This window comes from Chenopodium album, chromosome 24 (assembly GCF_948465745.1).
Source record: "Chenopodium album chromosome 24, dcCheAlbu1.1, whole genome shotgun sequence".
NCBI classification, from domain to species: domain Eukaryota; kingdom Viridiplantae; phylum Streptophyta; class Magnoliopsida; order Caryophyllales; family Amaranthaceae; genus Chenopodium; species Chenopodium album.
In genome coordinates this window covers 11072455-11216633 of record NC_137857.1, presented here as the reverse complement: position 1 = coordinate 11216633, position 144179 = coordinate 11072455, and the positions used below count along the sequence as shown (strand labels likewise).

Here is a 144179-nt window from a genome sequence, read left to right as displayed (position 1 = left end):
TAGACTGCTTACCTCACATATATAAATACTTTAAATAGTGATGTGCATTGCTGTTTCACTTACGCTTTGTTTGGAAAGTAAAGAAGGAAGGAAAAGAAGGGGAGGGAAAATGGAGGAAGGGAAGGGAAAAGAAAGAAAGGGGGAGATGAGCTTCATTTTTCCTCCAAATCTCTCCAATTTTGGAGAGCTTATGCTTATTAAAGAGAGAGGGAAAATGAATACATCCCTCTTTTCCCCCCAATCTTTTACCCAAACAAGAATATTTGTCCCCCTTCATTTCTCTTTATTTCTTATCTTTCAATTTCTTTCTATCCAAACAAAGTATTAAAGATTGTGCTACTAACTGCACTTAACCTGTAATTGGTGTTGTTTTAGTCGAGCAATTTTGCCTTAAATTTAACACTTACAGTTAAAAGCTAGGTTCTTTAGGATGTTGTTTACAATATCATAAGTAGGTTTTCTAACATTATTACTCCCTCCGTTTTTAAATACTTGCTCCACCTTTTTTTTCCGGCTGTTTTTAAATATTTGCTCTATTTCCTTATTTGGAAAGCTTTTACAATATTAAATTAATTTCTCTCACCTAGTGGACCCACCATGATCATATTTTATTTTATTCCTATTCTCTATCCTCCTATTCTCCCCACTACTTTTACTGTTTTACTATTTTTTTTATTCTTCTTCCTACCCCACTAAGGCCCCGTTCTTTAGAGCTGCTCTGCTCTGCTTTGCTCTGCTCTACTCTGCTGAAATCTGCTCTGCTCTGCTTCAATCTGCTCTGCTCTGCTCTGCTCTGCCCTGCTCTGCTTAAAATTAATACTTAATATTGAATTATTATAATAATAATGTATATTTAATAATAATAATAAATATTTAATAATAATAATATATAATTAATATTTAATAATAATAATAATATATAATTAATATTTAATAATAATAATATATAATTAATATTTAATAATAATAATATATAATATTTAATAATAATAATATATAATATTTAATAATAATAATATATAATATTTAATAATAATAATATTATTAAATATTAATATTTAATAATAATAATAATTAATATTTAATAATAATAATATTAATAATAATATAATTAATATTTAATAATAATAATATTAATAATAACATAATTAATATTTGATAATAATAATATTAATAATAATATAATTAATATTTAATAATATAAATATTATTAATTATAATTAATATTTAATAATAAAATTTAATGATTATAATAGTAGTAGTAGTAGTAGTAGTAGCAGCAGCAGCAGCAGTAATAATAATAATTGTAGTAATAATAATAATAATAATAATAATAATAATAGTAATAATAATAATAATAATAGTAAAAATAATAATAATAATAATAGTAATAATAATAATAATAGTAATAATAATATTAGTAATTATAATAATATTAGTAATAATAATAATATTAATATTAATGAAATCTGCTCTGCTCTGCTCGGCTCTGCTCTGCTTTGCTTTGCTCTGCTCTGCTGAAATCTGCTCTGCTCTGCCCAGAAGCTCAAAAGAACAGGGCCTAACTCCATATTTTATTACTTTCTCCAATTTTCCCTAAAACACCGCGCATGGACAAGTATTTAAAAACGGAGGAAATAGTAGCTAATAATATTAATGAATTGGCGCGCGTGTTTATTGTTGGAAATATGTCCTTTAAACATTGTGCATAACTCTAATTAATTTCCGTAATTTGTATTTTACCTAGCGTTATATTTATACTCCACTTTGAAACAAGGAGGTAGATGTGATTTGAACACGTTAACCTTTATATTATGTTGGCTCCGATAAGGTGATAACATGATTAGGACATAGCGTCTCAAACCAAAAACTTAAAGTTGATTGTTGAAACTCATAGTTAGTTTATAATTTGTATACTCTATCATAGATGATCAGGTTTAGAAATACGATTATAAACTTTGACAAAAGACAAAAATAAACAAACATATCAAAATTTGTACGTAGTTGAAACATAAGATATAATCAAAATACGTATATATAGTTGAATAAAATTCAGAATATACGAAGTATTAATCAAGTGTATATATTTTTAATAGAAGAATATGGTATCTTGACTCTTGGATTGAACAAAGGATCATAGTCATACTTTAAATTGGAAATTATGCCAAAACTTGTAACAGGAAATTAAATAATTATTTAGACTCTTAAAAATGAGCAACTTGTACTGGGACGAACATTTCTACATAAATCCTCCACATTTTGTATACCTTCCTAAGCATAACGAAAACGGTTATATTGTAGTCTCTTTTACCCTTCATTAACTTAATGCTCATTTAATTTTGAACACTAGCTTTATTATACTCATGATCCACCTATTGATAAACTAGCTTCTGGGTTTGGTTTTGGTTTGGGTTTGGGTTGGGCAGTAGTGCCTCTTAGCCTCTGTCAATACATAAACAATTTGTACGAGTATTTGTATGAGTCTAACAGGTTCCACATGACTATTTTTTTCTTAATTATACATCATCAAAGATAGTCAAAGACCACTCAAAGTAATAACATGTATAAATAGTGCTAAAGTTATTAAGTGTCACAAGTAAAAAAAACAAAATAAATATAATTCAATCTCTGGGATTATGCAAAGCATCATTTTCAGATTTCTTAACCGCCTAAAACTCCTTTAGATAAGATAAAAATTACTTCTATAACATATTACATATGTGACTATGTGTTACTCCGTAAATGAATATACTTGTATAAACTTGTATGCATATTATATGACTAATATCTTAGAACAAACCTAAAAAATAAGGGGATTTTTTTTTTCTATACTCCAAATACACTCATCCACAAATAAGTGATAGTTTGGCCTTTTGATTACTTAAGACGCGAATTGAAAATCTCAGCCCTTTTAACCTTCAGTCCTGCTTCACCTCTCGCGTTTCAGCATATCTAACTACAAGTCTGCAACCTGAATACATAATTCTGCTACCAAAATCAGGGACGCGTCATTGGCACAACAGCCATATGTTACGACAACGTTACTTCTTCAACAGGACCACCACCTAGCTGTGACTCAACTTATTTTGAAATGACTAGACCCTTTTGAAATAAGGAACAAACAACGTTAAATGATACTAGTAGTTATATGGGAGTTGCAATGCTTGAATTCCTTAGTATGAGGCTGTATTTGGGGGTTTATGTAAATTTGTATTTGTCTATGACACTCTTTGATCATGCTTTCCGAGTATTACTTTTGATGATCCCAATTTGTAACGATGACAATAGTACAGCAGTAAGTGCGCTAATCACTATACAATTACTCGAGTTTCTTAAAACAAATACAACTCGTTTATCTTTGGATACGACTAGCAAAACAAACACTATATTGGACTATTGTAGTATAATGAATCAATCTTTGGCGTGAAATGAACCAATTTTACATCCTAAACAAGTCGACTAATAGCTCTATCTTCAAGCAATGCTTCAACAGCTCTTCTACCAGAAACCAAGGCCCCATCAAATGTAGCACTAGTTTGGTAATCCCCACACAAATACAACCCAAACCCAGGCCCAATCCTCGGACTCTTCATCAAGTCCGTGGGCGGGCTTTGATTTGGTTGGGCAAACTTGACCCGATAAGTCCTCAAATGCTTCCAACTCCCAACAACCGACTCCCCAAACCACCCCGAAAGCTCTCGTACCACCCGCCCAATCAACTCATCATCCGACACATCATCATACAATCCAATCAACGTAGCTGACACCAGCGCCTTGTTAGATGGGCCATACGATCGGGCAACATTGGTAGCGAAAAACATATTGTTCACAATCCCACGACCCGACCCATTTAGGTACAAAACCGGGTCCGAGGTCGGGATTTTATCCAGATCCGAAGTAAAATACAAACAAACCGTACTCCGACCCGGCTTTTTATTACCCGGTTTATTTACTCCCTCCAACAAATTTCCCGCTAAAATCTTTTCAACTTCTGGTTGCTCAACTGCTAAAATTACCCCCATCTCACTTCTCAAACTCTCTCCATTATCTAACCTCACATTAAGCCTTTGTTCTTCATCAATGTCAATCGATTCGACTCTCGAATTCAACCTAATGCAATCTCGAGGCAATTTTGACACCAATTGATTCGGTATTTCGCCGATTCCTTTCGCAGGAAGCGTATTATCTCCCAATGCGAGGCATCTAAAGATGAAATCGAACAACCTCGACGACGTTTCGAGGTCTCGATCGAAGAAAATCCCACCAAAAAACGGCCTAAAAAACCTATCAATAATCGAATCCGAAAAACCGGAGTTTCTCAGCAATTCCACCACAGGAACCTCATTAGCAACAACAATTTCCTCAAATGATTTAGTCAAGACCTTAATTCTAATTAAACCGATCAGCAATTTATCAAGAATTGTACCAATTGGATTACCTAGGGTTCCAACGGAGTCCCAAAAATGGCGAACAGGATCAGCGACCGTATGAAATCCGCCATTGTAGTAAACTCGAGCTCCAGAGTAGAATTTCTGGAGGTCTAAGGAAGAGTAATCGAGAAGCTTCTGTGCTTCAGGGTAAGCAGTGATGAAAATCTGGAAGCCTCGATCGAGGAGGAAGCCGTCGACGAGGTCTGTACGGACACGACCGCCGACGCCGTCGGAAGCTTCGAGAAGGAGGAAAGGGACGCCGGCGGAGTGGAGGTTAGTAGCGGCGGAGAGTCCGGCGAGGCCGCCGCCGACGATGATGGCGGATTTGGGGTTGTAGACGGTGGTTGCGGCGGCGGGTGGTGAGGTGTTGGTGTCAGCGAGGGTGGATTTAGGGAGAAGTGAGAAATTACGATAGCGATGGCGGCGAGAGTGGAGGAGGTGGGGATAGGAGATGGTGGTGGTGGTGGTGGAAAGGGAGGTAGATATGATCATTGGATATGGCTATTGGAGTTTGAGGATAAGGTATTATCTAGTCTTGTATTCTATACTTTGGATGTTTTTGGGTTTTGTGGATCATAAGTGACTAGATATGTGTGTGGTTCATCCATTGCATTACATTGGCTTTGGATTGTGATTTTGCACATGTGTGCAATATTAAGGGTATTGAGATCTTGTTAGTTTCATCCTATTTTCGATTATTTTTTAAAAATAAATTTATACAAACTATGGTTTTAGATGAGAATTACTTTAATAAGTTCTTTAAAAGGTTAATAAGGACTCTCAAATTCAGATTGCAACTATGGTACTTTATAATAAGGTTTGAGTTGATAAATGAATAGAATGTACGGTTAATAGTAAAAATGTACAACTATGATGCTTTTATAATACTCCTTCCGTTTTTAAATACTCGTACTTGCTCAAATTCTCCATGTGCGGAGTTTTAGGAGAAATTGGAGAAGGTAATAAAATATGGAGATAGTGGGGTGGGTGGAAAAATAAAAAATTGTATGAAGAAAAAATAGTGGAGAGAAATGGAGGAGAGAAAATATAAATTAATAAAATATGATTTTATATTGGGTCCACTAGGTGAGAGAAATTAATTAAATATTGTAAAAGCTGATGTATATCTAGAGGATACTTAGTAATTAGTAATTAGTAATCAGTAATCAGTAATCAGTAATCAGTAATCAGTAATCAGTAATTAATAATTAATAATTAGTAATTAATAATAATTAATTATTAATTATTACTCCCACTATTCCCGATTTTGGGTTGATTTAGCGGTATTAAGAAAATAAAAAAAGATAGTAGTAAAAGTATATTGGAAAATGAAATTTCTTGGGGCTTGCAAAAAATAAAGAGAGAAATTAATAAAAGTATATGGAAAGACAAAATTTACAAGGGAAACTATCTTTGCACAAGTATTATTACAACTTGGAGAATGTTTTAATGCAAATGGGTCGATTATTTTGAGACTAAGGTGGAGGAAGCTTTTGGATCAAGTTCATGGCATTCGGGAAGCTTAAGATGCAAAGAAGTGGAAATTCCAAGTCTTGGCTCTTCTCTTGCGCTCGCATGCGGTGCTACCATCAAAAGGGTTGTGTGCCCACCAATATTAAGCCTTAGCTACTGCCACTTCTAGTGTTCATCACCATCATAAGTCATGCACCCATCGCAAATGCTCGAAGCTTAGAAGAATCGAAGAAACCCAGTTAGGTGCGGCTGCACGCGAGGGTGGTGCGGGCGCACCTCCCCTGTTTTGCGGGTGCGTCGCCGTGGGTTCTTCTAGCTCGGTTTTTGACGTTTTTGCATGTAACGCCCCAATAATTATCTCTTTAAACCTGTGAGGACCTTGAACAATATTCAAGAGAATTACTGGCGTGCTACCGCCACGTATTCAAACGTTAAGACTTTATCTGAAAATAGCAGCGGAAAAACTATATCAGTTATAAATAAGTTTCAAAACCAACGAATGAAACCAAATTAAGTCATACAACTTGGAACCATTAAGGCCCTTATTCAAAACCCAATAAAAGTAGTAAGTGATTAAATTCAGTGTTCAAATAAATTCAAACCCAAAAGAAATAGTGTCGAATAAAATCGAATTAAAATAAATTCAAACTTGCAAAAGAAATAAAATGCAAACAACCAACTCTCTACTCAAGATCCCACAACCCTGATGAATGATGCATGTGTAAGAACCTGTGGTAATTCTGCTCCCCAATATTACAAGTGTAAAAATTGGATCGTCACAGGGTCATTGAAAGGCAAAGGCCATGACCAAAGAAAGACACACAAAGCACGCAATCAGCAAAACTGAGTACATACAAGCTGCAAAATAAATTAAGAAATCCATAACATGCTACTAATAATCAATCATCATGCATCATTAAATTATAGACTCAACACACGACTTAACTATTTATATTACTAAGACTCCATTAATTAATAATAGGTAAATCATTATTTTTATTCATTGGATTACGCAATAGACAAGGTTGTCCAACCCATGCTCCATTTGGAACATCAATAAAAGAAAAACCCCATGTCTCCTTTCGGAAACACCAATAAACATCCAACGACCACGGGCGCGACTCCGTGACCGTAGTTAGTATGAGATCTCACCTAACTCCTAGTTTTGAAAAATATTTGAAATAAGAGACTCGTAGATCAAACGGCCTCGAGAAAAGTACACGGCTAATACCCCATGTACCCCAACCCCTGATTGTCATTACTCCAGAAGTGCACCAATCCAGAGTTTTATTGCTCATCCATCTTGCACTTTATGTGATTTACAGGTTTAGACTTGGTGATGACTCATATGCATAACAATTCAATCAAGTAAAACAACTTTTCAATTTCAATTCTTGATTTATTAGTGGCAAGCAACATTTATTATTTATTCCTTTACTACCTCGGTGTATAAACACCTTGAGTGCATAAGGCACCCCAAAACCTCAACCTCGTCTTAGAAGACTTAAATTCTTCCTTTACTCATCCTGCTTGCATAATCATGAATGAGTAATAAATTAATCATTACACCAATCATATACCTTTGCCTCTAAGCGCACCTTGCATAATTAGAGCACAAATAATACTTGCGACATAAAATAGTGCACGTCATACGAAATTCACAATGTATAACCAAACAATTTAACTCAGTCATCCCAATACATGATACTAAGTTCTCGATCCGTCGTCCTTAAACATGCACCTAAAAGAAAGGTTTCGTAACTTGTACGTACCTTGAGCAAACGAATTGGTATGCCACTTTACTAACTAGAAATCACCTTCAATAAACTCCTCTCCTAAGCCAAATAATAACATCTCAATCAATACCCAATCAATCAAATTTACAGCAATACTAATTTACTTTAAAACCTTCAAAATCCAAATCAAACAACACTTTAAAACCTTCCCTTTAGTTAAAATTAAAGGCTTATATATAGTTCTTCAAATTTTTCTTCATAAAAACCTTAAAATACACTCTTATACATGAAATTTCAGCAAGTTCAAAGTCTAATAAAAATCTGAAAATTATATAAAAACCCCTAAAAATCTCCCTTTTTAATGGGTGATGAAACCCTCTTTATAAAACATCAAAAGTAGTACTTAGAAACTATTTCCAACACTTAAAACTTCAATAAAAACATATATTTATGCTTAATTAACTTTAAACATAATTAATTTTATTAATCAAATTCAAGGATAATATTTTAAGTATAAAAAAACTTCGTTAAAATCAAAAACTGCCTGAAAATCATATTTAGAGGCTGAATTTGGCCACGAGAGGGTGGTGCTCACTACCAAAGGTAATGAATCTTTCTTAAAACGTTGATTCCACATGGAAAACACTACTTTTTCATCAAAATCAGATGAGTTCAGAATCTGATCGGGATTAAAACGGGATTAATATTAACGAACGAAAATCTAAAAATTAAAACACGAATCTATGTGTTCAAAATAATCTGGAATTAAGTTAAACTAATCAGTAGTTATAATCACCAAAATTTCAAAACATCATTACTATAAAAGCCCTAAATCAATTGTTCGTAAAAACCCTAAAATCATGATTTTCAATAAATTGAAACCCTAGGTTTATAATTCATAAAATATGAAATTTATAACATAAATATAATCTGAAATTTATAATCTTTATACCATTAAAATATAATCTTTATACTAAAATCAAAGCCCCAAACAATTAAATTAACATTAAGCAAAATAATGAAACAAAGGAGGATGAAAATAAGACTAACCTTTTTGTGTGGAAATTTTTTGGAGATTCATGGGGTATTTATAGGAGAAATTATTGTAGGGTAAAAAGAAAGATTGGGTCTCATAAAAATAATGGGTCGATTAAGTAAACAAATGGGTTAGGCTTGTGTGATTGGACATAAATTGTAGAATAAATGTGCATAAAATAATTTGTTCAAATAATTTTCGACCCAGATTAATAATTTGAAACTTTTGAAATTAAATTATGAAAAATAACAAATAAATATTATAAATAAAATAAATTTTCATTCATAAAATATTTAAAAATACGGGGGATTACAATCTACCCCTCTTAAAAGAAGTTTCGCCCTCGAAACTTAACCCAAAAGCCATAAATTTTCCAAAACCGTTCAAACTTTTGTGTTTTATATTGCTGTAAATTGATTGATTCTCAACATGCACACTCAACAAACTGAACTTTATGCTTAATAGACTCGTACTTGGCCAAAGTTTATATACTTTAATTTCATGTAAATACAATAATAGTGCATATTAATAAGCAAAATAATGCAAACTCAAGCAATAAATAGCATAATTGAGGTAAAAAGCGCGAAATTACATCGCATTCTACCCCTCTTAAAGAAAAGAGTTACGCCCCCGTAACTCACCTCAATAATATCATTAGGCATTTCTTTTTCATTTCTTCTTTAGAATAAATAATAAATGTTGCTTGCCACTAATAAATCAAGAATTGAATTGAAAAGTTGTTTTACTTGATTGAATTGATATTGGATTGATTGTATTGTTATGCATATGAGTCATCACCAAGTCTAAACCTGTAAATCACGTAAAGTGTAAGATGGATGAGCAATAAAACTCTGGATTGGTGCACTTCTGGAGTAATAACAATCAGGGGTTGGGGTACATGGGGTATTAGCCGTGTACCTTTCTCGAGGCCGTCTGATCTACGAGTCTATTATTTCAAATATTTTTCAAAACTAGGAGTTAGGTGAGATCTCATACTAACTACGGTCACGGAGTCGCGCCCGTGGTCGTTGGATGTTTATTGATGTTTTCGAAAGGAGGCATGGGGTTTTTCTTTTATTGATGTTCCAAATGGAGCATGGGTTGGACAACCTTGTCTATTGCGTAATCCAATGAATAAAAATAATGATTTACCTATTATTAATTAATGGAGTCTTAGTAATATAAATAGTTGAGTCGTGTGTTGAGTCTATAATTTAATGATGCATGATGATTGATTATTAGTAGCATGTTATGGATTTCTTAATTTATTTTGCAGCTTGTATGTACTCAGCTTTGCTGATTGCGTGCTTTGTGTGTCTTTCTTTGGTCATGGCCTTTGCCTTTTAATGACCCTGTGACGATCCAATTTTTACACTTGTAATATTGGGGAGCAGAATTACCACAGGTTCTTACACATGCAGCATTCATCAGGGTTGTGGGATCTTGAGTAGAGAGTTGGTTGTTTGCATTTTATTTCTTTTGCAAGTTTGAATTTATTTTAATTCGATTTTATTCGACACTATTTCTTTTGGGTTTGAATTTATTTGAACACTGAATTTAATCACTTACTACTTTTATTGGGTTTTGAATAAGGGCCTTAATGGTTCCAAGTTGTATGACTTAATTTGGTTTCATTCGTTGGTTTTGAAACTTATTTATAACTGATTTAGTTTTTCTGCTGCTATTTTCTGATAAAGCCTTAACGTTTGAACACGTGGCGGTAGCACGCCAGTAATTCCCTTGAATATTGTTCAGGGTCCTCACAGGTTTAAAGAGAGAATTATTGGGGTGTTTCATTGCACCTCTATTTATCTCTTTGTAAACCTGATTTTTGGGGGAAGTTTTCATATTACATCTTGATCATATTCTTATCTTAGTTGAGAGCTTCTCTCTCTAGGTTTAGGGGTTAGTTTTAGGAGTAGATTTTAGAGAGAGAAAGTGAGGAATTTCAATAGTGATTGAGAGATTGAAGATTCAATGGTGACAATTGTATCGGAGATCTTCTCTATTATCAATGAGCATTTCTAAACTCTATCTCATTTATTGTTTTGTTTAGTATTCATGTTTGGATTGTTTTATTTTATTTGGAATTTGATGATTGATATTTGATTAGAGTAATTGTTCTTCTTAGATTGTTGATTGTTGATTACTTTAGTTGTTTGTTGATTTCATGATGTTGTTAGAGTAGTTGTTTGGTTAGGGATATGGTGAAATTTATATTATGTAATGGATTGATGTAGATTGGGGAAATTGATGGAGTTGATGATGTGATTAAATTGGTTAATTGATTATGTGCATGTGTGTGTTTGATTTAGGCTTGATCACCCTAGTTATTCGCACTAGATTGCATTGTAAGTTCACATTGATACGGACCATTGATTTGTGGCTTGCATTTACACGATTGAGGTGTCTTGTGATGTTTCCTAGCTAGAGTTTATCGTAGTTGACGCTAGTTAGACCTCTAGGAGAATAGCTTGATATGCTCTTTTGGTTGCATAATTGATCTTCCCTGACATTGCTTGACTCAGTCAACTTCCTATCCCAATTTTCTATGATCATTGCTATTATAAGTGAATCCTAATCCCTAGCACTTTATTTGTTTGGTTTCTTTGTCTTAGTAGTTGTTAGTGTCCTCTTTTACCCTCCATCTTCGACCTAGCTTAGGCACATAATTGGAAGCACTTAGACATTACCGTTCCTTTGGGTTCGACCCTTGACTTACCTCTATACTTGTATTTAGGTTCGTTGAGTGTTTATAAATTTTGTTTGGCTTAGGGAGGATTAGTCCAACTACCTAGTTTTCCCCTCGTCATTTATTAAAGGGAAAAAGTAAATGAAAGTCCTACAAAGTAAAAACTAGAGGAAAATGAAAGGTGCCTATGCTAGACTTATTGGGGAGAGGGAAAAAGAAATAGAAAAAGAGGTCGCAAAATCTTGTCGTTGAAGCTTGCCTTAGCTTATATTTTGTCTCATCATTACTTTTTTTCTTGTCAATTATATGACTCAAACTCAATTCAACATGCATAGATGGGAAGAGATCATGAAAGAATGAAGGGAATGATATGTGTGAAGAAAGTATGTGGAGAATGGGAATATGATGTAGATGGAGAAATATGGAGGAAATTAGAAATAAAATAAACCCCCAACTCAAATGACGAAAAAAACGACTCATGCATGAACCTAAGACATGGTCATGGTGACATATACAAAGTGTGTGCTAAGACTAATGAGTGTAGGTGACATGTTAAGACTTGTTTCATGACCATGTGGCTAGACTATGTGACTAGACTCAAGCAAAGACTAAGTTAAGACTTCACATATGAGCATTAAACTGGACAGGCTGTGGTATTTTAGTCATAACTTTTAATACTTGACTCTGATTGGGATGAAACCAACCCCAAATTAAAGATAAAACTCGGGGCTACAGATCCGTAAGTTGTACAACTCGTAACTCTTCCTAGAACTCCAGCTATGACCAAAACAAGTTGACGCATGTGTAGTATACGGGAATAAAAATCCGGGTTGACTTAATGGAACTATGACTCGACTTAAGGCATATTCATTAGTTCAAATTAATTAATTAAATAAACAAAGTCCTTTAGTCATTGGTTAGGTTATTAAGACTTATTTACAAACACAAGTCAAACCAAACGGTTAGTTTAGTCACATATAAGCTATGCACAAGTAAGAGATGCACAAGTAATCAAGTAGTCACAATATGATGTAATGAGTTTGCAACCTAACCATGGCTCTAGTTCTTTAAAGTTCAAGGATATAGGTTAGTCAAAGAGGGTCCATGGTTAAGAGTCCGGATGCATCGCAGGGAAGCCTTACCTTTGGAAGGGTTGGCGCGTATGGATGGGACCCCGCAAGTTAAAAACTTGCTTCCACGGGTTGGTGGATTTACTAACTCGATTGTGTCCGTCGTTGCCAGGAGAGTTCGATTGGGTAGATGGAGCATGAACCCCCAGAGGGTTATGGCCATATGTAGAACACATATGGGTTTTAGAAAAGTGAGAAAAACTCAATCAAGAAGTAGAATCGAGCCAACAGTACTAGAACTGGTCAAAACAAGAAGGCAGAGTTCTGGCTCGGTATTGGAAGAACTTGGCAACAGACTACAGGGACTGTCGCCCGTAAAGTACTTATGTCGCCTGGCGACAGAACTACAGGGACTGTCGCCGCAAAAGTACCCCTATCGCCAGGCGACAGAATCACTTTATGGGCGACAAGCCCTGTTTTTTAGACGCTAGTTCCTACATGCCTCAGCAGGTATCTGTGTTCTTAGAATTTTCCAGATTTCGTAGTATTATTTCGATTCTAGTTAAGAAAGATATTTCTCAAATTTCCTACGTGTAAAAATCCTATGTTTTTGACTCATTTCGGATGGTCTATCCAATGAGGACCTTTTTTATGCATATGACAATAATGTTAATCAAAATTACGCACATGGAATACTTAGAACTTTTCGAGTCTCATCCGCTCATTCTAAATTATTGCCAAAATAAATTTAAGGAATTAAAATGTAAATCCAACCTAGTGGACTCACAAAAAAACTGTAGGGAATATTTCAAGCATCATAACCCCAAGCTTGAACCCCAATGTGATTATACACTAAAGTATGGTGGCGTCCAAAGGGAAAGAAAAGAGAGTAAAAGAGTCGCCAACAAGTTTTAGAAACTTGTAAACCAATCACGAGGTGAAGGTTACACCCCTTAACGATCCAGGAGATCGTCAACTCCATAAGTTCTTGACCAAATAGGGTTCGGGGATGAGAGTACGAATCCAATCTACAAAAGAAAGGACTCGCCTTATAAACTAGGCCTCTACTTTATTCTACTCGTATTCATGTGCGCTTTTTGACTAACATGAAAACATTATATTAAACCTAACCTGTTTATCTATGTTGGTTGAATATTAATGCACAAATAAATCTATTATTGGCGATCACCTGAATTAAAATCATATTAGCCTAAATCAAATTATTAAATATCTTATCAAGCGTGATTTCAAGTACAAATTTCCTTTAAACATGCATAAAAGGCGTGATCAAGCAATAACAATAAATATAAATAATATCAAGCAACATAATAATAATATAATCATAATCATGATAAGATATAATAAAGCTTAATAATAATAGCAAGATCCTAGGCATGATGCTAACAAGATTAATAACAAATCCCAGCATGTCACTAAACCATTAAAGATTAAAGCTTTAAACCTAACATGGTACTAACATGATATCAGAAAAGAGTAAAGGAACCCTAAACATGATTCTAGAAAGCAATAATTACATCCTAACATGATACTAGGAATTAAAACAAATCTAAACATGCTTTCTACAAGAATAGAGCAATAAGATTACATACTTTGACGCCTCGTACCTCTTTCTAATAACAAAATACACGCGTTAGTAAACTTCAATGAAAATATAAAGAATTAAAGAATTAAATCAAAGAATTATTAGAGAATCAAATTAAATATAGTTTAAACTAGATTTGGGACCAAACCCTCAGAAAATTATAAACCTTGCACGTCTAGGGCGAAGACAACTTCGAACTTGGCTAGATGTTTCTAAGTCTTGCGAATGCGGTATTGTGTTTAAAAGGGGTTGGTTTAGAAAGAGAGCTTAGAAAGAAAGCTATAATGCTCAAGAGAGAAGAGAGAGAGAATTAGGTGATTGTGAATTGATTGTTGATGATTGAAAAAAGGGGAGATATGACCTCTATTTATAAGAAAACAATCCGGAAAAGCATAGAATTTGATAAGGAATAAAACTACACGATGTCTCCAACAAACCGACCTTGTCGCCATAAATTCATCTTGTCGCCAGGCGACAAGCCTTGTCGCGTGGCGACAAGCCTGTCGTTTGGCGACAAAGACAGTTTTTGCGGATTTTGTTTTTATCATATCTTTTGATCCAGAAGTACAAATAAGGCATATAATATGTCGTTGGAAAGCTCTTGAAGTCTACTTTTCAATGCAATTAAAATCAGATTAAAACTTTTTGTAGATAAAAAGATATGGCTGAAATAGTGAAAGGGTGTCAGTTTTGGATAGAGTTTCGTATTTCTTTCATATTTTTTGTTATAGCTCGGATTTAATATTATAATATATCATTGGAAAGATAATTTCAAGATCTATCCAATCATATAAAATTTGGATAAAAAATATGAGGCACGAAAATAAAATCTGACTGTCTTTTGACATGTTTAAATTCGAATAGAATTAGGACTTTAAAAAAGGAAAGTTTTATTCAAATTCTATGATCTTATCTTTTCAAAAAAGAATAATTAAGATCTTTTAGAAACTTATAGAAGATTCTAATCAATCCTAATTAGTTTAGGAATAGGATTAAACCTTTGGACCCTCCTCATGATCATTGGGTCGTAGGTAAAATCCGGTTTGGGCCCAGTTTAGTATTTTGGTCATAACTTCCTCATTATTCATCGAAATTGTGCTTATAATATATCGTTGGAAAGGTATTTTTAAGCCCCATCCAACTACACAATTATTGGACCCTTATCATGGACCAAACTAAACTGGATTGGACGTTTTTATAAAATTGAACAGGTTTTCGAAAACAGAAAGAAGGATTTTAATAAAAACTAACCGCAATACTTGACTTTTCACACTTTCACTTCATTCGATTATGATTCGACGCGAAAGGTATTCATCACTCGGTTTGGTTTTGGGGAGACACAAATGGGTGTCTACAGAAGCGCAACCGAAACTTCTACAGAATCACATCGAAATTACACCCCAAAACTGCAACAAAACCGGACTAGAAAACGTGCCCCAAAAACATCTGAAACTGCTATAATATGTCGCCAAAAGCACCTGAAAACTAAACGTTGTCGTTGCCTGAGAAACCCCTTGAACAGACTCCAAACATCGGCTTGAAAAACTGCCAGAAATAGCCTGGAAATTCTCCACTAAAACAAGAAAAGCAACCAAAATGTTTGCCTGAAACCGCTTGAAAACTGAACCACCACCGAGAGACCTTCCCTGGACCTATAAGGACGATGAAGTTGCCGCTAGAAAACGCTGGAAAACCGCTTGAAAATATACGCAGAACAAGAAACCGCCCCTAATTGCCCCTTACCTAGAGAGAATTTTAAATATCGTATTATTATTATTATTATTATATATTATTATTGTTATTATTATTATTATTATTATTACTACTATTATTATTATTATCTCTCAAAAATAGACAAAGGCATACAACCTACAAAAAGTTAGTGGGAAGCAGAGATACAATCTGGGCCCCCACTCCTCTAGCTATCGCAAATCCTATCCTAGTGAAGATATGAGTTGTAGCACGTGCCCCAATGTCCTTAGTCTTCGAGAACTTCTGGATTCGCTTCGTAATGCAATATCCTCCTTTTCTACCTCTCAAGAGAAGAGAAAGAGAAAGGAAGGAAGCCATATCCAATTGCTTGACGACTGGATTCGTACTTGACCCGCTTTCGATTGGCCGCATCTGTCACTACTCGTCCAAGAACAAAGTTAGATAGCCTAGACTGTGTCAAAGGAGAAGAACCTGTCAAGTCAACGCAGACATCGCGACCACGATCCCAGAAATAAAGTAATACATCTGCAGGTCCGAGGACCCCGTCGTTCCCTCTAGATAACCCAATGTCCACCTCCTTTCTAGCTGAATTCCCTGACCGATAGCCAACATCAACAAGGGTTTCCCGAACAACATTATGCTGATGTTTAATGCCCATAATACCAGTATAAGACACCTCCTTTATTATTATTATTATTATTATTATTATTTTTATTATTATTATTATTTTTATTATTATTATTATTATTATTATTATTATTATTATTATTATCATCATCATCATCATCATTATTAATTGTTAATTAATCAAGTCTAATTATTGATTATTAGTTACTAGTAATTGTTAAACAATGATGAATTATTATTAATTAATCAATTCCTATTAATTAGTAATCAATGAATGGTTTTTATTACTCTGTAATTATTAATTATTACGTAATAACTAATGAATATTCTCATTTGATTGTAATAGAGGGGAGGATACATTTGCTTGTAGATAAAATGACATACCAAAGGAAATGTGTTGTGATAGGGGTATCCATCATGTGTGTGACCATACCCATCAATTGTTAAAATTCTCTAAATATAAAGTAAGAGTAATAAGTGCGAGTTTGTATGTAAACCACCCTGGCCCATTAAGGATTTGGACACCCATTATCTAGTAAGTGTAATTCTATGTGGAAAGAATAATAAAGAAAGATGGGATGTACACATCAGCATATGTATTTTGGGAAATAAATTAAAAAAGCTATAAAATCAAGTGCAAAAAGGTAAGAAATCAATTTATTTTTGGCATTGATTTCTTACCTTTTTGAACTTGATTATGTACCTTAATTTGTTGATTTATTTCCTAAAATACATATGCAAAAAGGTAACAAATCAATATTTCCTCAAAAATAATAAAGGTAAGAAATCAATATTGATTTTATACTAAAGTAGGAAATAATATAATTAAGAGGTTTTATGTTAACATTTTAGGATGAATATACTAATTAATTTTATTTAACCAAAGCCAAAGTGTTTGTGTGTTTTATATTATAAATGTGAACAATCAACCTTACAGAAAATGTCTCTGGTTTTATAATAAAATCATAAGCTTTTAACTAGTGTACTGTATTGTCATGATACCCATTTTTTTTATTATTGTTGTACATTTAACAACTTTCTTTGTATGGATTGTAACATGTGCACAATAAAATTAACTACTCATTTCATGCCTTTAAATTAATTGTTTTTATAGGTAATTAGCCATGATAAAATTCATGTGTTTTATATCATACTTGAATAAGTTTATGTGAAACTTATAAAAACGACAACAACAAAAATTTTAAGTCACTACTCTATTATTAAAACAACAACTAAACAAATAAGTACAATACTTAACATATTAAAGGTAAGCAAGTATAATACAATACAAGTATTGTACAATAAATAATGACAATGCAAGTAAAGTACAATAGTTATTAATGACAATAATTGACAATAAGAGACACAAAATTTTGCGCTACTTAAAGATACCAAAGCCACATGTCATATATGGATAACTGAGGCGAGCTTAATAAGTCCAATACAAGCATAATCCTAAGGATAATCGAAAGTTTACATAAAATAAAACGACATAGATATGAAACATATAAATCAAAGACATAAAAACTATAATGCTCAGCTATCTAGCATGCAAGCTAGTATCATGAACACAAGGTCCATGACATGTATGATAATTCGGTTGCGAAAATTATCAAAGGGAGAGGTCTAATGATAAAATCTCTTCTTCATGTGATATAGTAGAAGTGCCGCCAACATTCAGCCTCAAAGTTAAATCCAAAGCACCTTTCTTCCTCTTCTTCGCCTTTGCGTTGAAACTTTCTTCAGCAAGATCATTGAATATCCAATAAACATGATCCTTTTTATTGGCTTCTTCTGGCACTTTTATTTCAATAGAAATAGTTCTTGGGCTCTCTACAATAATGGTACACTTTGTTAGAAGTGATGTTTTTTTTATAAATTCGATTTCACTTATTTAAACTTAAAATATAAAAATAAACTCGTCTCTTAATTTTATAAGAACTTGTTTTATATGTAAATTTACTTAAGCTATTAAAATTCTCGAGATAAAAAAATGTATCACTTTTGCACAAAAATAATAAAAATACATAGAATTATATTTAAAATTAAAGAAAAAGAAACATAACAAGTACCATATCGAGTTCAAGTGAGAAAATACTGAATCCGTAAGATTTTACTTGCACTAACTTTATCGTTTCTCTTAAATTAGGTTTTTAGGGGGGTGATTGAAATTTAGTGTGCGTGTTTGAAAAATTGAAGAATTTAATAATTCAACTACAATAAAGAGGATGAATTTAAATTATGCAATATGTTCATATACTCTTCTTGTATGAGCCTTATTAATTGACGAATAAAATAACATACAATTAATCATAATAAATAAAATAGATAAAGAAAACTACGAAGTAATACGTATTTAATAGCATAAATAATGCTTGATGTCGTGATGATTACCTTTATTCTTTAATGCACGTAGCTTTTTTCGGTTGTTCTGTTTGGTACATGAAAATTCAAGGAAAACAACTTGTTAATTAAGTACAAATAGAAGCTTATCAATAAAAAAATACGAAAAATGACATCAACCTTTCTTGAAAAAATATAGAGAGATAAAAAAGATGTATGATCTCAGGCTATATGAAAAAAAAAATTGACAGATTAAAAAAAAAAAAGTGTACTTGCAAATGATATCTAACTTGCTCCAGAGTAATTCCATCAGCTCGCATCTCAAGCCAAATTTGTGTAGGGATAACACCTGAAATACAACCATATCCACAATTGAATTTTTAATAATCAACACACACACACACACAAAATACACATCTCAAAATTAATAAATTAAACATATTTTTCTATATCAAATTTCATGGATGAAATTAAAATTAGCATTATAAACTTTTTATAAACATGGATAATAAAAAATATGAATCATCTAATAATAGTGTTGTAGATGGTAAAACTTACTATTTTCATCACCATATTTCATAACAGCACAGGCATACTTACGCTTGAGATCATTAGACCAAAATAACCTCATTTTATTTTCTTCAATTAACGACTGGAAATGGTTGGAGAGAATAAGGAAGAGAACATGGATAAGGGGGCTGAGAGAGGCGGGTGAGTGATAATATATAAATATAATGCAGCAAAAGGGGTATTAATAGAGAAGAATCGAAGTAAATACGCGTGTGTTATATCTTATTTCACTTTGCCTTTTACATACTACGGTAATATTTCGCACTCATAAAACTAAAACAAATGGAAAAAAGAGACACAAAAAGAAAAGAAATCTCGAAGTTTATTTTTGTAATTATGTTTACATTATTGCTATGTAAACAAATTAATATAGACAAATTAGGCTTAAATTTGTAGTCTCTTCATTTGTTTTTATCAACCCAACTTTTTTAATATTAAAATCAATTTATCAAATAAATAATTATACGACATCTATAAAAGAATACCAATTTAATAAACAGATGAAAATTTGAATTAAATAGGAAAGATTTATTTAAATAATGCAACCTAAGACCCGTTTAATCCAACCTTAGGATTATTGCAGAATAATCCAAGCTTTGGGCAGTCTTCAATTCTATTATTCTAAATTGAATTTGTAACCTTAAGAATAGATTATTTATTTAAGTATTCTTTGAAAACCTTTTATTTTATTTATTTTCAAAATTATTTTTAATTTAAAAAAATAACTTTCTCTCTCTTCCTCCCAACCACTTTCCCCCTGGCCTTTTCTCATCCACCTGGCTGCCAACCCTAACGACCATGTTCCCAACCACCCTGTTGCCCCTACCTGTTCTCCCAGCTACCCTTATCCTATTTCTGGCCAATACCTACCCACGAAATCGATCGAAATCACCACCCCTCATTCCCTCTCTTTCACTGGAAGGATTAACGGGTTACTGGTCATGAGTTACATGTCAAAAAGGAGGGGAAGAGGGCTTCCGCTTCTAGTATTAATGGAGGTCGAGGGGTTTTGGGTTTTTGGGGTTTATGGTAGCTAACATTTTTGGATTTTGGGATCGCCACTTTGGGTGGGTGCGGGGGAAAAGGGATAGGGAAGGACGGTCGGAAAGGTGAGGGGAAGGAGGAGGAGAGGGGCGGTTGGGAAAGGGGTTGTCGTCGCCGGATTTAATAGAGGTGGAGGTTAAGGTGGCTAATTTAATGAAAGGGGTAGAATGATGTAGACACCTGATTGTGTCTCCCTAAAAACCTAACCCAGTGATGAGTGCCTTTCATGTCATTGATTATCGAGAAAGGTGAAATGTGGAAGAGTCTCGTGAATTTCCCTTTTCTACAAGTGTTTTAAAAATTATACATTTTGTGTGTTTGGTCCATAATCAGGGTCCAATAATTATGTAGTTGGATGGGGCTTGAAAAGAGATTTCCAATGGTATATTATAAGCCCAATTCCGAGTTATAACAAGGTATTTATGGCCAAAATGTTAAACTAGGCCTTATTTGAGTTTTATGTACGGACCCTTTGATCATATGGAGGGTTCGTTATCTTTTAATTATATTTATAAACCATTAGAATTTATCTCAATTTTCTAGAAATATCTGGAAGGTTATTTAAATTTTAAAGACTTTAGGATTGATAGTTATCTTTTTATAAAAAGATAAGGATCAAGATGTTTATGTCGGATAAAACAAGCGTTTTCAAAAGATTTAAATCTGATTTAATAAAGATAAGTACAGACTTCGGCTAACCCAATTTAATTGGAAGTTTGATTCCGTACGAAATCTTATCGTACGGAGTATATCGGGCCGCGATAAATCCATACCGCGATGGGCATATCACAATGCGACAATGTCATCGCGTCGCGATAAACCTATTGCCCCGCGATGAAACCTGTTTTATTCCGGATTGAATTCGGATCAAATTCTGATCTTCTCAGTCGCTTTTTCCTATAAATAAGGGACGATTTCCTCCGTTTTCATGGACCACCAACAATCATCTAATTCTCTCTATAAGCTAAAAGCTTTTTATCTCTCTTTTCTAAACCTTTTCCCTAAAAACACACCATACGTCCTTTGCGAGACACTGACAAACCTAGCCAAGATCGAAGTTGCCTTAGACCTAGACGTGAAAGGTTACTAGTTCTGAGGGTTTGATCCCAAATCCATGTTTCAATTAATATTATTTTTAATTATTTGATTTAATATTTTATTGAAGTTTGCTAACGTGTGTATTATTTTGATAGAAAGAAATACGAGGCAACAAAGCGAGTAATTCAATTACAATATTTCTTTTAGAAAGCATGTTTAGATTATTATTTCAATTCCTAGTATCATGTTAGGATGCTTCTATTGCTTTCTAGTATCATGTTAATGATAAAGCTTTGATTTTTATTAATTAGTGACATGGTAGGATTTGTTATTAATCATGTTAGTATCATGCCTAGGATCTTGCTAATAATATTAGGCTTTGAGAATATTTTTATGATGATGATTGATTGTTGTGTCAATACATTTTTATGTTGCTTGATGACATATTATTGTTATTGCTTGGTTACGCCTTTTTCAGCAGGATTAAAGGGAATTTGTATTTGATATCACGCCTAATAAGATAATTAATAATTTGATTTATGCTAATATGATTTTAATTCCAATGATCGCCAATAATAGATTTATTTGTGCATTAATAATCAACCAACATAGATTAAACAGGTTTAGGGCTAATTTAATGATTGTATGTTGATTGGAAAGCACACATGAATATGAGAGGAATAAAGTACGTAGAGGCCTATTTAGGGCGGGTTTGATTTCTTTTAGATTGGATTCGTACCATCAGCCCCGAATATCCAGTCATGTATGGTTCCGGACCACTATGGAGTTAGCGATCTCTGTGATCGTGAATAGGGTGTAACCTTCACACCCGTGAACGGTTTACAAGTTCCTAAAACTTGTTGGCGACTCTTTTTCTCTAGCTTCTTTCCCTTTGAACGCCACCATGCTTATATGCAATATCACAGCGGGGCTCAAAGTTGGGGGTTTAAAATATTCCCTACAATTATTTGGCAAATTTACTAGGGAGGATTTCTATTTTAATTCCTAAAATTTATTTTTGCAATTGCTTAGAATGAGTGGATGAGACTCGAAACGATCTAAATATTTATGTGTGTAATTTTGATTAACATTGTGGCATAAGCATAAAAAGGTCCGCATTAGAAAGACCTTTCGTAATGTGTCAAAAACATAGGCTTTATATACGCATGAAAATTGGAAAATATCTTTCACATCTAGAATCGAAAAAATACTACGAAAAATCGAAAAATTCCGAGAACACAAAAAGCTGCTGAGGAGCGTAGGAACTCTCGCGAGAAAGCAGTGTACTGTCTATCGCTATGCAATGTCTTTATCAGGACGAGATGGTTTTATCGCGGTGCGATAGTCATCGCTTCGCGATGGACCCTTTTTTTCGCGTCGAGTATTTCCAACACCGAGCCAGAAATCTGCCTTCTTGTTTTGATCGATTCTAATACTGTTTGGCTTATTTTACTTCCTGATTGAGTTTTTGCTTCTTTCTGAAACCCATATGTGTTCTACATATGGCCATAACCCTCTAGGGATTCACGCTCCATCTACCCAATCGAACGCTCCGTGCAATGAAGGGTACCTCCGATTTTGTGAATTCACCAAACCATGGAAGCAAATTTAAATTTCGGGGTCCAATCCATACACGCCAACCTTTCCAAAAGGTAATTCTGTCGCGGGATGCATCCGGACTCATAATAGTAGACCCTCTTTGACTATCATAATCCTTGAACTTTAGTGAACTAGAGTCATGGTTAGGTTGCAAACTCGTTGCATCATATTGTGACTACTTGACTACTTGTGCATCTCTTGCTTGTGCATCGCTTATATATATATATATATATATATATATATATATATATATATATATATATATATATATATATATATATATATATATATATATATATATATATATATATATATATATGATTGAACTAACCGTTTCTTTTAACTTGTGTTTGTAAATAATTCTTAATAAGTCTTAAATGTTATGCCTCTAAACACTTCGGTTTCTAAGTTGTACCTATGCTTTTTCAAACGTCTAAGTTGTGCCCTCAACCTCACTAATTTTTATTAAAAATAACCTTTGACGTTAACGATAACCATTTATTATTATTATTTTATTATTTTATTTTCTTATTTTCATAATTTTTTTAAAGTATTAAATCAATTAGAACGGGACAGGTGTCAAATTAATAACGCCACGACACCATTGTTTATAAAATAACTTAACTTCCGTTAACGGATATGGCTGTCATAGGGTATTGTTGATAAACTATCGTGAGGTAGATGGCACAACTTATAACTTTGAAAAAGCATGGGCACATCTTAGAAAGTGAAGAACTTGGGGGGCATAGCTTAGAAAAACCCATTAATTAATTAATTTAATTCGATCAATAAAGTCTAATTATATTTGACTTAGCAAGACTGTAGGCTTACCTTTTTGAATAGAACACTGAAAACAAGTTAAAACCAACGTTTTGACTTGTGACGCAAAACGTCAGCTTTCATCACCATGCGATGGAAATATTGCGCAGCAATTGGGTTAACGCGACGCGACAGTTCCATCGTTCCGCGATGGTTCAATTTTTTGCTAAGGTCCTCGCGCCGAGTCTAATTCGTTAATTAATTAATACTCGAGGTCATAATTCGATTATTGTTCGAGTCTAGTCACATAGTCCCATGGTCTTTACACGAGTCTCAAGCATGTCACTTTCACTCACTAGTCAAATGCATACACTTTGTATATATGTCACCATGACCATGTCTAAGAGTCTTATGTACGCATTTCAGTCATTTTTAGGGGGGGTAAGTCGGATATTATCCTCCCAACATAAACCATGTTGCTTGAACCATAATTTGATCCCTACACTTGATTCCCAAAATATGCATCCATTATTTTTTGCTTTTTCTTAAATAAAAAAATTAAACTTGATTTGAGTCAAGTCATTATAAGAGTCAATGGTTTAATATTGCAGCACTTGGTCAAGGAGAGAAGGGCGTTTAATTGAGGACAACACCTTCGTTCAAGTACTACTTTTGGACAAACCCATTCGATGCAGAATAAAGTTCATAATATGGCCAGTCAAGAAGAAATTGATCAACTCAAACAAACTGTCAATGGACTCGCTGAAACACTTAAAGAGCTTACTACGCAAGTCAACGATCCTAGCAGGCAAGTGCGGATTGATACCATCAAGCGCATCGAAGATAGCCTTATTCAAATATCTAATGACTACATGTTCCATGGGATTAACTCTCAAGGGGTCTTAGTGGACAAGGAACTTCTTCCACAAAAGTTCAATGCCAAATGAAATCCCTAAGTTCAAGCCAACTGACAATTCTTATTTTCATTTAAGGGCTTTTGAGACAATTATGAATATTAAGGTAATTGAAAAGAGGGTCTTTCCTTTGCTTTTCCCATTGTCTGTAGAAACTATATGTCAACAATGCTTTCATTGATTGGTATAAATGTAACATTTAAGTTGAAACTGGTCATAGGGAACTTGAAATGCTAAAATAGAAAAAAAAAATGAAGGATTCACAGCTTTCTGTAACAAGTGGAAGGAAACTTCTGCTAGAATGGTTGAAGACCCTACTGAAAAGGAATCTTTGAGGATGTTCATCAAGAACCTCCAAAAAAAGTATTCAAGACACTTAAAATATCAAAATAATTTGAATACTTCAAAGTTGTTTACAACATAGGCATTGACATCGAAGATGACCTTGCAAAGCAGAAAGCTGTAAAGGTAAGAAGAACGACAATCCTTCTTCTTCCAAGACTACCCATTCCAATAACGTTGGCACCTTCAATTTGAATGAAGTCCTTGCCATGAACAATCAAGGGTAAAAAAACCATTTAGGAGAAACTTTACTCCTATTGGGATGAGCTATGGCACAACTTTTGACCGTCTTCATGCTAAAGGACTCATTACTCCTATTGGACCACTAGGAGATCCACCGGTCGAAATAAGGACAACTAGATGGAATCCCAACGCACATTGCAAGTATCACCAAGGTAGTGGCCATGCTACCGAGTTTTGTTGGAAGTTAAAAGAAGCTATTCAAGACTTGATTAATAGGAGTAACAAACTTCCATTGCCTCTTGCTAGCAAGAAACCAACTATCAATAATGCTCCACTTTTGGATTCCTAGCAATTTCTGACGAAGAGGATCACATCGATCCATCACTCTTTATCAAACCTATGGGAGAGGCTTATGCCATCGAAGAAGAGGAGGTAACCTTTTTCGATGCCATCACTAGTAGAAAATAGCAATTTGGCACCGAGTGAAGGCCACTGGTTTTTCAAAACCGTTGGAAAAAAATAAGCGGGATTTTATACTAATAGAAAAGCCACCGGTTCAAACTAAACTCGGTCTTTTTAATAAATAACCCAATAACCCAAACTCAAGCTAATTTCGGGGGTTGAAGGAACAATAACCCAAACTCAAACTAAATGGTCGTCCTCTTTCCCAGCTTCCATGGCTGACGACAAGGTACTCTCCTTTTCTCACTCTCTTACTCCTCCTTTCTCACGGTTTATCTAAATTCTCTATCTACATTGTACATCTAGGTATTCTAGCTTCAATTTCTTCCCATTTTTTGCTGCATTTTAGATTGAATTTTGTGTTTTTCTTAGGGGTTTGCTTCTGATCTATCAATGGATCTTGTTTTTAGTTTGTGTTTGTGTGTAATTTTATTGATTTTGAGTGAATTTTTGTGTTAATAATAATACTAGTAATAATAATGGGTCTTCTCCTTCTTCTGCTTCTTCTTGCTCTGTTAGGGCCTATTATTGTGTATAGTGTATAGTTATCGGGCCTATCTCATGAGCCTTAATTTATTTGCTAGGTTGTATATATACTCTACTCTACACTATAATACGGAAAATTATTTCGTGACATGGTATTGGAGCCAAAATCACTCTAATCCCTAAAATCAATTTCTACATTCTAATTCCTATAATCAATTTCTACCATCACTTTCATCAATTTTTTTAATTGGGTTCGAATTTGGGATAATCCCCAATTCAATTTCTTCTAAATTTTTCTAAGTGTTTTGCGCACTACTGTCAATTTCTTCTAATTTGGGATATTTCCCACTTCAATTATTCTAATTCATTTTCACGAAGTTCAATTCGCGGGGCCTATAGTCTATTGTTCTAAATTAATCTAAGTGGTCTTCCTCATACTCTCCTGCTACTTCATTAACAATGGCGAAAGAAACCATTGTTTCCCCTTCTACTGCAAATTTTCTATCCAAGCGACGTCAAAAGTCGGGTTTATTTTGCACTCACTGCAATCGATCGGGTCACGATTATGATGGTTGCTTCCTTGTCCACGGGCTGCCCGATTGGTGGTTGGACAAATATGGACATAAAGGCAAATCTTCTTCTTCCTCTATTGATCCCCTGATGTATGTTGCTTCTACCGCTTATTCTTCGCCTGTTGTTGCCCTCTCACATGCTCCGCGGGACAGCACTCCCAGCCACAACCAACCCGCGGAGTGGCCTGCCCAGCAGCCTGCGTCGACCCCCAAAACAGAGTACTCCGTGGCCCAGCCGCGGGAAAGCCCTTCCAGCCGCAGCCAGGCCGCGGAGTGGACTGCCCTGCAAGTTGGGAGTCTTGCTCTTCCTCCGTGTGTTCCTAAGGCTGCCCCTACTACTTTAACGATGCCTTCTACTTCCGCCACTACTCCTATTTTAGGTGGTGTGTTCGATTCTCGCACCGATTCTATTAATGATGATTATCTATCTTTGTCGTGGATTATTGACACTGGTGCATCTCATCATGTTACTGGCAATGAGACTTTTCTACTAGATGCTCACTCAATTATTTCTTGTCCTGTTGGTCTTCCCGATGGTGCTAAGGCCATGGCTACTAAGGAGAGTTGATTGATGATTCTAATTGCTTTGTCCGATTCACTAATTCTCTTTGTGCTATACAAGATCAATCCTCAGGGAGCTTACTTGGAGGCGGTGAACAGATAGATGGACTATACTATTTCCGGCGTATCCCAAAAGTATGTGCAATCACGGGTTCGAAGATATCTACATTTGAGTTGTGGCGTCGTTGTATGGGCCATCCGTCGGAGAAAATTGTCAAACTACTTCCTGCTATTGAAGGTAGTTCTGGTACTAAGGCTTATATTGTGGTAGTAACTTTTGAATTCTTTCAATGTGGGATTTCATAACCACTACACTCCCCCTTTAGTGTTTAGTGTGGGACAAGAAGAATGCTCACATGTGGGTTGTTCATGGGCTCAACACTCCCCCTCACATGTGAGCTGTCCATAGTATTTTTGGCCCAGTATACTTTAGCAAGGCCCCAATCGTGGGCCTGGCTCTGATACCATGTTAAATACGGGTTTGGGCCGCACCCGTCATGGGAGAGTGCAAGTCCACCACTTTACAAGACCAAGGAGGTTCCACCTCAAAACCATATGGCAATGAGGGGAGTAGCCCCTTAGCCTTATATTGTGGTGGTAACTCTTGAATTCTTTCAATGTCTTCTTTGGGTTTGAGACCTCCTTCTGCTGTTAAGAATTCTGCTACTGTTAACAATCACAATGCTTCTTCTGGTACTAAGCGAGCTGTCTCTCCAAATGTTGTTAGGTATCTTTCTCTATTCTATACTTTTTTCCATAAATTTATGTTTTTGGGAATTTTTTAATCTGCTGATTAATTGGTATTTTTCCCCCAATTTCTTTTGCATGATTTTGGTTTATTATTGGTGGGGTGATTGTATGTTTGGGTGTATGATTGGTTGGTTTATTATAGGTATGATATATGCGTTTGATTATTGTTGGTATTTTCATAGATTAGAGATTATGTGTTTTGGTGAATTTGGGTTTGGGTGTATAATTTGTTAGATTATTTAGGTGTATGATAATTGTGTTTGTTTATTGGTGGTTTTTTCATAGATAAAGTGTTTGGGTTGAATTTGGGTGTTTAACATGTTGGTTCTGTTTGTTTTAGCCATTTTATTATGTGGGAAGTTTTTTTGCTGATGAATTTTAATTAGGTGGAATTAGAGAAAGTAAATGGGATTGTAAAATGATTGATGAAATTGGGAATTTTGTGCCGTGTAATATGCTGAATTTTGGTGCTATATATGTGATAGTTGAGTTAAAAGTGACCTCTGTTATTTGTCGCTGCATTATGCAATTAATTAACTCATATGTGCATATATGTCATTATTGGAGTGGCATTGCATTTCCTCGCATGAGTCGCATCCATTGTAAACTTCTTGATTTTGATTTAGCTGTTGCTTTGTCTAAGATGCAAGACAGGTGTATTCAAAGGTATCCTACTCTTTATGGGAGTGATGATTGAATGCAAGCTTGCACGGCTGAACTTGGTGTTCCACTCACTAAAGAACTCAGGTTTCATCAGGTATGAACCAACTCGCTTTCTTCGTTTTTCTATAGATGGGATTAGATCATAGGTCTTGTCTAATTTAATTTTTTAACGGGATTTGATCACAGGTCGAGTAATTTGATTGTTTTAGAAGTGTTTTATATGAGTGTGATTATTTTTATTTCAATTTTGTTATTCAGTTTTTTGGTTAGTTGATTGAGAATCTAATTGGAAGCAATTACTTACCTTTATGGCAGATTAATGGGTTTAATTAGGTGAAATTAGAGATATTAAATGGGATTGTAAAATGATTGATGAAATTGGGAATTTTGTGCTTTATAATTTGCTGAATTTTGGAGCTAAATATGTAATAGTTGAGTTTAAAGTGATCTCTATTATTTGGCCTACATTGACTCCTCATCTAGGGAACTTAAATATGCTTCTTTATTTTATTATAGATGTGTTCTAAAATTGAGGTTATGAAATGGCTTCTAATTAAGTTGAGGTTTGCTTAATTTACACTATTACGGGTGTTTGTTTTGCGAATAATGCTAATTGTTTTTGATCGATATTGATAATTACGAGTATACTTAGCGTTCCTGTGAATACTCATACTTACACACTCAACTAAAGGCCTTAGAAGGGGGAAATGTGGGGTGTTAATGTGTTATGTGTACTATCAATGCTGTATGATTTAGAATTGTAAATTTTCAAAATTTTATTAAGTCCTATTGATTGTAGTGTTGTCTTGGGGTTTTATATGTGAAGTTGTGAACCTTATGTTTGGTGATTGGTGATATATTGAGTACCTTATATATTTTGCATAACTTGGAATTTTTGTGCAAGAATTCATGTTTAAAGATGTTTCTATAGTAGTAACACTTATAAATAATACGGAGTATACAAAAGGAACTAACCATTAGATGTAGGTGGCCTGGCAAGCCGAGGCTGCTGCTGCAGGTGGCCTAGCAAGGCAGCAGCTGCTGCCCTGCCATGCTATGCTGAGGCTATTGTCTAGTTGATGGCTAATATGTGTGCTAAAAATAGTGGAGCCCTTGATTTTTCTTCCTTCCCTTTAGGTAATGTTGGTGGATTCATTGTTACAATATATTGTCAATTTTTTTATAATCGTAATTACTTATTGTTAATCATTCAATACTTGCATAGAGTTTACAAGCTCGCCACAAACCTGAGAACCTAAGCTAGTGGTGTGGTGTGAGATTCAGGCTTCGGATGCTGCATTTCTGTTCTGGGTTGCTGCTTCGGAGCTGCTGCTGAATAGTAATTGTGATGCTGCTGCTCTGCTATTGTATGTAGGAAGATGTTGCTCTTGTTATAGTGAATATATCCAATGTATTTTTTTCTTTGTTCTTTACTTGTGTAAAATTAAAGGTTATCAATGAAGTTATCATTTTCAAGTATATTATGGATATATATCACAGTAAAATGTAATATTACAGCATTTTTATAATGAAAATATGTAAGTTTATGTATATGGTAGTGTTTATATAACAATTTAAGTGAAAAAAATGCAAAAAAAAAAAAAAAAAAAAAAAAAAAAAAAAAAAAAAAAAATTATTTTTTTGGCCATTAAAGGCACGGCCTGAACAGGAACCGGTGCCAGTAACTCTTTGAAAAAAACGCGGTAAGATTATTGCCACCGGTTAATTGGTGGCAAAATATATTATTTTGCCACCGGTTAACCGGTGGCAATACTTGTTTTTGCCACTGGTTTTGAACCGGTGGCTTTTTAATTGAGTATTGCCACCCCCCAAATGCCCAGCGATTCAAAACCGGTGGCATAGGGGGGTTTTGAACCGGTGGGGAATTGCTATTTTCTACTAGTGCATATAGAGATTTCCAGGAAATTAAGTCACCAACTAAAGAGGGCCCCTCTAGAGAGGAAGTATGCGTCCTCATAAACAAATTAGATGACCTAACGAAACTATTTAGAGATTACTGCAAGCAAATAGAGGAAGTCGAAAAGAAATGCATCCTTGAAAAGATAAAGAATACTTCCTCAAAGCCTTCCGAAAGGAGGCCATTCGACTCTAACGTGGTTACACCTCCAAGGAGAAGCGATAAAGTCTACTGCCAGAGTGTCAGTATCACCAATCTAGAGGGCATACAATAGAAAACAGATTCAAATTTAAGGATCTTATCTAAGGGTTCATAGACAATGGGAAACTTGTTCCAACACTACGAGAACACTCAGAAAAAGATGTTAACATCAATGGAGTTTGGGACAGTGACGACGAGGGTGTCTACCTTAAAGACATAAAAGAACCTCCACTCACTAAAATTTATCCAGTCGACGACCTTTAGGATGAGGAAGATTCTCCCATCGATGTCCTCACAAGGTTTGGAAGATTACAAACCTCCAGTCACAAACACACCTGTTCCTACCACTCAAAAAATTCCAGTACCATTCATAGAAGAAAATGATGTTGTCAAACAACTCAAGGAGACTAAAGTTGAGATAAATGTGTGGAAACTACTAGCCACATCCCATGAGCATAGGCTCGCGGTGATGGACGCTTTACCCAAAGTAGGATTAGATTCATAGACTACTTTAGAGGGATTAGCTAATTTCCTCACAAATGAAGTTATGGCCAAAATACTAAATTGGGCCTAATTTGAGTTTTATGTACGGACCCAATTTATTTAGGCTAATATGATTTTAATTCAAGTGATCGCTAATTATTAGATTTATTTGTGCATTAATAATCAACCAACATAGATTAAACAGGTTTAGGGCTAATTTAATGATTGTATGTTGATCGGGAAGCGCACATGAATATGAGAGGAATAAAGTAGAGGTCTATTTAGGGTGGGTTCAATCTCTTTTAGATTGGATTTGTACCATCATCCCCGAATATCCAGTCATGATTTCGGACCACTATGGAGTTAGCAATCATTGAGATCATATATAAATAGGGTGTAACCTTCACACCCATGAACGGTTTACAAGTTCCTAAAACTTGTTGGCGACTCTTTTGCTCTAACTTCCTTTCCTTTGGACGCGACCATGCTTAAATGCATTATCACAGTGGGGCTCAAAGTTGGGGGTTTAAAATATTCCCTACAGAAGAGGAAAAGGAAAATTGGAAAGGAAAAAAAAAAGAAAATTTTAAATAATAATTTTTTTTTTAAAAATGTAAAAATATATTTGAAGAATTAAGATGTGACATGTGGCAAGATGACCTAATATTGCAAGTTGGTGACCGGTTTTGCACAATAGAATTGAAGATCCCCAAAGCTTGGATTATTAAGTAGTAATTTGAAGGTTGGATTATTAGATTAAACGAAGTAAATGTTGGATTATTTAAATCAAATTTTCCAATCAAATAATGGTTAGCTTTATCAAAATTACGACTATAGAATGGATCTTGGAATATGAAATATCTCTTGCACATATTAGTATAGTATAAAGTCTATTTAGAAAGATGATTTAACAACTTGTAATTATAGAAATAAATTTCATCTAATTTATATGCTTGTATTCGAAAAAACAATATAATTTTGTATCACCAATCCAAGTTTACGATACTCCATCATTACTGGTACTGGTACTCATACTCGATCAACAAACCCCACCAATTAAGGGGTGTAGACACCTAAAAATGTCTCCCCAAAACCAAACCCGATGCTGACCAATCTTTCACCGCCATATTGGTTGGGTTGAGTATTTAATCTTTTGGAGTGCTTAAATCCTTATTTAATTCAATACATTTCATAAACCAACCCAATTCTTAACCCATTTTCCCAAACTATAACTTATTTCCCTCTTTTCGTGTCCACATCACAAAACCGAGCTAAAATGATTTTGTGGCCCTATAACTTTGATCCAAATATTATTTGGTTGGATAGGCCTTGAAATAATCTTTCGAACGGTATATCATAAGCCCAATTTCGATTTAAAATGAAGAAAATATGAACAAAACACTAAATTCAACCCAAAATAGTCACCCTTTCACTAAAACGGCCATATCTTAAAATTTATACATTATTTTGACCTATTTCTAATTGAGTTAAAGATAGACTTGATAAGATTTCCAACGATATATTATATGATTTTATTCCGAGTTACAGATCAAAAGTTGTCAAAGTTTTAAAAACGCGTAAAAACAAGAATTTACCGCGCCACGTTTGAAATGCCGCACTGCGGCATTTCTTGCCGTGTCACGGTAATTTACAACGTGGCGCATCATATTTTCCGTGACATGGTTTTTTTTTCTGGGCTTTTCTTCGCGGCGCCTTCACTTCTTTGGTTTCGTGCTTCACCCTATGTAGGGAATATTTCAAGCATCATAACCCCAAAGCTTGAACCCACTGTGATGATACATTTAAGTATGAAGGCGTCCAAAGGGAAAGAAAAGAGAGCAAAAGAGTCGCTAACAAGTTTTAGGAACTTGTAAACCGTTCACGAGGTGAAGAGGACACTCTCTATAAAATAGGCCTCTACTTTATTCTACTCGTATTCATGTGCGCTTTTTGACTAACATGCAAACAATAGGTTTAGCCCTAAACCTGTTCAATCTAAGTTGGTTGAATATTAATGCACAAATAAAACTATTATTGGCGATCACTTGAATTAAAATCATATTAGCCTAAACCAAATTATCAATTATCTTATTAAGCGTGATTTCAAGTACAAATTCCCTTTAAACATGCATAAAAGGCGTGATAAAGCAATAACAATAAAATAGAATCAAGTAACATAATAATAATAATAATAATAATAATAATAATAATAATAATAATAATAATAATAATAATAATAATAATAATCATAGCATAATAATCATAATCATGATAAGGCATAATAAAGCTTAATAATGATAGCAAGATCCTAGGTATGATACTAACAAGATTAATAACAAATCCTAGCATGTCACTAAGCAATAAAGATCAAAGCTTTAATCCTAACATGGTACTAACATGATATTAGAAAGAATAAAAGGCAACCCTAAACATGATTATAGAAAGCGATAATAACATCCTAACATGATACTAGGAAATAACTAAATCTAAACATGCTACATTGAACTAAATAAAGGAGTAAGCTAATTACTTACTTCGAAGCCTCGTACCTCTTTCTAATAACAAAATACACGCATTAGTAAACTTCAATGAAAATATTAAAATCAAAGAATTAAATTAAATAATTGAAAGAAAGAGCTAAAAAGTTTAGACTGGATTTGGGACCAAACCCTCAGAAAAGTATAAACCTTTCACGTCTAGGACGAAGGCAACTTCGAACTTGGCTAGGTGTTTCTAGATCTTGTGCTTAGAGATAATAGAGAGAATTAGGTGATTATGAATGAATAAAAACGGAGGTCCAAGACCCTATTTATAATAATAATAGTCCGGAAAAGTATAGAATTTGATAAGGAATAAAACTACAAGCTGTCGCCACAAAACCACTCGGTCGCTTGGCGACAGAGTCTGTCACGTGGCGACAAGGCTTGTCGCGTAGCTACAGGCATGTCGTTTGGTGACAGCCTGGTTTTCACGCGCTTTCTACGCGGAATCCAATCTTTAACCAAATTTGATCTATGGAATCCGTACAGAAGCTGAAATCGTATTTTTAATAAAATAATATTTTATTCCAAATAAAACTTATCAAAATATAATAATTAATCCTAACTTTATTAGGATTGAAAAGAACCTTCCAGAGAATTCTAGAAGACTATAATTAATCCTAGTAATTTTAGGAATAATAATTAACATTGGACCCTTCTCTAGATCATTGGGTCGCATACAAAAGACCAAACCGGGCCCAGTTTAGTATTTTGGCCATAACTTCCTCATTATTCATCTGTATTGGGCTTATAATATATCGTTGGAAAGCTCTTTGCAATCCCCATCCAATCACAATATTATTGGACCCTTATCATGGACCAAAATAAACTGGATTGGCTATTTTCATAAAATAGAGTTGTTTTCAAAAACAGAAAGAGAGAATTTAATAAAAACTAACCGCAACACTTGACTTTTCACACTTTCACTTCATTCGATTATGGTTCGACGCGAAAGGTATTCATCACTGGGTTTGGTTTTGGGGAGACACAAATGGGTGTCTACACCCTACGCATTTTCTCTAGAAATACGAGGTTGATTTCCTTAGTTTCGGGGCACCAAAAAAATCATTATCTCTCCCTCTACACCAAAAAATCATTCTCTCTTCCTCTCTTTTTCACCAAATCATTCTCTCTTCTCTTTCTCATATTCTAAGCCTTAAATCTATTATCCTAATTACACTATTCCTTCCCTAAGTACTCCAAGGAGTCCATACTTGACCCGAGATTCCTTCCTTAAACCAAGACTTGAAAGGTAGATTAACTGACGGGGCGTTTGGTAGGAGGATTGGGATTAAGTGGGATAAGAAGGTGGATTAATTGATGGGATAAGGATAAAAATAGTGTATTACATTGTTTGGTACGGGTTGAGATTAGATTGGAATAACTAATGAAAATACAAAATTACTCTTACTATCCTTCATTCTCTTTCAAAAAGGGTAGAATTGTCATTTACCCATTATTTTTAATCCTCATCCCTTGTACCAACCCGCCCCCCCCCCCCCCCCCAAAGTTATTTGTTTGGAGGGATAACTCCCTTTTTTAACCCCCCTCATAATCCCTATCACTCTAAACAAACAAAGGACATATTAAATCCCTCCTCTTTTATCCTATCCCCCTCACTTTATCCTTTTAAACAAACACCCTCCGAGAGTTTGGACCAAATCAACTCTACTTTTTATTTAATTTAATTATTTCAGTTTGATTTATATTTTTATTGAAGTTACTAATAGTTTATTCATGATGTAGCAATTCAAGCAAACGCGGAAAGTGAGTAATTAATCCCTTAATTACTCTTATTATTTATTTTTAATTGCTAGTATCATGATTAGATTTATTTGACTAACGTCATATGGTTAAATCGCTTCCAATATTGATGTTCATTCTATTATATTTATTTGATCACCATATTGCATGTTTAAAGAGAATATGTAATTGAAAATAACGCCTAATAAGATAATTTGGACAACCGGTTTAGGTTCTTTTTTAATCTTGTCGTTTGATCAAGTGATCACGATAATTAGAATCACATGTTGCATCAATATTCAATCAATTTAGCCTAATATTAGATGGAGCAAATTGAATTTTTGTTTGCATGCCTTTGAGATCGCAGGAAATACTTTTCGCTATTAGAATCGAGTAGAGGACAATACGGGCGAATGTGACTCCATGACTCACTTTATATCATCATCCCTGATCCTCCTTTCGTGGTTCCAAACCATATGGAGCTAGTAATCTCATGGATTATGAATGAGGTGTTATCTTTGTTGGAATTTGATGAGTCCGACTCATCGCGGAAGAAAACCCGAGCCAAAATCACACTCGTAATAATTAAAACCATAAAGAATAATTAACTTAATAACAAGATTAGGATAGTAACTATACCTTTGACGAGTGCTTCGCCCAACCTCAAGGGGCTCTTACATCAAAAGCAAGTCTCGAAAGTGCGACGACCTCCAACGGAAGTCTACCCACAACTCGACCACCGACAAGGGTCTAATGACTTGGAGTTAGCAAGGCCCGACCAAAAAACCCAAGTAATAAATGTGTTCAAAGGTTTTCACAATGGTGATGCCTTTTTCAACACTTACTCAAGTGCCTTTCCCAATACCCCAACTTGGGTATTTATAGGGAAAGGCATGAGTGAGAAAATCTCTCCCATCAATGTGGGACAACTTGATTTTCCCATTTTATTTTAACGCTAAAATAAAATTAATAATCAAACTACTAATAAATCAACAAGTGGCAAGCTATCATGAGGAAGTAGGTGAGGACCATTTGGAGGAGGGGGACCAAACTTGCTCCCCACTCCCTCTCCCAAAACCGACCAACACACCATACTTCCCTCATCACACCTTGTGCCACATGGAAGCCCCATTTGGGCACCAGGGCACCCATATGGCCTACCTTGCTTGCGGCTACCCACGGCCAGCAGGCCTAGCACGCGTGTGTGGGCTGCTTGCGCTCTCGGCCAACAAGCCACGCACCAAGAGTGCGGGCTGCTGCCGAGGGTTGCTGCCGGCCTAATGCGTGCACATGGCTGCGATAGCCATGCTAGCACAGGTGCGCTAGCACGCACCAGCCAGCCGCACCAGCCAGCCTAGGCTCGGCTTGGTGCGCATGTTAGCCACCATGCTATGCTATATGCCCAAAGCACTCGATTTGCTCGGGACATTCCGATGCTAGGGGTATTTTGGGAATTGTGTTGATTAATTAGTATTTTCTTGCCTCGTCTTTTATTATTTTCGACTTGACTTCCAACGCTCGGTTTCGACGCTCCAAGCTCGATTTTTTTGACGTCTTAATATTAATTACTCGGTCGACTCATTAATTACTTCCGAATTAATTCGTCGCTTCAGCTCGTTTGTTGCTTGGATGTGACCCGAAGGGTTCAGTCAAGAATTAATGGGCAAAAATCTGAGTTTTGGGCCCAAAATCGCATTTTAAACGGGATTAAAGTAATAAAACCGAGCCACTAATCTAATTAGCAACTTAAAACCAGAAAAAATAAGCCATAAATAACCTTGAAAACATGATTATAAGAATAAACGAGCGAGGCTCCGATACCGCTATTGGGGTTTGATGAGTCTGACTCATCGCGGAAGAAAACCCGAGCCAAGATCACACTCGTAATAATTGAAACCATAAAGCATAATTAACTTAATGACAAGATTAAGATAGTAATTATACCTTTGACGCGTGCTTCGCCCGACCTTAAAGGGCTCTTACTTCGAAAGCGAGTCTTGAAAGTAGGGGTGTCCATTCGATTTTCGGTTTGGATTTAGGCTAAATCCAATCCGATCCGAAATATAATTCGATTTTCAATTTTTCAATCCAATCCGATCCGAATTACTCTTCCAATCCAATCCGATCCAATCCAAATTAAATTCAGTTATTTTTGATCCGATCCAAAAATCCGAATTAAAATAAGTTGATTTAGAACGTCTAATAAACTAGTACGATAATATAAAACGGTAGTCATGATTAACATAAACTGTTTAATATCAAGTCAAATTAAATTGTTCAAAATAAGTAGTACAACTAAAAGGCAACACTAAGAGTTCATTACAGCATTTTTGTTCAAAACAAGTAGCAACAATTTCCTATTTAAGATTTCAGCAACTAATTCTAACTGAAGGCAGTAGGAGCCTAGGAGGCATCAACTTAAAACGTTAGGCATCATCAACTTATAAAGAAAGTAGGCAGCAACAACCTAAGAAGAAAGCAACAGCAACAAACAATCCAAACAACAGTCCACATTATACATGTTGATATCTAAATTTCGGTTTTCGGTTTTAATTGGATCCGATTAGGGTCAATCCGATCCGATCCGAAAATTCGAATTTTCAAATAATCTCAATCCGATCCGATTCAAAGTTTGGATCCGATCCAAATTGATAATTCGGTTTGGATTGGATTGGATTTCGATTTTTATCCGAATTATAGACACCCCTACTCGAAAGTACCACGACCTCCTACGGAAGTCCACCCACAACTCGACCACCGACAAGGGTCTAATGCCTTGGAGTTAGCAAGGCCCGACCAAAAAAACACGAGTAATAAATGTGTTCAAAGGTTTTCACAATGATGATGTCTTTTTCAATACTTACTCAAGTGCCTTTCCCAATACCCTAACTTAGGCATTTATAGGGAAAGACATGAGTGAGAAAAGCTCTCCCATCAATGTGGGACAATTTGATTTTCCCATTTCATTTAAAGCTAAAATAAAATTAATAATCAAACTACTAATAAATCAACAAGTGGCAAGATCTGATGAGGGAGTAGGTGAGGACCATTTGGAGAAGGGGGGGGGGGGGACCAAACTTGCTCCCCACTCCCTCTCCCAAAACCGACCAACACAACATACTTCCCTCCTCTCACCTTGCGCCACATGGAAGCCTCACTTGGGCACCAAGGCACCCATGTGAGCTGCCTTGCTTGCGGCTACCTACGGCCAGCAGGCCCAGCATGCGTGTGCGGGCTGCTTGCGCTCTCGGCCAACAAGCCACGCACCAAGAGTGCGGGCTGCTGCCGAGGGTTGTTGCTGGCCTCATGCGTGCACATGGCTGCGGCAGCCATGCTAGCACAGGTGCGCTAGTACGCACCAGCCAGCCTCTAGGCTCGGCTTGGTGCACATGTTAGCCACCATGTTATGCTATATGGCCCTAGTTTTTGGTTTGCTCGGGGCATTCCGATTCTAGGGGTATTTTGGGAATTATGTTGATTTATTAGTATTATCTCGTCTCGTCTTTTATTATTTTCGACTCGACTTCCGACGCTCGGTTTCGACGCTCCAAGCTCGAATTTCCGACGTCTTAATATTAATTACTCGGTCGACTCATTAATTACTTCTGAATTAATTCATCGCTTCGACTCGTTAGTTGCTTGGGTGTGACCCGAAGGGTTCAGTCAAGATTAAGCTGTAATATTAATTATACATTAATATTACTGATCGGAAGCGGCCTCCACCTAGGCATTCCGATCACTTAACATCACTGAATAATTAGCTTTCTAATAATTCCGAACCCCTTATCGGAAAAATACACTTGTTCAAAGGACACCATTCCTTTCAACCTTCACGGGTCAATCGTTGTTGCCTTTCGTTGTCCCTTAATCATGGTTGCCTTAATTTATTGATCCATGAACGGTTTACAAGTTCCTTAAAAACTTGCTGGCGGCTCCCTACTTTCCTTGTCCCTAATCGTATAATGTCAATTCTCACTTCCTATGATTGCCAAGCATATTCACAACATACTCAATGTAGGCGCGCTTCGAAAGACGCTACAAGGGGAACTCATTACATTCAAACGATATTCTTATTAAGATTAGATAGAATATAATATCATCTTTAAGGACTCTCTCGCAGCTACACTACTAGATCCCTTTAACCAAAGAACAACCATCTTCATCGTTGTTTTAGCAGAAGTGCATCATCAACCACCCCTTTCACATTTCCCACCACAAAACCCCCAAGAAGTTTCGCCAATTTCGCCATATATATAGGGTTTTTTAACTTTGTACCGCGTAATGAGTTTTACGGAGTAAATTAACTACTTATTTGTAGTTAAGTAATTTTATCTTTTGTAGATAGTTTAGAGTTTTTACATCACGTTGATGAAAATACTGCATAAAGGACAAATGTTACCAACAATTAATAATGAAAAGTGAAATTAGTCATTGAAAGAGTAGAAAGAAAATTTTAATAAACCATTTTTAAGTAAGTGTTAATTGTTGAAAGAGAAGCAAATTTGAAAAGGGTGGAGTGGGGTGGGCCGAGATTGGTTTTCCAGTAAGGGGGAAGTACGGGTGGGGTGGGATAAGTTTTTTGATAAAGGGGAAGGGCAGGGCTATAGGGGTGGGGCTGGTGGATTTTCTCAAATAAAAAAATCATTTATTTTTATTTTTGAACCAATAATCGCTTGACACGTAGCAAGTTATCTGATGTAATAGGTTGTTGATTTTTGTTGAATGATTTGATCTGTTACAAGAAAACACCCTTCCAAGTTTGGATTATTCCATAATAATCAAAATTCGAGATTTATAATGTAAATGACCCAGAGTTGGAATTAAAATTATTTTTTCCTAAAAAATAAGGGTTTAATGTCCGAAAAAACTAATTTTTTTACTCACTTGTTAAATGTCACAATTGATATCTTTTATAGAACCAATGTGTAATACTCACTCCGTATTTTTTTTTTATTGAAAGAATACTCCTTCTATGTTTTATTAAGTATTACACTTACCAAATGTGAGCATATTTTAATAAGTGTTACACTTCTATTTTTGGCAAAAAACTACATTTAAATATTATATCATTCTCCACTCATGATCCCCACCCAAACTCACTACTTGTACTACTTTTTTTTTTATATTATTATTAGTATTATTATTTCCTTCCTCATACATTCATTACTTTTCAATAAATTATTAACCCCACTATCTTTCTTTTATAATTTTTTAATACTCTAATTACCCCACTAATCTCTTATATATTTTATTTAAGTCAATTATATTGCCTAAAATTATGTGTCGGTTATAGTGTAAAACTTATAAAAATACGGACGGGCCGAGGTAGGGTTGTTCACTTTTTAACCAAATTTGAAAATTAGTTATTTGGTCTGCACTTTCTAAAAACTCGCATTTTTTTTGAGGCTGCCTGCCGCCTGCCCCTATTAATTTTTGTATGTGATAAACAAGTTTCGTTTATCACGGAGTAAACCTGCCACCTCATGAAATGGTTTAATAGCGGTTTTTAGGCAAAACCACTACCTCAAGTAGCAGTTTACCCATTTTCACCGTAAAAATTACACTTTTGTCCCCATACTAAACAAAACTTATCACGGAGATAAACTTGTATTTACTCATTGCCCCGCACTTTTATTTTTCCTCTTCTCTTGAAACTTCTCCAATCTTCTCATTTAAAAATTTAACTTTCTTAATTTAGATATAAGAGTTACTTATATCCATATATTCCTAGAAATCAACATTAATTTATCTAAAGATATATACTAAAACCGTTAATTATAAGTTGGATTATGCTTTTTTACTTTGTACAACATAGAGTACTCCGTAGAAATAGTATTTAGACAAAAATTTACTTGAGTTTGTGAGCTACTCGATCGTACTTTGTACTTTTCGTAGTACCATATAATACCTTAAACAGTATGGAGTATTTTATACCAAAACAATATGAAGCATCTTGAATTCAAATAATTTATAAAGGTAAAACTAATTGGTCTAGTGATTAGGATTGTATCTCAAAATGGGATCAAATTGTACTAGTGGTACTTTAATTGGGCAGGGATTCTTTTACCCTTCTCCCCACTACGATAGGTTCTGGCCCTCATAATTTTGAACAAATGAAGTTGTCATTCACTTTGTTTTTGCATATTGTCAAATTATATCTTATACGCGTGTATTGTGATTACAAAATTAATTTTATTTCTTTTAGTTACTCATCTATAATTCATAAAAGTTATAATTATTTAAAATATGTAACCCAAAAATATATAGTAATTTTAAAGGATTTTCTTTTAACCATAATATATTTTTACTTGAAATTTTTTTTTTTAAGACAACTGAAAATACAAATCTAACAAATACAAAAAATTAATATATACGTATAACATTTAGATTACTGCATATTATTAAATAAAAAACTTTGGTGTTCAATAATATTTGCAATGATTAAAAAATGACTTTTTTTTATAAAACCACCAACGCATTTCATTTATTTTATTAGAATTTTTTTTATACAACAATGATTAGGGGTATGGCCTAGGGAAGCACAGGATTCAAACCCAAGATGTGGAAAGCAAAATGTGTAGGAGATTATAGGTACTAAATGCGGAATTAACATGAATCATATTCATATAGCACCAAACCAAGGATCTCATGCATAACACATAAAGAAGTAAGAATTATACCTTTGAAGCGTGATTCCACGATGATCGAGCAAGAACAATGGGAGATAAAGACCTCAAACGCGATCCCTCTATTCAGTCCACGGGCACGGATTAAGGCCTCCACTAATGCTAGTTAGTCTCGAGAGAACACTTCTATCGATCTTCTACGGAGATGGAAGAACAATCAACTAGGCAAGAAAACACCGTGCGACACCACGAGGGCCACTAGGAGTGGCCGGCCGTGGGTGAGAGGTGGGGAGAGAGGTGGCGTGTAAGAGAGGTGGCGTGTAAGAGAGGGAGGAAGAGGGTCTTTTGGATGGTGGTTGCTTGTTTCACAATTCACTGTAATGTCAATTGTGTCTTATATCCAACCCTAGGCAAGGCTATTATTTATAGATCACATCTCTAAATAATAGCCCAAGTCCAAATCCAAGCCCACTTCCTATTCCTACTCAAACTATACTTAGCCCACTCATGCTTATGACTAATTGATTGCTCATGAGGCCCATAAATGGGCCTCTAACTTGCTTAACCCAATACCCTTGTGTGTGACCAACATAGGATCCATTCTAAAGGGCTTTGGGCTATTTGACTAGCCCAAAGATCATCTCTCATAGTCTAGCAACAGAGGATGACGCCCCAATAGAATGAACTTATTATCTCCATAATAGTGATCCTTGATATATCTAGTAATTGCACTTATCGAAGACACAATTCCTTCAATCTCCCACTTGTCTGAGACAAGTGCGCAATATTCAAATTCCTTAAGTCATTTTGTGTCGATTTGATAATATGATTGCATCTCATGCTAATCCATATTAATCTACAAATCGTTTCTTGAAATCTGAGTTAGAATTACAAAACAAATGGTTACTATGTAACACATTTGAGCACGGCCATGCATTTTTCTGAATTCTCCCTCTTCAAGAGGCCAAAACATGACACATTCCTAATTCAATAGGTAGACTCTATCCAATCTTGTGGCAACCAAAGCTCCCACTCAATTTCTGAAATAACCAGGAAACACCCTTTATAATCTCCAGTTACGGGTAGACGTTTGAATGTACCACAGTTATATCATCCATTGAATGAAATCAATGTTCCACTCATGTCAAAGGAATCCACTAATATATCCGGAAGTTCTATACTTGAACTTCAAAGTTTGGTCTATAGTTCGATCCTGCATCATTCATGCATATCCATGTGATTGACCGAGCCTCATCACTATGCTCCTATAGCCCATGAAACCGAGCTATCCAATCAATCTTACATGCTAGTCCATTCATTGAAATCATTTATGTCCACTTTAATGATTTCGAACTAGGAACTTAAATAATATGTGGATTTTGTTCACCTGTGGGGTTTCATACACCAAGTCTCTATCGAATAGATAACCTGATGAGCCCATCAATCCATAATTATTTTGGACATTTCATTTAATTTTGAAACCACAATTAAATAAGAAAAGAAAATAATTTCCAATTAAACATAATTCTGCAAATAAATGTATTACATATGTAATTTGTTTTCTCAAAACAAAAACAACTTCTAATTACACCATTCGCTTCAATCCAGTTGCACTAGTATGCTTCTCATGCTTATGCATTGGAAGGGGCTTAGTAAGCGGATCAGCGATGTTCTCATCCGTGTGAATTTTGCTCATCTTGACATCTCCTCTGTCAACGATCTCTCGAATGAGGTGAAACTTCCTCTCTACATGTTTGGATTTGAAGTGTGACCTAGCTTCCTTGGATTGAGCAATAGCTCCATTATTGTCACAATATATCTCGATACCCTTTTGAGAACTTGGTACAATATCCAGCTCAGTCAGGAACTTCTTTATCCAAACAGCTTCCTTAGCTGCTTCAACAGCAGCCAAATACTCTGATTCTGTTGTAGAGTCTGCGACAGTGCTTTGCTTCGAACTCTTCCAGCTCACTGCTCCTCCATTCAGACAGAAAATGTATCCAGATTGAGATCTGAAGTCATCCCTGTCTGTTTGGAAACTCGCATCCGTATAACCTTTGACAACCAACTCATCTTCGCCACCATACACTAGAAACATTCCTTTCGTCCTTCTCAAGTACTTAAGGATGTTCTTGGTAGCTGTCCAGTGTGCTTCACCTGGATTTGCCTGAAACCTGCTGCACATGCTTAGAGCATATGCAACATCCGGCCTTGTACAAATCATGGCATACATTATCGATCCTATTGCAGAAGCATAAGGAATGATAGCCATACGTCTCATCTCATCTGGCATAACCGGGCATTGAGATTTACTGAGCGTAATGCCATGGGACATGGGGAGAAAACCTCTCTTGGAGTTTGTCATCTCGAACCTGTCAAGAACCTTATCAATATAAGTCTCTTGACTTAGTCCAATCATCCTTCGAGACCTGTCTCTATGGATTTTGATTCCCAAAATGTACTCAACTTCACCTAAGTCTTTCATGGAAAAACAACTCTTCAACCATTCCTTGACTGACTCAAGCATTGGTATGTCATTTCCCATGAGAAGTATGTCATCTACATACAAGACTAAGAAAACTATGCTGCTCCCACTAAACTTCTTGTATACACAAGGTTCCTCTTCACTTTTGACAAAATCAAACCTTTTGATCGCTTCATCAAAACGAAGATTCCAACTCCTGGATGCCTGCTTCAATCCATAAATGGATTTCTCAAGCTTGCATACCTTACTAGGATTTTCTGGATCTTCAAAACCCTCAGGTTGTGTCATATACACTTCCTCCTTCAAGAACCCATTCAAGAAGGCGGTTTTGACATCCATCTGCCATATCTCGTAATCGAAGAATGCGGCAATCGCTAGAAGAATCCGAATGGACTTAAGCATTGCTACTGGGGAAAAGGTTTCATCATAGTCAATACCATGAATCTGTCTGAACCCTTTTGCAACTAGTCTTGCTTTATGGATGTAGGCATTTCCATCCTTGTCTGTTTTAATCTTGTAGACCCATTTGCAACCAATGGGTTTTACCCCATTAGGCAAGTCAACTAGGGTCCACACTTTGTTTTCAGACATTGACTCCATTTCGGATTTCATGGCCTCAAGCCATTTATCTGAGTTGGGGCTCACCAAAGCTTGCTTGTAGGTTGTGGGTTCCTCATTCTCCAATAAGAAGATTTCAGAATCCTCAGTTAACAGAACATCGACAAACTGTTTGTTTCTGATTCTGTCAGACCTACGTGGGGTAGGAGCAACAGTAGAAATTTTCTCTCCAACTCCTTGAAGATTTTCGCATGAATTAGATTCAAGTGGGGCGATAGGAGTCTCGCTGGTGGAATTAGCTTGCTCCGACGCATGATTAATCGTTTCATGCGCCCTCGCCTCTGATGTGGTGTTATCCACATCCATTTGTTGCTCGTCTCGAATTTCTTCGAGAACCACTTTACTCCCACTTGGCTTTCTAGATAGAAATTCCTTTTCTAGAAAGACACCATTGCGAGCAACAAACACTTTGTTGTCTTCGCGATTGTAGAAGTAATACCCTTGTGTTTCTTTAGGATAGCCCACAAAGAAACACTTGTCTGATTTAGGGTGTAGTTTATCGCTTTGTAAACGTTTTACATAGGCTTCACAACCCCAAATCTTGAGATAAGACAAATTTGGAACTTTTCCTTTCCATAATTCATATGGTGTCTTCTCAACTGCTTTGGATGGGCTTCTGTTTAGTACTCTGGAAGCTGCTCCTAATGCATATCCCCAAAAAGATATGGGAAGATCAGTAAAGCTCATTATGGACCTAACCATATCTAGTAGAGTCTTATTTCTCCTTTCCGACACTCCATTTAATTGAGGTGTCCCTGGAGGGGTTAATTGTGAAAGTATTCCACAATTAATCAGATGTTCATCAAATTCTTGGGTTAAGTATTCGCCACCACGATCAGATCGTAGTGCCTTAATTGTCTTCCCAAGTTGGTTTTGTACTTCATTCTGGAATTCTTTGAACTTTTCAAAGGCTTCCAACTTGTGCTTCATTAAGTAAATGTAACCATATCTACTTAAATCATCAGTAAAAGTAATGAAGTAGCTAAATCCACCCCTAGCTTTTGAACTCATTGGTCCACACACATCTGTATGTATGAGCCCCAAAAGGTCACTAGCTCTTTCACCTATACCCGTAAAGGGTGACTTAGTCATTTTCCCAAGCAAGCATGACTCACAGTTTTCAAATGATTCATAATCAAAAGAAGAAAGGAGTCCATCCTTATGTAATTTTTGGACGCGCTTTTGGTTAATATGTCCAAGCCTACAATGCCATAGGTAAGTTGGGTTTGAACCATCTGTTTTCTGCTTTTTATGATCAATGTTGTAGACATGAGTTGTATATTCTAAAACATACAAACCATTAATTAACTTAGCATTAGCATATAACATGTTTTCTTTCGAAATAAAACAACGTTTGTCTCTTATTTCAAATGAAAAACCTTCAGTATCTAAAACTGGAACTGAAATAATGTTTTTAGTAATGCTGGGAACGAAATAACGGTTATTAAGTACTAAAATTAATCCAGAAGGTAGTCTCAAATGATAACTCCCAATAGCAAGTGCAGCAACTTTTGCTCCATTTCCTACTCGAAGTGTCACTTCTCCTGGATCCAGCTTCCTACTTCCTTTCAAGCCCTTCACGTCATTGACGATATGAGCACCACAACCGGTATCGAATACCCAAGTGGAAGATGAAGTAAGATTAATTTCTACAACAAAAACATCAAGTAACACCTTACCTTCTGTTTTCACTGGTGCATAATGGGGACACCCTGGTGTATGGACTTGCCATCCACCACAATAGAAGCACTGGCAATCTCTCCTTATCAGGTACTCCTCAGCATGGTTAAGTAAAATGTTGATCAAATTTGCTGATGATCCCTCATCATTATGAGAAAGTCTCACAATGTCAAAACCAGCATGGAGCGAGAACAAGATAATGTCACGTGCATAGTCATCATCAATCGGTTTCCCGAGGACATCCATTTGGTTAATCATATCAACCAATTCATTAACATGGTTCCTCACAGACTGACCAGGCAAGAGTTTCTTTGCCATTATCTTACCATGAATCCGGTAAGTCTCATACCTTAAACTGTCAGCCCAGGAATAGTAAATCTGAGGGATCGAGTTAACGATCTCTCTTACATTTGGATCGTTGACACCTCCACTACCCAATGCCCCCATGCCACCCCTACAGATAGCACGAAGACATTGATATAAGTTGGTCACCTCATACCGTCTGAACCTATTGTACCAACAGTTTGGAATAGATTCCAGTATTAGGTTCTTGACCTTTATTGCATCCAAAACTAATTTTGCATGCATTTCAGGGTCCTGACCAGGAGCACACTTGTTCTCAACGGGTACATATAGGCGAGCATCAAGCTTGAAACTTGTGAGAACATTTCTCAATTCGCCCTCCCATTGCCTGTAGTTTCTGAGATTAAGCCTTAAATTGAGTTTCATTGGTAAATCTGTGTTGTCATATAAGTTATTCATCTACAAACAAAAATAAAACGAGGCAAAATTCAATAATTATGTTTAATAAATTTAAAGTACCATAAGTAATTTAGAATTTATTGGTAACTTTAAAGCATTTTATTCAATTTTAAATTGACCCCTATCGAATAAAATGATTCCAAGATCCTTTATTTGTGCAATAATTAACCAGAGTGAAGCTCCGCATCAACCATTACATTTTCAAGGTGAGTAAACTCTTTACTGATTACAACTCTTGTAATTCTTGGTTGAATAATTAACCATCGCATGTTTAATTATTACTCTTAGCTTCAAGGTTCTAAACGATTTAGGTAACCTTGTTGAATATAACCAATTAAAAGTGTAGTTATGCAGTTCTACCCCCACTTCCCCAAGATATATTATGATGCTCTGCTGAGTGCTGACCCACCACAAACGATCAAGGTTTTCATCGGGTTTTTAATTGGAAAAGCTGCATCAATATTTCTGGGATCTAGATTTATTATGTTGTGATTTTATAGTGAACTCTAACGCATCATCAAGCAACATAAATAAACCTAAACATGCATGATCTACTAATGCAATAAAACATGACATAGTATGGCCCCTTAATCCTAAGAAAACTAATAAAGTAAAATGCTCCCACTTGAACCTTCATGGATCTCATCCATCTTGTTCCATTGGGCCTTCACTTCATTGGTTTTGGATCAACTGCAACCTGTAATTTTTATTCTATTCTACTACTACTTAAATAAAATAAAATAAATTACAAAAATACTCAACGGTACGCAGACCGTATTTAGATTACAAAAATACTTCACGATGCGCAGATCGTATTTTAGAATCTATGGGCCATACTAGTCTATATATAGCAATAAATAATATCATATATTATAAAGTGCCATATAATAAATCACTCATCATGCTTTCCTAAACTACAACATCGAATGTCTATAATAAAGGAAACATGGCTATAAATATCTCATATTTTAATTAATTACTGTAATTAGATAATATTATATATTAATCATGACCAATTATAAAATATCATATATTTTAATTTAGGTATGAGATAGAATCAAATCTTATTTGAAATATGGAATATAAATCATATTTATTTTCCATGATTATCCTAAATAATTTAGGAATTCTATCCTAATTACTTGCCAATCACATATTTTAAATCAATTATTATCCATAAATAATTATGAGATAATCACATTATTTAATCAATTATTATCCTTATAGAATCTTTTGCTCCATAATTATCCAAACTTAACAAAAATAACAACTTTAATTTTGTTAATTATCTTTTCAAAATTTAAACTTATCTTTTAAAATTTTGAAATCTGATTTTATCTAAAATAAAATAAAAAAAATTTTTTTTTTTTTTTTGAAGAACCACGTCAGCCACCGTGGTGTGGCCAGCCGGAGCCGGCCACGGTGGCTGCTGCCCCTGCAGTAACGCAGGAACAGCAGCAGCAGCAGCACACGCAAGGCTGCGGCACTGCTGCGCTGCTCCTTGTTGCCTGACCCAGCCCCGCCCCCTCCCTCCTGGACCACCAGCAGCGGCACCACCGTGGCAGCACCACCCAGCCGCGGTGCTGCTGCTGTTTCCCCTTTTTTTTTTTTTTTTTTTTTTTATTATTTTTTTTTTTTAAAATATTTTAATTAATCAAAACAACTCTTGTAAAAATTAATTAAAACTTAATGTGGTCCATTTAATTCCAAAATTAAATCATATTCAATTTTGAAATTAGGGTTCTTGATGAAATTAATCCCCAATTTAATTTAACACTTAAATTAAATAATTTGACCATGAAAAATTCATAATTTTAACATGTAATCAAATAGATTAAATTCCTTAAACATATTACCATCGAATTAAATCAAAATTTAAACACAAATTTCACAAATTAGGGTTTAAATTTCGAAAATTTCGAAATTAGGGTTTTAGGGGTTCGAATTTCGATTTTTATTAGGGCAAATTCGGATCAAATTTATGGTTAATATGGAGCAAATTAAACACCTTTAATGATTCTATATTGTTAAATCACATTTAATATAACAATTGACTCATAATTAAATATTCTCCCTCCTAATTGAATTAAAATTGTGGATTATCAAAGAATTATTACTCAATATATGTAGATGCAAGAGGCTAACTGATACCACTGTAGGAGATTATAGGTACTAAATGCGGAATTAACATGAATCATATTCATATAGCACCAAACCAAGGATCTCATGCATAACACATAAAGAAGTAAGAATTATACCTTTGAAGCGTGATTCCACGATGATCGAGCAAGAACAATGGGAGATAAAGAACCTCAAACGCGATTCCTCTATTCAGTCCACGGGCACGGATTAAGGCCTCCACTAATGCTAGTTAGTCTCGAGAGAACACTTCTATCGATCTTCTACGGAGATGGAAGAACAATCAACTAGGCAAGAAAACACCGTGCGACACCACGAGGGCCACTAGGAGTGGCCGGCCGTGGGTGAGAGGTGGGGAGAGAGGTGGCGTGTAAGAGAGGTGGCGTGTAAGAGAGGGAGGAAGAGGGTCTTTTGGATGGTGGTTGCTTGTTTCACAATTCACTGTAATGTCAATTGTGTCTTATATCCAACCCTAGGCAAGGCTATTATTTATAGATCACATCTCTAAATAATAGCCCAAGTCCAAATCCAAGCCCACTTCCTATTCCTACTCAAACTATACTTAGCCCACTCATGCTTATGACTAATTGATTGCTCATGAGGCCCATAAATGGGCCTCTAACTTGCTTAACCCAATACCCTTGTGTGTGACCAACATAGGATCCATTCTAAAGGGCTTTGGGCTATTTGACTAGCCCAAAGATCATCTCTCATAGTCTAGCAACAGAGGATGACGCCCCAATAGAATGAACTTATTATCTCTATAATAGTGATCCTTGATATATCTAGTAATTGCACTTATCGAAGACACAATTCCTTCAAAATGAACATTGCTACCTCACTAAATCATCTCTAAAACATCTTAGTATGTGTTACTTATTGATATCTTTAATTAAAAAAAAAAACCATTTCCGCTACAAAACCCTAAACGAACTTGAGAAGCCAACCCGCCTCTTTTCTCATCTCCTCTCCACTCCTATGTTCTTCTCTCTCTCTCTCTTCTTTTCTTTTCTCTCCTCTCGTTCTCCTCTCTCTTCTCCCTCTATGTTCTTCTCTCTCTCTCTCCTTTGCTTCTCTCTCCTTTCTCTTCTCTGTCTTATCTTCTTCTCTCGATTTCCTCTCCTCCTCTCACTGTCTTTCCTCTTCTCTCTGTTCCCTCTCCTCTCGTTCTCCTGTACTTTCCCCTCTTTCGACCACCACACCACGGCATCAACAACAACACAACACCGTCATCAACAACACACCAACGACATCAACAACAATTAACCACCCATCAACAACAACAAAGGTTAACTACTTGAAAGGTTATTTTAGGCCAAATTCGGCCATGAAAAGTCTAGATCTAGACTTTTCATGGCCGAATTTGGCCTTGTTAAACCGTTTTCGTGGTGAAATTCGAAGCATATTTCAATTTAAGGTATATTTTATGTTTTAATTTTTCGATTTTTGTTTCCGATTATTATTATTATTTATTTTAAATATGGATTTCGGTGGTGGTGGTGGGTGTGGCTGATGTGTGTGCGTTTAGCATTTGCAGTGGTTTGTGGTGGCTGTGAGATCTGGGCTTAGGTGGGGTCGGATTCGGTCGGGTCTGGGTTAGGGTTTGGGTGTTTAGGTGGGTGGATCTGGGTATGGGTGAGGGTGGGGTTTTGGTTAGTGTTCGGTCAGGGTGAGGGTAAAGTGGTGGTGGTACTGTGGTTAGGTTAGGGTGGTTGTGGTGGTGGTGTTGTGGATCTGGGTATGGGTGGGGGTGGTGCTATGGATAGGTTAGGGTTAGGAAGTGGGTGTGGTTGGGGTTGACAGGGGTATTTTGGGTGGTTGGAGGTGGTGATACGCCGTGCCGGTGATGGCGCGGCGTATTTTTTTTAATTTCTTGAAATTATTTTCCGACGGATTTTGCCGGTGCCAGAAACTGTCTCACGACGAAAAATTCCGTCGGAATAGTGTTTCCGACGGAAATTTCGTTGGAAAAGGTCATTTTTCCTACGAACGCTTTTCTGACAACCATTTCCGATGGAATTCCGTCAGAAACACCTTTTCCGACGGATTTCAAGGTGTTTTCGACGGAATTTTTCCGTCAGAAATAGGCCTATTTCTAGTAGTTTTGGGTGAACCGCTTGCAAAATTGTAAATGGCAAGCGGTTTGTACCGTGAACCGCTTGCCATTTGTTAAAAAAAACCCTAAAAAATCTCATGCTTTCTTCTTCTCTCTCCTCCTCCCCTCCATTTCTCACGCTATCTTTCCTCCTCCCTTCAGTTTTCACAATCTCTCTCCTCCTCCCCTTCATTTCTCAAGCTGATCTCACTTCTCTCTCCTCTCACCCCTCCATTCACGCCCTCACTTCTCTCTCCTCTCCCCCCTTCATTCTCACGCCCTCTCTTCCAACTCCTTCTCTTTCTTCTCTCATCTTCGTTCTCCATCTCCTTCTCTTTTACTCTCATCTCTTTCTTTCCTTTCCCAGGCCTCACCACGACGATCGACGAGCGGGGACTTTAGGGTTCAGATCTTTTGGCTCGGCGAGTTTAGGGTTGAGGAGGAGTAGCAATGGCGATAGTTTGGTGGTGGTGCAAGTGGGTTTTCGAGCAAATTCGAGCCAAAACCCTCATTTTTTAGCAAAAAATTGAACAAATATTCCCATTTTATTCGACTAGCAAGTGATGGTGCGTGTGGGTTTTCAAGTTTTTTAGGTCAAATTCGACCATAAAAACTCTAGATCTAGAGTTTTCATGGTCGAATTTGACCCTTAAAACCCAAATTTCAAGCCAATTTTGAGGTTTTGGTGGAATTCATGCTATGTTCCCTTTTTTTCTATCTTTTATTTTGTTTTTTAAGTTTTTTTTAAAAAAATTTTATGGTGATGTGTGGTTGAATTGGCTTGTTTCAGGCCGATCTGGTGTTGGTGGCGGTTTTGGTGGGGGTCGTGGTGGGTGAGGTGGGTTGATTTTTGTTTTTAAAGGTGGGTTTAAGGTGGTTGGTAGTGGTGGTGATTCGGGATAGGGGTTTGGGTGCGCGTGGATGGTGATGGTGGTGGTGCGCGTGGATGGTGGTGGTGCTGGTGGTGGAACAAGAGCTGTTACTTGTATTAATTTTATTACTTGTATTAATTTTTTTATATTTTTTTGTTGATGAAAATGTAATACTTACAACAATTAATTAATAAAAATGTTTTCACGTAGGTTTTGTTTGTTTAACAATTTAAGTGAAAAAAACCAATTTTTATTTTTTATAGCTATAATGGGCAGCGGTTTGGCACCAAAACTGCTGCCCTTACACTACAAATGGCTAGCGGTTCGCTTGCCATTTAAAAGGCTAATGGCAAGCCCCCCAAGGCCATGCGGTTTAGAACCGCTTCCCATTGAGGGGTTTGAACCGCTTGCCATTGGGGGGTTTGAACCGCTTGCCATTTAGTATTTTCTACTAGTGCAACCGGGCTATCTCCAAAATCCCAAAATTCCTACCTTCTTTTGCTTTGACAGATGCACAAGCCAAATTAACCACACTAAACCAAAGCCATAATAAACCCAAGCAAGGAAAATACAATTACCACCAAACCTCAACAAAGAATCCCTTTCCACAACCACTATTACCAAACAAGCTATGGAAAGGAATTCAATTATTAGACACAAAGAAAGAAAACAAAGCATGACCACGAACAAGCTACTTACCAGAACAACAAAACTTATAAACACACTCAGAAGAAAAAGTCACTGGAAGAAGAGTACCAGAGGAAAATCTCACCCCCAGAATCGAAACTTAACACAAAGCGGTCGTCACCGGCCAATGCAAGAAATCACCTCACTTGACCCTAACTAAGGATTAAGGGAGGAAACCCTAGCCTTAACTTCACCTTTACCGCCAGGAAATCAATTAACAAAATTCCTTTCGACGGTGGCTTTAAGAATAGTCTTGACTCCTTGTTTCGTTGGACAATCGAAACCTAACAACCCTGCAACCTCACCAGAACCGATTCATATCCACAAAGATAATTGGCACTTCAAACTCCCTTAATCTTGTGAAGAAACCTAAAGCAAAGCAAAAGTTAAAGAACTAAGGAGGTTCGGGCTCGCCGGCGATGGCTGGGAGGAAAAGCCAATCGCCGGCGAGCAGATTGAGCAAGAAGGGGGGCGGTGGGAGAAGCGGTGGGTGGATAGAGATTGGGGTTTCTACTTTCTAGAGAGAGAGCACTGAAAGCAACTTAAAACCACTACTATCTATTTTTGTTTTACTTTATAAAGTTAAATTATTACGAAAATGCCACTAATGACATGAGTAGTGTGTGGATCGTCCGATTAACATGATTTAAGGGCCTAGATTAGTTCGTAGTTCTCATTATAGTTTTGGTTCTCATTATAACTTGGTTCTATATACGTACGTAGTATATAAAAATAGATATAAATTATTATATTTTTCAATCACTTATAAATTTTGTTCAACATTAACCATTCTTAATTAATTTTGATCAAACTTAATTTATGATGTATCAAGGCATCGCCTAGGCCAATAACTATGACTCTTTTTTTTTTTGTAATTAAAATTGGTATCCATATTGTCATTCACTACATATTAATATTTTGCATTAGTTTGTCAAAAAAAAAAAAATCGCAGTATAAAAATAATAAAAAGTATGACATAGCTTGTTGATAAGGCATTTAGTTATATAATTACAGGTTGCATGTTCGAATCTCATAGGTAATACTTTTTTATCATAAATTGATGACATTTGACATGCAATGGAAAACATATAGTGGAGAGGGCCACGTGGCACATATACTTTGTTTGGAACACCTAGTTTTACAATTAGATATTGCATATTCAAATCGCATGAGTATTTGGGCCCGAACGCTGCCTCGGCCCCTCGGGTCATTACATGAGGTTGGCTAATTTTATTTTTGTTAACTAATCCGTAATAAATTTGACTAATTTTTTATTTTTCCTAAATATTTATTTAAAAAAAATATTTTTTTACAATTACGTACTTTTGTTTTTTCATTAGATGCATCACTTTCGAAAAATGAAAATTTTAATTTACATGCATCACTACTTTTGCTTTTGGTTAATGAATTAGTTTTTGGCCTGGACGATACCCTAGGTCATTGCTTATATTTTATTATATTGTAGTTATTTTTGTAAAAATCCAATATTAATTGTTAGTCACTTTGATTAGACATTAAAGGGAGTAAACTAAAAAATATATGGTGGAACTATTTGATCCAACCAACGGTTACAAAATTTCAATATTGAATTGAAGTTGAAATTAGAAAAGGAATCTAGATTTGCTTATTAATTGAATAATAAATAATATTACAATAATATAGTATTGAGTAGTTAATACAAAGGTGCGAAATAAGGAGCATTACAGTCAAATTAGAAAGTTACACCGCGTAGTATGTTTAAATCATTCTAGCTATCAATTAAGAATAATTTAAAAGGCATTGATAGTTTGATGGTAAATATTGTTCTTATGTTTAGTGGTTCAAATTATATTTCAATCATAATTTTGCATTGAATTTTGATACTTAGTGAGTTAGTGTAGAAGAATAGGTCTTGACATGTCATTGCTCATGTGGCGCCAAATTTATTAAATGAAAGATGACACATGACAATACCATGTTATCCCATTGAGTTTTAATAATATTATAGATAGATTATCTCTATCTCTCTTATCACATGCTTCGTTTTTTTTTCTCTCTATCTATCTCTACTCCAAAAATTACTTATGAGTCCGCAATTACAAAAACTAGAGTGTACTCGTGCTCATGCACGTGATATATGTAGTATGTAAGTTTAACAAAAAAAAAAAGTACTTAGAAGCTGAAGTTCTAAAAAGCTTTCTTTTGTGTTAATTGTTAGAGGTGGAAGTAAGTTCTCTATTAGTTAAGAAAAAAGTGTACACATACTTGAAGAAATAAGGTTTATCTTTTTTTTTTTTTTTGAATACTTTAAAGTTAGATTTATTTATTTATTTATTTTTTTGGTAAAAAATTATGTGCAACAATAGAATTGATATAATGAGGGTGTGAGATGCGGTATTGTGTTTGATCATGAAGCTATAGATAATTAAATATGTATACAACCATTAATTGGATTTGAGACAATTTTTTAGATATAAAGTATTAAGCCATTAATATATTTACTGTTAGATAATTAATAATAGACTTACACTTAATATATATATAATAGATGAAAAGCTAAAATTTAAATACAAAAGGTCCTTATGCTGTTATAAAATTAAATTGTATTATACTGTAAAATGATAAACATTTTCCGAATAAATAAAAAGATCACACAATTAATATAAGTACGTGTTACCGAAAACTATACAGGTATAAAATCAAAAAGTTGTATATTTATCATGATATCATCATATCCTTGATTCCATGCTCTCAAAACTTAACTTAACACAAATATACTACAGACTTCATATCAAAAGTCTAACAACATAAGATAAAAACAAATTGGCAAGGGGAAATCAAAATTCCAAAAAAATGAAACGTATACAATCAAACCAAATCGAAAGTAATCCAAAGAACAGATTGAAGCATGCTGTACATTGAAAGTATTGAATCAAACACAATTTATTGAGTCAAATAAGAAATAATTCGCTAGAAGAAATTACACAGGAGAGAGAATAGTCCTTTGATTCCGATAGAAGGATGATATAGTATTAGAGTATTATGTGTAGTTAACGGTATTCAAATACATAGTAAAAAGGATACATAGGAAAATCGAAACATTACATGGTATAATGCATAAACTAGTGTGTAACCCGGGCGATATCCCGAGTTGCTAATTTGTGTACTTCTTACTTTAATTTAACAATTATGTTGGACTATTTGTGTAGTTAGTATGTGTACTGGTTCGGATATTGTCTTGAATGTCACCTTTTTTTTCATCGTATGTATTCATATTTTAATCTTGTGAAAAATAAATGAATTATATTACCTCTAGTTTACTTAATAAATGAAAGAAATATTATAATATTATGTGAAACTTGGAACATTAGTAATAGTTGGTTGAGATGGTAAAAGTATTACCTATATATATTGGAGGTTATGTGTTTGAATCTTATTGAAAACATATTTTATTTTGTTATACGTTGGATGATGATATGGCATAGTGACATAGGCACACATACTTTGAAGAGTGTCACGTGGCACCGTTCCTTTAAAAGGAACGCCTTTGAATATATAGTATAGATGCAAAATAGTTGCCACTCAAATTAGATGTTCAATGAAGCATATGCATCATCCACAAACATAAATCTTGTGAAATAAACAGCATAATATAGTTGTTGAAAACTTGAAACCCAAAAAACATTAGTAAGCAGTATTGTTAATTCAACAAAGCAAACAAAAACTATTATTATTGGCCGTTAAAGAGAAAAAAATGTGAAACTACTCGCAAAATAGAATTTCAATTTCATGAGGTCATTTTCCGACAAATACTGGATCAACACAAATACATTACAACATATATCAATAGTATATCATAAGATTAAAAAATAAAAAAAACACCATAAAATTACACAAAATTGATTTAATGTAGGAACAGAACGATCATATGTTACCTCACACCAACAGGAAACAACATCAGCCTTTAAGCAGAAACTGAAGAAATTAAAAGAAAATCCAAAAATTAAAATTATATATATATATAATAATAATAATAATACTGAATTATAATCAAAATCTATGGATTATAATAGTTTGCAGAGTGTACCGAGTATTATAGTTTGCAAAGTGAGAAGGCCTAACCTATACAAATTTCAACAATTTGACGGTTCATACTAATTCACCATATAGAAAGAGGGTTGTGATTAATGAGGGGATTGTAATTGTTGAATTCAGGGGAGGTTAGGCAAGATAAGTGGGAAGATGAAGAGTGGAGGTGTACGTGTACGTGCACGTGCACGTGCAGTTATCAAATTTGTAAAACTGGGCTTGTTTGACATCATTTTTGGTTTTAAGTTTTCTGTTTTTTTTTTAAAACTAAAAACCAAAAATTAGAAACAAGAAAAATATGTTTCAACTTTTTTGTTGTCAGTTTTCAAAATTATCATGATTGTAATAGGTTTTAATAAATTTTTATTTATTATTTGACATATATCATATACTTTTAAAAAGCAAAAAACAGAAAAGTACAGTGATACCTCATTGAAACGACTCTTAAATTATACCCCCTCTGTTTTTACATACTTGCTCCACTTTCTATTTTCGGTCGTTTTTAAATACCTACTCCATTTCCTTTTATGGAAAACTTTTATTATATTTAATTTATTTACTCCGTTTCCTTCAATTCTTCAACTACTTTTGCTTTTTATAATTTTTTATTCTCCCAACTACCTCACTACCTCCGTATTTTATTAATTTCTCCTAAAACTCCACGCATACAGAAAATGAGCAAGTATTTAAAAACGGAGGGACTATATAATACGTGATGCAATTAAAAAAAAATCGAGGAAATATTTAAAACCACACACTACCACACGTTTACACGTGATACCAGTACCTCCTTTTCCTAAATGAAGCCCTTTCCCTCAAAACAGGTTCAAAAAAAAAAAAAAACAAAATCCAAACTCTTTTCGTATTCCTGCTACTCTGCTACAACACTCAAATTACTTTCACACACAAATTTACAATCAAGCTTTTGCGCAACAACAATGGAGGAAAAAGCAGCAGTTCCAGGAGTTAAAGAGAGAGAAAAAATGGAGGAACAATGGAGATTATATGAAGCATTCAACGAACTTCATGGTTTAGCACAAGAATTCTCAACCCCATTTGAAGCTCCTGCAATTCTTGTTGTGGGTCATCAAACTGATGGAAAGAGTGCTTTGGTTGAAGCTTTAATGGGTTTTCAATTTAATCATGTTGGTGGTGGGACCAAAACTCGAAGACCCATTACTCTTCACATGAAGTATAACCCTGATTGTGAATCCCCTCTTTGTTTTCTTGTCAATGATTCTGATTCTTCTGTTGTTGATCAGAAGTCTCTTGAAGCAATTCAGGTTTATTTTGGTTATTTATTGATTTATAATGTTGTTATGTGTTGGAATTTTGAATGTAGGTGTTTTGTTGTTTATTTTTTGATGAGGGTTTGTTTGTGATTGGATTTTAGTGGTGGCGATTTGGGTTAGTGGGTAGTGATTGTGTTTGGTTTCGTGTCGATTTCGGGTTTTTGGTTAATGAAATATGTCATAATTCTGAACATGTAATTGGGTGTTTGCATTTTTCAGGAGGGTTTGTGGATGTGTTATTGGTTTTTATTGCCTTTTATAATATTTAAATGCAGTGAATTTTATGTTGCCATTTTGTAGGTAGTTATAATGTACTTACTTATACTAGTATATGTTTGAAGCACAATTTCCTGATTCTGATTTGTGATTATATGAGTTGCTAGGTTGGGGAGCATAATGAGAAGTTATTTTGAGAAGTTATTTTGCCAGAAGGCTTGTTGTGTAATGCCAAACTATTCTGATAGTAGAGTCGCTATGCTGTTGACATATGTGTGGAAGGTGTTTTCGAAAATGTATTAGTTTTTTTTGGCTTAGTTATGAACAAATGCTAGTGTTGCTTGTTGAGATTTCAATGTTAGTAAATGCAATATAGTTTCTATCTAAATTTATTTTGCTTGCTGACTGAAAGCTGCATTAACTTTTCTTCATTTGTTTTGTATTTTTTTCAAGAAACAATTTATTTTTTTCTTCCCCTTTTGAAGAATTTGTAACTGTTTACCATGTTGTTTTCATTTCATATGTAAGCTAGTTCGGAATATGTCTGGCTTTGATACATGTCAATCTTCAATTCTTCACTCATGCGAGACACACCATTACCCATTTCAATTCATACTTGAAGATAGATTTAGGGGGGGATGGTATCGTGCTAATTGAAAGTATTGATATTGTTACTATGACGGGCTTCTCTTGATTGCTGTATCATGCTTGTAGATGATTGGGTTAAATCAACAGGACCCGGTTTAAGTTGTTTGTTTTCCAAAAGAAGCTGTGGGATAGTGTGACTGTGGGAGTCACTGCAAATTTGAATTGCTGTTTTTATGATTTATTTCAGTTGTTACATACTTATATATAGCTGGGGACTGCCGACTAGAGTTGCAATTGTTGCCCTGCATCTCAGACTGTTGGATCCTGGTTTGAAATCTGACATATTGGTCATATGAGTAGCTCAATTATTTTTACTTTTGCAGGCATTCATTGAAGCGGAGAACATGAGGCTTGAGAGTGAGCCATGCCAGTTCTCATCTAAAGAAATAATCATTAAAGTAGAATATAAGTACTGTCCCAACCTCACCATTATAGATACTCCAGGTCTCATTGCTCCAGCTCCAGCTCGAAAGATCCATTCGTTGCAGGTCCATCATCTGGCCAATAAAAGTTAGATCTCTGTATTATCTTCAAATTAATTGGTGATGGTGATTGGTGATCTTTGACAGGCTCAAGCTGTAGCTGTTGAGTCACTGGTTCGGGCTAAAATGCAGCACAAGGAGTACATAATATTATGCCTTGAAGACTGTAGTGATTGGAGCATTGCGACTACGAGAAGGGTGGTAATGCAAGTATGTATTAGAGGTGTTTCTTTTTTTTTTTTTTTTGATAACTATTATTCATTTCTTAGCAAAATCTTGTTAATGGATATCATTCTACATTCGAGTCTTGAAGAATATAAGTGCACTGTTAAACTGCTTGTGCACTGATTAGGTTTTACATCATCCATGCAAAGTACTTGACCAGAATTATTGATTCTGTACTGAATACTATTCTTCGTTGATTAAATGCTTACAGGTTGATTCAGAGCTTTCAAGGACTGTAATTGTATCAACAAAGCTTGATACGAAAATACCACAATTTGCACGTGCTTCTGATGTTGAAGTTTTCCTCTCTCCACCAGCTTGTACCCTAGATGGTTTCATATTGGGTGACTCTCCATTTTTCACATCAGTACCTTCTGGGAGAGTGGGTTCTTCCCCTGATTCTGTTTACAGATCAAATGACGAGTTTAAAAAGGTTATTATTATTACTAAGTATTATCATTATTATTATTATTATTATTATTATTATATATATATATATATATATTTTTTTATAAACTTTTTCAGAATCAGTCTGCAAATGGTTTGATTTTTCTATCATTGCTTCTTGTGATATATACGACTGAAAACTTTAAAGTGATTTTTAATGATCCTGTCCTGGCACTTCTAAAGTTCTCACCTGCTAACATATAATGTTTTTTCTTCACATCAATGATCACTTCTCAAGCTGGTTCTGATTTGGAGTTTCATATTCTGTAGTGTGCTGTTTAAGAAGGTCCAAAATATTGTTTCATGTATATTAAATATTTTTGTTTATTAAATCTGTTTACATATAAATTTGGTTGTTAATAGTTGAAAATTGATTCTATACTTGTAAGGGGGCGTTTGGTTCAAACAATGGTATGGGTTTGGAATGAGGAATGAAACCTGGGTGGTATGGGGTTGGAACTTGATACTTGATTTCATGTGTTTGGTTTTTATCTAGGAATGATAGTTTTCCTTTTAATTTTAAACCTAAAGGTATAGGTATGAACCATACCCACCTCCCCCCTTGGGTTTCAAAAACCCATACCTTGGGGGTTTGAGGTATGGGTTTGAAAAATGAAATTTCAAGAAACAAACACAAGGTATGGGTTTTGGTCATTCCAAACCCATACCTTATACCTAATATGCTTGAACCAAACACCCCCTAAGTGTTTTGTATGAGCTATCCTTTATTAAGTTCCTGATTTGCCATTCATATTTTGATGGTCTATGTGCTTTGGCCATGTTCTTGAACCAGCCAGGGTGCTTAACATATTTCTTAGATTGTTCCACTGATTATGGAGTGCTGTAGTGGGGATGCATTCATTTTAATAGCTCTGTTCACCTTATTTCAATGATTTGCTCTTTAAAAAAAATTAAAAAAAAAAAAAAAAAAGAAACAATGATTTGCTTACTAAACTGCACAGGCTATTAGCTTGAGAGAGGTGGAAGATATTTCATGTTTGGAGGAGAAACTAGGAAGGACACTGTCAAAGCAAGAAAGGAGCAGAATAGGCATAAGCAGCTTGAGACTGTTTTTAGAAGAGTTGCTACAGAAGAGGTTAGTGGTTTTTTTGTTTAACTCTAATCATATTATAACTTTTAATCTTCTCATCTGGTATCTGACATTAATCTGCATACAGGTACATAAATAGTGTTCCGTTGATTATTCCACTTCTTGAGAAAGAGCATCGAAATGCAACACGACATTTGAATGAAATTGATGAAGAATTCAGGTTAGCAGTCAATACACATCTTATCATTTCTTGTGCCTTGATTAGTGATCTTAGGACATTCATTTACTGGAAATCAGGAGTTGTTGTGCTTTCTATTGGTGTTTAACCATCTTCTATTGGTATAAAACTTCTGCTATTATTAAATTTTAAATTCCATTACAGCTCCCTTAACTAGTTTGATTTTTCTGAAGTTGCAACAAATTGTGTATCTGATTGGATGGATGTTTGTTTGTTATGTAATAGTGTTTTATTGTTCCAATCTAATACATGTGCAAAGCTGTAATATTACCACACATCAAATATAGTAGATCCCCTTTGGCATAATAGCTACACCTTTCTCCTTTTCCATAAAGTGAAGGAAGGAGTGCAGTATGATGATTTCTTAAGCATGGTCCATTAGCAATTCCCTAGTGCCTCAATTTTCAAGTGAGGCTCCTGTGGAGGACAAGGTGAGAAATATGTCTAGGAAATACATCATTGCTGTGTTATTGTTATCCAACCACATTTAAACTAAGAGTTTGGATGAGACCAGTGCTGATGGAATTGTTGTCTTTTCCTCACAGGAAAGATCCACCAGAGTCTTAGATTCTCAGAGTTTCAGCTGTATGTCAAGAACCTAATACATGATACAGAGTACTGCTCTTTTGTGTTGTTTTGATGAACTACTATATGGATATAGGTGGGAAGACTGAAAAGTGGTAGGTAATTGATGGCTACATGATGCACCCTTCCTCTTATTTTTGAGCTTGGATGACTAAATAAGTCGGACAATTCTCTGCATAGGTGTAGCTAGACTTGAGCACTCCTACTAGGCCTATAAAACTTGAACTAGAATGCGAGAAAACATAGAGTTTTGAGGGTGATGCAGCCTTATTATTCTTTAGTGTTCCTCTACAAAACCCTAATCTGTTATTAATGATATCCCTTTGCTCATTCTAGGAGGCTGGGCCTTCTGTTTTACTATTCCTCTAATATGTGATTCTGTGCTATTTATATTCGTTTTATGTACTCTAGCTGATCCAACATCTCATACTGGTTAAATCCTAATTTGATTTTTTTTTATTTGTTTTTTTGGCAATTTGCTTGTATGCAGTATGTTGAATGAAGTGAATTTAAAGGAGAAAGGAAGGCACTTTCATGATCAGTTCCTTACTAAGGTTTTATGCTTGCCTTCACATAAATGTTCCCTAATTGGTTTATTATATGTATGACTACATTAACTACTCTAGTCTAGACTTCTTGATTTGCAGGAGAAATTCGTAATTATGATAATTATGTGATCAACTGTTAGGGGGCGTTTAGTATCAAATTAGTAAAGGTAACGGATTGGAAACAAATTAGGAATCAGGCCCGGTTATGACCCTGTGCAAAGAGACTAACAGCACAGGGGCTCCAAACTGAAAGGGCCCAATTTTCGGTAGCATATTACTTTGTCTGTTGCATACTATGTAGGATGTTCCTCTTGTGTCGTATACTCACTTCTTGGGTATAGTAAAATCTACTACAGTAATTATTTTATCCTATTCATACTTTCCAATTTCCATATGTTCTTTAGTAATGCCTAGGAAGTAGGAAATTCAAGAGTTTTCGGTTTTTTCTTTGTTTTCATATTTCATTTACTAACTTTCTTCTTCTTCTTTTTTGTTTTTATTTTTATTTTTTTCCCTTTTTATGGGACATTTCCTAACTCTCTATTTTCACCCAATTATAATTCTCAATTTATCTTACCAATTTACCATCCTCTTACCCCTTTTAATTTTCAGCTAACATATATTGTGACGTGTCGATAATATTCATTGTAAATAATATTTTCACAATCCTTCAATAATCTTCAATATAATAGCACTTTCAAGATTTCATACTTATCAATTACATCTCTTGATTTTCAGCTATCTTCGAATTCGCCTCTTAAATTTTTAATCAATTTAATTGTTTTTATCAACATCTAACTACTCAAAATGATTTAAAGTAAACTAGACGTTGTATAATTTTCAGTATATATTCTCATTTATTGCTGGTGAAATTTTGAATTTCAATTTAAATATATATTGTAGTAGGGGCCAAATTTATTAATTTATCTATTTCATTTTTTTTGTTGAGGGCCTGTTTTAATGATTAGAACAGGGTCCTGTAATGGAATGGGACGACCCTGGGTAATATATAGTGTTACCCTTACTAATTGTTTGGTATCTTTGAGGAAACGTAAAACGATTATAAGCAATCCGTTTCCTCTTGTTTGACATAGATAAACTTGGAAACAAACAAGAGCAACAATAAGCACCTAGTATATAAGCAACAGTTTTCTACTTACTAATCTTCTTGATCATTTTAGCCAAATATCAACTTAAAGATAGGATATAAAATTGTTTCTTCTTACTAGGTTCAGTATATTCCCTTTATCTTATGCTATCCCTTCATGAATTCGATAGTATTTGGGGTAAAAAAGATTAGCCGAATTCAATAAAGTGGATAGAATCAAGCATTTCTGATTCTGATCATATACAATAAGCAATAACATGCTACCATTTATAATTTTGTATAAATGCTAGAACAAATTTTGTATAATAACATAGACAAACTATTATGTACTTATATTTTGTATATTTGTATTTAATAAGTATTGCATGACCAAAGATGCTATCAATACAATCTTAAGAATGAAGACCAGAATGATCAACCGGAGTTGGTGAAAATGACTCTTGTTGAAATGATTTAGTTGTCACATATTGGGGCATCCCTGCTAATTTGAATTTCATCTGTAGGGTGATTATATACTCTATCTTTTGGACCTTGAGCTATAACCAAGGAAGATTTTGTTTTCCAGCTTTATCATCAAGTTTGTGCCCTTATGTTGAATTCCAGACCATCAATGACCATATCATGCTTTAAAAAGAGTGGTTTTTGTATCGACTTTGTAGAATGATGTCCAAATTGATTATGCCCAAAACATTCAAGAATGCCTTATATTTTAAGCATTGATCTTGCCATGTTTGACACCCCATTTTGTTAAGGTGTATATGACGATTCATACAAAATCTAAATGTTCTGTTTGTTCAATTGGTTTTTTGATTGTTTTAGATGTATGTTTTGCAGTTATCATTGCTATTGAAAGGATCCATTGTAGCTCCACCAGATAAGTTTGGTAAGTGATGTCAAAATATCTTTATTAAAAGGAAACTTATAAACCCAACAGCGACCTGTGCAAGGCATCATCTGAAGCTGCTGATTTTTGTCATGTTGTGCTGCTTTTAGGGGAGACACTCCAAGATGAAAGAGTGAATGGAGGTGCATTCACTGGTCCTGATGGTCTTCAATTTCCGCCAAAGTTAATACCTGTAAGTTAAAAGAACTTGGATCGTGGAATTTCGAATAGTGTCACAATTTCCGTAGGTATGGTAGTTATTTGATAGTCAGAAGGCTGGATAAAATAGAACTTAAAATTATTTCTTGCCGGATTGTTTCAGCTTCTAGCCTTCTATTTGCAGCTCAACCAGCGTACTAGGTCTGTTATTAGGTCCATTGGCAACCTTTTGCTGAGTACAAGCTTAGGATCTGTGCACTTCATTTAGCTTCTTCTATCGTGTTGATTGCCTTCATCCAGCTAGTAAATAATTGAAGGTTTATATAGAATGCAGGAATGCGTCTATATGGAGGTGCACAATATCATCGTGCTATGGCTGAATTCCGATTTGTGGTAGGAGGAACTAAATGTCCCCAAATCACACGTGAAGAAATTGTTAATGCCTGTGGGGTTGAAGATATTCATGATGGAACAAACTATTCAAGGTATTTAAATTTTTCTTAAATTGCAAAACTGTATAATTAAAATGCAATGTTAACTTTAATGTTGACTACTTAACTCTATTTTCTCAAGTTATTTTCATATTGTACCGTTGTACGATACTTTGATAGGACCTTTTGGTAGATTCCAAGCATTAACTTCATCTTTATAATATTTACTTGCACGTGTCTTGCCTTGGTTATAAAAAGCACACCCAAAATGACCTTAGGCCTTGGGCGAATCCAGGTGGCAAAAAAAAAAAAAAAAAAAAACCCTCTGAAGAGCCAAGTGAAGTGAGCTACAACATACACAAAGAGGCATGCACGTTCAGTTGCCTTCGGCATAATAGTGCATTGTAGAGTACCTTATTTTATTTTTGTAGAAATGCGAAATAAAGGAGATATGAGTTTTAAACTTAAACCAAATCAAGTTTTCATAAATTTAAAGTCAACGCTAGGAATTTGAGAAAAGGTCCTCATAACCAGTATTAATTTTTTTTTCCTCGAAAGATCCTCACAAAGGGTCCTTTTTAACAGATTTTCCATTCTTATATTAGGTGTTGTTTCTGGAAACAGAAATCCTCTAAAGAGTGTAAGGGTATATCGGGGAAACTTGTTGTCACCATCTTAACGTACTTGAAGGGTAGCCTTATCGAGATATCCAAAGGCTAAGCTTGCAAAAGAAATAGAGTAAGCTGCCCAGGGGTTATCTCGGGAACTCCACTCCAACGCTCAAATCAGAAATGTACTTTCTAGAGAAAAAGAGAAAGATTAGAAAAAGTTACCAGGATTAATTTTTGGTTTGGTATTTATAGATGTACTTAAATGTGGCAAAATGTTACTTTTTAGATGGATTAGAGGTAAATCAGTAATAGAATAATCATGGGAGGATTAAGGATAATGACTAATGAGCTAGATTATAGGAGGGCTATTTTCGTCATTAAACATGATTGGGCTTAGGACATGGGATAACCCAAACATTTAGCCCCATGTGTGATGTATGAGCAAGATTAAATGAAGTTCGGGCATCACACTTAATAAGCGTATTTGATGCCAAGAGGCCTGTGTGTGAGCAGAATTAACCTTTAGTAATACGCGAAGGCTAAAAGGATCCCCAAGCGACTTGCAAGAGTAAGCGTGGGCCCCAAGCAAGACATAAGAGATAAGTGAGCTACAAGATCTAAAGCTGCTGTAAAATGGTTTGAAAGGTAAGCTTGGAAGTGGACGACAGCTTGTCATAATGAGAGGTAAGCTTGTCATGGGGTGACAACTTGCTTTATGAGAGGAAGGCTTTTCAAAGCAAGCCATAAGCACGAGAGAGGCAAGTAAGCTTTATTAGATAAGCAATTGAGAAATTGTATGAGAGGTAAGCTTGTTGATAGCTGAGAGCATGTTAGAAACTTATGATATGTCAAAAGGTAGGCCTTAATTATCTCAGGCCTTACCATAGCCCAAAGAGGGTATGCTTTGCGTCGAGGGCTTAATGATGATGATTAATGCCCATTAACTTGTATGTGAGCATAAGTTATCATTAAGAGTACTTGGGCCCAAATGAACAATGTGCCCATTTAGTTTAGGGTTTGATGTTGAGACACCTTTCTTCCTTTTCCTTTATATGTGCCTCTCATGCTTCATTTTCCTTGTGCAAATTTTTAGAGCTTTTCAATCCATTCTTTCAATTTTCGAGAGCTTGAGAGTGTCATGTCAACTTGTTCGAAATTGTCACATCGTCGATTGCTGACGACTTAAGGAGGTTCTATGTTTGAAACATATCTCATCTTACAATGATACCTCAGGGGCAATAAGAGCCGATACTAGGAGATCTTTCTTGTAAAAATGCATGATCATAAAAGTAAAAGTTGTGTAATTAAAAGTCCGTCGGCAGGACAAGTTATTTATATTGTCTCATTGTTAATTTTGTTTACTTAGTTATTTTCCTTTGTCTACCTACATAGTGATCAATAGCTCTAAGAGCTCGAGAACTCACTCTCTCCAAAGGCACCAGGCTTCCCAGCTTACAAGATACCCTATCAACATCTACTTTGTCTCAAAACTTGTGGCAAAACCTATCCTCAATATTTGAGATAGTGTCCTAGCTAACCATCATTTTAGCATGAGGCTCCTTTAGTCCTCAACCAATCTCATCTCAATTGAGCTAACGTCTTCTTCATTTTTCATTTTAACCTGCCTTGTTTAGCCCTCAACCTTTAAGATTAAAATAGCATTATGTTTGTTCATCATTTTGACATTCGGGTTCACCCAACCCTCACTTGGGCTTTTAGCCGATGACACTTCAACTTGTGTGAGTAGTTATCATGCAAGATAAACAACATGCCAACAAGGGTAAATGCCAAAGGAAAAGCCTGAATATATTACAAGGGATAGATGAAAGTCCCACACATAAAATAGATACTACCAAGTACAAGCCAACATAATCATGTCCAAAAACATAGTAAGATAAAAGAGAAGAATCAAATGTCTAGGACTACTCTGATGGGGCATCATCCTCAACGGTCTACAGGGCCAACTGATCATCCTCATTACAAACCTCATCATATTTTGCCTTCACTGCGGACCACGAATCCTCCCAGCATTCAGTCTCGATAAGGCTACCCTTCAAGTATTTTCTACAAGTTTACCCGAAATACCCTTACACTCTTTAGAGGATTTTTGTCCAGAAACATGTGTGTTTGATTGCAAGCGACACATTGAGAATATTTGCCTAGCTTTTTGTATTACCTGTTGTTTCTTAGAGATGGAATTATTTACCTTTTTCATCTCCTTTATGATGCCTTGAAATGGGTGATAGAGATTTTTTAGTTATGTTTTTCTCTTACTTCACAACAAGTGTGTTTCTTGAAGATGGTATCTTATCTTTGAAAACTAAATCGTTTGCAAGTATATCATGTTAAGGATTACATTTATATTGAGTTTTTTCTTTCTTTCTTTCTTTCGGGAGTGAGCCACATTTAGGCCCTGCTCTCTTCACCTTATTTATGCTGAATTAAAATTATATTTATAGATTGAAATTATTGTAACTGAAATTAAATTATTTTTGCTAAACTTAAATTATGTTTATTGAACTTAAATTGTTTTCAATGATCAAAATTTCAAAACTTATCTATACTGATTCTCTAATACTATCTCCGTTTTTATTTAGTTGGCACATTTTGACTTTAGCACTATTCACACACCTCCCTTTGATCGTGTTTTGTGCTTAGTACGTAATGAGAAATATAGTCATGTGGGATCTTGTTAGATTCGTCACGTTATATACTTTCAAAATATCAACTTTTCATAATTTTTGCTTATCGATAATTAAAGATATTAATGATTGAATAAGTGCATTGACAAACGTGACTAATAAAACGTGTCAATTAAAAAGAAACGGAGAAAGTATATGTTTTTTTGAAGCTATTGATCTTTACTGATTAAAACTTATTTTTGCATAACTTAAATTATTTTATTGAACTAAATTATTTTTTATTGAATATTATTCAAATACTGAATATTATTCGAATAAGGTGAAGAGATTAGGGCCTAAAGCTTGTATTGGGTGGTCTATGTTTGCATTTGGAATCTTTACAAGTGTATGCTTTGCTTCTTTGATAATTATTACGAGTATGTAGCACATATATAGGATAACTATTAAAAGCTGCACGTGGTGTTGCATGTAACAGAATGAGGTTGTGTGTTCATCACTGTTTTGTTTGTGCTTATCCCCTTTACAGGACAGCTTGCGTGATAGCTGTTTCCAAGGCTCGTGACACTTTTGAACCTTTTCTTCATCAGGTAAATGCTAATTATATCTTAGAATGTTTCCAGTGCTGTCTCACGGTAAAAGTTCATTTTGCCTTAAGGGAGGGGGATAACTGGCAAGGCATCTGGTAGGGGCTTCTTTATATATATATAAAAAAAAAGAGGGGGGGGGGGGCGGCGGCTGCTGTGCATTTAAGATTGTCCCTTTGTCATTGAAAATCCTCTTATCTCACTAATTGGTTGCTAGCAATTTGTTAGAATTGCTAGCTAACATAAGAATATTTCTACTATTTATTCTAAAACTCTGCACATTGAGTAATGGAGCAAGTAATAAAATACGGAGGGAGTATAATACTAGTAATGGTTTTTTTCATATGTAATGGTTTATGATGCGCTTTGCATTTAAGATTGTCCCTTTGTCATTGAAAATCCTCTATCTCACTAATTGGTTGCTAGCAATTTGTTAGAATTGCTAGCTAACATAAGAATATTTCTACTATTTCTTCTAAAACTCTGCACATTGAGCAATGGAGCAAGTAATAAAATACGGAGGGAGTATAACACTAGTATTGCCAGTCTTTGCTTTTAACCAAGATTAGTGTTTCTCAAGTAAAATAAATTTTTCTTGCAGTTGGGCCAAAGGCTCTTGCACATTCTCAAGAGATTGCTTCCTATTTGTATCTACCTTTTACAGGTATTGCCTCTCTGATGTAATTATGTAATGGTTTATGATGCGCTAGCAATTTTGTCTTGATGAGTAGTGGTTTTTTTTTCATTTTTTTCATTTTTTTTTTTCATTTGTAACACCAATAGGATTAATGGAACTTCACTTTGCAGAAAGATGGTGAGTATTTAAGCCGCAACGATGTATTTCTGGGTCGTGTTGATTCAGCCTTCAACAATTTTGCAGAATCAACTGAAAGATCATGCCGAGAAAAGTAAGCATCCAGTTGTGTCTTTAAACCCTATAATACAATATTAATGGCTAATTATTTTTCTCTCATCTGAGATCTTTAAGACAATGGTCTAATATATTGTTTCAGACTTACAGACATACCTTTTGTCTTCTGCTTCTTCTTCCTACTTATGCTTATCCCCTAGTTGGTAGGGCCACACTGGTTTTTAGTTTCGTTATAGTAATAATTCGAATTATAAAGGGAATAGATTTAGTGAAGTATATCAATGCTGAGAACAGTGAATTATGCGTCAATGGATATGTTTTTCTTATGTCACCTTTAGTCCTAGGAAAGTGTTGACACTTGATTAGGAGATTGCAACTTCGTTGCTGTTTGTTCTGAGCAAAAATTAAAGAGTATCTCTGTCATTGTAGTTAGAAGAAATATAATTTCAATATGATGTCATCGTAGTTGCATGCTTATTCAACTATTAAGGAGTTATGTTTTTCTCTCTGAATCTAGCCTCTAGTTAGGACTACATAATTTTTATGTTAAAGGCTTGGAGTGGGGATCAGGAGGGAGCGTGGGAGAAAAGAATTTAGTTTGCGGATTGGTTCTTGGAATGTGGGGTCTCTTACGGGAAAATCAGCAGAATTGGTAGAAGTAATGAAAAGACGACGCGTGAACATCATGTGCCTCCAAGAGACAAGATGGACAGGAGAAGGAGCTCGAGGCTTGGTTTTGGGGTATAAGGTATGGTATGTTGGGCAAGAAACGAGCCACAGAACAAGGAATGGTGGAGCTAGGAACGGGGTTGGTGTGGTTCTCGATGAGAGGTTGGCAAAAGAGGTGATCGAGGTCTATCGGAAGAACGATAGGTTGATAAGGCTGAAGTTGCTATGTGGCAAGGAGATTGTGAATGTTATCAGTGCTTATGCTCCCCAAGTGGGTTTAGATGCAGAAGAGAAACGACAATTTTGGGAGGACCTAGACGAGGTGGTGCAGGGTGTCCACCACTCAGAGAAGTTATATATTGGAGGGGATCTAAATGGGCACGTTGGGGCGAGCCGAGATGGCTATGAGAGTGTCCATGGAGGCTTTGGGTATGGGCAGAGGGACGCCGGTGGTGAAGCTATTATGGATTTTGCCCAATCATATGATTTAATTTTGGCTAATACTTGGTTTAAGAAGAGGGATTCACACTTGATAACTTTTCGGAATGGAGCAAATGCAACTCAAATAGACTTCCTGCTCACAAGGAGCATAGATAGACAAAGTTGCATAAACTGTAAGGTTATCCCAGGGGAGAGTGTGGTCACCCAACACCGGCTATTGGTAATGACTATTCGTCTGAAAGAGAAGGCGAAGAAAAAAGTTAGACAAGAAGAACCAAGGATAAGATGGTGGACCCTAAGGGATGCAAAAGCTAAGGTTTTTACAGAAAAGGTAATTGAAGAAGCGGATTGGGATGGAGAGGTGGATCCGGACATGACTTGGTTACGAATGAAGAACTGTTTCCTAAGAGTGGCCAAAGAGGTCTTAGGGGAAGTAAGGGGAAGAACTTCGGTACAGAGAGATACTTCGTGGTGGAATGAAGAGGTGAAAGCAGTAATTAAGCAAAAAAGGGAATGCTATCAAGCCTTAGGAAAATGTAGGAGTGATGAAACCTTTGCAGCGTATAAGGAGGCTAAGAGCAAGGCAAAGGCAGCTGTTCGCCAAGCAAAAGAAAAGGCATATCAGGAGGTTTATGAAAAGCTTGATTCCAAGGAGGGAGAAAGGATCATTTATAAGATGGCAAAGAGAAGACAAGAGGCAAGGAAGGATATTGGCATGGTGAAGTGTGTCAAAGATAAGAACCAAATGGTCCTAGTGCAAGAGGAGGGCATCAAGGACAGGTGGAAGGGGTACTTCGATGAATTATTTAATGGAAGTAATGGAGTTGTGATAGGAGATACCTCTATGAGTGATGAAGAAATCAACATGGAGTATGTGCGAAGGATTAGGAGAGTAGAGGTGGAGATTGCACTGAGGAAGATGAAACCTAAGAAGGCGGTTGGCCCTGATGGGGTACCGATAGAGGTGTGGAGGTGTTTGGGTAAGATTGGTATTGATTGGTTAACAAACCTTTTCAACAAGATATGGACGGCTACAAGGATCCCACAAGATTGGAGGAAGAGCACCTTGGTCCCGGTTTATAAAAACAAAGGAGACGCTCAAGATTGTTCTAACTATCGAGGAATTAAGCTTATGAGCCATACTATGAAGTTGTGGGAAAGGGTGATTGAACAAAGGTTGAGGGCATGCACAAGCATTTCAGATAACCAATTTGGTTTTATGCCTGGGAGATCTACTATGGAGGCAATCCATTTGATAAGACAAATGATGGAGTTTTATAGGGTAAAGAAGAAAGATCTTCATATGGTCTTTATTGATTTAGAGAAGGCATATGACAAGGTGCCAAGAGAGATACTTTGGTGGGCAATGTTGAAGAAAGGTATCCCACGAAGGTATGTAGACCTAGTTAAGGATATGTATCGGGATGTGTCAACAAATGTGAGGACATGCGGAGGGTTGACAAAAGATTTCCCTATTACAATCGGATTGCATCAAGGGTCTGCATTAAGCCCTTTTCTTTTTGCAACGGTTCTAGATGAATTAACTAGACCAATTCAAGATGAGGTTCCATGGTGTATGCTGTTCGCAGATGATATCGTTTTGGTGGATGAGACTAAGGATGGGGTTAATGTCAAGTTGGAGCAATGGAGGCAAAGGTTGGAATCTAGAGGGTTTAAGCTAAGTCGGAGTAAGACTGAATATTTGGTATGTCGTTTTGGCACTCAGAGGGGGACACGCAATGAAGTGGTGAGTTTGGATGGAAAGGATTTGACCATGAGTGAATGTTTTAAGTACCTAGGGTCGATCATCCAGAAGAATGGTGACATTGATCAAGACGTGACCCACAGGATTAAGTCAGGGTGGCTTAAATGGAGAGCGGCCACGGGAGTGTTATGCGACCGCAGCATTCCCTTAAAGTTGAAGGGAAAATTCTACAGGACTGCCATACGACCAGTGTTGCTCTATGGTACAGAATGTTGGGCTTCTAAGAAAGAGCATATTAAAAAGATGGAGGTTACGGAAATGCGCATGTTAAGGTGGATGTGTGGAAACACTTTAAGAGATAGAATCAGAAATGAGGTTATTCGCAAGAAAGTAGGTGTGGCGGGCATTGTGGATAAACTAAGGGAAAATCGTCTGCGTTGGTTTGGACATGTAAGACGGAGACCCGAGGGTGCACCGGTGCGAAGAGTGGAAGAGTGGGACCATGGAGGGATTAAACGAGGAAGAGGGAGACCAAAGATGACTTGGTTGGAAGGAGTGAGGAAGGATATGAAGTGCATGGATTTACGTGAGGATGAAGTTTTGGATCGTAAGGGATGGAGGAGAAAGATTTATGTTGATGACTACACGGAATAATCAAATTTGGTTCATGTTAGCCGACCCCACTTTTGGGATTAAGGCTTTGATTGATTGATTGATTGATTGAAAGATATTGTGTGTATTGGCCTTGACTTTGCAGTACCTGCGAGGCTGCAAAATAATTGTTACTCCCTCTGTTTTTTTTAAGAGCCCCACTTCCCAAAAGTGACCATTTTTTTAAGTGCCCCATTTCCAAATTTAGATACCCTACTCACATTATATATTATTTTTCTCTCTTCCTTTTGACCCTGCTATCATTTATAATATTTCTCTCTCTCACACACACATCACCTAGTGATCCCCCATTCATATTTCTTCTCTTACTTTTCAAAATGTTTTATTCCTAAACATTTAGTATATATTACTTTACACTTATGTCTAAAACTCCGCACACACCACAAATGGACACTTAAAAAAACGGAGGGAATAATATTTATCAATGATTTAAAAGTTGGTTTTTTGGTGGGCAATTCTTGGGTTTTTAAAGATCTTATGCATAGCAATATCCTTAGCTTTAATTAGTTGAGACTTGAGAAACCACTTTTAATGTTCTTATATGTCTTTTCATTTGATTGATGACTTACTTCTTCTGTTTTTTCATACATGCATTGTTTTGATTTGTACGATAGCCAATGCGCTAATTTGACCCTTGCTAACTAAATTGAGAATCAAACAGTAACTAAATTGAAAATGTGGTCAAATTTAGTATACGAATAGTTTAAAAGTCAAAAGGATGCATGAAAGAGTAAGTATGCATTAACATTTCAAGGCAACAGACTTAGTTTCTCAATCTGCTATAGTAATTAGCATGATGAAGTTTGTGTTGCGTCAATCAAGAAATTGAATTGACACTCATGCTGAGTTTTCACCAATATACCCCCCTTTTTTGGACATCTATTCAAATCAAAATTGTTTTGAGGGTCAGTGTACTAGCATCTGTGCTTCTTAGCAGTTAAATTGATTGGAGAAATGTGAAATTTATGGTTATGTGCTGTCAAATTTGATGATGATATAACTCTCCTGAGAATAGCATGTGTGCTCATGTGCATGTTAGTTGTCTAATGCTAGTGCATAGAAAACCAATATCACCAAAGTCTTATTTTTGCTTAATTTACTGTTGTCAATAGGTGTATGGAAGATTTGGTGAGCACAACTCGCTATGTTTCTTGGTCTCTTCATAACAAGGTAATATTATCATGAACATGTATTTTTGTGTACTGCAGAAACAGACTCAAATTTTAATAGTTGAATTAAATTAATGTAAATGCTTCAGATGGAGTAGACATCTTCTCTGCTGAGAATCTGAGATAATACATTGAAAGGAACAAGTCTTGAGGTTTGTAGTGTAAATGAGGTAAAATGATAAATGAAAGTGTGCTTTATATTGACAAGCTTCTTATACCTTAATGAGTGAAGAGCTAAACACGTAGTCAAATTGTTGAAATTTTTTTGTGTCACAGAGTTGGTTGTTACAAAGAACTTTTGATAAACATGCCGTTTTAACGTGTAGTAATTGTGTGGTTATAAATTATTACTAACTTCAGATAGAAACTTTCGGACTGACTTTTGTTTTAGTGTTGAAGAAATTAATTTTTTTCTGTATAATGTGGTGTTATTATTGCTAAATTAGGATCATAGTTTCATATATATGATGCCACACTCGTAAGCATTGTCTCTTTACTTCTGACATCCCATCACTTGAGAGAACATATCCAATGTAATGAAAGGAGTAGATCAAGTTAAATACAAAATCTTCCAATGAATTTATCTACTGTACAGAGTTCTTCAAGTTACAGTGATTAGTGTTGAAGGAATTTTTTTTTTTTCTTTTTTTTTTTTTTCCACAAGCTGCTCCTAGGGTTTATTGTCAATTCATGAGATTTTTAAATTTTGGCGTAATCTGCAGAATCGGGCTGGTTTGCGTCATTTTCTGGATTCTTTTGGGGCAAGTGCGACAGATGCTTCCGTTCTTGGTGGTAATTAGTGTAATCCTGGTTTTAAGTTTCCAGGAAATCTGGCTCTCCTACTGGTGATTCATTTTAGGTTTGACTCCCTCATTAAAGAATTACTCTCTTAATTTTTCTCTAGATTCAACACCAAAAGAAAAGCCAGAGAACTCGCCCAAAATGGCAGCAAAAGCAAGTCACTTGGCCTCAGGTTTGGACTCCAATGGGTCTGCCCAGCTTACAGAAACAAGATTGGCTGACCTGCTGGATAACACCCTTTGGAATCGGAGACTTGCTCCTTCATCTGAGAGAATTGTGTATGCTCTAGTACAGCAAATATTTCACGGGATAAAAGAGTACTTTTTGGCATCTGCAGAGTTAAAGGTTTGTGTCCTTTTTCAACATTCTCAAATTGTCTTATAGCACGTTTTTAATTTTACCTCTTTTTCCAATATAAGGTGGGATATTTACACTTTCCTATCAACAGATAAGAATCTCATGACTATTATGGTTTTATTGTATTAAGCATTTTACCAATAAGGTACCCTATAATTATTGATTATATGATCTAATTTGAAACTAATGCTGATCATATAATTTTCATTGGAAACAAATTTCACATGAAAATGGTAAACTGTTGTATTTGGGCCTCTTTGCATTGGATTTTTTACTTGATGAAGTTTATTTTTACTGTTTATAGATAAAAACTGATATTTGTCATATTTCTAATGTTTTTATTAAATAACGTGACTGAAAACTAATGTTTGCTGATTAGATAACCTTTTACTAAAGACTAGTATTGCAAGACAGAAACAAAGCTTTGGCTTACAATTTTTAAATTGCCCATAACGTGTGTATTAATAAATTCTTAACTTTGGACTCAAATTTAGGTCGACAGAAATTTGATTTTTGTATTTGAGATGATAGAAAAAGAAGAAATATGATATTTGTGTTTGAAATGATTGTATAACTCTTCTAACCAGTTATACTGATAGGCGATCATGGTGCAAATTTGTGTCTTGGAATTTTCCCAAACAAACCTCACTGTAATATACTGACAAGCTGTTCTGCATTTGTAGTTCAATTGCTTTTTGTTAATGCCAATAGTAGACAAGCTACCTGAACGTTTGCGTGAAGACCTGTCTAAATTTGAAGATAATGTTGATAGCATGTTTGACGTTGCTAGTTTGAGAAGCTCTTTGGACCAGCGCAAACGAGACATGGAGATTGAACTGAAACGAGTAACACCTGAATCTTTTTTGTGATTATTCTGGTCTTGCCGTTTGGCTTTTTGGATAAGCTGATGAAGTTGTTCTGTTTTGTGATGCAGATTCAGAAGCTTAAAGACAAATTTAAACAACTTCATATGCAGCTGTACCGTGAAACATAGTCTGAGCCATAGATTTCTCTTGATGCAATCATTCTTTGGTGCTCAAATGCGGATGCACGGTCTTTAAAATTCTACTGAAATGCCATGGTAGTGACCATAGTGTTCTAATTTCTTGCTCGATTGAAAAGAGTGACTAAATGATCATTGTTGTATAAATAAATGCATACAAAATCTTCTCAACTGGAGTGATGCATCCTCTTTTTTGGTAATGAAATTTTATGTTAACGTCAAAATCCAAAGTGTAGTATAACACAACAATAAAATTAACGAAAAAGCTTAGGATGACTTGAAATAATAAAATTCTGTAACATATGGTCCTAACTTGACCTCATTTGACCCATTGGTTAGACACTATTATTTTTCAAGGCTACAAAATAATAGCAACCAAAAATAGGAGGTGATAGTGATGGTTTTTGTGGTGGTTTAAGGAGCTGATAGTGGCGGTTTTATTGATAAGAGGTGGTTTAAGGAGGTGATGGTGGTGGTTCATATCTGGTGGTTATGGCGGTTAGTCAGTTAGGATTGCTTTACACAAAAACTAACAGGTTAACGTCTAGAGAACAACTAGGGTACCACATAGTTCCTAAATGTATCTGAGGGATACCACGTTAAAAACCGAGTTTGAAGGGGTGCAACATAGAAAAAGTCAATAACCCAGGATTGAGAATGATCCTCATTATATTGAGAATCATAGTTTAAAGAGCATGAGAATCACAGTTCAAATATTGTGATATTATCTCCTTAATAAATAGGAAATTTTGACAATTACCACCTTCTATTATGTCCATTTTAGCAATTACCACCTTGTATTTTTTTTTTTGAAAATTACCACCTTCTATTTTCAAAAACATCAAAAGTTACCACCTTCTCCACCACATGACGTCATCTTGCCTACTTCCCTCCCATTTCCCCTTCCTCACTTCGATTCTCATCTCCCCTGTTTCTCTTCTCTCTCCTTCACCATTAATGGCAATCAATTCTTCCTCACCCACCTAATACTTTCTGAAAATTTACTCCCTATTGTCATATCCTCTCTCTCCCTCAAAATTCTTGGTCAAAGTAGTTGCTAAATTGCCCAAAATTTACCTTGTTCCAGGCGCAATATCATAGGAAAATTGGTTTGGAAACGTCATTGTTGAAGGGGGACCAAGCTAGGAGGCCTTTGGTTGTTGGAATTAGCAAAACGAAGTAAAAAAATCAGGTAATTTAATAATATAAAGTGTAAATGACAAACCCTAGAACTTTACAATGTAATTGGATACTAATTTGTGCAATGTGGTTTTATATATATTCATGAATTAGTTGTCAATTAGTTCACCAATTGAACACCCTCACCCCTAATATGATTCGCAAAACCCTAATTTCAACCCTAATTTGTTGATAATTTGATTCACAAAATTACAATTATAAACCCTGAAACGCATTGAAACCCCTAAATTAAGAAATTAAGATGAACAACATACCTTTCTTTGTTTCAAAAAAAAAAAAAAACATACCTTTCTTTTGGGAATCGTTGTCATGTTGCAGCAACCACCAATAATTGTTCGTCAATTTGGATTTAGAGGAGTGAATTGAAGTGTTCTATTTTTTTGGGGGAAAAAAGTGAGAGGAGAGATGAGAATCGAGGGAAATGGGAGGGAAATAAGCAAGATGACGTCATGTGGTAGAGAAGGTGGTAACTTTTGATGTTTTTGAAAATAGAAGGTGGTAATTTTCAAAAAAAAAAAAATACAAGGTGGTAATTGCTAAAATGGACATAATAGAAGGTGGTAATTGTCAAAGTTTCCTAATAAATATGACATTTATAATTAACCGATTTTTAGTGTCTACTAAAACGGATTTATATTTTTTGACCTAAGCAACTCTTCCTCAATTCCATTCCTCATGGTCAATAAGATTTTTGCGTTGTAATATTTATGATGAACATTTCCAATGTGTATAGCTAATTTTATTTTTTAAAAGTTTGTTCTAAAAATTAGCTAGTGTGGATTTATGTTTAAATTAAATAATGTTTGTGTTTGGAAATTTATTATCTAATGTATTGGTAATAGAGAAAAAGTACTAACTAATTTTTAAAAGTAATACGAAGTAGAAAATTTTCACCGAGTAATTTAAGAATTTTTCCTCTGAAAGTACACATAATAGGTATTGAAACCAAATCTCAAGACTAAAAGGTATAATCTCATTGAGCAAGTGTAGCCAGGTAAAGCGAGGCTTCTAATTGGTTTGATTGCAAATTTGACCTTCTACATACATGCATTACATCTGTTATAAGTAAAAGATTGAACATTATTAGTCATTTCTTGTTAAGATGTATAAAAAAAACCTAGAATCCAGCTTAGAAGAACTTTGATTGGAGAATTTTAGAAGTTAAAAGCCAAATGAAATAATTACAAACAAACAAACAACATGGACGCTCCTTAAGGAGTTAAGTAGTAACGGCGACATGAAAGCTTAATCGTTGTATTGCTTCATGATTTTGGCATTTTCCTTGTACGAAATTGGAAATATTCAATTAATTTAAGATAACAAGAAGATTGAGATCTAAATAAACCTAATTACGCTATATGATTCGATCTTATAAATTGTTTGTTCAATGGAAATTTATGAGAATGATTGTTAAAGAAGTGTGGTAGTCGTGATTTGATGTACTTGTTTGTATAGAGGTTTGAGAATTTTAGAATATTGTTTGAGAGACACTATCATATTGTTTGAGAATGAAGGGATTTCTCCATTGGTTAAGTAGCATTAAATAAAAAAAAAAAAATTTAGCAGAGCTGACATGAAGTTGTATCGTGTCGTGTCATGTCGTGTTTGTATTTGGTCTCGTGTACGTTTCTTGTTGCTCACAAAATTTATCAAAAAAGTGTGAAAAAATGTAGGGTAATTAAATAATTTGACCAATTTATCGAAGTGGCTCATGTTCAAATTGATTTCATATTGCATCTTATCAATTTCGTGATTTCTCTCAATAATTTCTTGTTTGTGTCATGTTGGTTTCGGACTTTCAATTGTATAGTTATGTATTGTTGGCGGCGATTCTAAAGTCTATTTTTGACACATATGACCCCTTCAATCTTCTCACATAAATTATTCTTCTAATTCAAGAATTCCTCCACTCTAGAGTGATCACTCTCAAGTCACAAGTCAATACTAGCCATAAAAAAAACCTTCATAAATTTTGTGTTTATCACCCCCTAATTTGATTTCTATCCACTTTCTATGCCCCTCATTAAAACATTCCCCTTTTTTTTTGTTTTTTTCTTCATCATACCATGACCTTAATTATAAACTATGATTGTCTAATTTGCACCTATTTCTTGTCATCACCAATAACATTATGCGAGCCATTGCGGCAATAAAAATTCGCCGCCACTCAAGATTTCCCAAGCATTAGCAAACTAGCATGTTCAATTTTCGCTTCTTCATGATTAAGCTACCACATGATTGGTTCTCAATTTATATTTAACACAATTTTAATGTGTCTTCCAACCATCGTCCTCTTGCCTTTCTTTGAACACAACATTACTTGGAATTCAAGATAAATCATGTGCAAGTGTGCATCCGGACACGTTTATGTTTTCTTGACATAATCAGTAGACATTAAAAGTGACTTATTATATTAGTACGAAGTAACTTATTACATAGTTCACAAGAATAATATAATATTCATTTTTTAACACCAAGTTAGGAGGAGTTTTTACATTGTATATAGAGAGCAGTTGCATCTGATACCAATGTTTTTGAAATCTGTCATAGCTTAACACATATAAATCACTTTCAAGACTCTAAAATGTCGTACGAGTACAACAGTATAAGCCCTATGTAACTAAATATATCTTATTTGATAATAAATTACACGCCTATCCCTGAAATTTGACTATTGTAACAATGACGAGTCAAAATATCTCAAACAAAAACACACCCTCAAACTCACGATTATTATATGAGAACTTTCCATACCTTATGACCTAAAGACCGTCAAAATTGGGGATTTGAGCATTGACAAATTGGATGAGTTTGAACTTTCATTTTCACAAAGATGGTGATATAAATTATTAACTTTGGATAAGATCAAAACGGGTTAACTTTAAACTATTGGGTAGATAGATTTGGCAAACCATCTTCTTATGTTCATGTGGCTGCTATGATGTAGGGTCAACACCAATTACATGGATTTTTTGTGGTGAAAAAATTTCATGGATGTTATCATAAGTATAAAAGCGGCGCTTCTTCTAAAAGGTTAGTTCTAAGTTTACTCAAAAACACATGCCTTGTAAAGGCGCATTTATCACAATGTTGTCGTCATTTTTAACTATTCTTTGTTAGCCGGCACTTGTTCATAATTATCTCATTGCTTAGGGAATTAATCATTAATTAGGAATTTTGGATTAACATCAACTTGTATGATGCGTATCATTAACATTTCTTGATGTTTGGCGCTATCTCATCTCAATAGTAAGGAATGTCAATTAGGTTCGATGTGACTTGTGACTATGTGGTTTATATAGATCAAGTTTTTTTATTGGAACTCTTTGGTATCATTTGAAATGGACTAGCATTACACCATTTGAAGTATCTCTAAGTCACTTGACGTTTCTAATTATGAGTGGTGCAATGGTTGAGATTATGGCACCTCGACTTCTCGTTTGTTATAAGTAGATAGTCCATGTGTGATACTCTTGTTTACAACTTTAATTAATGTACTACTTATACCAAAAACAAGGTGCATCTTTATTATGAGAAACTCATATAATAAGATATTCTACAATTAAACACATTTGACCTAAATAATCTTGAAATAGGTGTACTATGTGGCCAGTTATCAATGCGTATTTGGTACTCCGTAGCTATCTATAATGGTCATCACGGTCAAACTTCGGGCTCAATAATCAATAAACTAGTTCAATTTATACCACTAGACCTAACTAAAGATCACTTAATTGATAGACATTATATTGTAGTTAGTACTCTTTGTTTTAATTGAATCTAACCCCTCAAACACCTATCCTTTTTTCTCCTTATATGGGTTAATTGGTATTGTAAACCACGATTATTTCAAGAATATTGTACAAGCAATACATAGAATGATAGAATAGAAGAGACAAAATATACACATGACAAATAATAACAGAGATATTGTTAGGCCCTACAATTGACCTACATTTAGGTACCTTGATTGCATTATTTTCATAAATTGACAAAGATAGTTACAATTGTACACACTCAATTACTCGTGGGTTAATTAACCTCTCAATCTCTTCTAGCTAATAATTCGTAGATGTTTAAAAACTTTAAATAGCAAAAGCTCACACTATTTCTTCTCAATCTGATCGATCTCCTTTTTTGAGATTTGTGGTGCCTCAATCACACACATTATATATCGGCTTTATAGGACAAAACACTCACTCTAACTATACATCTATTCTTTCAAAAAAAAGAAGAAAAAAAAAAAAAACATATACATTCTATAAACACCTCATAGTCATCACATCAAATTTGAAACTCCTACATAATAATTTAATGATCGATATCAACATATCAGTTGCTATGAATAAAGCTTTGAACCTTCAAATAATTTGAAGTAGAAATAACTGTCATTTTTTTCTTTTTCCGTACATTTTTTAACTTTAACTATTCTTATGCAAAATAACTTTGACAAATTAGTGGAATTCATTTATTCTATAATTTAAAATTAACCATATTAACTTAACTTTTTTTTTACTCATTGCTGGACACTAGTTGATTTTATCCTTGAGTAATTATTAGAAACTGAACCATTACATCTTCAAAAACATAACCTTGGGCTCTGATACCACTCTTGAAATAATAATCTCCAATTTTAATCAAATATATAGCTCAAGTGATAGAGTGGTTTAAGTGACTAACATATCATCATTTAGATCATATTTGATTTATTTGAGTCATTTTGTTCTGCAATTTGTTGTATTTGGTCATTAGTTTGTGTAAACTTTGAGCCAAGTTAGATTTTCCTAGTTCAACAAAGAGTTAATTTCTCGAATTTAGATGTAGTTTTAATACTTACAAAATAACAATAATCAGACATTAGATATACAAATATACACTATCTGATGATAAAATACATCGTAAAGTCAAATGATCTGATATAGAAAGCAATTTCCTTAACTGGTATCATATTTCACATGTCGCCGTAACTTTAAATTACAATAAACCTATATATATTTTCATTTTTAAAGTTTCAAACATAAAAATCTAAAAAGCATGTTAATCCAGTAGAAAAATTAGTGATCTACTAATAAGTAATAACAAATGCAATTGTTTGTGTATGAAGATGTCAGGTGGGGGACAAATCAATTGAACATGAACAAAAAAATGAATACCTTTTCGTGAACTCCATAAATAAATGATCCAAACAGTGGCCATCCTTTTCACTACCATATAGTTTGTTGGGTTTATTTTTGTATTTTTGTGGTATAACATATAGTGTGACATCAAAGAAACTGCATGCTTATTACACCAAGTGGGGTGAAAAATAAAGAATTGAAGTATATAATAAGTAGCTTAATATAAACAACAATATTATGAAATTTCTTCTTGATTGCTATTCACGTACCCTATTATATTATAGCTAGGCTGCTAGGATGCTTGTATCTTATTTAAAATAGAAAATAAAGATAAAAAAAAAAAATGAAAATAGTAGTGATTACATTTGAATAATTCTTGGTGAGATCTAAAGAATAATAATCCATCCCTAAAGATTAAAGGTAGAGTAACACTGAACAAGCGAACTCTTTGGTAATAATTAGGGGAGCAATGCCCTTTTGTAGGGTAGGCATAAGCCTAACTCTTAATTTGATGATCGATTGATCTCTACTACTTACATGGACCGTGACCAAACCCATTTCCTTGTTGGCCACGTGGATGACAGCCACTTTTGATGATATAAGCATGAAGTAGGATGATGACTTCCCTTTTGTAAAATGAAATTGCATAAATAAATGTGATGCTATTAATTGATTTTTAGAGGATGTTGAAATTCATCGAGCCTATTTGTGAGTATCCCACGTTAGATAAAGAGGAGAGGTATATGCGATTTTATTAGGATTAGTTTTAGTACGTATGTAACCCTTTTTGATCTTGTTTGTGGACTTAATTCTTCTTTTTAGGTTGTGCAACTCCATTTCATTTTATCTAACTTTAACTTGGTATCTGAGCTTCACTTGTGAGTATTCCATGCAGGAGAAAAATCAGAAATTGTTTCCGCTTTTTAAGTTAAAAGAATTACATACTTCTACTATCACCAATTGATTTTAGTATGGGACTTCATTTGGTCTTGATTGTAGACCGAACTCTCTTTCTCCTTGAAAAAATAACATAATAGAGTTAGAGGAATTTGTTTAAAAGTCACATAATATACCTCACCATCTACGCCGCCATACAAGATCCTTGTCAATGATGCATGGTAGGCATGGGATTTGTAGTGTGGTAGTCGTGGTTTGGGACTAACCCTAACAAAATCACATATTTGATTTCCTGCAAAACCAAGCTAATTTGCGTCAATAGCAAAATAGCAACAATTAAGGGGGTGTTTGGTATGAAAATTTGTAGTGTAGAAAAAGTAAACAAATAAGTGTTTCCCTTTCTATTAGTTTGATATGGGGTATAAATAACAAATACCGTTTCCAAAGGGTAACAAAATCACCCTTTTGTTATCCATATCCAACTAATGGAAACAAAATGTGTTTCCCTCCTCAATCATAAACTCCTCAATTTGTTGCCATTCCATAAAGATACCAAACATATATCAAAGATAACGTGTATCATTACGACCCTTTCCTTTACTTATATAAATAATTTCCATTCCGTTTACGAAATCTATACCCAACGCCCCCTAATAGTGTATATTATGGTTAATTACCTTATATGAAAGAAAGGTCCCTCAATTTAAGAGAACTACTATACAAACTGTCATTTTTCCATTAAATTTTGTTTCTGTCGAATCTTTCAATTTTATTTTAGGAAATTTTGACTTTTACCACCTCCAAAAAGTAACTTATTGACTTTTACCACCTACACAAAAAAAAAAGTTTTATTTTACCATCAACAAAATTTCAGAAAATTGGATTTCACCACCAACTTCCGTTAGTAGGGCCCACCTTTATGGCGTTTCCTCTTCATCTCCCCTGATCTTCCATGTCAACTAGCTGGTAGCGGAATCGACTCACCTCGGTTGGTCGGAATGAATTTCGAGTGGAACTATAGACGGTGGGAATTTGGTGTTGGCTAAAAAGGGGTCGGAATTAGGCGGTGGTTAGGGTTTTAGGAGTGTGAAATTTAGTGGGCTAGGGTTTTAGGAGTTGTCAGAATTCAATAGGAAGGGGCTTAATGGGTGGTGTGTTGTGTGCGGTGCGGTGACTGTGGCTGGTGCGTTGTGGGTGCGGTGGTTGTGGCTAGTGTGTTATGGGTGCGTGAATGTGGTTGTGTGGTGACTGTGTGTGTTGTGTAGTGTGGTGCTTGGCTGCGCGGCGAGTTGGTGGTGGGAATATGTAGCCGGTCCGGCGGTGGGGCTGGTAGCCAGTTGGTGGTTGGTTTTAATTTTTTTAATTTTATTTTTTTAAATTTATCCAATAATGTGGTGATACGTGGACGTGGTAAGCCCCACTGACAATTTATGGATGGAATCCGTTAGTTGGCGGTAATTCGTGGTAAAAGCCAACTTCATTATTTTTTTATGTGGTGGTAAAATAAAACTTTTTTTTATGTAGGTGGTAAAAGCAAATAAGTTGTTTTTTAAAGGTGATAAAATTCAAAATTTCCTTAATTGTATAACAAATCTTTAACTTAACGAATTGACCTAGACCCAGCGATTTTGATCTAGCAATCCTACTAAATTTTAAGTGGATGTATTTGGTGCATGGTACAATTAAGTTAATAATCTCGCTGTTAAAAAAAATATATGTATGCTTATGCCCGTGTAGTAGTGCGTGTTCTTTATGATGAGCATTCACATAATAATAATAATAATAATAATAATAATAATAATATAAAATAAATAAATAAATAAAAACTGGTTTAATTATTTTATACTCGTAGTATGCAATCAGATTAGTTGGACGGAGAAAATTCTTAACTCTATCGTCTATTAATACTAGGTTAGTTCCCGTGCCATGCACGGTAATTTTCAGTAACCATTATTAACTTATAATTGTAATAACTTCGTATCATTCTAATTAGGTTATTTATAAACCAAAAAAATCTGAAAATATAGTTGACAAATTTTGATAAGACGAAAAAATGTATTAGATATAAAATAATGTGTTGTAAAAATATGAAATAATATATAAAGATTGAAATGTATGAGAAATAAATTTTATTGGTTGTAGGAGATTTGTGATGAATAGTGACGTGTGTAATATTTTAGTTAAGGTTTCTTTATTTTAGTATATGTACAGTGTCACATTAATATAAATTTCATCTAAAAATAGAATAATTTAAGATCTGATTAGGGTAGGATTTTGCGTCATGTCAATTTTGGACAGTCAATTGGTTGTAATTTTGTAATTTAGTTCTAACTTATAACATCAGCAAAAGCAAAGCAAAGCTGACCAATATTAATTTTTTTCTGTTACTTTATAATTGAACATGAAATCTGACGAATCCTTAATTCAGACAAGAAAAATCTGCCAAACTGATAAAACTATGTTGATTACTAGAAAATAATTACTTAACAAATACGTTAGTTACTTAGTTGTACTAATGTAAAGTACAATAAGATGTCAATCTCAGAAATTCCAAAATAAATCCCAATCTCACCTTTACAGGTAAATATAGGAAGTCTACTGTCTAATGCCTACTCTAACTCTCTAAGACTAAAAAAAGCCAATTTCTTTTGTTCTTTTTCTTTTTTTTTTTCTCAATATTTTGTGAATACCATTATTTAATACTTCCTAAATTCTTTTAATATTGTACCACTTGCTTTTTAAGGAAGTTTTACAAATATTGCACCATTTTCATTTTAGGATAAAAATTATCTCTGTTCACACTGCAAATATCCAACATACCCTTACTTTTTCACCCTTATTCTTTAGTTTATGTTTACGGAGTGATTTCCTTGAATAATGCTAAAATACAAATTAATTCCCTATATTAGTCGGTTTTAAAACTAATTCCCACAATACCGTCCACATAGGATCGGTTCCTAGGTTTGGAATTTAACAGTATAGAACCGCTAATATCAATAGAGGTTCTACAATAGAACCGCTAATACCAATAGAGGTTCTACGATAGAACCGCTAATACCATTAGAGGTTCTATGCATAGAACCTCTACTTTAGCTCACTAGCAACTCTTTATATAGAACCGCTAATGGTATTAGAGGTTTTACGTAAAGAACCGCTAATACCAATAGAGGTTCTATGCATAGAACCTCTAATACCATTAGAGGTTCTGTAATAGTTAAAACCGCCAATAATGTTAGCGGTTTTATGCTTGCAAATACCGAACCTTGAAACCGAGCCTACGTGGACGGTATTGTGGGAAATAGTTTTTAAACCAATGTATATAAGGAATTAGTTTATATTATTACATTATTTTGGGAAATCACCCATGTTTACAATACATGGACACTTTTGTATTTTTACCTTTCTCTCCCTTCCTTTTCCAACTACCAAAATTACACAAACTTTTAAATAAAACGGATGTTCAGTAAATTACTGAACAACCGTTATAAAGTGACAATAAAATACGCAAAAGTTACACTGAAACGCATAAAAGTTACCCTGATATATATTAGTTATTTATGCTTCATTAAAATTTGACAAAAGTGACACTAAATCTGACAAAAGTGTACCCGATGTACAGTAAATTACTGAAAACCGGGTGTATACAAAAGTATTCCCCCAAAATTATTGTGTCCAACTTGTATGCTGTCATAATAAAAAACGGAGGAAGTAAATATGGATTTGGTCCACAATATCGTTCACCCATTCGATAATAACTTTCATAAGTTATTCTTTAACATGCCATTAAGCAATCACGTTTGAGCTATCCTCTAATTATATGTTTAAGTAACCAATATTTTAAAGTGTAACTCAAGGTATTTAAATACCAACTTTAAAAACAACAAGGCAACTTCTTCAAAGATAAGTCCAACTTTTTGACTAGATTGATATAAAATTAAGTACTATTTACATTTCATAATCTTCAATTATATTCACTATTTAAACATTTTTCACAAACACTGCTTTAACAAACATTTATAATTGACATAAGAAAAAATATATTAAGAGTATAGTTAATCTCACACATTTTAAGATACAAACTTTCACATTAACAAACATGAAAAAGTGAAGTTTAAGAGTATTATAAGATGGAAAGTAATCAGTATACAAAGTGGTGTTAAAAACTAATCAGTATACAAAGTGGTGTTAAAAACCACTCGACCGACCTAATGTGAAACCATCTGAACAGAACTTGATTCAAATTTCGACTTGTATAGACATAATAATTTAGCTAACTCAAATGTAAAATAGACTCGCCTAAAATTGATCTCACTTAATCCGATTTAAGTATCCGAATTAACACCTCTAAGGATATAGTATAGTTTGATTTTGATTAATTAATTAGCACCCTAGCTTGGATTGGTGTGGCCTGGCCTCCAAATTTAAAAAACACGTACCGTTAATTGAAAGTATAGTCCAACGTTTAATTGGTTACCCGCCGCCTTGGCAGCACTCAAAAAATTAAAATTAAAAAAATAAAAAAAAATAAAAAAAATAAATAAATAAATAAAAAAAAAAAACCTTGCAGAAAAAGCCAAGTTATGCCTACCTCTTTTGCCTAATCTAAACATTATATTTTCATTAACATTTAACATTCATTCCTCAACCTCTCGTGATCACACCATCTTATTGCTGCTTCTGTTTCACGTCACTCTTCTCTCTTTCTCTCCCTTTAAATATCATCCACAACTACCTAGTGGACTCAAAACACCCTTCAATATAAATATATACATACCTTTATTTTCCTTACCAATTCTATCTACTATTAATCTATCGTACACTACTCATTTTATACTCTCTTCTTGTTTGTGTTTCGTCGATTTCTAGTTAGTATTGTTTTGTTGTCATGGCGGATGATAATCATGGTGATAGCTTGCCTCCGGGTTTTCGATTTTGTCCTACGGATGAGGAGCTTGTTGTTCATTTTCTTCGTCGTAGAGATGCCCTCTTACCTTACCATCCTGATGTTATTCCTGATCTTGATGTTTATCCTTACAATCCTTGGGAGTTGGAAGGTAACATATTGTTGTATGGTGAAAACATATATAATGAGTTTCATAAAAGCTAGCTTAATGTTATACAACATATATTTATTTTCATTTGTTGTTTATTTAATAGTGGACGGATTTGATATTATGGTAGTACTACAATACAAGATCTTATCCATCTATTATACGCAGTACAAGAAATGTAAATCCTTTTTTGAGAAAAATATATAAGAGTGTAGAGTGGTTAAAAAGTTAGGATTGGACTAAAAGTACACAAGTAGTCTAGGCACTTCTAAACATAATTCGTTTGTGTTCATTTCATTCCAAGCTTTTAGACACTATTAATTAGCTAGCAACAATATTTTCGTATCCATCTCAAGATAGTCCGATTTCTAACATAAATTCAACTTAACTCGTCTTTAAGAACTACTACGTATATAATAAAAGTTATGTATGTATGTCATTTGAATGATATTCATCAAAGAATAGGATAAGAAGCTCATTTATGTAATATTTTCATGTATGTAATAGCTAGTATATTTTTATTAGACATTGATCGAATACCATTGTATGTAGTACGTTACACGTCGCGGAAATAGAATAATGAGACGTACATGCTGGTTTTCTAAGACTATATAAACTAAGTAACATACGCAGCATGCAAACTGTAATACCGTACAACTTGCTTGTTTTTGTGCATTTCTTAAATTTGAAACTAAAGAGAGTAATCATAATATTCTGTACCAGATTGATCATTTTTTGCACCAACAAAAACCACCACTTTATTATTTTCATCATCAATTAGAAGCAACTTAAAAAGTTGGAAGGTCCCATTTTCCATATACAATAACAAGATGTGGGATCATATGTTTTTTCTTTCCGATTCATATATTAGCTAACGATGATGTAACTCGTCACTTTTTTTAGGTCATTACATACTCCCATGCATGCATATATCCTAATTAATTTCAAAACTCAATTCATTGAACCTATATAAACTTATTATATCCCGGGCACTTAATAGTTTCCCCTCTCCTAGCTAGGTGATCGATCATTTTAGTTGTTATAAGAAACATAGGAACTAGTCACATACATTTAAATCGATCCTAGAATCACCTGAAATCAGGTGAGAAGCTTTAACCACTTGAGCTGTCTCTCACTCCCAGTCACGTACATTGCATGTTGTGACTATATATGTTTTCGTGTTATATAATGTAATCCATGTATATTTATACACAAAGCATATCATTGTATTTACGTATAAAGTCTAGATAAATTATGCAATGATTATTTCTTAAAAACCCTAGTAAATTATGAAATTAGAATAATATATGTATGATTGGATTATTATACAGGAAAAGCATTTTCTGAAGGAAGTAAATGGTACTATTATAGTAGAAAGATGCAAAACAGGGTGACTGAAAGTGGATATTGGAAACCAATGGGAATGGATGAGCCAATAATGTCGTCAAGTAGTAGTAGAAAAATAGTTGGTATGAAGAAATATTACGTGTTCCATATTGGCGAGCCGCCTGCCGATGTTTGGACCAGTTGGATAATGCATGAGTATAGACTTCCTGACTCTGGGTCCACCAGTAAATCTGGCTCAAGAAAGAGAGGCCAACCTAAGCTAGTAAGTCGCCTTTTACTTAACACGTACGTCATACAGACTCACAATGCAGTTGACATTCAAATTTGAAATAGTACATGTGACTATCAATATATGTTGTATATGTATTAAGTTTAGAGTAACTTTCACTTGTAGTTTTTCTCAATCAATGCATAAGATGAGGTTGTACATGCATGCATTAATGTGCTAGTCGTATTTATCCTAATTTGTTAATTGAATGATTGCAGGATTATAGTAAATGTGTCATCTGTAAGGTGTATGAGCGAAGGAATGATGATGATGATGGTGATAATGATACTGAGCTTTCGTGTTTGGACGAAGTATTCTTATCTATGGACGACCTCGATGAAATTAGTTTGCCAAATTAAGTGTAATTAATTAAAACTTTGTATTGCTAGGTCACTCATCACTAGATATGATGATGAAAAATCTAAGTTTAATAGTCATAGTTGACAAAAATGTAGAAGCAAATGTGATGACAACCACCAACATATGTAGTTGTTCATCTAATGATCATATAGCATATGGGAAGTCTTCAAGAAAATCCAACATTTTCCTCTTTTGTGGAATTTGAAGTTACAATTTTAATATCCTTTTTGTAACTTCATGGATCTTCATCATTATATTTTCAAAGGTTTTTAAATTTCAACTTAGCTAAGGAAGGAAAAAATATAATTAAAAGAAGAAAGAGTGCAAATCAAGTGACATTTAACCTCTTATAAAACGACATGTGGCACATGCTTATTCTTCCAAAATCAAATTACAAACGGCTATTAGTTGTAATTCCGAAATTTTATGTGCATGTCGGACATGTTGACTCCATTTTGCACCAAAAGCGGCTTAAAAATATTCCTTATCAATGAACTATGAAACCTCATAATTATTTGTAGAATGCCTAAAGTAAAGTGTGGCTAATTATACATAAATAAGGCGTATAGTCATGCATGCAATGCTTACATGTATACAGTATATACTAATCATTCGGTATTTCTAATCCATAGCTAATTATACACCTTGTCTTGTCTTTTTTTATTTCATACTTTGTATTAGTATAGACTAGCTAGCCAATTTTGTAATAATGAAAACAAATCTATTATACATACTCACAAATGTTTCTGTATATAAAAATTAGTTTTAAATAGTAAAAATAACAAAATTTTCGATAGTAAAAGCTCAAATAAGTTTAGATCAGTGAAATTCAAACAAATTAAAATAAATTGAATAGAACAAACCCTAAAACTCGAATTTTTACATATGTTGAATCTATCTTATAGGCTTAAAGCTATGGCGATCTAATTCGATATTGATACTATAATGTTAAATAACAACTTTCTTAACCTTAAACCTAAGTATGTTTTTGTTATATTATATTTTAAAGTCTATATTATATTAGTAAAATATAAGTAGACGTGGGTTTATCAAGTTGGGTTGATGATCAAGGAGATACTCACGTGCTGGTAATGAGGGAAGGAAGGTTGGGAAAGTGTGGAGCCCAAAGAGCACTGTAGGTAAATAAAAAAACCTTGTGCATATTGGAGTTTGTCTTTCCTTCATTGTTGTGGCGCTTTTTAGCCCTTTTCTATCAACCTTTTTAATGGGAGTTTTAGTGGTTAGTTGTCTTGTACCACAATTGTTGGATATTTAATACATGCCTGCTGAGGATAGCATGAGATCATTTGTGATGCAACTATACAACCATGTTTGTCAAAAGAAATGGGATCATGAGCAATAGAGCAACGTAAACATGAACCCATAAATTACTATGTTCGTTAAGCTGTGTTCTATTCAACTTATATAAGCAAACGTTTGTTTAATTCAAAAACGTTTAGATCATGCTATATCTTGTACTTGCATATACTCGAGGGGTGGTGTAGGGTAGACAATTTCACTTCCGTCTAAAAGGAAGGATCAAGGACAATGAAATTGTAATTACTTTTAATACGAATTTGACATCTCAATTGATTACCCTAACTAACATTTTTGAAAAATTTCTAAAAATAAAAAATCTATAATAAGAGAGTTAAACTTTCAAAAACAGAGGTGGAATATATACCAGTAATACCAATTTTAATGTTTGCTTAGACTGCATTGACTAATGGGTGAAGTAATAATTTTACAGAAGTCTATTGTTGACAAACTTTTTATTTGACTTTGATAGTATTAATTACATAACGATCAAAGTTTCACTCGTGTAGTAATGTTCTCAAGTTTATTTTTAATTCTATACGGCTAAATGAGTCAAACTTCCTTTTAATCTTTTTTCCTATACATTTTACTCATGCATCCCACTAATTTTAAAAGGTGAAATGTATTACATCGAATTACAACAATTAAAGAAGACCATAATTAAATGCTAATTCCTTTCGGTTCACGCTTCTTCCCTCCTTTTCCCTTCTCATCTAATCATCATAAAACACAATCAAAATTATTATGGGGACTTCAAAAAAATTCAAAATCCAACTTTGCATATTAAATTACCAAATAAAATTACATTAGAATTTGCTAAACTTCATGTCTTCTGTTAAATACGAGTCTGGGCCGTACCCGTCACGGGAGAGTGTAAGTCCACCACTTTACAAGACCAAGGAGGTTCCACCTCCAAACCATATGGCCATGAGGGTAATAGCCCCTTAGCCTTATATTGTGGTGGTATCTCTTGAATTCTTTCAATGTGGGATTTCATTACCACTACACTCCCCCTTTAGTGTTTAGTGTGGGACAAGAAAAATGCTCACATGTGGGTTGTTCATGGGCTCAACATCTTCAGCCACTAAACAAAACGGAAAGATTTTACTTTTTAGCCTCAACTAAAATGGGTCTTAAATACACTAACAAATTTTGTTTTTGTACTAAACTTTTATTAGTTGATATCTATATAGGATAGCCACTATTGCAATAGCGTGTTCTGTGTGCGGCTGGCCACATGATATGTCCACTTTAAAAAAAACGGAGTAACTCCTGTAACATTGTAAAAAGTTACCCCTTATTATAATTATTGATTAACCTCTAAATAACAAAGTAACCCCTATAACATTGACAGGGTAACCCCTACAACATTGACAGGGTAATTACTATATTATTAACTACTCCGTACTAACCACTATAACTCTAACAAAGTAACCCCTATAACACTAACTGTATGGTCAGCCATGACATATAAAAGTTAGTGATCAAAGTAAGCTATCACCTTATTCAAAGAATGTTTAATAAAAATAGTTTAAGTTTAGTAACAGTAATTTAAGTTCAACAAACATAAGTTCAGTTTGTTTCTTGTAAAAATAAATTTTAATCAATAAAAAATAATAACATTAAAGAACAAATATAAAAGCGAATTACTAAAAATAAGGGTTATTAAAAAAAAAAGTAAGTTTGGTAGAATTAAATTAAGTTCAAACTTCCATTCAAAAAAAAAAAAAAAAAATAAATAAAATAATAATAATAATAATAATAATAAATTAAGTTCAAACTTGAAATTTAGTTAAATCAAAAATATTTTCTATTAAGCAAAAATAGTTTGATTTCAACAAAAAAAAAATTTCAATTAAACAATAACATGAAAAAAAGAGGCATAGCAGCAGAAGACTATATCCATTTATCCCTACCTTATAAAAAGTAGAAAATAACTCTTAGGAATAGTGTGGTACCAACTATACCCTCAAACTATATGTACCTAGAGACTGTCGATTTTTACTCCTTCGTGGTTACTCTTCTTGTTTACAATCTTGTCGTCCTTTAATTGCAATTATTGTTAAGGTTTATTAGTTTTGAAATGTACATTGTTTGATGATACATAAACAACATTATGGAATTTGAATGGCATTCATATTAAAAAGTGATATGTGAGCAGATCTTATTAAGACGTATAAAGAACTTAAGAATCCTAAAATTAAGGAAAATCGATGATAGGAAAAATTTTTGGTATTAATAAATTATGGAGAGAATTTAAGAGGAAAAGTATAGCTAAGTGAAGAACTTATATTATTAAGTTTTTAGCTACAACGAACATTTCACATTTTAAAACTCCGAATGACCAAAGCTTACAAAAAATTCATTTGAAAAAATTTTAAGAGCTAGCCCTTTGCGCGCATCGCGCGTGTAGGCCACCCTAGGGTATTCTATTCACCTAATTTTCACTAATATGAACTTAACTAAATTTATCTACTTTTATTAAAAGTTAATTTAGTTGTAATTTACACTTGGGTAACCCTTATCAACATTTATTTTTCCTAAACTTAACTTATATGAACTTAACTAAACTTATCTAAACGAATTAGACATGAAATAAGTGAAAATAAGGTGAATAAAACAAGCTCTAGCTAATGTAAAGTTTGATCCCACAAATTGACATTAATAACAAAAGACTTGTCCACTAATTTAAGTTGAATGACGTAACTTCAAAATATTGTGAATTGAAAATGAAGTGTATTTGTGTATGTAATACTTCAGGGCGTTGCTCTATGTAATACTTCAGGGCGTTGCTCAATCAGATAACATGCCAAAATAAGGGGGGAAAAACCTACTAATTTGCGTTTTTGGGTGGTATTTTTTAATTTCATAAAAAAACAGATGGTAAATTCAAGTAGTGTATTTGGGGTGATTATTTACAAAATTTCCTAAACTTCACTACAAAGAAATTCATAATCAAAGATAAAAATGTATCAAAGTTGTACATTAGTGATCATGAAAATACAACTACTACACTTATCCTATACGAGAAAGAAAATAATAGACTTGGTCTACCATTGTTTCAAACAAAACTCGGTTTTTGCATCAGTACACGTCCAACAGATTCAAGCCCCCTTTCTACTTTTTAGTTCCATTTTCCACTATGATTACAAGTATATAAAAAGATCTGTGAGAAAGATGATTACATAATTTCTCCAAGTCTCACAGAAAGATATTGATATCCATGACATGAGACTAAACAATTTACAAAGCACAACATTGACAGCCTAGGACTCTATGATGATAACTTGAAATCAGAGTCGCAGCATGGCCGACAAGCCGGGATATTACAACGAAGCATCACTCTCCTGGACGAGGTTCCATTTTCTGAACAGGTGGAGCGGTAATTACAGGTCGTTTAGGGTCACTGTAATTGGGATCACCAGATCTTTCACAGATCTCCCTGTATTCTTGACACAAGGCACATTGATGACAGAAAAAATGAGTTGCAAAATCTCCACAGGGTGCCTCCTGCGTCACAAAAATACCAAAGATTAAAACAATGAAGCTAAAGGTTTAAGGAAAAACTAAAACCATCCTATAGATCAAAAAGAAATTATAACAGCAGAATTCTATGGGAAATCTGCAATGAAAGAAATCTAAGCAAAGAAACGTAGAAAATACAAATACTAAAATAGAATATAACTGGAACAAGATGAACGTAATCACAGTTTATATAATGTGAGCTTTATGACCTTCAGATTGAGTACATTTTCGCAGGTCTAGGTTGAACTGACAATTGGCATAGTTTTCATAATCCTATCATAAAGAGTACATTTGTAGAGAACACTGATGGAATATAATCATGTAATCTTCATTGTTGAGCACAATGTCACTAATAGACAAAATAAAGTCCATTATTCCTCCTCTGCAAGTGCAAATTGCCTTAATCATAGCAGTAAATTCAATAAATTATTCTAATCCATATTCGAATGTAAGTCAACATCATGAGAAGATGAAGAGCAAAACATTGGCACTGGTGGACTAGAGGTGGATGGCACCCCATCCATGCCTTTTGACTTGGGGTGGAGGAGAGGAAGTAGTGGATGGAAAGAAGAGATGCTTCCTTTAAACCTTTTAAAATTTGTTGCTGCGATATGTCCCCATAACGCTCACTTCCCTCTTTTACAGCAAAAAGAAACCGTCACTCATCCTAATTTCAAACCTCACTTTGGCAACACCTACTTCATTTTTTTCTTAAAAAGCTTCATTTTTTGTAAAACATAGTTACATGACAACATTCCCCCACTTTCCTTTTTTGTTGTTTTCAGGTCATTTCAGTTATTTTTTTTACCCCTTAATGAATCATATACATGTAGAATTTAGAGGCATGTTTATGCTGCTTCTTTAGTTATTTTTAGGTCTTTTAGACGTTTTTTGGGTCATATTTGCACAAGTTTTTCATTTTGTGCTCTATTACGCTTCTTTTGTGTTTTCTAAATGTTTTAAGTGATTTTCACATCATTTGGATGCTTTAGGAGTGGTTAAAGTTGATTCGATTGATATTTAAACAGAAAGTTGATTGATCAAGTTTGTTGATTGAAGAGTTTATATTCGTGGATGTTTACTTGAGGAAATTATGAAAGATAAATGAAAATAGCATCCACAATGGTCGCTATGCACCTTTCAAGAATGAATTTGAGTTAATAACGAAGTTAAACGATTGATGACTACACAAAATAATCACTTTTGGTTCATATAGCCAACCCCATTTATGGGATTAAGGCTTTGATTCATTGATTGAACGAAGTTAAACGATGGTTACAAAGTGGCAAAACTAACCTTTGTCTGATCATAACTAGAGTTCTACAGCATCAGAAGTAATTCAAGTTGCATTGGAAACTATACTTGGAGAGTTTTTTAATGATAGGTCACCCCCATATACGCTTCTTATAAAAAGAGATATAGACAGCAAAATTTCCCTATGTCCGCTGGACAAGCTGTGGTCTCAACGTCCAAGCTTCGAATCTACCCTCGTAGCATGTCAGATGTGTGTTTGCTTATTATCATTGCATCATCATCATCACCATTAACCAATCGTTATGCTTATGTACTTTATTTTCTTATTTCTTTTGTTTAATTATTTTTAGATTAGAATTTAGGAAGCTTATAATAGTTATAAGTACTATTTTCCCTCATGCCTTTTATTATTTTACGTTCGTTGAAGTTTTTCTTTTATCCCTAGTTTCTTATGGCATCTCTATGGATTCTTCCTAGATGATTCTTAAGTTTATTATTTCAAATCATTGAAGTTTTTTTTTTTTTTTTTTTCTCTTAATTTTATTGGAAAAATTGACCAGAATAATCCCAACATTGCTACATTCACCCAAAATAATCCCAACTTTCAATTATTTTTTAATAATCCAAACTTTAATATGAATTTGCTTCTAATGGTCCCAACCGGTTATTTAACTTGTTATAACAAGTTAAATGACACGTGTCATAACGTAATTGGTCAATTAAATAAATAAAAATTTATTTTTAAAAAAAAAAAAGAAAAAAGATTTAAAAATTAAGGGGGCGTTTGGTTCACAAAGTGGTATGGGGTTGGAATCAGGAATGGGGTTAAGGTGGTATCGGGTTGGAACTTGATACTTAATACCATGTATTTGGTTTAATTCTGGAATGGAATATCTCACTATTCTCTCCTTTTATTTGATACCTAAGGGAATGGAATGAGCCAAACCCACCTCCCCCCCAAGGTTTCTAAACCCCATACCTCATGGGTTTGAGGTATGGGTTTGAAATTCATATTTTTGTCAACCAAACATATGGTATGGGTTTTAGTCATTCTAAACCCATACCTCATACCTATATTTCGTGAACCAAACGCCCCCTAATTAAATTAATTAACTAAGAACCCACCACCCCCTCCCCGGCAGCTCTAGCCACCCTCTCCGGCACCACACTCCCGCGCAGCCCAGGGTCCCCTGCCCCTAGAACCGGACCTTTTAGCAACAACTCTACCACCACCACCAGCCCAGTAGCCGATCAACATCTCTACCACCACGTCCACCAGCAGCAACAATGGCTGACCTTCTAGCAGAATTAGCAGCAGCAATGTCAGCCAAAAACGCCACAATCCTAAACTCAGAAGAATTGGACCAAACCTCGTAATTGGCAGACGAAAGAATCGACTGAAGAGACTGCCTTAGCACGGCAGCAGCTCCGGTGAGTAGACTCGTTTGATCGGTGGACTGCTACCTTGACCGAAACCCTTAAAAACCAACGGCCAACCATCGAATCAGCCGTCGTTGTTCTTTTCCACTCCTGCGTGCCGCCCAGAGTCGGCTTGTTCTCTTCCTAGGCTCATCCAACCGGTCCGTTGAGTCTCCTTTAACCGCAGATCTTGTACGTGGAGGTGGTGGGTCGGTTGGTCTTGGTGGTTGGCGTGATTTGCAGCATTAATTTGCTTTTTTAGTTTAATATTTAACCAGTTAATTAAGTGTTAACTAGTAACAAATAATCATGTTTTAAAAAATAAAATAAAAATAAAAATATATTTTTGACCAATCACATGGTGACACGTGTAAATTAAACATTTTATAAAAAAAATTACCTACTCAATAGGTCACCGGTCACTTGGGACCATTTAAAGCAAATTCATATCAAAGTTCGGATTATTAAAAAATAATCCAAAATTGGGATTATTTTGGGCGAATGAGGTAAAGTTGGGATTATTCTTGTCAATTATTCCTATTTTATTTATTTATTTATTGCTTTCAATTATGGGTTCTTTCTTATCTTTAGTTTTAATTATTTATTTCATGCTTGAGTAGTTTTATTTTAGGGTTTAAGAATCCATGTTTATATAAGGCAAATTTGGCCGCAACAGCATGAACTTTTAACAAGTTGCACTCGACAGCATGAACTTTGACTAGTATCTCAAATAGCACGACCTATAACATAAAGTGCACGAAACATCATAAATGAGTGTTGCCACCTGAGATTTTACCGAAAACAACCCATATGTAATATTTTATTATTTTCTTTTTTTTACTAGTTTTAAATGCAATTATATTAGGCTTTTTTGTTAAACAAATAAAATTACAATGTAATTAATAGAGGCTAGGAGGTCACGTGCTTCTTTCTTTCTTAATTACTTCACTTTCCTTCCACATTCAATCAAACTGACATTCATGCCAATTTTTTAAAAATTTAAAAAAAATAATAATAATAAAAAAAAAAAAAAAAAAAAAAAAAAAAAAACAAACAAACAAACAAAAGAAAAGAAAAGAAAACCTCACATGGATGAAGAACACCATTGATAGGCGAAGAAGAAGATCCAATCAAAGTGAAATCACGCGAGCGTGATCCTTGTGTTTGTAAGTTTACAAACCCAGAAAGCTCGAGCTCAACCTAGTGTTCATCGTTTAGGAAGAAGGCAAACAAAAACAATAATGAAAATTTGGAAGCACTTGTAAAAATTGTTTGCCTTTTTTTAAAAATTGGGATGAATGTCAGTATGATTGAATGTAGGAAGGAAAGTGAAGTAATTGAGAAAGAAAGAAGCACGTGACCTCCTAGCCTCTACTAATTACATTGTAATTTAATTTTTTAACCAAAAAACCTAACATAATTGCATTTAAAAACTAATAAAATAATAAAATATTACATATGGGTTGTTTCCAGTAGAATCTCAGGTGGCAACACTTTTTTATGATGTTTTGTGCGCCTTATATTATAGGTCGTGTTGTTTGAGCTACTAGTCAATGTTCGTGCTGCAGAGTGCAACTTGTTAAAAATTCATGTTGTTGTAGCCAATTTTACCTTTACATAATGAATATTGATTGATATTTTGATTATTGATATCACAAATTGATAGTGTTTTATGATTTGATAAATCTTACAACCTGATTAATTGTTTGATTAATTCATGTTAATAAGAGGTTGAATCGAAAGATCTTACTTTCGATTACAATTAGCAATTCTGATGTGTTAGCGACCATACTACATTTGTTGAATTGAGAGCGTTAGACCCCACCATAGGCTTAGCAACTGATAATTCGAGGTCAAGATCATGTAGCAATGTATAAAAAAAGCACAAGGTGCGCTGAGGCGATAAGGGATATGCAGTGCCTTGGTCGCGCCTCATTGAAGTGAGGCGCACTACATAGAAAATTGAAAAATATTGGCAGAATTTTGCTTCATGTGCGCCTGGGTGCACCTAATCAAAATCGCCTACCCCAGGCCAAAAAAAAGTGCTTACCCCCAATCGCTTTGCACCTCAGCGCCTAGGCGCGCTTTTTCAAACACTGTCATGTAGTCTCTGATCTTGGAGTGGTTAAAGAAATTTTACTCTTTACATATTTGGGTACTCCTTTATCAAGTTACACGCTCTCTATAAAAGCGCAAACCCACGGCTGATAAATATATTAGTAGGTTGAAATCGGGTAGTTAAGAAGCTTTCTAATGTTGCAAGACTCCAATCACATCAGTCTGCACCTTATTGAAGCCAGACTTTCTTACTCCCTAAGAAAGTCATTAGAGCTATTGAACTTATCTGTAGAACTTTTATTTGGAACGGTGATATTTCTAGCTCTGAAAAAACTCCTATTGCTTGGGACTTGATTTGTATCCTAAACTTTACAAGCATTTAAGAGGCGAACTTGAAACAATTGGATTGGAGAAGAGTAATTCATTGCAATAAAGCGAGTCCGAGAAGTTTGTTCTAGGTTAGTTATTCAAATTAGGCCAAATAAAAATGACAGGTTTCTCTCTTGGGTGATTCACGTTAATCAGGAGTGTGTTTTATGTCGAAAGCAAGGAGAAACAGTTCAACACTTGTTTTTTACTTGCAGCTACTCTTTTCTTTTTGGGATAAAGTTCTACGCATGCTACATTGTAACAGAAATGCTGGATATAATGGCAAAGAAGCAATCTATGAGGCAAAGGAATGGCAGATGTTTTGGCAAGAATAGGAAGTCTGCTGATCAGGTTTTTAAGGAGATAACTTTTAATGTTGCTTGTAGGCTTAATGAAGACTGATAGAGAATGATGTTGGCTTATTGTGTAGGCTTTTAATGATGCTCTGCTTCCACCCTTCATAGAAGGTGGAAGTTAAGTGCTGGTTTGTGTTTTGGTGGTTGTAGGCTTTTGATTTCTTTGTCACTTTCCCTTTTGACAAAAGATCTTTACTTGTCAATAAAAAGTCAACCACAACCACCAAGAAAGAGAAAAGGTAAATAAGAGAAAGAGAGAGATTTAAAAAGACTGACCACGATATAAGAATAATATAAATAAATAAATAAAAATTAAAAATAAAATTGATGGTCGAATTTGAGCATTATTTGACCATAAATGCTCAAATTTTGGAATTTTAAGGTCAGATTTGGACCTAAAACTCTCAATTGTGCAATGCAGTAATGGAGATGGCATAGTACAAAAATACAGCTGTATTATTTATGTTAGGCCATATTGTAAAGGATTTTTCATGTTGAATAAGGGGCATTTCAAAAACCAGTGATCTCATATCCTCATCTGAATAACTTGTTCCATCCCTGAATTGAACATTACATCCTGTGTTTCACTCACAAGTTAGTTGCTATTCAAAGACAGCGTGAAAAATCTCTCATGTCTCCCATATATTGGCTCTTAGCCTCAAATAATCTACTCTAACTAATCTAATCGCATACAATTTATTATGGTCATAAAAGACTTTAGAATCATATTTGTATCACGTGACAACCACAAAACAGTCTGAGATCAACGCATCAACTCTGTTCACATAACACTGTGAACATTAGTACAATTGCGACCAAAACCGTATTTCCGTACCATATATGGTGGGGTATGGTTTTGGTGAAGATCTAGAAGATTGTAGAAAAATTAAGAAGATAGAGTGAGGAAAGAGAGTGGGTCGGTGGTGGAAGACGATCTAGTGAAGATTGAGAGTAGGCTTGGTGGTGGAAGAAAATATAACGAAACGGAGAGAGGGTGGTTGCCGTAGGCTTTGATTCCCTTTTACTTGTCAACCCAAACACACAAGGAAATTTGGAGTTTTAATGCCTTTTCCTTATCTCTCCCTTTCCTCAGAATCTCATATCTTTTCCTAAATCCTCTCTAACCAAACGATCCCTGAAGTTATGTCTTCTATAAAAGGAACTAATCGTAAAAAGAATAATTTAGTGACAGTCTAAAAAGCAGACAGCAAAAAACAGCAATTCATACACCTCCAATAATCATACACTACACAACTACAAGAAGCAAGGATGAAATTTAGAAGCATTCTCCAGGTTTATGGAATTACATCTCCTATGTATGGGAAATATAAAGCCAAGAAAGCAAATATAACGAGATGACTTACCGGCAGATTATACTTGGTTCGAAGTATCTTTCGATAGTTGTATGCATAGGACGAAAGAAGGCATCCAGGCAACCCCAAAAGTATACAATACATGAAACAACCACTGCTGGCTAGGGTCCAAAGCATACAATGAACCACACAAGGTCCTGCCAGAGTTCCAGAACCCAGAAACTCAGCATTCTTAGCAAAGAGATAGCAGGGGCAAAAGGTACCTATACAACCTGCATTGAGTAAATAGGACAAAGTAAGGTATCCAGATACAATGTATTAAATAAACATACAAGTAAAATAACACTAAGGGTAATATTAATGAAAATTTTCTGTTCTGGGTATCCAAAATATGAAAAACCCACTCAGTTATCTCTGATTTGCAGTATTCCCAATTCAATGACCCAACCTAAGTAGCTTGTACAACTCTCAAATAAAATACTGACATTATTTAGAGTTTTTGTTAAAAAAGAAAAGGAAAATGGAGTAAAACAATTGTGTACACTGGGACTGGGCACCAAAATGAAAACTTATTGATGGGAATATTACTCCAAGATAGGCAAGAGCAAGACACATTAGAAGAGACTCGATGACATAATGCATTTCTTAGAACATCAAATATAGTCGAAGAGCATGTGGTAGGACCAATTAATTTGATGGAAAACTCAAAAACTAATCTGGTGGTAATTGTATATTGCAAAGTGTAAACCTACATGCATAAAACCATTAGCTGAGCTTAAATCGAATCAGAGGCAGTATCAAATATGAAGTTAGAGTTTTGTGAAGGAATATCAAATATGACAATCTAAGTAAGTCATTAATTCTCTATAATGCAAAAAGATAAATATCACCTACAACTACATATTTCAGTTTTTTTTTTTTTTAAATATGCTCAAATTGCACCTTTGACAAACTCATCCTTGTGTTTTAATCAAGTGTCACAAGTCAGATAGTAGCATACAGCTCGGTGTATCGTCGCAACAAGCACATATTCCAGAGGACCATTGCACAGTGCCATCACTAATCAAAGTCGAAGCTTGAACATCACTGTTCCCTGCAGCTAAAGCTTCATAATCTTCCTCAGACTGCCCCAGAGGTATATAAGGAGGTGGCACATAGCTCCTATTTCCTTTCATATTTGTTCTTCAGAATTGAAAGTAAATAAAACACTGCTCAAATCCTCTCTTCAATCAGCTGCAAACTTTAAAGATTTCCAAGAAATAAATCAATTGCAAAATCCCAGGAATTATTCAAAAAGAAAAATTCAAAATTCAATTAATCCAAGAAAATTAAAACAACAGTAAAGTTAAATAATATGAATGTATAAAATAAAAACCCAGAATTTTGCCATGAATTACAAAAATAGAAAGACAGCAAAAACCAAGAATTTGATTGAAACAGCACCCAGAAATTATTCAAAAAGGAAAATATCAAATTCAAGAAATCCAAGAATAATCAACAAAACAACAGAATAACAACCCAGATTTTCCTGTTAAATACAAAAATGAAAAAACAGCAATACCCAAGAATTGGTTTGAAGGGTTTTATGAACAATTGAACCTTCAAACCTGTTTTTCTTTTTTTTTTTTTAGGTTATAAATTACTTAAGTAATAATTGAAAAAAAAAACATTTTTTACCTACGAGAGTTTGCGAAACTTCTCCAATTCGAATTCAGAAAAATGACGAGATTCCAATCTGGTCGAAAAAGTTTTGTATTTCCTGTTGATCTTATATGTTCCTCAAATCTGGGGAATTTTTTAAACAAAAATTAATCTTTGGGTTAGAGGGAAATTGTATGTTGGGGAGTACCGACTGGCGACTACCGAGTTCATTTTAGCCTTATAGGAAGTACTGCCTCCTTTGCAACGATTTGACATAAAATGAGAGGAAAAGAAAATGTCTAATCGTTGCAAAAAATATGTAACGGAAGCATTATACTTTCTCCGTTCTATTAATATTGCAACAAGGAAGAAATTACACATCCCAATGCACATTTTATATGCTAAATATCTATAATTGTGTAAGAGTAAAAATTATAAAAACTTGATATTGTGAAAGTATTTTATGAGACGAATCCAACAAAATCCCACATGACTATATTTTGTTTAACGTATAAATCATAATTATATGGTCAAACAAGAGTGATGAATAGTGCAAAAAGTCCATTGTTGCAATATTGACAGAACGGAGGAAGTATACAATTTTTTTTTTAATTTATATTTGACAAGGAAGTATATACAAAAAGTCCGGTTTACAGTAAATTATTGAATGGCCAAAGAAACTTACTACTTTTACTTCTTTTTCCTTCCTCTTTCAAGATCCATCTTCCTCTTCAAGTATATAGCAGCCAACAGAAAAACTGATATTTGACGACATAGACAGACCATCTTCCTCTACTAAAAAAAATCACTCCTTTGCACTATTCTGAAATCTTCTCTTTCTCAAATTTTAATGAAAATTTCATAATTCTTTCCACTTTCTCTCTCATCCCAATTGATTCCCAATATACATCAATATATATAACTCAAAATCAATTCAATTGTTTTCCCCTTTAATTCTATATCAATTGTGAGATATGATAAATACTACAATAACTAGGTTTTGTTTCTTCACTACTTTTCTGGGTTGATTTGGGGTTACGACCTACGAGATGAATTGATAAAGTTCACTATATCAATGACAATGTCAGAACTCTTGATTAACTTTTTTTATTATTTTATTTTTTTGTTGTTATATGATGTGGATCTTTATTAGTTTGATTTGTTTGAGTGATTGTACTTTTTTTCATAACTATTGTTAATTTTGTGTTTATTTTTGTTGATTTTATACTCTGTTTTGCATATGTAGCTTAATTACTTTTGTGAAAAAAAAGGGGCATTTTTGTGAAGAAAAAGGGTCACTCTTGTGAAAATAAATGATCTCTTTTGTGAAAAAAGGGTCATTTTGTGAAAAAAGGGTAATTTTGTGAAGGAAAAAAAAAAGTCATTTTTGTAAAAATATGAGTCACTTTTGTACATAAAAAGGGTCACTTTTGTAAGAAAAAAGGGTCACTTTTCGTAAAAATGTTCGATGCACAATAAAATTATTGTAAACTAGGGGCATGCAAAAGTTTTTGTAATTTATTTATTGTGAAACACTAATATTAGAAATAATATGGTTTTTTTTTTGTAATAAAATAAGGTCTCTATTTCATAATAAAGGTTAATCATTGTGTTATTTGTTATTATAAAGGTCTTTTTTTTTATTGAAAGTTTTTATATACTAGTCAATATGAATTATACTAGTCAATATGAATAATACAGTAAAGGTTTATATGTTAAAATTGGGGTCACTATGTTCAACATAACGTCGGCTGACACCTTCATGTTTACAATAATAGTAAAGGTCACACAAGTTTTAATAAAGGTCACTATGTTTAAATTAGGGTCAATATATTTAATATAATATCAGTTGTGCGTGTATGAACCTCGAGTCCACAATAACATTATTGTAAACCAGTTTCATACTAGCTTTTCTCGGAGTATAAGACAGCTTAAAATTAATCTAATACTCCGTATAAAGTTACTCAATTCTCGTTAAATACTACTCCGTATTTGGTTTGGGATGTTGGACAATTATTAATCTCATAAATTATTATTTTAATAAAATAAATTTTTCGACCTTTAATTGATAACCAATCAAAATTTCAAAATTTGATTTAAATTTCAAAATTTGGAAACCTTACTATTAAAATACAATTAGTAAATAACATTAATTTGTAGTTTTCAATAACATAATTAGATAAAGTATTACTAACTTTGAATCCGCCGACATAAATTAAACAAGGACAACGACATATTCGAAATGACCCTTGAAGAAGAGGCAGTGACAATACAGTCGAAGAAGAGGCGATGCCGATGTAAAATCATAACCTAGTTTGGCATTGATACTATTCTCCAATTCGTTGTCCATATGTAATGTTGTATGATTTTGAAGAAGCACCGAAAAAGAAGCTGAGTTTGGTTGACTGATATTGAAGGAGAATAATGGGTTTGATCTTACTAGGAGAAAATTTGGTCTTTAGGATGACGATGTAGTCAAAGAAGATGATTGTAGACACTTAAAAATATTTCCCCAATCGAAATTTGATGATGAGTAAAATCTTTCATCACCATCTGATTCGAGTAGAATAATGGAATAAAGGAGCACTTGATTTTACTTTATAAATCAAGTTCATTCCATTAATCTAGCCCATATTAAGCCCAAACTTTTTATTTAATCCTTTCCTTATATTCCTAAGCCCAATCCCAAAAATAATCAATCCACAACCCAATCCAAGCTTTATAGGGAGTTCTAGAACTTCTAATATGCATGAAGCTGATAAGCAGATTAAAATTATTAAAAAATTCGTGAAGCATAAAAGCACATATTTCCTGAAAATCGCGGGCCTGGCACGCCATGCAAGCACCTAACGCGACATACCATCACCTGTACACAAGTAGCTTCGATCACAACGTCCCAAAATGGTCATGCTCACAAGTAGCTCCAGCCAAACCCATCTTGTTGTCCTAAAAAAAGTAGAGAAAATAGGTGATCATTGTGCGAGTCGGGCCTAGCCGAGGCAAAAAAATCAGTTTATTTCTAGGGCCAGGCCAAGCTTCGAGCCAAAAATTACGTGCCCAAACCCACCCAAAATTGTCAAGTCATGCGGGCTTTACTGGCCATATTGGACCGGGCAAAAAAAACCCAATTAAAATTGCATAATAATGCATTCCCAAGCCCGCCCCAAAATTTTAACAGCTGGGCCGGACCCGACCTAATTTCGGGCCGGAAAAACCTACCCAAATTCGGGTCGAGCTGACTTTGATCAGCTTTAAAAAAAGCTACATCTAAAGTTCACCTTATAACAACCTTCAAGAGGTGGATTCTAGCTCGAAGGTAATGCTTTCTACTCACTTTCGCTTTTGCATACTCCCTAGCTAGACCCACAACCTTGCTGATTAACTCCTCGTTCCCTTTTTTTTTACCCACAAATTTCGACGCAGTCACACTCTCCATTACAAGCTTCAAACCAGATCCCACCAAGGCAAATCTGTTACTTCCTCTGTATTTTTTAAGTGTTACAGTTTAACCAAACACGCATGTTGAGATACAACTTTGACCATTTTAATAAAATAATAAAAAATTTGATATTATGAAAGTATGAATTATGACGAATCCAACAATATATTATACAATAACATTTATTTTATTTAAATTAGTAAAATAATTAAGTCAAAACCATTATGTGAATAGTAAAAAAAATCAAACTGTAACACTTATTAATACACGGAGGGAGTACTTTTTTTTTTTTTTTTTTTTTTTGGAAACTCCTCACACCATTGAGCAAAAGAAACCTCATTACAATTAATATCTTTAATTAAAAAAAAAAGTTACCTTTTCCTCCGTTTTCCTTAGATTTACTTCCTTTTTGTTTTCATACGTTTTCAAAGTTCTACTCACTTTTTTTTCCCTTCAAAAAAAAGTTCTACTCACCTTTTTTTTTTTAGGAACCTACTCGCTTTTACTTTATTTCTTTTACTAGTATAGATCCCGTGCATGCACGGGTAATACAAGTTTTTTTTTACTTAATTCAATGACTATTATGATTAAACGAACTTTAATGAATTTAATTGACACATAAGTATATCTCACATTTATTAATTACCTAACTTAGGCCCTGTGCCATGCACGGTAAGTCTAATTTATTAAATAAAAAAAATGATTATATCTAACAAATAAAATTTGATAAAATATACACATCAAATATATAGAAATTATATTGTTTCAATCAATATTAAAAGGCAAAGAAAAAATATAATATATAATCTCATGTCTTTTTAGAAAACATCAAAATATTAATCAAACAACAGACTAAATCTTTAGTAAAACTATTAATTAGCACAACACAAATGTAAATATATTAATTACAAATAATGTTTCATATTTATATCTAACAAAATCATATTGTTTCAATCCATATTAAAAGGCAAAGAAAAAGTATAATATATAATCTCATGTCTTTTTAGAAAACATCAAAATATTAATCAAACAACAGACTAAATCTTTAGTAAAACTATTAATTAGCACAACACAAATGTAAATATATTAATTACAAATAATATTTCATATTTATATCTAACAAAATCATTTATGTGGAAATAAATTGAAGTGATCGATGTTTTAAAGTAATTTATTTAATATCAATTTATATAAATCAATTTAATTATTTTTTTTTTTTTTTTTTTTTTTGCAAAATCTAATAACACACCGTATAAAATATAATTAAAAAAGAGTTGAAATAATATTTTAGTTAAATGTGTATGCATGGAAGAATAAAGAATACCAACTAAAAAGAATATAATTATTATAAAGATAATATAAAAGATTTGGAATAAAAGTATTATGTTTTCTCTCAAAAAAAAAAAAAAAGTATTATGTTTATATACAAATATTTCAAAAAAGAAAAGATTTAGTTTTAGTATTAAACAGCACCAGAATGAGACACGTGTCACTCCCGGTATCTGTTTTAGTATTAAAGTTATTGATGATAACCTTTTATTCATTTTTTATCACCTACAAGCTACATCCCTTTTTTGTGGGCCTAATATTATCTAACAAATCCCTTACTTTATATCTTTCTCTTTTTTAAAGTATAAAAGTACTCACATACAAGGTCCATTTTTTTACTTATCTTGGTATGTGTTGCTACAATAATTGAGTAGAATCATGAAAACGCAATAATTGAATATTGATAAATTATTTTAGTAAGATGATCCCATCAAGTACCCACAAGATTATATTTTTCTTAGGTATAAAACATTAACATTGGTCAAACTAGGTAAGTTAAACAATGCAAAAGATCCTAATTGAGCACTTAAATCCCTACCATATAAAAAGTGGGAGATTGTTCTTATGAATACTGCACGGACTATTGTACCTTTCAAAATGTTTTGTTACCTTCTTACTCCCAAGTGTAATTTTGTAATTTTTCTTAAGACCCGTCAATTAATTAAAAATTAAATGAAGAATGGACTAATAAAGTTTAAAATTTTCTACATTTAATTTAATGGGGATTATGATTTAATTACATGACAATATTAGTCACTAGACAGCGAAAAGTTGTTGCTTTATATGGGAGCTTTTTTTTTCTATATTTTGTGAAGGTCGAAATCAACGACTTACACATAATTGTGTTTAAAGGACATTGAAACTAATGAAATAAATCTATGATTGTGCCGAAGTAGATTTACTAGAAAAAAAGGAAACCAAATTGACTACGGTGAAAAGGGGAAGAAAGCAAGAAGAGATTCAAGGGAATTATTAAGGGAATTATGGGTTGCATAGGGTTAATTTAGTGCAAAACCAAATTGTTAGAAGCATTTTGTCCGATTTCATTTTCTGATTATCTGTTAACTTTTGAGCATTGTAAAATCATGTGTATCTGAATACTATTATGTAATAATGCCACTACTATGGTGTTGTTTGGTTGATGTGGGAATTTATTTCCCATAGAAATTTATAATTCGTGGGAATTTAATTCCTTAATAAAATTCCTAGGAATTTCTAAAGTGTGTTTGGTTGGTGCACTACAAGAAAATAACCTTTTCGTAGCGATTATTTTAACCTTTAGTATCGATTATAATTGCAACATAAAGTTCTCCCAACGAATGGTCATTCGATACAATATCCCCCGTTGCCTTAGCCTTTAGTAGTGGTTTTCAATATCGCTGGGGTTGGCCTCAATAATCGATACGAAAAACTACATCCAATCGTGGTGATTATTGTAGCGATTACAATCGCTATAAATGTTGAACTCATTTTCTTTAAAAAAAAAATAACATGCATATGATCTTTACAAGATTCGAACATGCAACCTCAAACTCTTATATTAAATGTTTCACCAATAAGGTATGACATATTTTATGTATTCATTGTCAAATAATATTTTTATATCTAGTGTAGAAAATGCTTTTCGTATCGATTTTTGGGATTTAGTGGCGATTGTAAATGATACGATTTCTCAAAATTATATAAATGTGTAAAAATAATGTGGATATGTATTATTATATTTTCCATATCGATTTTATGTGGGAAAACCATGGCGATTGTAAAATGATACGACTTCCTTAATTATTTCACAAACATACTTGCATATTGTAGCGAATGTACAATCGATACAAAATAATCGCTACGAAAAGCCATTTTTCTTGTAGTGGTGATGAGGGAAATTGAAATTCCCGTGAATTGTAGTTTACCTAGGGGGAGCTAGGTAATTTACTTCCCATGTTTTGAGGGAATGAATTTTCACTTCCCTCATTTTTACTTTTTTAGGTCAACCAAACAAGTACCCACTTTATCAATTCCCATGAATTTTCAAGGAAAAATGGAAAAGAAAAATCCAACATTTGCACTTTATCCTTACAAAAATCCAACCTTCTGATTATTCCTCAAAAATCCAACGTTTATAACTCTCCTTCCCCTAGAGGTCCATTTTACCTGTGACCTGATAAACAGGTTAAAAAAGAATTCTTTTTTTTTAATTCTCTCATTTTTCCATCTCACTCCTCTTCTTTCTCTCTCCTCTCACCTCAAACACTCAAACCACCAACCCTACCTCCGCCACCACCACTCATCACCGCCGTTTCACCTCTCCTCCCCTCCCTCACTCTCATTCTCCCTCTCTATCTCTCTCTCACCTCTTCCTCTATGGAGTCAGGGCTTGCAATTTGCGAAGGGTGGGATGGGCTGTGTTTCAGGCAGATCGGGGAGGTTTTTAGGGGCTAGGTTTCAGGTAGGGAGGGTTTCGAGGTTAAGGGAATCGAAGGTTGGTGATTTGGGTGGCTGATGTGACGGAAAAAGGGAGGTGTAGTGACAGAAAAGGGGGGTCTTTTGATTTTTTTTTTTTTTTTTTTTTTTGCGGCTGGGCGGTTAGCGGGGTTTGGGTTTGGAGGTGGTGGCTGGCCGGTGGAGTTGGTGGCTGGGCATGTGTGTAGGTGGATGGGCGGTGGAGTTGGTGGCTGTGCGGTTTTGTTGGTGGCTGGGTGTGTGTGTTGGTGGCAGGGGAAGGTGGTGGTGGTGTGTGTTGCGTTTCGGTGGGCTGTGCATTGTTTCTGGTGAGCGGTGGGCGCGCAGGGGAGGGAGGGGGAGAGGGAGTGGTGGCAGGGGAAGGTCGTGGTGGTGGAAAAGGGATTCTGATTTTTTTTTTTTTTGTTTTTTTTTTAAATTTTTTTTAATAATTAAAAAAAATGATTAACCTATAAATAGCTGACACGTGACTTATAACTTAGAAAAACCGGTCATCAACATGTAATGGACCTGTTGGGGAAGGAGGGGTATAAAGGTTGGATTTTTGAGGAATAATCAAAAGGTTGGATTTTTGTAAGGAAAATGTTCAAAGGTTGGATTTTTCTTTTCCATTTTTCCAATTTTCAATACCCCCATTTTATAATGTCAACCAAACAAGCCCTATATATGTATTGTGATGTACCATGTACTGCTATATGATGTATCTTTTTGTTTCCAATTAGGTCAATGAGCGCAAAAGATATATTAATATCATAAATTTCTTTATAAAGTGTTAGCACGTTGTGTTTTTTCACTACTTAAATAAGGGTGTAGATTGTTGTATCACATTTCCGAGAATATGCTACAACATCAAAGACAAGAGCCTTCGGCAGCGGACGATAACTCCATGTAAAGTGCAAACACAAGCCAAGAAAAATTACGGCTAAGCAATAGGGAGATATTCCTGTATCAGTCCATTAACTCCTTGTCAAGTGCAAACATAAACCAAGAAAAATTAAGCCAAAAGGGCTTGGCTGCTTTAATAAAATAATGGGCGTATATATACAAGCAAATTAATTGTTTTGAAAAAAAAAAAAAAAGATTATAAGTAGAGTTTAAGATGGAAAATGCACTCTAATAAACTCAACTTTAGTATAGGTATGTATATAATACTCCGTTGCATTTGGAACATTTCTTGAGAGGAGGGTTTACTAATGTTTTTTTGTTGTTAGATTTAAGAAAAGAATCAATCAATAACATAATATTAAAACAGATACCAGGAATGACACATGTCACTTCCTGGTGCTGTTTTTTCCTTCCAAAACCTTTTTTTTATTTATTTATTTTAAAGACAATGTCATCAACTATCTACTCTATAATACACACCAAATATTCACTAAATCTTATAATTGTAATAAATTTGATTTTCTTATTTCTATTTATGTAATAAAATAATTCCATATCTATTAATTCGTATCTTTCTATTTATGTAATAAATTAATTTCATATCTATTAATTCGTATCATTATAAGTAAATTTTTTTTTTTGAGGCAAATAAGTATAACTTCATACTCCATATCTAACGATATTTATGATCAAAATGTTACATTGGAAAACGTGCCTAGTCAAAATGAGAACTATAAAAAGCGGCAGAGGGAGTATGTATTTGTATGTCATTATTTTCATTTTAGTAGCACATTACAACCTATTTTATTCTTCAAATTATATTTTAAATTTGATAAAATTATTTTTTGTCATTAAATATGAAAATTTTGTAACAAACTTTATTCCTTGAAATTTTAAAATGTTTTTCTTATTAGGAATTTTCAATAATGTCATATTTATTGGACACAAATAGCAATATTCAATTTTTAAAAATTTTCAGTAGTTTATGTATGAAAGAGTATTACTTACTTTTTTTTTTTTTTTTTTTTTTTGTCAAAAAAAAAAATCTTACTATCACAAAGTGTATTAAATGCACAACATTTTACATTTAGGTGCAACTTTATCTTTTTAATATTTGTATTAGATTTTTTTTTATTATGAAATTGAAATTTCGCTTTAGTAATGCTTTGATTAGAAAAACATAAGAAACCGAAAGGAGTATAGCAACATAGTTTAACATTATAAACCTTTAATCTATATACCACAAACCTATTCACTTCAGCTTAATTTCAGTTCAACTCAGTTTAGTTCAACTTCAATCAGTTTAGTTCAGTTCAGTTTAACTCCAATCAGTTCAATTCAGTTCAATTCAGCTCTTAATTTCCTTCTCTTATAATATATTCATTTCAGTTTAGTTTAGTTCAGCTCCAATCAATTCAGTTCAGTTCAGTCTTGTTCAGTTCAGCTCAATTCAGTAAATGTGAACATGCCCTACGTATAGTATATGCATGTAATCATGTAAAAAGGAAGACAATTTGATTAAAATTATATTCTTTTTAAATTTTTTTTTACCTCCAATATTCTCATATTCTCATGGTTTGTGAAAGAAAAAAATTGACTAAAACATCACTAAATAGGGGTTCAATATAATTTTTGTCCATTATATATAATATATAATTTTAAAATGCATATTTCGTTAAAAAAAATGTTACTCATTTAACATTGAATTTTTTAAACACTCATATGGGCTATTGGGCTAAGATATAGTTTCATATACTAATTGGTCTAATTGACTCTGTTACTATTTTTTTTTCCATGTTTTATTTCACTATGCAAAATTAGAATAAAATATATACAAAATATGTTATAATTGTATTGTCCATGTTATTTTTATTTAAAAACAATTAATTGAATTTTATTTTTATTTAAAAAAATTAATTGAATATAGTGAAATAACCGTGCATGGCACGGGACCTAATCTAGTATATAGATAATACAGAGGTACGAAGAAAGTCTCACCCAATGTTGTCATAATTTACATGAAAGTGTGTCTTTATGTCAAGCTATAAGACATGCTTTTACTAATGACTTTTTCTACCTTATGAAGTATACATGAAGATTTGAAGAATGCAGTCCCTTAAACTCTCCTAAGGTACTGAACTCATCATCGCACACAGTTCAATTTCAATTTACTTCAGACTTGCCGAGTTGCCTGTGTGCCTTTGCCAATGCTAAAGCTTACTTAACTTGGGTTTTCCTTTAGCTATGACAGAATAAAGGCACATTTACTCATGCTTCATCGACAATCGACGTCTTATACTTCTCAAAATTGAATTAAATAGGAAAATTATGTGTCTTCTCTAGTGTACTTGGTTCATAGCAGCTGACTGTTGATAAACTAACGTTGCATAAATCAACTCGTTCCAAGCATCAGGAACACCAGGAAGACACCAGTGGCTGCAATCTTGCTTTCTAGTAGACACTTTCATCCCCTTTATTCTCATCTTGCCATAGACTGATGGGTGGCCATCTTTACGAAAATTCGTCAACCTTGTAACATTTAGTAATATCACAGGAACCTTCATGTGTTGGATAACGTCTTCGACAATTTTCATTTTTGTTGGGTAGGTATCAAGGAAAGCACCACTTAGGATGGGCTCTGTTTCACCATTACATGAGCCTCCTGAGTCCCAATCTCCTCCCCTGTTTCAGTACAATAACAATCACAAACTTAGAGGACTCAGGTCTTTGAAATTGTTCAACATGTTTCTATGACAAGCAAGACCCTCCAGCACTAGAATTAAAAAGGGAAAATCCAATCGTCAATGGCCAATAGGAAACTCTGAATATATATACGGAGGAATTTATTACAAAGGGTGATAAATACCTGAAATGCGCAGAAGAGTATGCACGATAAAAGACCATTTGCCTTTCAGGGTCCAAATTCTTATCTATCCATTCACCCCATGTCTTCAGGGCCTTCCTATAAGCCTCAACTGCATCAAATTTGGGATAGACAGTGTCACCTTCTTTATAGTAATTTTTCCTGTATCAAAAGAGTTTTACATTAGGAACGAAGGATAGGGAACAACTAAAAACATTGTTTAGCCACGGTGAATCCACTGATCCATCAATTGAAAATCAGAATTTTACAGGAGATCAACGATTAGGTGGAAGTAAGTCCCAAGTAACCAAAATCACACAAGGAAATAACCAGTTAAAGACAATGTGCAAAGTTTTCCAGAACAATACTGGTGCTTCCCAATTCCAATGAATGTCATATGTAACAAAATAGTTCCTTCTACTCCATCTCTATAACTATATAACCACATTTAACACTAAATATCTTGAAGAAAGATGGTTGCATACCTACCCTCTCGAAGTTTTCCCATGAGTCCACCAGTGGCCAGTATTGAAAACAAGAATGTCAGCCTGCTTCCACCGTTTAGCTGTCTTATCAATTTTATCGATCGATAATGTCGGATTTGAGTTTCCTTGTCCATTGATGCGGGTTCCTTCTCTAACAAGGAAATGAGACCTCACATATTCTATAGTACAATTAAAGTCCTGTATAAAGAAGTTTACATTAGAAAGCATCAGGAAGAACTAAATTTTGAAGATATGCATATGCATCACATGCAGCAATATTTTAAGATAATTATGATGCAGATAGGTTTTAGATTGAACGTAGAGTTACATCTCTCTACAGCTAGCCATTTACATCAAAATACAAACACAATCAACTTAAACCTAATGGAGAAATTCTTAAATAACCATCAAAGGGGAAGAAGAGCAATAGAGCATTGCAGGCAACAACAACATCAAATTACCCCAATGCATATGAAGATGTCTTTCTCTCTGTACCACAAGGGGAAGCGGAGTGGGAGAAAGCCTGAAAGGGATGTCAAATGTATGCAACCTAAACCCTGTGAAATACAAAAGCTATTTCCAATTGATCCTTGATCTTATATGCAACGAGCGACTGCTATTTCACAGCAAACATGAACAGCAGATAATCTAATGAGCCACTGTAATTTAGTTCTAAAAGCCAAAATCCAAGGTGTAGTAATGTCTGACTTTGTTGCCAATGGACAAGAAAAGCATTACAAGCCAAACAATCAAAATGGATAACATGCAATTCAAATCCTGAATCCTGAATATAAATAAGGAGACATCAGATATTTGCAATTACCACAAACTTGAAGATGTAAAAACCTCTTCCTTTAGTTATTTTATATCCATGGACTTCATACATTTTGCTCTTATCAGGAAGTCCCTCACGAAGAAGGCATAACATTGATTCAAACTGGTTCCGGTTCATAGAATCTCCAACAAGCAGCAATCTTTTATCCTTAATTCTGACCAAAAAGTCAGTTGCATTGAACCTACAAATTCAACCAAAGGAAATGACATAATTGGTTCGGTGTTCAGATTATGATAAAGATTTTAGCAGCATTAACACATCAGGAAAGAAGGAAAGGCCAAGCCTCTTTTGCTTCAAGAAATTTTTGGATATAGCCATTAGCATCTTCCAGAATGTTGAATGACAAACAGAAACAAAACAGGACAAAAGTAGAAAGTCCCAGACTGATTAGACAAGGACATGTGAAGATGTATATTGACCATCATCAAGACAAGAATGATTTTATTAATTGGATAATTTTCCTAGAAAATGACCCAAAACACCAAGGGATGAAATATTATCATCAATCAACTTTCGCTGTTTCTAATATTGTCTGAGGAGTAATAGAGATGATGGTCTATACCAACCAGATTTATTGAGTCGATTCAAAAAATCCAGCTTCAATCATAGTATCATAAGAATCCTCTGAGTAATTGCTGCAACCATATCACTGCCCTTGAGGCCGATTTAACAAATGTACAGTTACAACAAAGTCTAACCATATAAGCAATAAATAGCTTCATTCAGAATTTCAGCCTGCTACTTATATGCTGCTAAAAACGAGTGATTCGTTTTCAACTAACACACCATCACTTGTACGAGTATCTAGTATAGCAATGCATATGCCCTCCAATTCTCACTAATTCTCTTCCTAAGTCATAAGACAAAGCATTAAAAATTATCACTTCAACCAGAAACTGGTTAACCTGGTTTGTCCACTCCCATTCTTAAAATTTCAAAATTATTACCAACTAAAGTTACAGAAATACAGTATTTTAGGAGAAAATACAAGTTTATCAATATGATAAACAAAATTTGTTTATCAAATTGATTAAATGGGGCTTCCTCGTAGTTTAGTTCTGATTAGCATAATCATTCAAACAATTAAAAAATAAGGAAAAACTGAATCTTACTTGCAACAATATAACAACATGATTCCATTCAAGCTCTTTGCTTATGTCTTAGTTCACTTTTTCTTCTATATGTAGCATTAAATTTAAATTTAAATTTAAATTAAATTTTTTGTTTCCTTTATAGATAGCATTCTAGGCGAATTAACAATGATTCAATCTCATGTCTCGGGTATACGTACCATTCGTAAAGCTAGCTGACATACACATCATACACACAAATTATTTAATTCAAAAATAATCATCCAAGTAATCCAAATACCATCAAATTTTAACTTTAAACAAAAATAATCAACATTATTGACCATACCCAAATCAAAATCAATTCACAACCCAACAAAAAAAAAAATATTTATAATAATAAAATAATAAAAAAAAAACACACACACACACAAAATCACCTGGGAAGATCACAGCCGTCAGGTTTCCACCGCCATTTCATATAATCAAAATCCGGCCGTCCATTACTCTGACAATCATAAGCTTCATCAACAAAAGGACAAGAACCCGGTTGATAAACCGGGTACCCATCATCTTTAACCCATTTACCCATAAACAAATTACAATCTTTCCCCAAATTCTTCACCATTTCTACTTCTTCTTGACCCGACCCATTTTCAGCAACAGATCCATTAACAAAACCCATATTCTCAATTTTTTCAATCGGGTCAAAATCATTCTCAATTTTCCCAATTTCTTCATTAATGGTGTGATTGAATTCAATTGGCGTGGATTCAGGAGGTGGTGTAAGAGGCGGCAATGCGGTGGTGTTAATGGCGGTGAAGGTGAGATCTGGGGTAATGGAGAGAGAAGAGAAGAGATTGAGGGGGTTTTGGGTGGTGAGAAGTTGGAGGAGTACGAAGAAGAATGAGATTAGGAGAAGAATGGAGATGAATGTGAAAAGATTCAAGTGTTTTTTGTGGAGTTGTTGTAATGTATCTCTATCTCCCATTTTGGGAGTTTGGAGATGGTGACTAGTGATTACACTTTGTTAATGTTTAATAGATTAACCATCTTTTGTTACCAAACTGGTTTCTCTATGCTTCTGTTAGAGGATACAGGATAGTAGAGCCGCAGAGGTGTTAAAACCACACCCGGCTCGACTTGATCCGTATCGGACTCATATTTTATTTAGATCCTGCTAACAAGCGTCCAAGGGCGTTAGTTAAGGAATAATTTTATTGTTGAAAGAGTATTAAGTTAGGAATGCATGACAAAATCACACGTCGTTCGGTGTAATTAATGTTTGTTTTACTATAATATTTTCACTTTTAATTCTCTTATCTAACGTCTCGGGGCGCTCATTAGCTTTTGCCTTCATACTTAGATTAGGTCCCGTGCAAGCACGGTAATTTCATTGTAATTAAACTCCCCTCTGTCCCTAAATTAATGGCTTATTTATTATGTGAGTAATAAATATTAAAAATAGACCACTAATTTAGGGACGGTCGGACGGAGGGAATAAAAGAAAAAAAATAACACTTTATATAAAACAAAATAGATAAAATACAATTATAACATATTTATTAATAGAAACCCAGCAAAATTATTTATAAACTATATATTACATGTATTTATTAAAACCCACTAAGACCATTCTCAAAGTAGATTAGGTCGACGTAAAACCCACTAAGACCCACTAAGACAATTCTTCTCCTATATAAACTCATACATTGCTTATTTTGATAATTTGCTGAGAATATAATATATAATGCATAAATAGCTGAAAATTAATAAATAAAATTATATTATTTTTGTCTAAAAAAACTTCATATGCAATAAGCAGGATTATAGGTAGATTCTGTATAATAGAAATATTTTGAAATTTCTTAATAAAAGTACTAAAAGAACAAAATAAGCATATAAAATAATACAAATAATAATAATAAAATTAAAGATACTTATAGATTTGCAATAATATTATGACATTAATATTATCAGTGCCTTTTTTGTGCAGCAGGCCACGCCATGTGGCCTGCTGCCAAGTCAGCAAAAATAACAGATGCAGACGCGCGCATAATGGGCTTACTGGTTTTGTCGGGGTTACTTGTATTTATTTTTCAGGGGTTACTTGTATTTTTATTTTTCAGGGGTTACTTATTTTTTTTTTCTAGGAGTTACTATTTTTTTTTCAGTAGTTACTTGTATGGATTACTTATTCAGGGGTTATTTGTATTTTTTTTCATGTGTTACTTGTACTTTTCAGGGGTTACTTGTATTTTTTTCCATGTGTTACTTGTACTTTTCAGAGGTTACTTGTATTTTTTTCCATGTGTTACTTGTACTTTTCAGGGGCTACTTGTAATTTTCAGGGGTTATTTGTATTTCTTTTCAGGTATTATTTCTATTCTGGTGTTACTTGTATGAGTTATTTGTATGAATTACTTGTATTTCAGGGTTACTTGTATTCTGAGGTTACCATTATGAGTTACTTGTAGATGTTACTTGTATTCTGAGTAACCCCTATAAGAAACCCGAGACTAAAATCCCATACCAAAAAACCCATATCAAACCAGTAACACCCATACAAATAACCCATGACCAAAACCCATAACACCCTTACCTATCACAGTATCAAACCCAGTATATTTCTTCAACTCCTTCCTGTAATCTCTAATACTCGTACTTTGTATTATTGAAAACAAAAGGTTTTCATTTCCCAAAAATGACTTCAAAAGTTTCTTCATTATTGTGCGACAAATAAGACAAATACAAAGACGATGGCGAAGGTCGTCAGCGATCTGGGTTGGTTTGGCTCCCAATTTCTGCGACATAGAAGGTGAAGACGAAGACAACATCGGAGGTCAGCGAATTTAGGTTGGTTTGCCCAGCAATTTCTGCGACATCTGGGTTGATTTGGGCGGCGATTTCTGCGATAAAGAAGGTGAAGATGAAGACGACGGCGGAGGTGATGGAGGTTAGGGTTGGAAGGAGGAGAAAAAAAAAGTAAAAAAAAAATGTGGTTGGCCACACCGTGTGGCCAGCCACATACAAAAATTTGTGTAATACTATATTAAAATTCTCAAAGAAGTTTTAGCAAAAAGGAAAGAGTGGTTTGGAGGGAAAATAACAGCACCAGGAAATGACACGTGTCATTCTTGGTGTCTGTTTTAGTATTATGTTATTGATTCGACTTTTATGGACAAAATAATTTACCACGATTCAAGTTTAAAAATAAACCTGATTCGACCTCATTGAACCCAACCCGAACATCCCAATTAACACTTCTAATGGATAGTGGTATATTGGTAAACGGGTCTGTACTCTAGTGGAGTTAGAATCCCCTTGCAGAGATTCCATAGTTAAAAAAACTCAGTCAAACAAAAAAATAGATGGAATTAATTCTATCTCGATTCCAAATCAACCAAACAACCATTGGTACGAGATTATTTACAAGAGGTTAAAGTGGAATGCATTGGTACGAGATTTTATACAAGGGATGTATGAATTCTAAACCCCATACTAGAATAAAGTTGTTTGCTTTATTTTTGGAAAAATTAGAAATATCTATCCTAACTTTTATGGATTTTGTTCCAATAATCCCAACTTTGGATTATTCTAGAATAATCCAAACTTTTGGGGTTCCTCTATTTCTTCAATCCCAAACCGGTCAACAAAAGTCAATGACCTATTGTATCAAGTCACTTGACACATGTCAAGTCCTGATTGGTCAAAACTTACAAAAACTTGAAAAAAAAAACAAATACAAAAAAAAAACCCAGCAGCCTCCCTTTCCCCCAACAGCCATATGCCACCTTCGCCGCCCTTCCCCTACCAGCCGTACGCCATCGTGTCTCCCCCTCTCACACAGAACTGTCGTTTCTCCCCCTGTCACATAGGACCGCTGGATCGACGTGTTCCCCCTCCTCGAAACCCCTTCCCATTCCCCCGCATAACCACCAATGAAATCCTTCCCCACTGCCAAAAATCACAAATTGCTCCTCCCACCACACAGAAACCCTAGCGGCTAGAGTTTTCGATGGTGGGGGATGGGTTTTTGGTGATTTTCGAGAGTAGGGGGGGTGGTTTTAAGGGGTTTTCGAGTGGAGGAAGAGATTTCAAGGGAAGGAGTGGTTGCCGGAAAACGGGAAAAGGAGATAAGGAGGGAGGTTGGGGGATCGCAACACCGGCGCATAGGGAAGGGAAACCGATGGAAAGGAGGGGAATTAGCGGCGTAGGGGGATGGGGAATAGCAGGAGCCGGTGGTTATTGGGGTTTGGCTGGTTGCTGAAATTGGAAGGGGTTTAATTGGTGGTCGAGGTTGGGATTTCAGGGAAGGGGGATGGTGGTTTAGAGGGTAGTGGACAGAGCGGCGACTCTAGTGGTGGCGGAGGGTCGGAGGTCCAACGAGGGAGGTGGCTGGCTAGGCGGGTTGCCGGATTGGCTGGGTGGTTTTTATTTTATTTTGGGTTTTTTTTAATAATATATTTTTAACCAACTAATTGCAACACGTGTCACTTTAACCAAAAATAAAATAATAGTACCCATTCAACTGGTAACCTGTATATAGGATTGAAGAAAAAGAAGAGCCCCCAATGTTTGGATTATTAAATAATAATCCAAAGTTGGGATTATTCTAGCAAGATTGATGAAAAGTTGGGATTATTATTTCTAATTTTTCCTTTATTTTTTAGAATTATTTTTTAAATTTCATTAAAGAAATGAATTGTGAATGTTTGGGATGAGGTGGGTATGAGATTAATTATAGGGGGATGAGATGAAGTTAGAACCCTATTGGTATAAGATTCTATGCCTAGCTAAAATGTTTAACCAAATAATAAAATAGGTGGAATGAAATCTAACTCTATTCCAATTCATTCCAAAAGCTCCAACCAAATGACCCCTATTGTAATAAATTGATTGTTGTCAAATCGGATAACTGATTCGAAAAATTCAAATTAAGGAAAGCTTGATTAAACATCATCAAATATTCAATTTGAAATGTTCACCATTTAATATTGAATCAACTATCCTAACTTCCGGATTGGATAAACCAAAACATGGATTGAATTAATCGGATTGAACTTACTTAGTATGAGGGTAATGGGCCTAAAAAAGGGTTATTATCATGGGCATAAGTGCATAACCAAGAGAAAAACATTACCATGCACATTCCTTATACCTCTGTTTTTGGGGCGAAACTCTTGCCATTCTCCACTCTCTATTATAGGCTAGCTAGAAATCAGGGGTTTATAGAGGGGATTCTCTTGTGTGACTGTCAGAGAGTTGTTTAGGTTATAACCAAGAGAGAAAGGGTTTGGGATGTATTAACTAAAGTCTTTGATCAATGCAGGGAGCTTTTCCAACAAATAGGAAGACTATCCTTAAGGCAAGGGAAGCGACCAAGTTCATGAAGCTGATCGACATGATTGCAAGAATGGCTAGGAAGCATCTTGGAGTCTCAAGCTCATTTTATAGTATCTCTTCTAGCAAAAGTAGGGAACCACCGGTTGGTTGTCTATCTAATGTAATTTTTGGGCATAGCAACCCTAAATTTAATACAATGCCTAGTAACTGATGGTTATAAACCTATAACTGATGGTGGTGACACCACAAACTCTGTTGATGTTGGGTTTTCCATAATGATTAGCTAATCTGCAGCCTTTTAACCAAAAAAAAAAAACATCCTCTCAACTACAAAGAATCGTTAGATTGTTTCCTCACTAAGGTTGTATTTTCTAGCGATATAAACGAAAAATATTCCGCAGTGCAAGATTACTCGACGACTCTAGTTTTTATGAACAAAGTTTTTATTTGAGTCAGATCAAAAGTAAGAACCGAGTTGGGTTTAGATAATCACTCTGATAAAAATAAGGCCCAAACTTAAAAGTGTTGCACCGTCGTAATCAACTTGCATAGTCATAATCAAAAGTGACCTTTTTTTATGAAGGAAATCAAAAGTGACCTTGAGATAATGAGATTTTAAGCTTTTTAAAACTAAAAATACGTTGAATATGATGGTTCACATAGCAAAGTCATAAATTAATGTATAGCCGTTGTTCACAAGACTTTATCATAAATTAATTGTAAAATAGGTTAAAGTTATGTTAAAAGTCCTTAAAGTCCCTTTATACTGTGAAAGTTATTATTTTTCTATTAATAAATTTAATCTTACAAAAAACTTATAATGTATTAGATTAATTACATTAGTAGTTTTTATAGTATGTAATCACGAATCTGTTAGAAAGTACACGTTGAAATAAAATTTAAATTAATAAAAAATTAAGTTACCCTTAAAGTGGTTAAAATTACCATAAAATTAGTTAAAGTTATGTTCAAACTGCCCATTTTATAATAAAATTAATATACACCCGTTGTACACAAGACTTTGTCCTTAATTTATACTGTCTCCGTTTCTTTTATTTGCACCACTTGTTAATGTGGAAAGTTTTCGGAGATTGAATTTTGTATATTATAATAATGTGAGTAGATGACTAATTTATTATGGTAAAAGTAATGTGAGGACCATAAAAGTGAAAGTATGTTTATATGTGAGTGAGATTAGTGGAAATCATGAGAGACAGAAATAATAACTTAATTTGAGTGGGGTGTTAAATAAGAGAGAAATAATAAAATATAATATAAAGTTACCATATATAGCAGTGGTGCAAAATTTTAAAAAAATAACCATAATAGGAAATTGGTGTAAATAAAAAATACGGATAGAGTATATGATTAATCAAACACGTCCATCCATCCTGCCTAGCAAGTACCATGCATTTTCTTATATAATGTACGATACTCCTCACAGTGGCGGATCCACGATTTCAGATCAAGGGTATCACTGAAAAAAAAAAAAAATAGTCGGTCGAACAAACTAAGTTAGTTTTTCATATAATGCATTTTGACTTTTTTACTACTCACATGCATCACTTTGACTAATATTGGTGGTTTACATGCAAAATTAAACATATAAATATGGATATTTATCTTGTATAATTGTCTCAACGTATACTTTGATTTTCATCTATCAACGTTAATAACATTATTGACATTATTAGCTTAGTCAAAATTATATGTTGGCATATGTGTCAATCGTACCGAGTAGGAGTAATTATTAACCATTAAATTTTAAATAATTATTGTTATGGAATTTAATTTCTTACAAATAATTTATATTCTACATATCACTACAATCAAATTTCGTGTTGTATATAAGAAAAAAAATTATCACATAGGATTTTTTATATAGTACATTTAAATGTTGAATAAATTTTGTTTACTAATATTAAACTAAAAAATTGCCATAGTTGAGCATTAGAAAACATGTTACTTCATAATGGGATGATTTTCAATTAATATAGAAAGTATTTCAAATAATAATGTTTGTTAATAGAGGGAGTACTTCAAAATTAAAGCTAGTTAAAGTGTGTAAAATTTGTGAATGAATGAAACTGAAGAACGAAAAGCTTACAGTAGGCACTCTTTAAGTTAAAGCCCAAAAAAATAGAATAGAGAAAAAACAAAAAAATTTGTTTAGATGAGGAATTCGGACCTGACCCCTGAAATAATTTGCTACCTATTCACACATTACTAGACCCGGTTATTGGGCGGGTCGGGTCAGGGTCGGTGCGGGTCGGGTCAATGAGGGTCACATTTTATAGGGTCAATATTGGGTAGGGCCAATGCAGGTCGCGGGTCAATATCGGGTTGATAATGGGCGGGCCTACAAAATATCAATTAAAAAAAATATTGGACAAAGCCATTATTAAGTATATATGAATATAAATTAATCTTTGTAATTATTTTTACATTATCTATTTTCTTTATCAATTAAATTTAAAAAACATTTTGGCCCCATATTGACCCTGTTCAATAAGGGCCCTGTCTATTAAAGACCCTGTGCATTAAAAGCGCTTTAAGCTTAGTTTTGACCCTATTATCATTGGCCGACCCTACCCAATAACCACCTCTACACATTACAAACCAATAAGGCAACGCTGACTATAATTATCAAGGAGCCAAACAATAACTTTAATACCGTAGTTTTATGGATTTTTTTTTTAATTTTTTTTTTCTCTTTTTCTTTTTCTTCAGGGGTAGCATGTGGTACCATGCTACCCCTTGTTCCTCTGTAGATTCCGTCAGGTCCTCACTTCTTAGAACAAAATATATATAATAATAAAATTAAAGTCAAATATTACTTATTATTAGAAATATACAAGTAGTGTTAGAGACAACATTATAAAAAATATACTTATTTCATTATTTATTTACTATGGCGTACTTCGTTTTCCATTAATAACTAGTGTGTGCCCCGGACGATGTCCCGGGACCCTTATTGATAGTTTGTGTACTTTTTTTAATTTTATAATTATGTATTTATATAGTTAGTGTGTGGTTTGAGCATTGCATCAAGTGTTATCTTTTTTCCCTCATATGTATTTATATTCTATTCTTGTGAAAAATAGATGAATAATATTACCTCTAATTTACGTAATAAGTGAAAGGAATATACAATATCGTATGTGAAATTTGAAACATAAATAAAAGTTGGTTGAGACAATAAATGCATTACTATTATGTATAGGAGGTTTTGGGTTCGAGTTTAACTCAAAGCAAATTTTATATTGTTAAATGAGGTGACAAACTTATGTGGTGAATATACTTTTGGATGATGACATGGTGCTTATACTTGAAGAGTGCCACGTGGCACCGTTTCTTTAAAAGGAACGCCTTTTAATAGATAGTATAGATTTTTGGATCTAAAATGTCTTCGCATATATCTTCTCATGATTTCTTTCTATTTAAAGACGATAATAAGTTGAACGTTGCAACTAATTGTTTTTACAATACAACGTTGTCTGAGTCGTATAAACTCAAGCAACTTTCATTTCGCATTTTTTATTGGATGTCATCCTCTTGTTGATGTATGAATGTATGATACATCGCTTAAGCCACATTACTTTTGTGTTTTTTTTTTTAATAAGAAAATAATACTTTAATAATAATTCTAACTATGAACGATTCATCACTTTTAATAATCTCAAGTTTACAAAGGTTCACTTTTTAATAATATCAACTATGCTATACATTTGCCTCCAATAGTCCCAATCGGTCAACATCAAGTCAACGGTCTGTTGTAACAAGTAATCATGACACGTGTCAGCATGTAATTGGTCCAAAATAGATAAAAATAAAAACTATATATAAACATTAAAAAAAACCAATATTTCTTGCCACCTTCCTCCACCGCGAAACCCTTACCCTGTTCAATCTTGAACACCCTTGGGAGGTTGTTCAAAAGGATGCTCCCAAAAGCTCATCTTCAATTTTCTCCGTTTCGGCTACTAAACAAATTAAGGTTTTAGCTGATAGGTTTCGGAAACCTAGGTGTTTTAGCTGAGCATATCTTCAAGAGTGTAAAGGAGGAAAACAAGCAATGAAGAAAATTAAAAGAGATGTAGAATAGAGGAAAATGATAGAGTATAAAATATATATCTAAGCCGTAACAATCAGTTTAAACTCGTGATATTATATTAGTGGACCAATTCAACCAAAAGTTAAAACTTATATGGTTGAGGCTCAGGAATATATTTTATACTCTATCATCAGAAAAGCCGGGATAAAGTGGAGAAGAATGCTAGATAGAGGGAAAAGGAAGAGGACGAGTAAGAGAGAATTGGTCAAAGAGTCAATATAGTCAATTCAAAGGACGCAAGGGCATAAATGTCATTCCGACCATAGGAAATTAGGGGCATTTTGGTCGTTGACTGTTCACGTTGAAATGGTTGAACAATAGAAGAGCGTTGTTGAACTTTTAAAAGGTTAATTTACAGATTAAAGAAGAGATATGAGAGGTGCTAGCTTGGTTATTTGTGATTTTTTTAAAAGAAATGTCAATCCCTCCAAATTCTCCTTGGAGAGGTTGTGCTGCAAACTACCCACAACCTTTAGACGAATGTGAAGAGCTGGGAGTCCAATGTTTAGTAGAAACTATTTACTACTTCAACTGCCGGCTCCTAGATCCTCCTTTGGCTGACATTGTTTACCGGAACAGTACTGGGGATGAAGATATCCGCCACCATGTGTTCAGGTGGGATCGTGCCCATTATAGTGAGATGTTTCGAGATGGATTTCAGGCGAGGCGTCAACTAGACACCCCGGACAATGTGTTTCTCAATTTAGAACACTACATAAACAATGGTGGGCGTCCTCTAGGTAATTCTCCGCAACCTGTTAATTATGCCTTCGTCAGCACCACGATCAATAGCGGGTGGCACCCTCAGCTCCAGCTTCCCCGCAATCAAGATAGTATAGTTGTGGAAGCATGGCGGTATGAGATGTACGCACCTGGTGGAATTTGGATTGCTGAAACTCTTGGTGATCGTTACTCGTTTCCCTCCCAAGATGAGGTTTGTTTTGTTGCCGGTATTGCACCTCAATACATCCGATCTGCCCAACGCTTTAGGCTTTTTATTAACCGTGGCTCAAGGTTAGTATTTTAAACACTTTGTTATTACTCGTACTAACTTCTTTCATGATTAACCATGTAAATTGGATTTGAACACATACTTATTTAAAAATGACCACTAAAGTTTTAAATTTGCTGATATCATTAATAATTTAATACAATATACTATTATTGTATTTGTTAAATATGAACACACACTATATGAAATAAACACTAGATTAGTGCCCGTGCGATACACGATAGTAATAAACTTTTTTCATATAATTAATTTGTGATAATATAAATATAAGGCAACTCATGTTTTTTTTTTTTTTTTTTTTTTTTTTTTTTTTTTTTAATGCAATGCATATAAGAAAGATGAAATAATAATAAACCAAAAATTAGTCAACATACAATTGAAAATTTGAAAGAAAAAATTATGTTAATTAGTTGTGTTAAAAATATTTTGAAATAGTATACATGACATTAATGATGCATGTTATTTCCGATAAAACTATAGAATATAGAAGTGGTATGTTTTTTTTTTAAATTAATGAATTAATTTATTTTTTATACAATACACTTCCAAAAAATAAAGGAAAATTGATTCTAATAATCCCACATTTGGCCAGTTCGCTGTTAATAATCCCACCTTTAAATTATTATTTAATAATCCAACCTTTATAAATTAACCTAATGTACAAGGTACCAGTCATCATTGAAAATCGTGATGTTGTCATGTTTATTTTGTGTGTCAGTTATATCACACACAAAATAAATTAACCTAATGTACAGGTTACCGGTCATCACAATAGACTAATAAAAGAGAATGACCTATTGATGGGATTATTAAATAATTAAACGAAAGGTAGGATTATTAACGGCTAACCGGTCAAAGGTGGGATTATTAGAATCAATTTTTTCAAAAATAAACATAGTATGTGTATATATATATATATATATATATATATATATATATATATATATATATATATATATATATATATATATATATATATATATATATATATATATATATATATATATATATATATATATATATATATATATATATATATATATATATATATATATTATATTATATTAGCGGGAAATTTATTTAATGATAACTAGACATATGACTAAAATGATTGATGTAAATAAGATCTGATTTAGTTATAGTTAATAGATTTTTTGAAGGATAGAAAAAGTTATAATGCAGTTGAGAAGATTATTACCGAAAAATATTTAAACCAACTCAATTGTATTGGTTCATAAGAATTCAAATCAATACCATGAATATAAATGTATTTTTTTTTATTGAACCCTACTATTGTACAATTATATATATATATATATATATATATATATATATATATATATATATATATATATATATATATATATATATATATATATATATATATATATATTGGTAATTTAAATGTTAATATTATATTTTTGGCTTCGTTATTTTACACTATCCACCATATTTCAACCTTCTAAATTATAACTTATCCTTCGTTAATTAAAAGGTCTCAAAATCTCGTGTAACTTTTTTTAAGTAAATAGAACACGATATAAAAAGTAATACAATGATTATAAACATAATATATAAGATTAGGAATAATATATAGTTGTATTACACAGATATATAAGATTTTCGCTAAAATGAGAGTGGGGAGTTTTGGGGGGGAAAAAAATTGAACCAAGAAGTGACACGTGTCATTCCCGTTGTCTATTTTAAAATCATGTAGTGGTGATCATTGGACGAGCCAGACCAACGTAATAAACCAGGCCATTCCTCGGGCCCAACCAAGCTTCGGACCGATATATATGTGCCCTAACCCGCCCAAACTAGCTGGATCGTGCGAATTTTTTGGGCCAATTTCGGGCCGGGAAATATAAACCACTAAAAATTGCATAAAATCGATTTCTCAAGCCCGTCCAAAATATTTAAAAAATCGGGCAAGGCCGGGCTGACGAGATTTCGAGTCGAAAATTCTGCCCAAAACTCGCCGAAAATTGGGCTGAGCTCACCTTGATCAGGTCTAGTATTATATTATTGATAATATGATCATATCAATTTACATCGCTAATAAATAAAGCCGAATTTCACAATCATGCCACGAGACATCGACACTTGACATTCAAATTTCTCGCCAAGTGTCGCGCGATTGAGCCATATTCATGGCAATTATGCATAAACATGACATGTTAGATTTAAGGTAAGCAATATTAGATACATTTAAAAAAAATTAAAACATTATTTTAGGATTTTATTTTCGATAAATTTTTAATCATTCACATACACAATATTATTTATTATTTTCAATACTTAACTTATAAAATTATAATTTTTGCATTATAAAATCTGTATAAATATGTTTTAAAGCAAGATACTTTTGTAATATGTGTTAACCTATTATGGAAAATTTATAGAGAGCGAGGGATACCTTAAGTGTTAAAGTTTTCCTCTCGATTTCAGGTGATCCTAGATCAATAATTCTCATCACTTGTCCTTGTTGGTCTCTAAACACTTGGGTATGTGATGATACAAAGTTTATATCATGCCTCGTTCCAGTGTCATCTTTAAATAATACAAATTTTTGTATATGGCTGGTTACATGATGCGGCAGGCCCGGGTTACTTGTAGAGTGTTATTAATTTGGTCAGGGATTACTTGTAGGGTACTACTGGTTTGGTCAGGGGTTACTTGTAGGGTGTTACTGGTTTTAGTCAGGGGTTACTTGTTTGGTATAAGACTACTTGTAGGGGTTACTCACAATACAAATAACACCTACAAGCAACCCATACAAGTAACCTCAGAATACAAGTAACACTTATAAGTAACCCTAGATATAACAGTAACACTCTACAAGTAACCCCGGCCTGCCGCACCATGTGTCCTGCCGCACTGAAAAACCTCTGTAAATTACATATGGTGCTCACAGTCATTTGACTCATTTCATTGTAAATTATGAGGTAGATTTTATTATTGTATAATTAGAAACATTCATGATAAAATAAGTGATTAATGGTGCAACCGTTATAAGTGAATCGAGGAAGCACAATAAATTTTGTTTGAACTAAAATTCTTTGAATAAATCAAAATAAATTAAATAGAGGGAGAAGATACACATCTATATCTATACTTAGTATTTAAAAACACAAACCACAAATCTATACTAAGCCACATGTCACCATAATCAATCATATGCCACATGTCACTCTCTTAATCCTTTTTAAATTCTCATTTTAATATAAAAACAAAATATATAAATAATGTTTGAGTCTTAATCTTTAGGCATTCTAAAACTTACAAATTTAAGTAAGAACATTAAGTTTTTCATATTCAATATAGTAAATTAAAGTTAAACTAATTAGCGTTCATTACATTAACAATAAAATAGTTTTTTCATCTCCTTAACTTAAATATAACTTAAACCAATGTGTCATTTCATGCCCTACAATATCTATATGTATTTATACCTAGCTAAATTCCACAACAACACCGACACTTTTCAAGAAAAATAACCTAAGTAACAACCCGTGCATCGAACGGGTCATAAGGCTAGTTATTATTAAAACTCCAAGACAAGGAGTGTCATTTTGCCATTTGTTCTTTCTTTTTTGTTATTTCGCCACATCACTTTAAATTTTTGCCACGTCACTTTTGCTATTGTAGTTAAATATGCTTGATTTAGTTTACACCTTAGAATAATGATCAATTGAAATATTGATTTCAACTTTAAAGAAAGAGAAGATGTTACTTGCAAATCAATAGACTAGCCATTATTAGTAATTAGTTTTGTCATAATTGAATAATTAAAATGTTTTTAAATTGCTTTGACCCATTTAATTTGTAATATATGTAACTAATATGTATTCAATATATTTATCCCTATAAATTAACTATCCAAGGAAATGATACACTAAACATTCTAAACCTCTTGGAGAAACATTTTATTACTGGGTCAGTATTGTGTTAGGTGAGTATTTGTTTACTCTACCTTACATGGCATGCAATGGATATATTTTGCATACTTAACTCATATTTTTTACACATTTAATAAATCACCCTAAATTAATTATGGCCTGATGATGGTGTAATATGTAGGATTTGCTATAAGTAGCATTTTGGTTTGATGATTGTGTAATATGTAGGATTTGCTATATATTAATACGAGATTCCATTGGTTGATTTTCTTTATATATAATTCACTCAAAAGTTAGTGCGTGTAATTTTTTTTATTATTCACTATTTATGCTCAGGGGTTGAATATTGGTTTGATGATTCATTTGTGCATCCAATTTGAAAATGATATTACATCTTTTTTTTTTAAAAAAAAAACGATATAATCATATAATGCATGTAATTATTTGTCATGAAATTGAATATAAAGAAGACAAACAAGTCCGGGACATTGCCCGGGTCACTAACTAGTTAGTGTATTATACATCTCATAAACAGGTGTGAGCCAAGTTCAAAGTGTTTTGTGTGTGTGTGTGAGTGAGAGAGAGAGAGCACTCTATAGTATAGAGGGTTAAAAATATTTACGAAATTTTTATAATTCGATCCAGGTATACAAGACGAGAAAGAGTAGACAATGTACTTATTATAAACACGAATTTCAACCCACAGTCCCATCCGCAAAGGCAGATCAGCATTCAAAGGCCAATAAGTTATTATATAGATGAAAATGGCGCAAGGCGAAGTCTAAGCATTACCAGATATCATCCAAACGATGGCACCGATAACAACACTTCCCTTCAAAAGAGGGATCTAAGAACCACCTCCGTCATAGATTGGTACATAGATGGGGTGGGTAACTTGGAGAGTTATATTGATGCTGCATTCCGTTCCTCGCGGAAAAATGAAGCATACCTATTCATGAAGAATGAGTATGTGCTACTGAACTATGCACCCGGGTCAACAAATGACAGAGTAGTTAATGGACCGCTTCTTATACGCGACGGGTTCCCTTCACTAAAGGGTACCCCCTTTGCAGAGTATGGAATAGACTGTGCTTTTGGGTCTCATAATAAGAATGAATCTTTCATTTTCTCTGGAAAATTCTGTGCCCGGATAAACTTTGCTCCGGGCACTACAGAGGACTATACCATTGATGGTCCTATGATTATCACTAGGATGTTCTCCTTCTTTAAAAAGACGGTGTTTGAAAACGGAGTAGATGCTGCATTTGAGTCATCAACTAGTTATGAAGCTTATCTCTTTAAAGGTGATCAATATGCTCTTATAAACTAAAATAATGGTGGTTCTAGTTCACCACCCCGTCTTATTGCCATCCGTCCTATATCGAAGGGCTTTGGTGGTTTGAGAAACACCATCTTTGAGAGCGGATTCGATGCAGCATTTGCTTCACACTACAACCATAAAGAGGCCTACCTGTTCAAAGGAGACTCATATGCACTCATAAACTTCGCTCCTGGTTCAACAAATGACAAAATTATTGGCGGGGTCAAGAAAATCCTTCCAAACTGGCCTTCTTTACGACCTATATTGCCTCGGTACAACCGTGGTATTGACCTACCTACTTATGAACCAAGTTCTATTGCTCAGCCGAGAGGCCATCAGGAACTGTGAAAAACAGTGCAAGACATTGGTAGTTGCTATATATATATTTAGAGTTTGCCTACAAGTTTTTACTTCTCACTTTAGAAGGTTTTTCTTGTTTCAGGTTTAGTATATTTTTTAAATACGTAGTTTTATGTTTAAAGATTGGGTAAAACTAGATGAAACCCATGCGATACACGGTTTGTTTGATATTTTTTTTATATATTCATTTTTTTTATTATTATTTTTTTTGTATTTATGAGCTAAAATTTGTTATATGTTTAGATAAGATTCCTAATATTAAAAGATAATATTTAATATTTATTTAATTTAAACTTTAAAATCTCATTCGTCAATTTTGCTTACGTGGCGTTTGAATTATTTAATTATGAAAGAAATTAATAATCTCTTATTTAATTGGCTACTACTAAGATTTATAATCCTACATGGCGCGCTGAGAAAATTAGATCCTACATAGCTCTCTAAAAACTCTGGGAAAAACTCCCCTTTAACTATATATATTAGATTGGTATAAACCACCTTTTTTGCCCAACTTTTTTTTGATAAAACCACCTTCTATGTTTTTTTTTTTAACTAAACCACCTTTTAAGTACCTAAATTTTTTATTGCACCACCCTTATTTCAAATCTAACAAACTGCATCTCAATCATCCACTTCCAAATCATCAACCATAGCAAAACCTTCCCTTCCATCTCAACCTCCACTCCAATTACCTCAATTATTTAGGTTTTGAGAATAAACAAATACTACAATTTAATTTTTGTAGCAAAATTAGGTTTGGTTTTTTAGAGCTTTATTCAATTTAGTCATTCATATATATAAAGGGAAAGGTCAAATGTTTTTAGAGGTGAAAAAATACATGATTTAGGAGCGAAAGACACAAATTGTGGGCCCCTTTGACGTCTTAGTTAATTTTTTCGTCATAATTTGAAATAGGGGTGGTGCAATTAAAAGTTTAGGTACTTAAAAGGTGGTTTAGTTAAAAAAAAAAACATAAAAGGTGGTTTTTTATAAAAAAAGTTGGACATAAAAGGTAGTTTATACCAATTTTACCTTAGAATTATAAGGATATTGTTAGTTGTACACTTTATGAATAAAAACTACTACCACAATGTAGTACCACTTGCAAATACCAATGACGAGGATGAGTTAGATTTTATGAACCTCTTCAAATTGGAATGTATTTCATTGATTCATATACGTAGGGTTATAAAGATGACTCCTAAGCACGTTAGGAAGTTTCAAAAGATATTTATAGAATAATCACAAAATTATATTCTTCTATAATAAAATATCTAGAATATTTATCATATATTCTATTACACCCCGCAATCATAGCAAAAGGAGGACGAATGCTAAGACTGTACTGGATCTAAAACCCAAGAACAATTGTCGAGGTTGGCCATTAGTAAAGATGTCTACAAACTGATTTCGAGTTGGAACGTGCAGGACCCGTATTGCCCTAATGCCACCTGTTCTCGGACAAAATGACTATCCGTTTCGACGTGATTGGTGTGTTGATGATGTACATGATTATGAGATAAATAAATTGCACAAACATTATCACAATAAATAACAGTAGACTACTTTATAAGAAGATTACGAACCCAAAAAGCCTCGATAACAACATTCGTGACACCCCTGTATTCTGCCTCAGCACTTGATCTAGAAAGAGTAGCTTGGAAATAATATTGTCCCCTATAAAGCAACAATATCCTTAAGTTGAAAATGACGAGTGTCTGAACACCCGCCACAATCTACATCAGTATATATGATCAAGTTCATAAGTGATGAAGATATAAATGTAACCCGTGATTAATGGAGCCATAGATGTCACGCAGGATGCGTTTCAGTGCATCATAATTAAAGACCCTCTCTAGAATCATGCATGAATAAACAAACCTATTGAACTGCATAAGCTATATCAGGGCGAGTAAAAGTGAGGTGCATTAATGCACTTTCAAGACTACGATAAAGTGTTGGATCATGAAATTTAGGCCTTGTCTCTACACTAAGCTTGGATTGAGTATCCACAGGAGTCGCTGCACGTTTACAATTGCAAGCTCTAAAATTTCTTATGCATAATTCTGCTAAGACCAAAAACAAATATGATAGAGTACGAGTAACCAACAATGCCCAGAAAAAAAATCAGAGGACCTAACCAGTCATTGGAAATCTTGTACGTAAGTGAGAGATGATGCGCTCACGTATGTAACTAACACAATATCATCAACATATAATAGTAAATATGCCATATCATTCTCATGTCGGAAAATGAATAAAGAAGTGTCACTCTTAGCAATGACAAACCCCATCTGCAAAAGATACTTAGCAAACCACTAATACCAAACCCTTGGAGCTTGCTTTAGACCATAGAGAACCTTACGGAGCCTGTAAACATAGCTTGAGAACCACTTATCAACAAACCCGGCCGGGGGTTGATGCATATACACACACTCATTCAACTCACCAGGTAAAAAGCATTTTTAATAACAAGTTGGTGAATAGACCACTTACGAGTCATAGCCAAACTCAACACCGTGCAAATGGTAGCCGATTTAATGTTCCATCACAATCAACACCTTTAACCTGAGATTTTCCATCGCAAACAAGACGGGCTTTGTGTCATTCTAGATCACCCCCGTTGGCCAAATCGCAAACAAGACGGGCTTTGTGTCATTCTAGATAACCCCCGTTGGCCTAGGCACCAATTCCCAAGTCCCCGCTTCAATCAGAACATTCCAATTAGGCTCTAATAAAGTTTATCTGTTATTTTTAGGAAGCGGGGTACGATCCCTTTTATCGAGGGTACCTAGGGTTGGTGATTTGCATTAGGTTCAGTTGTTTCAGCCTAAGGTAGAGGTGGTGGTGGGTGTGGGTTCGGTGGTTTGTTGGTTATCGGTATTCGGTAAGGGTGGCCTCGTTGCTTGCGGTACGTACTTTGGTTTTTGTCATCGGAATTTGGTGGACGATTTAGACCAGATGGTCCTTGACCCATTATTGTGAATTTTCTGAGTGTTGTTGCAATGAAAGAGGAGAAAGATTGAATTGCATCCTGTTGGAAAAGAAAGGAATAGTGAAGCGAAAGTGGGGGTTTTCGGTTGCAACTTTGGGAATTAACGTATCATGGGAAGAGTTTATTGCTCTGGACTTTGGTTTCTTGAGGAGGGACATATCAGCCATTTATAAAAACGTATCAGCCAATAAAATGAAAATATCATCTAACAAAAGATACATATATATCAGCCAACAAAAGTATATATATATATATATATATATATATATATATATATATATATATATCAGGCAATAAAAGGTACTTAACAGCCAAGAGACAGAACATATCATCCAACAAAAGAAGCATATCAGCCAACAAAAGGATGAAATCAGCAAACAAAACCAAAATAATTAACATATAAGCTAATAAATGTCTGATATCAACCAAGAGGCGAAACATATCAGCCAACAAATGAAGCTTAATAGCCAACAGAAGGATGAAATCAGTAAATACAAGCAACATGTAAGCCAATAAAAGAAATATATCAGCCAACAAATGAAGCCTATAAGACAACAGAAGGAACATATCAGCCAACAAAAGGATGAAATCAGCAAATAAAAGCAGCGCAACAGGTAAGTCAACAAAATAAACATATCAGCCAATAATTTGATACATATAAGCAAACAATTAAAATATACATATTAGCCAACAAAATAAATATATAAGCCAACCAAAGAACCATATAAGCCAAATGATATCTGATATTAGCCGACAAAAGGAACCTATCATAAATTTTAAAAAAAATATATATATCAGCAACCAAAAAAGATATATTAGCTAACACAAAAACCATATCAGCCAACAAATGAAACATATTAGCCAACACATGAAACGACGTATCAGCTAACGAGTAAAATATATCAACCAAGCTTCCTGCACCATACAGTTCGTGCGTCCGTACGCACATAATACCTTCTCATACCTAAATCAGCTTGACCCTTAAATTGCTATAAGTCAACAACTATGATTAATCTCTTTTCTCGAATTATAATTACAAAAGATAACGAAATATTTGCATGATCAAAAGACATAATATGCATGTATTACGACTGTGATATGCAAGGAAGATAATATCAAGATACTTCCTTTATATAATCTCTAATATTTAATACTTAATTTTGCAAAATTTTGATACTCCATTAAAAAAAATTTACGGATTCTATACTTGGCGAATTCCACTATCATACAAAACTTACGTATATATATTTTATTATATACATGAATGACGGATTATTAAATTAGTAGATTATAATATACACGACGAGTGTCACCTTGTAATTAAAAAATTTCCCGCTCTTTTACACTTTTTTTTATTAAAGCAATTAGTTTACTAAATTCGTAAAGACCTTTTTCCTATAAATCATACACATAAATGTTTTACCAGCTTCCCTTGTGGACTAGTGGTAAGAGAATGAAACCTCTCAAGTCTAGGTCCAAGGATCAAGCATTGGTACCACCTCTCTAAAAAAAATACACATAAATGTTTTTTTTTTTTTTTTTTTTTTTATTCAAACCATAGTTATAGATTTATCTCAGAAGAAATTGATGACGGATTTATCTCAGCTTCCTATAACCCTGATCCAAAAGCAAGGGAATTGGAAATTAGTTGGAGTAAAATTAGTAAAGGTATTAAGGAATCTAAGAAGGGTGTAATCTCACCCGAGCTTGTTTTAGTGGATGTGCACGGTAATGAATGGAAAGTGTCTAAAGTCGAAGACATAGTTAATGACATGGCACTCCTAAAAAATTTTGGAAAAAGCCAAGTATCTGTTTTTAATAAGCTGAAGATGTTCATGAACAAGTTTTTTTATAACCAACACTGGTGACAATGAGGCTGAATTGTGAATTTCTATTTAAGTCGAGTACAAGTTATGTAATGACATGTTTAATAGAAGTTTGTTGTGCTTATTCAGTCTTGTAGGCAGCAAAATGTTGTGTTGTGTCCATAACTGCTAAGTTCATTACTCATTATATTTTTTTCCATTTTATATTTTTTTTCATTTTAAAAAAATTGCCCGAAATAATCCCACCTTTGGGGCGTTCAGCCAAAATAATTTCACCTTTGGATTATTTTTAAAGGAAAAATTGACAGAAATATTATGATTTTGTCCGGTTCGCCATAAATAAAATCACCTTTTGATAATCCCCCAATTAAAAAGAATTTGCACATCATCTTCCATAAATGGGGCCAAACCGGTTGGTAACCATGACACGTGTCACTTTGTAATTGATTAATTGTTTTTTTTTGTGTGCATTTTTAATATATAACTAGTGTGTGGCTCGGGCGATGCCCCGGGTTGCTAGTTTGTACTTGTTTAATTTACTAATCAAATTTACTAGGCAACGCGTAGCAAACGCTACTAGGTGTATGCCTAGCTAGTGCTACGGAGGGTGGTGGAGGCACATGCAACAAGCCGCAGTACTCGAGTTTCTTTGGCAATCGCTTAATTCGTAAGCCACTATAAGTGCGGTTGGCTTAATGTATGCTTATTTTGCCGTTTTATTTATTTTAATTAATTTTGTTTATTTTAATTAAAATTTTTGGGAGGCTAGGCCTCGGTTTTGAGCGGCATTGGCAAAATTTTATTTTGACAAGTTTGGGTAATGCGGAATTAAGTGGGACCTTCAATTATTAATGACGTCAATTACATAATCGGTTAAACAACTTTGACTAGTTTTAATTAGGCGAGTTAATCGGATTAACCACCTAGATTAGTTACTAGTGCGCGCGTTTGTTTAATGCAATTTTACTTGCTTGTTGTTGTAAAATGCATGGGCCATTCATAAATAGTAAATGGATGAATGGAATGTATATTCTCTCATAGGTTTTATGAAATGGCAACTAGTGGGACCAGATTAGGATAGAAAATACGGACTACGTGCCGTTATGTATTTTTGTAAATCTAAATACGGTCTACGCACCGTTGAGTATTTTTGTACCTTAATATTTAGATTAATCCTAGTCGTAGACACTAGTATTTGCATAGTTTGGTTAAGTCTTGAAGACAGAGTTTCTTGGAAGACGAAGCCTTGAATTGCAAGTGAAGACCTTTTGAAGACTTGAAGAATTCAAGGGGTCATGCTAGTTGCCAATATGCATCTATAATTTCACTTTATATTTTATGCTTATATACATGTGAATTATATATTAGATGCATGTTTAGGCTTTCTTTATGTTGTGATGATTAGTTAAGTTCACTTAAAAAAACCAACATAGAAATCCTAGGTCCCTAATAATATTGAGTCAAATTTGCCTTTCCAAAACAACACTTACTAACAAGACGAGGGTGATGGTAGGCTATGCCAAAGCGAGGTGCCATTTCTACTCCAAGGGGCATAAGGCACACCGGGTGTGCATGTTGATTTTGGTTGAACTCATCGGTATGAGTGAGGAGTCCTCACATACCGTGGCAAAAGAGATACATCGTCAAGATGAATTTTTTATGCTTGGCTTCTTGCTTGCAGGGGGCAATGGAAGTTTGTTATTATCAATCAAATCTTGAATAGCTTCCTTAAGCTTCCAACAATTTTCTGTGAGATGGCCTCTGCCTTGGTGATATTTGTAATGTCCATTGGGGTTCCAATTAGCTGTCCTTTTTTCGACAGGTGGGTCCCTAAATGGTCCAATAAGAGTTATAAGACCTTTTGCATGTAAACGGTCGAATGTGGTGTCATAACTCATACCGATAGGAGTAAAGTTCCTACTAAATGGTTTCTTTTATCCTTGATTGTTCATAGCAAGGACTTCATTCAGATTGAAGGTGCTAACATTGTTTGAATGGGTGGTTTTGGAAGAAGAAGGATTGTCGTTCTTCTTTCCTTACCAGCCATTGTTGGAATTAGTGTTAGCAGCTTTTTGCTTACCAAGGTCGTCTTCTATGTTAATACCAATATCATAAACGGCCTAAAACGTGTGCAAATTATTTTGGTATTTAAGATGCTTAGAGTATTTTTCTTGGAGGTTCTTTATGAACATACTTACAGATTCTTTTTCACTAGGCACCTCGACCATTTTTGCGGAGGTTTCCCTTCACTTATTAAAGAAAGAAGTAAAGCCTTCATTCAATTTTTGTTTAAGGATTTCAAGTTCTCTATGGTCAGTTTCAACTTGATTATTGCATTTGTATCTATCTCTGAAAGCGTTTACAATTGATTCCCAATTAGAGGTTTTCTCTTTGTCAAGAGAAAAGAACCATTGTTGACAAACGGTTTTTAAAGATAAAGAGAACAAAGAATGAAAGACTTTCTTGTCTATTCCCTTTATATTCATTATTGTCTCAAAAGCTCTTAAATGAAAATAAGGGTTGTCCGTTGCTTTGAACCTTGGGATGTCGTTGGCATTAAACTTTTGCGGAAGAAGTTCCTTGTCCACCGAGACCCCTTGCGAACTAATGCCCTGGAATATATAGTCATTGGATATCTTTCTCAAGCTTTCTTGCATGAGGTCCATTTGTTGTTTCTTCACAGGGTCATTGATTTGAAGACTTAAATTCTTCAATACCTCAGCTATGTTAGCCACTTGCCCTTTAAGTTCATTGGATTCTTCATGAGTTGCCATTATGTTATTAGCTTTCTTCAACCAATTGGCTTATCAAAAAGTAGAACTTGGATGAAAGTGTTGTCCTTTATTAGACGCCCTTCCTTTCTTGACCACGCGCTGTAACTTAAACCTTATATTCGTTTTAATGACTTGATTCTAATTGACTTTGACTTTATGGTTTTAAAAGCAAAAAAAAGAAAAAAAAACAAAAATAGGGTGCATTTTTTTGGGAATGGGTTCAAACAAGTGGTTTACTTGGAGGATTAATATCCGACTTACACCACTAAAAAAATGACGGAAACTCGCGCATACAAAACTCTCTAGACATGGTCACAGTGTGATATACATATTAAGTGTGTGCTTTATTAGTGATTGAAATTGACTCTTGTGTATGACCATGGGACTAAGTGTCTAGACTCAATTAAGGACTAGTTATGGCTAAAGCCATGAACAAAGTGATCAAACTGATTAGCAAACTGTTCAATTAGACTCGTCGTGATGACTCGAGTGAAAATCAGGACTGTCGCCGAAGCAACAGGACTGTCACCGCCATCTACTGTTTGTCGCCAGACGACAAGGCAAGCAATAGATTTTGGCGCCATAGCCCAAATCTCTGCGTCAATGTTGGAAAATTAATCTGGGATTGTTTACTCTAAAGGGACATGCCTAAAGTCGTTTTAAGTCGGTTTTGATTATTTAATTAATTATTAATTAGTCAAATTAATTAATCATTAATTAGACAAAGTCCTCTAGTCATTAATTAGTTTATTTAGACTTAAACACAAGTCAAACAAACGGTTAGCACATGTAATTTATGCACAAGCAAGGAATGCACAAGTAGTCAAATAGTCACAACATGATGCAATGAGTTTGCAACCTAACCATGGCTCTAATTCTCTAAAGTTCAAGGATATGGGTTAGTCAAAGAGGGTCCATGGTTATGACTCCAGATGCATCGCGCGGAAGCCTTACCTTTGGAAGGGTTGGCGCGTATAGTTGGGACCCCGCAAGTGAAAAACTTGTTTCCACGGTTTTATGAATTCACAAACTCGGATGTACCCGTCGTTGCCGGAAGCTTTCGATTGGGTAGATGGAGCGTGAACCCCCAGAGGGTTATGGCCATATGTAGAACACATATGGGTTTTATAAAAGTAAGAAAAACTCAATCATGAAGTAGAATCGAGCCAACAGTGCTAGAACATGTCAAAACAAGAAGGCAGATTTCTGGCTCGGTATTGGAAGAACATGGCGCCAGACCACAGGGACTGTCGCCAAAAAAATGCTTTTGTCGCCAGACGACAGAACTGTCCCCAGGCAACAGAAATATTTTACGGACGACAAGCCCTGTTTTCTAACCCTAGTTCCTACATGCCTCAGCAGCTCTCTGTGTTCTTAGAATTTTCCAATTTTCGCAGTATTATTTCGATTCTAGTTGTGAAAGATATGTCTCAAATTTCCTACGTGTAAAAATCCTATGTTTTTGACTCATTTCTGATGGTCTATCCAATGAGGAACTTTTTTATGCATATGACAATAATGTTAATCAAAATTACGCACACGAAAACTTAGAACTTTTCGAGTCTCATCCGCTCATTCTCAATCATTTCCAAAATAAATTTATGAATTAAAATAGAAATCCTCCCCAGTGGAGTCGCCAAAAAACTGTAGGGAATATTTTAAGCATTAACCCCAAGCTTGAACCCCACTGTGATCAAACTAAAATGACCGGTATCCAGATTTTGATCTGTTTCATCATTTTTAAACGGTTTTTGCTCGTTATTAGACGTAATGGCTCGCAAATTATCAAAATCTATTAAATTGCTTTGCATTTTATAGTTTGTTTTCTTCTTTGTTAGGTTTTTGCATCATCTTGCATGCACACCATGCTTTATGCCTTCCCTAAGCATACGTTTTGAGCGTTTTCCGTAAGAGTGTCTTAAGACGTTCCATAGTAGTGCTTTACGTAAGTGCTCCCATAGACAGGTTTGACATTTTACTGTACAGACGTTATAAATGTCCGGCTTTTCTTCTTTTTTCACGTCCAAAGCAAAAAGGAAGGCGTTATCATGCAGCGTAAAAATGCAAAGGCATATCGTACAGCGCAAAATTGTATGGCGTAGGTGTTGCGTAAAATTTCACTTCAGCCCAAGCTTTGCGAGATCTACCTCTCGGAACTAAAAGGTAGAGGATTACTTTAGGCGTTAGCTCACGAGTTGACAAGCGCGCCGAACCATCAGGAACATACACTTCTTGATTGGAAGCAAATACGGTAGT

At 34.3% G+C, this 144179-nt stretch overlaps 6 protein-coding genes and 1 long non-coding RNA gene across 10 annotated transcripts; 4 read left to right on the top strand and 3 right to left on the bottom strand.

Moving 5' to 3' along the window:
• Nucleotides 1–3237: 3237 nt before the first annotated feature.
• On the bottom strand, nucleotides 3238–5082 carry LOC145611233 (15-cis-phytoene desaturase, chloroplastic/chromoplastic-like). Its single transcript, XM_081666535.1, has one exon. The coding sequence runs from the start codon at nucleotides 4920–4922 to the stop codon at nucleotides 3447–3449; it is 1476 nt and encodes a 491-aa protein (XP_081522661.1). The 5' UTR covers nucleotides 4923–5082; the 3' UTR covers nucleotides 3238–3446.
• Nucleotides 5083–26457: 21375 nt separating this feature from the next.
• LOC145611793 (uncharacterized) lies at nucleotides 26458–30178 on the top strand. Of its 3 annotated transcripts, XR_014106453.1 has the most exons (4): nucleotides 26458–27980; nucleotides 28647–28760; nucleotides 29654–29803; nucleotides 29892–30178. It is a non-coding gene; the product is annotated as an uncharacterized LOC145611793 (long non-coding RNA). The 3 variants fall into 3 exon arrangements; XR_014106451.1 differs by lacking the exon at nucleotides 29654–29803; XR_014106452.1 differs by having other exon boundaries at nucleotides 26458–28760.
• Nucleotides 30179–58396: 28218 nt separating this feature from the next.
• Nucleotides 58397–77637, top strand: LOC145611186 (dynamin-like protein ARC5). The gene is made up of 18 exons (XM_081666477.1): nucleotides 58397–58866; nucleotides 60063–60227; nucleotides 60309–60431; nucleotides 60658–60879; nucleotides 61856–61989; nucleotides 62072–62164; nucleotides 63258–63321; nucleotides 65258–65306; nucleotides 65417–65499; nucleotides 65793–65950; nucleotides 69676–69736; nucleotides 70335–70397; nucleotides 70541–70641; nucleotides 75204–75261; nucleotides 75983–76052; nucleotides 76165–76406; nucleotides 77102–77263; nucleotides 77353–77637. The coding sequence occupies exons 1-18, from the start codon at nucleotides 58522–58524 to the stop codon at nucleotides 77410–77412; spliced, it is 2253 nt and encodes a 750-aa protein (XP_081522603.1). The 5' UTR covers nucleotides 58397–58521; the 3' UTR covers nucleotides 77413–77637.
• Nucleotides 77638–89308: 11671 nt separating this feature from the next.
• LOC145611825 (NAC domain-containing protein 104-like) lies at nucleotides 89309–91836 on the top strand. The gene is made up of 3 exons (XM_081667195.1): nucleotides 89309–89689; nucleotides 91018–91295; nucleotides 91520–91836. Exons 1-3 carry the CDS (start codon nucleotides 89521–89523, stop codon nucleotides 91658–91660), a joined length of 588 nt encoding a protein of 195 aa, XP_081523321.1. The 5' UTR covers nucleotides 89309–89520; the 3' UTR covers nucleotides 91661–91836.
• A 4061-nt stretch (nucleotides 91837–95897) lies between these two features.
• On the bottom strand, nucleotides 95898–105107 carry LOC145612045 (protein PLANT CADMIUM RESISTANCE 10-like). Of its 2 annotated transcripts, none has more exons than XM_081667423.1 (4): nucleotides 104950–105107; nucleotides 104273–104512; nucleotides 103324–103544; nucleotides 95898–96488 (listed from the first exon to the last, which is right to left on the bottom strand). In XM_081667423.1, the coding sequence occupies exons 2-4, from the start codon at nucleotides 104445–104447 to the stop codon at nucleotides 96318–96320; spliced, it is 567 nt and encodes a 188-aa protein (XP_081523549.1). In that variant the 5' UTR covers nucleotides 104448–104512; nucleotides 104950–105107; the 3' UTR covers nucleotides 95898–96317. The 2 variants fall into 2 exon arrangements, with proteins under 2 accessions (XP_081523549.1, XP_081523550.1); XM_081667424.1 differs by having other exon boundaries at nucleotides 104273–104505.
• Nucleotides 105108–114964: 9857 nt separating this feature from the next.
• LOC145611888 (protein trichome birefringence-like 5) lies at nucleotides 114965–119351 on the bottom strand. The gene is made up of 5 exons (XM_081667270.1): nucleotides 118717–119351; nucleotides 117195–117387; nucleotides 116376–116569; nucleotides 115890–116048; nucleotides 114965–115705 (listed from the first exon to the last, which is right to left on the bottom strand). Exons 1-5 carry the CDS (start codon nucleotides 119265–119267, stop codon nucleotides 115363–115365), a joined length of 1440 nt encoding a protein of 479 aa, XP_081523396.1. The 5' UTR covers nucleotides 119268–119351; the 3' UTR covers nucleotides 114965–115362.
• Nucleotides 119352–128151: 8800 nt separating this feature from the next.
• On the top strand, nucleotides 128152–133977 carry LOC145610552 (uncharacterized). Its single transcript, XM_081665868.1, has 2 exons — nucleotides 128152–128750; nucleotides 133293–133977. Exons 1-2 carry the CDS (start codon nucleotides 128152–128154, stop codon nucleotides 133975–133977), a joined length of 1284 nt encoding a protein of 427 aa, XP_081521994.1.
• The last annotated feature ends 10202 nt before the right edge of the window (nucleotides 133978–144179 follow it).

Excerpts from the sequence above, each read along its gene's own strand:
- LOC145611233 (XM_081666535.1), bottom strand. The coding sequence starts at position 4,922 with ATGATCATATCTACCTCCCTTTCCACCACCACCACCACCATCTCCTAT.
- LOC145611186 (XM_081666477.1), top strand. The coding sequence starts at position 58,522 with ATGGAGGAAAAAGCAGCAGTTCCAGGAGTTAAAGAGAGAGAAAAAATG. Across the intron at positions 58,867-60,062 it reads AGTCTCTTGAAGCAATTCAG|GCATTCATTGAAGCGGAGAA; the intron begins GTTTATTTTGGT and ends TTACTTTTGCAG. Across the intron at positions 75,262-75,982 it reads CTTGGTCTCTTCATAACAAG|AATCGGGCTGGTTTGCGTCA; the intron begins GTAATATTATCA and ends CGTAATCTGCAG.
- LOC145611825 (XM_081667195.1), top strand. The coding sequence starts at position 89,521 with ATGGCGGATGATAATCATGGTGATAGCTTGCCTCCGGGTTTTCGATTT. Across the intron at positions 89,690-91,017 it reads CAATCCTTGGGAGTTGGAAG|GAAAAGCATTTTCTGAAGGA; the intron begins GTAACATATTGT and ends ATTATTATACAG. Across the intron at positions 91,296-91,519 it reads AGAGAGGCCAACCTAAGCTA|GATTATAGTAAATGTGTCAT; the intron begins GTAAGTCGCCTT and ends GAATGATTGCAG.
- LOC145612045 (XM_081667423.1), bottom strand. The coding sequence starts at position 104,447 with ATGAAAGGAAATAGGAGCTATGTGCCACCTCCTTATATACCTCTGGGG. Across the intron at positions 103,545-104,272 it reads TTGCGACGATACACCGAGCT|GTTGTATAGGTACCTTTTGC; the intron begins GTATGCTACTAT and ends TACTCAATGCAG. Across the intron at positions 96,489-103,323 it reads GAACCAAGTATAATCTGCCG|GAGGCACCCTGTGGAGATTT; the intron begins GTAAGTCATCTC and ends TTTGTGACGCAG.
- LOC145611888 (XM_081667270.1), bottom strand. The coding sequence starts at position 119,267 with ATGGGAGATAGAGATACATTACAACAACTCCACAAAAAACACTTGAAT. Across the intron at positions 116,570-117,194 it reads TTTACATCTTCAAGTTTGTG|GACTTTAATTGTACTATAGA; the intron begins GTAATTGCAAAT and ends TTCTTTATACAG. Across the intron at positions 115,706-115,889 it reads TACTCTTCTGCGCATTTCAG|GGGAGGAGATTGGGACTCAG; the intron begins GTATTTATCACC and ends GTACTGAAACAG.
- LOC145610552 (XM_081665868.1), top strand. The coding sequence starts at position 128,152 with ATGTCAATCCCTCCAAATTCTCCTTGGAGAGGTTGTGCTGCAAACTAC. Across the intron at positions 128,751-133,292 it reads TTTATTAACCGTGGCTCAAG|GTATACAAGACGAGAAAGAG; the intron begins GTTAGTATTTTA and ends AATTCGATCCAG.